This window comes from Candoia aspera, chromosome 1 (genome assembly GCF_035149785.1).
Source record: "Candoia aspera isolate rCanAsp1 chromosome 1, rCanAsp1.hap2, whole genome shotgun sequence".
Taxonomy (NCBI): Eukaryota; Metazoa; Chordata; class Lepidosauria; order Squamata; family Boidae; genus Candoia; species Candoia aspera.
This window is the reverse complement of record NC_086153.1, coordinates 198,656,753-198,800,931: the sequence shown is the minus strand read 5'-3', so window position 1 is coordinate 198,800,931 and position 144,179 is coordinate 198,656,753. Positions and strand designations below refer to the sequence as shown.

Below are 144,179 nucleotides of genomic sequence, written 5' to 3'. Positions count from 1 at the left end.
GAGAAGGAAAGAGGAGCTACCTGAACGTGCCTAGCCTTCTCAGCGCCAGCGGAACTTGATCAGAGTGTCACAGAAATAATGAGCCACTGGAGAAAGGGTGGCCAGCCTGCTCGCTCGCTCCTCGCTCTCTTTCACGCGCAGGGATCTTTGTGATCCTGCCGAGTTTCCCCAGGCAGAATCCCACTGGATTTCCAGAAAGGACAATCTCCAATCAGCACCGCTTTTGTCTAAAGGAAGGGGAAAAAATCACCATACAACTGTCCGCCTATAAATGCTGTCTTCCCACTAACAGCCTGATCTCCCTTCACTTAGGGCAGCAGAGCATCATCATCACCATCACCACCACCACCACCATCATCTGTAGTCTTTAGCAATACACAGTGCACGTTTATCGAAGGGCTTCTCCAGGTTCTGGAGCCTGTGCAGCTGCAGCAGCAGGGCTAGGGCACAAGCAAACTGGGATTGCTGGGACCCAAGAGCTGCTGCTGCTGGGTTCAGAACCGGGCAAAACGAGGCAGCTGCCTCAAACCTGGTTAGAAAAGGGCTGCAGTTTTCTAGCTCTGGAAATGATAGTAATGATCAGGGCCTTTGGGCTGCCCGGAGGGAAAGAGCCTCCAGGGAGATGCCCACTGCCCCTGTTCCCTGTCCAAGCTCTGGTCACAGCACAGGAACAGAGGCAGGCTTCCTCACAGAGGCAGGCTTCCTCGCCCCATTTTTATTCCACAACTGAGGCTGCCCCATGCCTCGAACAGCGGTTCCACGTGCATACATGAAGCAGAATGGTTTGACTTCCAAGTCTTCCTCTGCTACATTTCCTGCAAAGCAGGCCTCTGCCCAAGGCTGAGATCAAATGCAATTCTCTGGAACTATAGCTCACACCCAGTTGTCTTCCACCCATCTCCCCCACTTGTTGGAGAAGACTTGATGGGTCATCTTCCTCCTAAGTTTTTCAGGGTCTCCCAGGTGGAATTGGTTAGGGAGTCAGGAGGAAGGAGCAGAATGAACCAGAAAATTGGTTTATTTGGAATTTGGTTCTCAGCTGAAATAGAAAGACAAGCTACATGGGCAAAAAGATGGACAGAAGATACAAGCTCATAGCTTAGCATGGTAGAAAATGGATGTGTTCAATTTGGAGAGAAATATCATTTTTATAAATATTCTTAAGGCTGATTCTGATGTTAAGCTAAACCCTGACTGGACTCAGGCTGGATTTAAATAGTGCATGAATAACAATTTTTCAGAAGTAAAAGGGGCATTTGAATGGGATGGGATGATTACTACTAAGGCATTCATTTATCTGCCTTAGTATCAAAATGAGTGTTTTTATCTCACTTTGCAAAGAGCCCATCCAGATTTTGACAGCTTGCCTCCTAATGACTATTTCCTTACAGTGTACAAAGTGTACACTTATATGTAATATATTTCTTTTTAGTGTCATGCATATTCAGTTGCCAAATGCTATCATTTCCAGAACTTTAAAAAAAAAAATAAAAAAAAAATCTCTAAGCATAGTAGGAAGTGTAGTACCCAAACAAGCACTTGGGTACATCTAATAAGTGTAATAATTCTGAATCTTCTAAATTGGGACAATTAAAGGGGAAAGAAAGTGAACCAGGAGATGTACCTTTGTGTTCAATATTATTTTGCAAATCTCATCCACAATTCTTTTTAGTATATCACTAACACTATAGTTTCTGCTTCCCTTTGAGGGATACTTAAGGAACAAATATTGAAATCTGTGTGCATACATACGCACACGCATATAGAACGTATCTTCAATTTAAACATATCAGCAGAATGCAAGCAGCAATCATCATAAAATGTATTAACAAGAGACGTAAACAAAACATGGCATCTAAAAACAACAAATAAGTTTTTTTAGATATTTCTAGACAGATTTAACTTTTCTCCCCGGCAGTAACAACCATTTATATTTATTTTGATTCAATTTTGTAATTTCTGTTTTTATAGGATAAATTTATTGGTCTGTGATAACTGTGGGGTAGGTACAACTAGGATTAATTTGAAATGTAATATTTCACATATACAGAATGCTTTGCTACCTGGCTGTGTCCTCCAGTAACCGCTTCCCCAATGAGGCTGTCAAAGTTGGTGGTCTAGATCAACAACTCTCTATCCAAGATCTGTACAGTCTGCTGCAATTTGATGCCAAATCACATTTTCGTCATTGGCAGGCATGCCAATAGTTTTATGTCATGTTTAGTTTTATCATCTGGTTTTGTCACTATCCCCCTTGGACATATCACTAGCTAATGGGAAAATACCCACAAGCCAGAACATTGTGCAGTTGCGGGACTCCACCTTAGCTTCCAGAAGCTGATTTGTCTTCTTATCCTCTCACATCTCGTTTGGGCATCTTAGAAGTTAAGTAATGTGAGATGAAGAAACATATGGGAAAACAGCTCCCAGTGATAAACATGTGTCTACCAAAAAAATAATCTTTTAATTGATTGAACAGTACCAGGCAATTTCTAATTCTATCAGATATAATTAGACACACACAGGGAGACCCCAGGCAGAACTAGCCCTATGGAGGAAGGAAACAAGGTCTGCCATAGTTGTGTGCCTAGTAGTCCCTGTAGAGTTGATAAACTGAAACTAACCAGTCCCTGGACTATCCAGCATCTTACTTTCGTGGGAGAAATTTATTGAAACTGGCAATCCTTTGTATCCACAAAGAACTGGGCTTCTGTGTCTGCCATGCCACTATTTAGGAGTTGAAGAAATCTCCGTATAGATTCTCTACCTTCTCTCTTAATATAAGTCTGCCCAGAGATTATGCTCTGATTTTTGCTCTACTCTCCTCACAGTATGGTTGGAAGGAAGACTATGGGAAAATTTGAGTTTAAAAATGGGAGATCAGCTAGAAAAGGATCCAGCATGCAGAGAAATGAGAATTGTAGATCCTGGACAATGGCCGAAGGGGAGAGGCCTTCCAAAACACACCTATTGGTATAACTACAACAGATCACCCCACCTTGTTACGACAATAATAAATAGATAAGCACTATAGATTTTATATACCCTGAAGCCGTGGCAGGGCAGTATTGGTTTAGGAGGGGGAAAAACTGTTTTTATTCTGATGCTGTTAAAATCCTAGGCTAGAGGCATTGTGAGACCAAGGTGAAACACTGGGATTCCCCAAGCATTGTTGCCATGCTATCTACAAGTGGGAAAATAGTGAAGAAAGAAAAAAAAAAGTAACATTTGGAAAATTCAGTTTAAATTTGAATGCTTGCTCAATTAGTTCAGGCTATTAGCACTGATTCTTGTATCTAGCTAATATTTTAAAAATTACAACTGTCTTTTTTGATATGAAGAGATTCTTCAGTGTTGTTCTTCATTATTATGTCTGTGCTATTTACTAGTGGAGCCATTACTACTCCTGTTGTTTCCCACATTATTATTAAGAATGAGGCACATACAGTGCACAGCACGAATGGGATCTATACAGAGCTGTAAAAAAGGTATGCACAGTTTCCTGAATCTAAAATTTAAGGACACTTTTAAAATAATCTGAGGCCATGTTTCCTAGTATTTGAATCTCAGAGAAGATAAACAAAGAAATTGATTGCAGGCATACAATTAAGGGTTTTGGAATCTTTCTTTGTTGCATTGTGGAGCATGGATTAGGCAGACATTTTGTGCTGATAAAATCATTTAAAAACTATGGCTATTATTTCTACCATATTATTTTGTTTTGTAGTCATTTATTCATGTATGTGTGAAAAAAAGAACAAAAGCCAGATGCAAGTAGATTCTTCTGAGCCTGCACCCACTCACTTTCCACTCCACCTCTTCTAAATAAATTGTTCTGCAAATGTGTAACAAGAAAACATTTGTGAATATGAAACTGTACAGCATATTGATGATTTCCAAACAAGACAAAAAGAGATGGCACAATAATCTTAGTTTAACTTCCTTTTAAATGCTTGTTGAAATACACAAATTCTACAGACTTTGGCTCCTTTGCTTAAAAAAAACAGCTTCAGTTTTTTAGCATGTTGACAAATTTTCTGTGGAGAGATAAATTTTCTGTAGTTTGTCCCTAAAGAGTATCTAAACAAAATAGAGTGATTGCCTTTTTCCCCTTTGTGAACCAAATAATGTGCAGACTTCCCTCTGCTCAAATTGGATTTGCGCCATTTGTTCTTGAAGAGAATGAAAACAAAGGTATCATTCCCCAAGTTTTCATAAGGTTGCATTGTTCGAGTCATGCCCATTCTTGCCTTGATCCCTGGAAACTGTAGCGTTCCTGGCCATTTCTTGGCTCTTGTTTACTGAAATGTATTTATTTATATTTTAAAGATTGATAAGGCTGCCCAACTCAAATAATGTAGAGGAAAAGATGCCGTAACTTCTGATGGCAGTGATATTCTTACCTGTATTGATTTCTGCCACTTACAAGCAGTGTCTGTTCCACCACCCTGGACTCTTAATAATCCTGCTCCTGTGGAAATGAAATCTGGTGGTGGCACATGGCATTGGATATTTGGTGAGAGTGGAGATTTGGATTTGGAGCAGGAAGCGCTTCCCTTCCCAAGGGAGTGAGGAAATTCAACTGGATTAACAGCTGTCAGGAAGGAAGAGAAGCTGCCAAGCCAAGCCAAGCCAAGCATTTTAAAGTGATCAGACCTTGAACACACATCAACAGCAGCCTTGCTGGCTTCGCCTGATGAATGCCAACACTGCAGGCATAAAAGCAGGGCACTGGCTGGAAATGCATCTCTTAGTTAAACCATAAATAGAACAAGAACTTCAGGGTTTAGGAGCCAGGCTGATAGTAAAAGTGAATACTACAAGCAATAGCAGTATATCTGAATCCTTGTCACATCTGCATCTCATCTCACTTCAGTACAGTTTCTATGAGTCTCACTTTCTGATACAAATATGGTCTAGGTCAAGATCATACAGCCCAGAAGGGAATGATAAAGCTGGGGCTATTCTAACCAGCAAGTTCTAATCTAACCCAATTTCCTGAACGGAGAGGACTCAGTTTTAATGCTTTCTATTCCTCCAAGCATTGTGTTTTTGGTGAGGTTATCTGCCTTTTCTTTTCAGAAAGAGGGCAGGCAAGGTAGACGCACAGACAAGCACCATGGCCCTCAAACATTCTTGTAATCTTCAAGAAGGAAACCTTGACTTTTGTGCTCCTTTGATTTGTAGTCACTCTTGTTCTCCCCTGAGAAGGGAAAAATACCCCTTTACCTTCCGGCAAGTAGCTATTTTTTACTTCTTTCTGTGTCTCTTGAACCTCCTTTCAAGCCAAAGTCCCTATCTCCACAACTTCTCTCATCCCTAAGAACTGAGTGACCCTTTTCCTTTCAAACTAGTGAACTTTCTTCACAGGAACATCTATAAACATGGTTTTACACTCACCAATGGTGGGAATTCCTGAAGTAGAATGACCTTCCCTATTAGAAGACTCAGTGGGCACGGAATGGGATGGGGAGAACAAGGTATGAAACAGAATATATTGGAGAAGGCGCATGTGGTTCCTAAAATCCTGAACAAGTATGTCACATCATTTGTTGCTGGTCCACCTTGTGAATACCAAGGTAAAGCTGGTCAATACGAACACAGACGATATAAAAGAGAAATTTTACACCTACCCCTTTCCTTTGGCCCAATAAGTATATATGTATTCCCAGCTCTGTTCAATGGATCTGGTTCTAGTTTTTGACTCCAAAAGGGTATATTTTATTTCAATTAGCCTTGACTAATTATCATTATATAATTCATATAACCCTCTTGATCTATAGTTTAGACTGTTTTCCATGACATTATTGGATATGGCCTCTCATGAATCTCCAGCTAACCAGAGAATTAGTATAAAAATCCAGCGAACATATATTTTGTTTTGCCTATCTAACTTTGATCATAATTTTACTCCAGGTAACTTCAAGAATAGCCAAAAAGGTCAATGAAATTTAAAATTCTGTTTTAATGAAACCGATGGAAATAATACCTTCACAGGCCTAGCTCCAATTAATCTATGGATGTAATATATTTATGTATTTATTTGTTAGATTTATATTCCACTAGAAGATTAAAATGGCATACTTAACATTTATCCTCCAACTTTTCCTGTAACAATACTCCTGTGGGATAAATAGTGCTGAGAGACAGATTGGGCACAAAATCAACCATTAATGCATCACCATTGGATCAACCAGTAAGCTTCCATAGCTGCATATAGATTTTACTTGGATCTTCCTAGTCACAGTCCAACACTTAATCACTGAACCACACTGGCTCTTATTTAAAAGGTTGAGCACTGGTCTTATTAAAGTTGATTAATTGCCTACAAGTACCAGATTTGAGCTGCAAAATGCTGGATAACCACTAGATTGCGGCAAAGAGAGGGTTTTGCAACCTGGATCTAGTAGCCCTGTGACTGAGCTGAACTCAACGCAATGTTCAGAATCCATCTTCAGTGCAAAGGCCACACATCCCAAAACTTCAAGGTTTTTTTTTTTTTGATATCTTCAGGTAGATTTGGCCACAGCAATTTATACTTCATTATACAGCAATTATACAGCAATCATTATAAATTATAAATTACACAGCAATCATGTAATGATTATATAGTATTAATCAAACATTATATCAATGAAATGTAACAAAAATTGTGAATGCAGATGCTGGAGAACATATAAGATAAATCAGAAATAATAGAACATGCAAAAGAAAAGGTGCCTCATAAGCTTAGTAGTATCAGCTACAATGACCATTAGCCGTTCTTGAGGATTCCAGACAGAATGGAACAGGAAGAGAACTTGGATCTTTTATATACAGAACAGGCACTGGACCTCTGAACTTTAGCCCTTCTAATTATCTTATCTAATATAAAATACTTTGCCAGACAGTACATGGGAGGAAGAGCAGTGGTGCAGCAGTGGCAACAGAGTTGATGTTGATTCTTGACCAGGTAGCAGCAAAAACATGCGTTCAGTGGAGAGTGATATCCCAGCTGACTGGTGGCAACCTCCCAGCTGAGTGGTAATGATGACAGCAACTTGGGGACATTTGACCTCATTGGGGAATCAACTGATGGCAGCAGCAGACCAATGGGGGAGTTGGAAGCCCCCCAAGTCCTGCAGCTGTCACAAAGCTTATCACACATGGCAGCACCCATCTTGTCTTCTACATTTGGCACCTGAACTCAGAGGGGAAGGAGTGTATGCTGTGCATTCCATCTATTGGCAGTGCACATCCAGAAATTCCCACTCACAGTATCCAAAGAATTGGACTGCAGAAGGGTTTTGAACAGTGAACAGAGTGGATTTCAGCAGATAGTGTTGAGAGACTGGTGGCAACTGAGATGGAGATGCCTGCTGTCCCTCTGGGTGAGAGATGAAGTGGGGGGCAGTGGTGATTCTTAGTTCATCCTAGTTTTAGTGGGGACTGAAGATGTTGTTTATGCCTTTAGCTGAAAGTGGGGGTGAACTAGGAATGCGGTATGGTATATATTGGGGGGAGGACTGACAACCTGACATTTGGAACCACTAATGATAGGCAGAATAACCATGAAACCTGACTTGCCAGCGAGTTGATAGTTGTTTCATTGGTGCATTAGACAGCACTCTCTGACCTGGGAGAAGGATGGCAGGGTTGATGTATCAGGGGAAGAGATAGGCAATAACCTCATGGCGGTGATGGGCAGAGGGAGATATGGTGGGAGATGGGGTGGACCATTTTCAGGGAAAGCAGTCTTGGTGCTCTGTAGCAATTCCACATTCCAGCCCCCTGTGGTCTACCCTCATGCCCAGTCATCAGATCCTCCACGGCTCAGGTTTCTGACTGTTACTGAATGCCAGGTCAGCCTGTAATTCACCCAGGATTTGGTAACAGATGAGAGGACTAACCTGGTGTGTATTACCAAGACCTGGATGGCTGCAGGTTGTGTGTGTGTGCCCTACTTAGAAATGTGCTCACCTGGGATTCAAGTGTGGCTCCAGCTGCAGCCCCAGGACAGAGATGACAGAATGGCTGTAGTCATCCAGGAGACTCTGGTGGCTTTCAGAAGGGCTGCTCCACAGATAACTAAATGTGAGAGACTGTTTGTAAAGCATGGCTGTAAGGATAAGATGGGATTACTGCTACTATACCAGCCTACCTGCAGCATAGTTGCTTGCCTGCCTAAACTGCTCAATGCTGCAACCAGGTTGGCAGTAGAGTTTCACAGACTTATGGTACTGGGGAACTTCAATTTGCCTTTGCAGGATGCAGAGTTGGAGGCCACTCTGAAGTTCATGGCAACTATGGCCCAACAGACAACAGAAATCACACATTAAATCTGTCTCATAGCAGTGGTGATGTGATGTAAAAGTGGGGTATGTTAACAGTTTGTTTGGGGACAGGCCCAGTTGTTATTAATGGGAGGAAGAGGTCTAGCCCTAAGCCCCTGCTTTGCAAGGTTTCTCTAACCCTAACCCACTCCTATTTAACATCTACATGAAGCTTCTGGGTGAGGTCATCCATCAGCATGGTTTTAAGTATCATCAATATGCTGATGATACTCACTTATACATCTCTGCCCTTGGCTGGCCAAGCGATGTCTTTAAGGCTCTTTTCTGGTGTCTGCAGACTAAGGAAGTTTAGATGGGGAAGTACAAGCTCCAGCTTAACCCTAATAAGAATCACTAGCTGTAGGTCTTTTAGGGGGCCCCAGATCTGGGGATTTTCCATCATTAGTTCTGGATGGAGTAGCACTCCTCCAGACAGTACCAATGTGCAATTTGAGGATCCATCTGGACTCTCAGCTCTGGCCTGAAGAGTAAGCAGCCACTCTGGCCAGAGGGGCCTTTGCACAAATACATCTTTTGTGCCAATTGCATTCATTCATAGATCAGGAAGCCCTGCCCACAGTCATTTATGCCTGGATCACCTCTCACTTGGACTACTGAAATGCTACCCTTGAAGACCACTCAGAAGCTCCTACTAATCCAGAATGCATCAATGCAGGTAGCTATGGGTATACTGTAACATCACTGCTTTGGAAAATTCATTGGCTCCCAAAAGGCTTCTGGGTGCAATTCAAGGCGCTGTTTATATATCCCACAAGATCTGACAAGGTGGGCATGCTTTAGGTCCTTCCTATTAAAGAATGGGACCCAAGAGACATGCCTTTTCTGTTGTGGTAGGTGCCTTGTGGAACAGCATAACCCCTGAGATTAAGATGGCCTTGACCCTGCTGGCCTTTTGTGAGGCAGTTTCTCTCTTGAGCATTGGGCCAGGACATTTGGTGAGCCCATTTTCAAGGGTTATTGGATAGATTGAGATTTGCCTTGGACATACTGTGTTTTTATCTGTTGTTTTGAGTTTTTGTTGTTATTGTTAGCTGCCTAGAGCTGCAACTGCAGTGTGGTGGCCATATACATTATAATTAATTAATTTTCCACCAATCAACTATCAATTCAGAATTGTATGATTATAGTCTTGATTATATTTTTAGAATAATTATACCTTTTATTTGTAAAATTCGGTTACAACCTCTAAAACAAACTGATTACAAAAGATGGATCTTAATTGTTGTAAACTGAAAACAGCACTTAAAATACCTATTATAATAGATGTTACTACAGGTTTGTTACAGGTAATGTTTAGAAAAAACAGAAATAAATATTTTTTGTTGTTGTTGTTGTTGTTCACGTTTGATTTATAAAGCTCTTTTTAGTCCTGTTGAATTAACTGGGATACATCTGGAATTTCTACTTATTTTTAACTCATGAGCAATAGAAAAAGAAACATTAATAAAATATAGAGAGTTTAAAAGAGACTTGAAGATAAGCAAGAAAATATAACTATTTGATTTGCATTTATTCAGGCAATCAAGGAAGAAAATTTCCAGAAGATGCAAGTGGAAATCTAACTACATGTTATGTGAAAGGCAGAAAGGGAATAAGAATCAATAAGCTAAAGGAGTGAAAAGCAGCAGGTAAGAAAAGGAAATATACCTAAATCTAGGTTACATCAGACCATTCACTGTACAGTATTTCTCTACCTCTATTCTGCTATTCTCCACAAGATGGGAATCTCTAATCTGGGCATTATCTTGCTAGCCAACATTCTGTGGCCCACATCCCGCCAATCAGGAGTACATGCAGTGTACTGATACAAACATGGTTTATTCCAAAATGTGTCACAATTACTCTATTCTTCTCACAGCATATATTTGGGGTGGGAAATTTGCCTACAAGTAGTATGGTTAGTTATTCCCAAATGCTATCATTTTCTAGCAGGATTCTGCACTGTAAATTCAGGCCTTATTAGTTTTATCATCTGCTTTCCATCAAAAATATGCCTAAACTGCCAGTTTCCTCAAAAGCTCCCTTCTGTTTCTTTAGCCTTTTCCTTCCCAGTATCTTCTGCAGTGGTGCCTTCAGACTTCTGCCTTCATGTCCACCTGCCTGCCTTTTATGACATCACAGTAGCTCAATCATCTGAAGCAGTTCAAAGGCTGACTTTCTTTCTCTCCGAGTTGCTGTGAACTTTTGCCCAAGTTAGTAAAACTATTAGTTTTCTGCCAAGACTCTGTATAATTTATTTGCTATCTTATTTATATTTCTGCAACCATTGTCATAGGAAGAGCTCAGCACTGTACTATAATATAGTTTATTAACATTTTTCCTATATGATTTCATTGTAAATATTAATAGTTATATCATTTGCAAGAATTGCATTACAATCTCTGATTTAGCATTAAGCAGAAATAATGTTAATTTCCCCCAGGGGAAAAAAATCAGGTAAGAAGCAAGCAATTAAATCTCACTGAGAATGACAGTCATTGCAAATGCGATAGATGGGAATTCATTGTGGAAGATCAATTACTCAGTCTTCAATTTTGAAATCAAATTGATAAATTGCCCCTTTCTGCTTCTCTGCATAAAGATGCTTTTCTTTTTTCTTCTTCTCTCTTCTCTTCTCTTCTTTTCTTTTCTTTGGCAAGAAGACCCTACTTGTAACTTCATGAGTATCAACAGTTAGGGAATATATATTCCAAGTCACCAGTGTCAAAATATTTCCCAAAGAGATCTAGTGATCTTTGCCCATATATGACTTGTTTATATAAATACACAGAAGATTTCAGTAAGATATATTTAGCTCACGTATTGTAACTTGCTCATTACTTCTTTGCTTCTTAATGATGCTTCCTGCTAGTGAGCTTGACTAGACTGTACTGATTATTTTATGTCTGAAATGAAGGAATTCTATTAAAAGATGATCTAAATGAAGAGAACCATTTAGGAAACTCCTCACAGACATCTGATTAGAGCTGTCATATATTGCTAAGCTCTCTGTTTCCAGGATCAAATGCTTTATACTTAGTTTGTTTAGATGAGTCAATGCAAATCTCATCTGAGACTTAAATAGCTTTCTCAGAGTTAATTTTGTAGCTCCTTTTCATTAATTGGATTATTTTTAAGTTGTGCTCAAATCTTTTCGATTTAGCATTTAGAAAGGAAGGGTGGCACCTGAGCCTTTCATGTGATTTTTTTTTTTTTTAAAAAGGTGGGGAGGGGGAGAACTTCTCCAGAGATGCTCAAGAGCTTGGTGAGGAACACTTGAACTGCATGCTGTACATTCATTAGCATAGTAAGTTTCTTTTTAGGTCCCCAAGATTCAAAAGTGGATTACCATGTGTGATGGATGGGTGGATGGATGGATGGAGGATCTTTTTTTTTGAAAGAGGTGTCACTAGGTACTTCCTTTAGTGGTTCTCTGAATTGTGACCAAGAATTTGAAGGTTATCTACTCTAACTCATTAGATAGACAATTCCAATCTGGTCTTGTTTTAAATATTTTAAATAATGCTGCTCTCAAGTGGCATAGAAGATTCATGCCATATTAAAAAGGAAACCATTCTAACTAGGCCTTGTTGCTTCAGAACAGATGAATGCTTCCCATTTGGAAGGGAGAGAGAAATATAACAGCTATTACACACACAGCATCACTCAGCCTGAAAAAAGCAAGGAATTTCTGAACCTATCATTGACCTTTCACTTCCAACCCTCCCAGCCGCCATATTAGTGCGCTCCCACCAAAATACCAGCTTGTGTTTACAGTCTGATTTCTCCTGATGGTGAATGGGCGCATACTCACGAGCACTCGCTCTATGTGCACTCAATGGGATCATGATCTGGAGAGCTGAAAATGTAAACACAAGCTGGTATTATGGTGTAACTAGCAGTTTATGGAGCTTTGTTTGAATATTTAAAAATGGGCACACTGGGCAGAACAAAAGGAGGCAAAAGCTGTGCTGCTACACAGAGGAAATTTGGAAAGCTCCTAATATTCCTTCACAATTCAAGTCTGGAATGTGGGGGATGGGAAGGGAGAGAGAAAGAGAGACTACTCAAATGTGCCCCCCTACTTTCTATTGTCAACTGAACTGATAACACCATTTCCTTTTAAAATGGGGTGGTATTATTAACATTTGCTTTTCATTTTCCATTTTCTCAAAGATTATATGTTATAGAAAATTCACAGCTACCAGACACTGAGCTAAGAGCAGCAAATTTAGTAGGACTCTTTTCTGAAGGGAACAGAAACAGGGCCTTGGGCCAATATCAGTGAAAGAACTTGTAAAATGTATCAGGTAATATGTACCCAAAGCTAAGTATGGCTCATCTTATTTGCTATCAAGCTCAGAATATTGGCAGAAATACATTAGCATTAGGAGAAGAACTCTGAGACACCAAAATTCCTGAGAATGAGAGACATCATCTTCGTGGACCACCTGAAGAGCAGCCAAGATGGAGATTTCCATAGATGAAGAAAAGAAGAATGTCAGAGAACATACGTGGCTGCAGGGGAATGTTTTCTTGACAACACTTACCATTACTAATGACCCGTCCCCAAAACTTGCTCAGCTGTAGAAATTTCAACTTCAGCACCACGTACTACAATGGAAGGAACAAGAGACATACTACCTCCCAATACATAAAAACAATTATAAACATATACAGCACGTCATGTGCCCAAACTGGTTAATGGTTTGGTACAAAAAGGTGATTTTTAAAAAAAGTAGCTCCACAGACTACTGGGAACTTTTAAAGTAATCTGATCCAGTCTAACTTGTTTATCCAATGTAGTTATTGGGGCATAGCATTTGATTTACCAAGTAAATTAGGAAGTTTGAAAACCCCAATTACTCTTGAAGTTCCCTGGGTAACTTTGGGCCAATCATCCAAACTTTCTTTCCCAAAACTGCTCATGGCTGTTGTGAGGATAAAATGAGAGGGAAGAGAAAACCATGGAGGCCATCTTGAGCTCTTTGGATGAAGTATAAGAGTAGGACTTCAATCTAGGTGTAAGTATTCAATAGTAAAAATCTAGGCATAAGTAGTCAATAGTAAAATCTTCTTAAGAGAAAATATGGCTATGATTGTGTTATCAGATAGTCACTTTTAAATCAACTGAAATCTATCGGCCTAAATTTTCACATTGATTTCAATGGTATCTAAGAATGATCAGCTTAGGCTGGATTCTACTAAATCCTCCTCCCTGCATGCATGACCACAGACTTCTTTCAGTTCGTGTTTATTATTCTAAGAAGCTCTTAGAGATTGGTCAACAATATTGTTACATACTTAACAGTGTTACCTTGGGTTTTAGAATACAGTGAAGTTTTGAACTGACACCCTGTCCACTGCTTTTGCCTTCTGACTATTGCACCCTCATATTTCTGGAGATTACTAACATTGTGGTAAACTGAAGAACATTTCCATGCAATGAGTTTTATATAAGTGTAAATCCCAATTAATATAAACCTCATGTTTATATTAATTAATATAATAAATGCCAATTATATTAACCTGCAGGGCACCTGCTGTTCAAACTCAGAAAAACTAGTGTACTGATTAAATCACTGTTTTAATCAATGTACCAATTAGCTTGGTATACCTTATTATGACGTCCCTATTGAACTTATGTATGACATGGTGGTTTTGAGTCAAGACATACCTATACTAAAAATGTTCCCAATTAGAAAGTGGTTTAACTCTCATTTCTCCATGCAGTTTTCTTGGCAGCATTAAAATTGCTTTCTTCCAGAATGGTTTGCTAACTTTCCAGCCTATCCAATAGCCCTGGAATTCCTACAGGGTCCCTCATCCAGCTGCTAACAAGGCCTAACTTGCTTAGCTTTCAAGATCAGCCATGACCAATGAGGTGCTGCCATTTGACTTTTGAAAATATTGCCAAGATATTTACATAAATAATAAAATGCAAACTACAATGCAATAAAGAAATGAACAAAAAAAACCCCAAATAAAATTAATATTATATGTTAAAAACAGCAATGAAACATACAGGTATCTGAAACTTTTAAAATGTGGGGGACACTTAGAAATACGTTTTCACCTGGTTTAATAGAAAGGTAATGTTAATGGCAAGGAATCAGTTTGGCTGGAACAAAAATTCTATAAACCATAGCTAATTCCCATAATTCTTTGTTAGCAGGCAGGAAATTGGGAAATTGGACTTGATGACTAAACAGCTTTAGTTTATAATTTTAGTGTGGCCAACATTGTAGAATGAAAGGACTACTGAGATGAAAAGATAGGGAGACTTTGAAAATGAGAAGTGAACCATGAAAAAAATGTTCTGATTCATACTGATCACTATCATTTAACTGCATAGTTTGATTTCATATCCAGTATCAACTTTTATATTGGTGCTGTTGCAACAACTGGTTCAATCAAATCCAATTTTGAACCCATTCCCACTAAGGGAAAAATGTGAGTTCCTCCCCGTACAAAATGCTATTTTCAGCAGGCTATTTCAAAGTAATTCCACAACTTCCAGGACTGTATTAATCATATTTGCCCACTGAGATGAAAGAATGAATGTCAGCTCCCAAATACTCTTTCTAAATTGGCTTGCATAGCAGGAACAGAAAACACAATTTTAATTCAGTTCAGGGGGCTTTGTTTGTTTTTTGGTTTTCCCAGCAGCAAAGGAGAGCAAGTATAATACCATTATATAAAACCATGGCACCGCAACACTTAGAATACTGTGTACAATACTAGGCATGCCAAATTTTATTTCTTTAAGAGATTTAGATGCTGATTTTCAAGGGAACTTAGAACACTGTTTATACGTAAAAAAGAAAAAGAAAACAACAGGCATTTAAAAAAAAACTAATGTAATAAAGCAGGAAAGACAAGCTACAGAAGGAGAAAATACTATAAATTAAATCTCTGCTCCCTCTGGACAAATTAATTGTGGTTGCTGAATGAGGAAAGTATTGTAATACATACAAGCAATCCAGTAGAGCTACTGTATTTCCACTTTTCAGTTCACTTTGGCATAGCTGCAGAGCAACTCTGTGGCCCTCCTGTCCTAATTTTGAATTACAGTTTCCAGCTTTATTCACCATTAACCATGCTGGCTGTTGCAGTTTGGTGACATCAGACCTTGGAGTCCTGTTTGTCAGACTTCAGGCAGTGGTCTGAAAGTGATTCCTTCCAAGCTGATTCTCAGAGAGTCTGCTGAGCAAGATTTATTGAGAAGAAAGGGATGGGATTTCAAGAATTTTAGCAATTAAATTTCTTCCCATTTAGAACCAATATATCCTCAGGACCCTGAGGATAGATGCTTTTTGATTGTCTTCTAACAGACTTCCTGTGGTCTGCTGAGAAGGCGAGTGTTTTCACTGATAACAGAGATGCTGGCTTTTTACATAACAGCCTCTTGAAACTTCATCAGTCTGGGAACCAGCTCTTACACAATTCCTGGTGTAGAGGCTTGGTGGCTCACTTAGATCATAGCAATTAAAGTTCTACCAGGCAAAGCCTCCTTCAGACACACTGCAAGACTGACAGAACTCCTGTGTTGGAGATAGAACATATTGTAAGAAAGCCAAAGTGACCCTGAAAGGTTGAGAGGTGCACGAGAGTGTTGTGCCTTTCCTCATGCTTATGCCTTGTACAGATCATCACACATGACAACCCTCCTCAAAGAGACAGCATGGCTGACCTTCTGGAGCAGACTTGCTCAACTTTTTGACCCCAGAGGAACCCTTGAAATATTTTTCAGGCCTCAGGGAACCCTGGCACATTCAGGCTCAAATATAGGCTAGAAGTTACAAAATTATTATATTCATTTCATGGGTAGGCCTGTATATATGCATTAACAGTGTTCTTAAACTAAGAATAAGGAATGAAACTTACCTCTTTAATGTGCAGTTGCCCGAATTTGAAATACTTTCTGAAATAAATCGTGATCTCCCAGGGAACCCCTAGTAACCTCTCACGGAACCCTGGTTGAGAAACCCTGTTCTGGAGATTCCCTCCACTGAATCCACAAGAAATCTGGGCAGAAGCCTGTTCACACATTGCACTAAGCCTTGATTTCTTGAATCAGCCATAGTGAGAAATCTAGTCCAATTTGCTGAAGTTTTACCATCTTCTCTTCTTATAATTTTACTTTTACAAATTAATATTGTGTATCAGCAATTTCTACTTCAAATTCATCATTCAGACTGCATGGTTTGGCAGTATTTGTACAGTATTGGAAGATGGTGTGCAATTTCTACTTTTTGTTCCACGATGCTATCACACAGTATTTGTCCAATAGAGCTATGCTCTCAACATACTTTTTAGCAACTGAGCAAAGTAGCTTCTGCTTCTCTTCCTGCCCTCATCTTGAACAGAGATGATTAGGACTGGCTGGGGAAGAGAACAGGGAGGCAGGCTAAAAAGACCTGATTTAGGAAGCTGCCTAAATGGTGAGAAAAAGGAGAGATACATCTAAGTAGTCTACAGTGAGGCACATGGTTCAGCTAACAATGGAATCAGATTAAACAAGAGATGACTGCCAGCTGGTGTAACTTTGAAAGGCAGTTAGACAAATTCATAAGATGGCCATCAGCAACATTATGCTAAACTATTAAGGGGTTTCTTTGGTTGCGGTTTAGCATGAAGTGTAAACCCAGCCATGTTTGCAAACCTTCGCTAGCACCATGTGAGCCCACCCATTGTGGCTTAGCCAACGTTGTGGCAGTAGATTCACACTAGTTGTGACGGCACTATATTGGGTCCAGTATCAAGCAGTAAGTCTCTAAGCACCACCTGCTGAAACATGACAGGGACCAGGGCACCTTCAACAAAGCACAGTTAGAAGAAACCATAGTTTAGTACAACATGTGCACTAGCAACCATAGCATCTGAGTTCACGTGCTATATTCAGCCATAATGCTGTTGGTTTGATTCTGACTTAGCACACTGAGTGAATCAAGCCGTGGTGATTCATACACCATGGTATATGGTTTAGTATGTAGTACAAGTCAAGCCAATTCTAGATTATTCAGTAAACAATGGTTCAGAGTAATGGGCAAATCAAGCCATTTTCCTGTGTCTTACCTTTGCCTGTACTTTCTCTTCCTTCCATTGGTTTTCTTCTCCCTGTTCAGCTGAATAAAGGGGATGAGAGGGAAGTGGGGAAGAGATTGAGGAATTAATTAGTGGGGTGTTAGGGAGGCAAGAAAAAGGCAAGCTCAGTGGGATTCAGTTGGGAAGGTTCTTCCCACTCCCCACATGGAAAAATCCAGAGATGAGGCCAGAAAGATGAGTTTGCAGCACTGTTGGTATTGTGAGCCATCTGAGAAGCTACATTTGATAAAGGGACTGGTCTGATTGCTTGCATTGGGAACAAACACAACACTTCTTTGAATAAAAAGACTCACCCCTATCCTGGTGTGTTTGTGTTTCCCTGTCTTTTGTTAGATGACTGCAGTAAAAAGACGAATGGGCTTCTTCTGAAAGACAGGAAATGCATTATACAAGGTTTATGTAACACAAGGATGCTTATAAAAACCCTTCCTGAGCTGAGATTTGTGCTGGATGCATTACAAGGGAGTTTCAAGATTCTGGCCTCTCAGACTCAAAATTGTGCCTGGCTTCCCTGTTTTTGTTGTTTCTTTCCTCCACTCTTCACAGCATAATTTTAAAACACTATTTATGACATGTTCAGTCGCTTGTACAGGCTGCCCAAGTGTAACTGCCGTTATAAGGTAGAACATCTTGCCTCGTTGTAATACATTATTCTATGTACAAACCTCTACAAAGACAGCTTGTGAGCATTTCACAAATTATAATAATGGAACCACCTACATGTATAGCAGTGCTGACAGATCTACATCATCTTATTTTCACCTGCAGTAAGTTCACACTCAGCTGCTACAGGAATATGCATGCCCCTCTTCTACGAATGTTCTGAGAATATATGCACGCATGCTGTTTCATACAAATGTTGAACAGCAATGGCTCAATAAAAGACTTTCAGTTGTGATGAATTTCAAAGAGCATAGGGACGTAGCCCCCGCCCCACCATCCCTGTACTCATATGAAGCAGGACAACTATAAAAACAGCTGTGCCACCTTTGTATGCAATCACGGCTTTTATATCATATGGACATTGCTTCATCCTTAGACATCAGAAGAATTGCAGTGCTTAAGCAGTTTTGGAGTATCATAACTGGCTTGCTCAAGTTTGCATTTTCTGCGGGCTTCTATAACTGAAATGCAACCTCACTCGTGGATTATCTAAATTATGCAACAACTGATTGCAGAGCAGGTAAGGGATGGGGCAAGGTGAGTTGTGAAATGAGCAGGATCAACATGCTAGAGATGACTTCCCTCAGTGATGGTGGGATTGCCCCTCTTCTTGTTCAGCTTTCCACCTGCTAGGGAGCAGTACCCCACCTTCTGCTTAGCCCCCAGCACCTCTAGGCTGACATACCCAGGTGCCTTCAGATGGGTTCTGCCACTTTACCCTTCTAAGTGCACTTGCCATGATCTGCCAAAGCTGAGTAGAAAGCTCTCCCATCTTTTGTGGGGAGCCTGAGACTGGACACAGCCAGTTCCTGCTCATGGTCTGTGAAAGATACTAGATTGCTCCCATCCCATCCTCTGCCTAGTACCTAGAAAAAGGTAATAACCAATTCTCAAGGTCCAAAGGGCTAGATAATTAATTCAGTAATAAGTAATAACACTTGATCCCATGAAGCATCAAAAAGAGTGTGTTTGTCTAACCTGCAAAGTCTCCAATCTTGCTGAGGTAGGTTGGTACAGGTAATAGCTTCAGATGTGAAGTACGATGGAACCTATCCTTATCTATAGGTGTATGGCTACTGTGTAACCATTCCTTTTCACAGATTGATTGCAGGCTATAGCCTAAAGTGTTTTGTCTGACATTTTCTCAATGGGAGCGAATGGCTATTGAAAACTGCTTTGTGTGTAAAGGAAAGCAGTATGTGTGTGAGAGAAAGAATGGGAAATAGTTATAAATGTGTATTGTGGGCCATACAGAGTCATTTGGAGTTGAGTGGCATCAAACTGAACAAATAAATAAATAGAAACAATAAGGGCTTTTGTTGGTTGTTGTTGCTTTTTAATTTTTTTTTTAAGCATTAGAAGCGAAAAAGGAGTTTTTTGACCACTGGTGACATTTGAGTTGCACCACTGGGCAAAGGGCTTGTAGTACAGAACCCAGCGGTCTAGAGTCATGTATAGCTCCCCAAACCCCCACTAGTTGCTGCTAAATTGTAATTGTGAATACTGTGTGGAAAAAGAGAAAAGTGGTTACACACAGGCAGAATTATCAAAGAGTAAGTGCCTGTAATGAAACAACATTAAATTTAAAATGAAGAGTCCTTATCTTGCTTATGGTTGTTTCAGACCCACCAAGGTTGGGGTGTGTCAGCCCTGGCAGATCAATAAAAGGCCTTGCCCTCTTGCCTCAAAAGGCGATTAAAATAAAACAAGGCAATGAAATGTCATCATTTAGGGCACAATTTTTTTTCAGGATGAAATCTCTAGTCTTGTATTTGAGCATTATTGTTTAAGTATTGGCCTTATGGAATTAAATGCTGACGTTTGTTTGCTTTTTAATACTTATTGTCATTTTCTTTAAAAAAAAGGATAGAAAAGATTGGATTTTTAAAAAATAGATGCCATTTCTCTACTCAGGTATCTTTCCCTTTCTTGAAGCAAGATAACTGAACAATGTAATTCAAATTAATGTCTGGTTATTTTAACATTGTATACATTTTGTATGTCCTTAACAGAATTCTCTTGTTCTGCTAAAATGATGCAATGACAACAATAGTGACATAGCAAGAACACAAGCACTGCTGGGCTGAGTAAATGCATTTTGTTTCCAGGTACAGTAAATGCCTCTAGAAACAACCAAACCAGATAGCAAAGTTGTTCCATTTATCCCCTGCACTGTACTATCCAGAAGTATATTGCTTGCAGTCATGGATAATACTTCTTTAGTTATTACATATTTATCCCCCAGGGGTCAGGGCAACATGCATACCTCCTACCACCACCATTTTATCCTTGCAAGATTTCCGTAAGTGAAGGTCTGAGAGAAAGAGACCGATCCAAGACCAGCCAAAGCAGGAGACTATAACCCACCTTCCCAATTTGGTCTGCTTTTGTTCTTGATTCTCCATGAACTAATATGGAGCAGGTAAACCCTTGTCAGGGCAGCATAACTTGTAGCTTATCAAACATGTGACTTGCCATGCTTGCTAACCCTATTTTAACTGCTTGTTGTCTGGTGGGACACACAGCGTAGTGTAGTACTACAAGTTTCAGGAGATGCTGCAGCAGACAGGAAGAAGATGGACTAAAGAGAAGAGGGGAAAGAAACAAAATGGGGGACTGAGGGAGTGCTATATCTCAAAGTGTTGTGCAATAAATAGTTTTAAGTTACAAGTTATTCTGGTGTCTCTGTTAAGAACCCTCTGTGAATGAAAGCAACACATGAAGCTCAGGCCTATGGCAGAGGCATTTAAGAGTATAAGGAAATACAGGTAGTCCTTGTTTAGCGACCATGATTGGGACTGGCAACTTGGTTGTTAAGTGAAGTTGTTGCTAAGTGAAACCATGACTGTGCTTATGTCTTACTTAAGCTTTCCTTTGCTTTACAGAGCTGCAAAGGTCATAAATGCAAGGATTGGTCATCAAGTTACTTTTTCATCACTGTTTTAACTGCGAATGGTTGCTAAATAAGGCAGTCCTAAATGAGGACTACCTGTAGGAATCTGTCTTCTGCCAGATCCAATGAGTTATTCAATATTGTCTTTTCCAAATGTATTGGACTATAGTTTAGGCCATGCTGATTATAAATCTTCGGAGTTGTAGTCTAGCCATCTATTGTTCACCAATTGGCCTATTCTCTAAATTTTCACTGTTTTTTTCCCCCACCATCCTTTTATCAGAAAACGAAATCTGGGGAGATACGCATGCAAAGCATAGGCTGCACTAGTTAGTTAGGACCCTCTGCAGAGGAAACATCAACTCCACAAAGAATAAGCAACATGCTGGTTATTATTCCAGCTGAACAAAACAAGGAAGAACCATTCATTCATTCATTCATTCATCTTTGCAAAAGTAATACTGCCTAGTTTACTCTAATGTTATCTAATTTGAAAGTTGCAGAGAAAATATTCACAGTTGGCATACATACTCACAAGTGGACTAAGAATGGTATATACTCCAAGTATTCCTAAAGAGAATATAATGGGAGCAAAGTTGAAATAAGTAGTAAATTCAAATGGAAAAATCTAAGCACTGAATGTCTGAAGTCTAGTTAACTATTAGATGCAAACTATTTCTGCAAACTTTTGCAAATAATGAAATTAATATACCTGTAGATGTGATTGTGCAATGGAGCACCTTTCCTTCTCTATTATACTCTTACTTCTTTTCTCTCCAAACCCTGTACCGATAGGCCTAATTCACACATGATAAATCAACCACCTGTAGGACACGGTGTACACTATTTGCATTCAATATCTCCCCCTACCATTCCAGTTAAATTTTAAGCCATCACTAATCATGGTGGGAAAAACATGCTTGACTGCATGGGGAATTACTTCATGTAAGGAAAAAGTTATTATCAACATTGTTGGTAGTGGCCACTCACTCATATGGGTGGCTGGATGTGCAAACCTCAACCAAATGACTTTGTATTCAGTGTATACATTGTTTACGGTGTAGATATGCATCAGAGTAGTGAGAGAAGGCATCATTCAAGTTCAATTTCAAAACAAGAGTAGAAGCCAAAAGAAGTGCGTATGGAATCTTTTGCACCAAACTACATGGCATTTACTCAGAGAGGGTGTGCAGTTAGAACTACACATTTGCCAAGAATTTCAGCTCTGATAATTCCCCTTTGTTGTCCAGTCACACAGATATGGGGCTTCCTTTCTTTATCCTATGAATTATAGTGTTCCAGGGAGATCACCCTTTTGAGATAGTATGTTTAATTATGTGATACTGGAATTATCTAGAAGTATGAGAATCTGCCATGCATTGCAGGTGCACAAGGGACTACCAGACTTATATGTTCTGCAGTAACACACTTCTATTTCATATACCTTTGGGTGATGCCTTAATTGCAGGGTAGCTGTTTTATTTTATTTTATTTTTTCTGTGGGAATGTTTGAAAGTAGAATTCATAGGAAGAGAAAACTGAGTTCATCCTTCCAAGCAGAAAGGATAGGGACAAAGATATAAGAGTTTACAGTGATATCCTTGACTAAATGTTGTCTCTTATGCCTTTGCCTTTGAGTAGAATAAAGAAACCTACACTTCTGAGTTGGATGAAGATGTGTTTTCTTCATTTTAAAGATGCAGCACAAACTGTATTTCAATAACATTGCATGCTATGTATGGTGAATACTTTTAACTGAACAAGTATCAACTGTCTAAAATAACAGAATTTCATCCAACATTCTGTGAGTGGATTTTTGCTTGTCCAGTGAGACTTACCCTGCTATCATCCCCCCAATCTGCTCCAAAACATTCCCCAGCAGATATGGGATGCCAGGATGAATTTGTTCCACTGGCAGATATCTTTCTGTCAACTGATTGTCAATTGGATTCAACCCAGGAAGAATAATTCAGCCAGTTTGTAATTCAGATATTCTGAATGGTCATATCACATGCCCCATCCCAGACATAGTTCTAAACACAAAACCAGTAATTTTGGAAGACTATGCCTCTAATGTCATTATACTTTTGAGGAGACATAATAATTCAGATATATGTTTGCTATTCTGAATATGGTAATTTACATCTTGCCATCAAAATCTAGATAACTTCTATACCAATGTTTTGTTTTGTTTTTTGCTTAATCATGCTAAACTAGCTTCTTCTCTGAATACAGGGATGTACATTTAACTTGGTTACCAGTTAGACTTGATCTGGCACTTTTAGTCGGGCATCAGAGTTGCATAACAGGCCCCAGCAAAGAGGGTATGGATTTATTCTCCATAATTCCCAAGGGTAGGATATGAACCAATTGGTGGAAGCTTTGCAGAGAAAGATCCAAACTCAAAATGTTTGGAAGAATTTCTTGACCATGAAAGCTATTAAGCAGTGGAGCAGCCTGCCTCCTGGCGTTGTGGGTGCTCCATCACTGGAGGTTTTCAAACAAATATTAGAAAGCCATTTGTCTAGGATGGTCTGAGGATTCTTGCCCTGTGCAGGGGTTGGACTGGAAGACTTCCAAAATCCATGCTAACCCTATGATTCCATGCACTGGGCAAACAGAACACAGTTCTGAAGAAAAGTATTTTAGGAATATAACTCCCAGAATTCTCTGTCAACAAGGCTGATGAATAGAAACGCTTGGAGCCATAGGCCCAACATGTGGAGGATAGCAAGGTATGGATGCCAGTATCAAAGCTTGGAGGTTGTTTCCCCAGGAATGAAGCCAAAAGGTGACTTAATTAAGTTGGAGAAAACTTCTTTGCTGGGGATGTTGAAACAATGCTGGATTTAGGAGCAACCTCAAGCTACAAATATGAGTGCCTTGTGGGGAGGTACCAGTGAAATCACTATGGTAGGATGATCCACTGACAAATAGTACTTGTTCCTTATCTGGATTCAGCTTTATTTCACCAGCCCCCAGCCATCCTGTTGTAGATACAAGAACTTGCAGGGAACATTTACTGCCTCACCTATTAGTTTAGATAAAAAAGAGAGGATTTCATGTGGATGGGATAATGGTGTGTCAGATGTGATACTCACCTGGCCTGCTGATACACACACAAAGCATTCTAGATCTTCTGCAGAGTTTGAGAAAGGCCTGGCCAACATTGCATAGCAGAAAGAATGCATGAGGAAAGAAACAGTAAAAGAAGTATAATTTAGAAGAAGGTGTTCTTGAGTGAGTGAAAGAAAAATGAAGGTAATTTTTACTTAGAAAATAATATGGTGAGAGGAAAGCCTGAGGTACTTAAGTCTGTCTTAAGTCTGAGCACCTGTAGTGTGTTCTCTTCCTTTATGGAAAGTGAGTAAATCAGATGAGAAGCTGAGCTGAGCTGAGCTGAGCAAGAAAGGAAAGAAAGGACGGAAGCCTAATAAGTAAATAACAACAACAACAAATTAGGAGCAAATCACCTAGAGGCACGCAAAGTAAGTCTTTTAGACAGGAAAGAAGATAAAAGTGCAGAGTCCCTTTGCTAATTATTAATTACCTCCATGTCTATTGCTCCTAGTGGTCAACAGATTAAAAGGTATGGAAAATCAGATCGTGCAAAGTTGAATTCCAACACTTCTATTGATACATACATTCCTAAGATAAACACTTTGGAGGAATTTCCAGAACTAAGGATCTCTGGAGTTCTCCTCTTGTACCTTTTACCACTAAACAACTGAATTAACAGGGAAGGGTTCTTTGCTTGTTTATCGGCTGTGCCAGAATGACTGAGGTTATTTTGAATGATCTAGCGGTGATATTTATTCACTCGCTTACTTTGTAAGAGAATTTTTATCTTAAAGCTTATTCCTGTGTTAAGCTCCTGCAATTAATGGTCTTTTATTAAAATGACACAGATGGTGTGCTTAACACACATTTGCATACTGTTACTTATTTTAATGCCACAACTACTGCAAAAAATGTTCTATTGCTGACTGCTAGCAAAATCAGTGTATAGAACTGATGATCGCTTTTGACCTTATTTTCTCCTAAGGGGGTCAAGCCTTTAGGAGTCAGTGAATCCAGTGAAAGAGACAGCCAGGTTAGTCTTTTGCAGCAAAAACAAGGGAGTTCTGTGGCAATGTCATCACATTTATTCTGCCAGAAAGCTAACATTTAAGCCATGATAAATGCCATGGGGTTTGTGGCTTGTGTATCTGCATGGAAATGTGTGTGTGCGTGTTTAAAAAAAAATGTTTCAGCATAATATCTTTGCAAGACAGAAGCCAAGAAGAAACTAAGTAGCATTTGTCTAAAAAGGAAGTGATGGTATTCTTTACCGACAAGGATCAAGGCTCATGAGGATTTATAATGAGGAATAAGTAAAAAAGGATTTTTAAAGTTTGGAGAAAAAGTTTGGGGATTGCCATTCATAATTCCTTGAGTTAGCAACAACACGCTAAACAGATGTATATAGATTTGCTCATTTAGATTCTCTGGCCTGTAATAATAAGGGCAATTCTGATTGAAGTGTTGCAAAAAGTAGGTTTGTTATAACACCATACTTGCACTTTGAAGTGAGGGTTTTATTGTCCAATTCCTATTCCTCAAACACAGAATTTTATGGGTGCCAAGATAGTGTGGTCTTTTCCTTGTAACCCTGCAATGTTTTTGCACTAATTCTTCTATATTTTTTCTTTAGGGAAAAATTAAGGATGGAAATATGGAGCAGCCACAGAACTAAGTTATTATTTGCTTAATCATAATTTGGTGAATAAGCTAGTATTGGCTTGGTCCATTTGTAAGACTAACTCATATAGCAGAAGGATGCAGTATTTGGGGGGCTGCTTAGCAACTTCTGGCATCCTCACTCTATAAATTTAATTTCATTTAAATTTATTAAAATGTAATTAATTAAATGCAGTTAATACATTGCCTAAGTACTGAATAAACTACATTTCAATCATATTAAAAATTAATTTGAGTTGCAATTTTGGGAAGGATTCTAAGGGAAGTAGTAATTGTCCATCTATTTAGACATGGGATGTTAAATTTTATGGAATCAGTTGAGCGCATACAATGTTTTACCTGCATACATAAAGTGGCTAGAGAGCCAGTTTGATGTAGTGGTTAAAGGCACCAGTCTAGAAACCAGGAGATGGTGAGTTCCAGTCCCACCTTAGGCATGAAGCCAGCTGGGTGACCTGGGGCCAGTCCCCCTCTCTCAGCCCTAGGAAGGAGGCAGTGGCAAACCACTTATGAAAAACCTTGCCAAGCAAACTGCAGGGACTTGTTCAGGTAGTCACCAGGAGTCAAGACTGCCTCAAAGGCACCAATAAATAAATGGGCTGTCTCACATATCTTAGTACACTTGGCAAGCATGCACCAGAAGTCAGCATTTTTTTAAATAATAAGAATTCATTGCATGTTAGAAAAAAGGTTGATTACATTGAACCTAGTTGCAGGATATACAGTGTGTGTGTGTGTGTGTGTGTGTACACACACACATACTCTGTATATCCTGCAACTATACACACACACACACATCCTTATAAATTAGAGCAAATGTATAATTTATTACATTATTAGTAAGAATTATCAATTTACTGATTTTAAATGGAAGTTAATTTCTCTTGGCAAAGCTGACAATGTTAGTATTTGTCAGCCCTCCAAGGAAACCAAAACCATGAGTACCAATACTACTTTTATTGAAAAGTTACAGTAACAGAATCTTGCAAGTCTGACTTTTGGTGGGGACATGGTGGACTGAACAGCTGTGCCCATAGGCTTAGCGAGCAGATCTGACAATGTGGCAATTTTTGGGGGGCTCAGGCAGGTTTTCCTGAAGCCCAGGAACATTCTCCAGATAAAGGAGAACCCTGGAATCACCCCATCTGTCCTCCAGATGGCTGCTTGCAGCCAGAAGATCACGAACAGCTTTCACTCTCGACTGGTAAGAGCAGCTGGGAGACTGGGACATCACCATTTCCAAGCCGCGCTGTAGCCTTAAAGGGACACTAAGACCAGCCACCCAATTTCTAAATCACCCAATTTATTATTTTTTTTTAAGTATGCGTACCCTAAGAGAGACTTTCTACAGCAAGGAGAAGCTGGCTCTCTTGGTGCTTATCATTATTTTTGGGATTACTTTTCAAAAATTTCTTTTTTAAGTTTTGGAATTTGTCTTCCTTCCAAATATAAAGGACTGAGAGTAAACAATTGTCTTTCTGTTATTATTTTGTTATTAAATTTGAAGATATTAGCATTTTCCTACACGTTGAATTGGCTGATTTAAACCTTCAGCTTTCTGAGTCTACTTTCCGTTAGGAACTGTCTACTTAACTTACTTCCACTTTGTGTAAACATACTGCAGAACTTTTTCATATCGTTGACTTTCACTGGTTAAGCTCCTAGGGGGTGCCATAATCTACTGTGTGAGACATGGAGGATTTTAAACAGATTTTTTCTGACTTCCATCAAGATTTTAAACAGATCTTTTCTGACTCCTACCAAGTTTTTATACAAGACATTCAGGACATTGTGGAAAATATGAGCTCTAAAATGTGTCATCTGGTTGGGGATGTAGTGGATGAAACTGGGGAATTCCACAGTGATAGAAAGGTTTCTTCTAAGAATGAGATTGGGATTTCTGTTGAGATGCTGGATGAAGATTGGATAGTGGAATTAGAGAAATTTAAGGGACAGAGGGATCTGCAAGCAATAAGTAAAATTGACTTTTTGGTGAAATGCCATGAAAAAGAAGAGGTCATTATGTATGGGAGCTTTTCTGAAGAGAAGTTGGAATTTTTGAGGGAGGCAGTTAGGTTGTTTGATTTTTTTAAGAGAAAAGTTCTGTGCACATTGTGGGGACATGTAAATGCTTTGGTTTATTTTGGCAGAATAAGGGTTAAAATTTTTTTATCTGGATTGATTTTAGGGTTTGACTGATGTTATTCATTTTTAAGGATATGGATTAAGATTATTAGGGTATAAAAATGTTTATTTGGATGGTTTTAAGAATTTGATTTAAGGTCATTGTTTTGAATTGCTTTTTGGGGGGTTTATTAAGATTAAGTTTATTAAAACTGTTGTATTATTTAGTATAATGGCAGACAATTTATGTGCTTTTTAGTTTGATTTTTATTATAGTAGACAGAAATGTATAGAATAGTAGTAGGAAGGAAGTAATAAATGTTATTTTTTTGAGGGGGAAAAGTTGTTTAGGAATTTAATATGATTTTTTTTCCCTTTATTTTAATGTAAGGGGAGGGAGTAACTATATTTAGTGATTTTTATAATGTGCTAAAGGGGAATGATTTATAGAAATAATGTGATTTTAGTTTAATATAAAGTAAGTGATTATGGGAAATTTTTGTATATCCTTGCTGTTAAAAGTTGGAAGTCACATTTTTTGTAATGTTGAAAAAAAAATTCTTTTGTGTTTTCACACCTTTTTAGTTTTTCTTCTCTTTTTTTGTAGTTTTTTTTGTAGCTTTTATCTTTCTTTTCAAACTTAATAAAATTTATAATAATAATTTAAAAAAAGAATCTTGCAAATAATAAAAAGAAGAATCTTGCAAGTCTTGCTCCTCTCCTCCCTTGCCTTTGCTTTCCAGAGAACTAGGGAGGTTCCCTTCTATGATGCTTTCCATGCCCACTTTCCTTCCGTGGGCTATCTCTTGTCTGACCATTGTCTAGGCTGCGGCTCCTCCTCCTCCTGTCTCCCAGGGTTATTCTCATAGGCCATTACAGTATTTGAAAGGGAGACCGAGGGAATTCAAGGGTTGTAGCTAGATCGGGAAGCTGAAAAAGCATCTTGGAAGAAAGCAATGAGAAACCATTTCCATAGTGTTGCCAAGAAAACTGCATGGACTTCAACTCAAGGATTTGTCTTAATTAATCTACCATGAGGATCCTGTCTGCAGGATGTGATCACAAAGTCAGGATGACAGCTATGATTATCAAAACTCTCCATTTTTTATGTGTGTCACACATAAAAAACAGGTGAAGCTATGATTGCATTGTCATGGCCACCATTTGACTTTCTGACCATGTCCTATGGCTACCTCTAGAAAGAACTTACTATAGTGTAGTATGGAGGAACATTGGTTTTTTCTATTATTGAATATTGTCATAAGATCTAGGAAACTATTAAATAGCAATTAATATGTACCCAGACAGGAGAAGGATTCCTAGCCCAATCATATTTATAGATAGCTAATAGGTGTATAATTTTGAAGCAATAAATTTTAGGATATTATAATATAAATGTACACTAACTTAATGCATGTGATTTTATTTGGAATATATTGATATGCTTCTATGTTTATACATAAATCATAAAAAGGACATCACATAAATATATTTATTTAGCTAATTTCCAGTTCATCTTGAGTTGAAAAACATTTCTAAATTCTTGTCTGCAAATGTTGATACACGAATTTAATGAAATATTAATATTTTCCCCAAATAATCAGTATTGGTGCTTGATATTCAGGTTAAAGACAGTGTTTGGTGTTTGACAGTTAATTATCCTGCAATGGTATCTGACTGCATTTTACAGTTCACAACTCAAAAAGATTTTGTATTGGACATCAACCAAAATCAAAGCAATCAAATGATGGCAACAAATATGAAGCACTGCAAATTTGTATTTTGAGATAAAATGTCACATTCATGATTAATATTTTCAATATCACTTTCAGTGACTGGTTGGATAAACATTATATCAAATATCAAATAAATAGGACATGTTCATGTTAAGAATGTCCTTACCCCAGCGAATCCATCCACCAAAAGCCAGTCTACCATGTTCTTAACTACACTCCCCAAAGATGTTGATTTTCAGGTTTTGTAGAGTCACTAGAAGACAGAACAGTAGTTCAGCGTTGATTTTGAAAATCATTTGTATCATAACTTTTACTGCCTTAAGAAAAAGCTAAGGCTGCCACTGATACAGTAAAACAAAAACAACATAACCTAAATAGTTACAGAACAAAAACAACGTAACCTAAATAGTTACAGAAAAACAGTGGCAGGAAAGATTAGCACAGGAAAAACTCAGTTAAGCAGGTATGTAAAAGAAAGAAACTTGCCTTCATATGACCGTTACTACCATCATCACCACTGAGATATCTCCCGGGGGAATTATTTCCATTGCCTGGGGTTAAAAAAAGAAAAGTCTCCTTCCATCAGTATTGATGCTGGTGACATCATGGACACATCATGGGAACAGTACAGAAGTCATTTGGTATTGTTTTCTTCTAGAATGTTTTTACAGCCTACCTCCAGAGCTGCAGGATTTCCTGGTAACTTCTCATCCAAGTACTAACCAGTTCTGATCCTGCTTAACTTTCATAAATCACCTAACTGCCATCCAGTTGGACAATTTTCTAGGACGAATCAGACAAAAAGGCCCGTCTGCATTACCAACGCCCTTACAACCGATAGTGGTTTGACCCCAGTAACATCTTCTATACTCCCTCCTTATTACAGTTTAGAAAGGGGCTTGAAACTTATTTATTCACCCTGGCCTTTTAATTCCACTGTTTGGTTTTGTGTTTTATGTCTCTCATGTTTCTAATTTTGCTTTTATGGGTGTTTTTTATTGAATCCTAGGAAGCTTCATAGCCATTAAGGGAGGAGGAGGCATACAGATCCTCAAAATGAATTAATAAATTATACATGGGGGAAGAAAATCATGCAGAAGTATCTACAGGGAGTGGGGAGTTAAAAGATCGAAATGGTGGTCACACCTGCATGATGGAAGTCCCGTCCCTTTTTTCCATGTGTCATGCAAGATCATATCGTTCTTTAAACGTTGTGGTTTTCAGTCGTTAGGGCTTTGAAAGTGATCACTAACACTTTGACTCGCAGTATAAGTAAGGCTCAGTGTGTTAGTACGTTAACTTGTAGGGTTATACAATGCTTTGGATTCGGCTTTGGAAAAGGTGGTTTGGAATGCATGGAAGATGAACACAGCTCCTGTTTGTGACTTACTAAATTAGCCTTGTTTTTTTCCCAAGGTTACATTGTGTGGTTGCTGTGAGGAGGCTTCTGCTGCAACTACAGCAAATGCAATTCATCTGAATTGAAACTAAAGCTTTGTACCACCCAATTAACGTGGAAGGGGAGAGATAGGGCATATTCATATAGTAGGCTAACTCAAGTTTACATCTAAGCCCAGGAATGGATTTTACCTAGGAGTACCATACCAGACAACTTTGCAAATCATTAAGAATGTTGCCATGTTGGTTGTTTTCAATGTTGGCTTTGCAGTATTGGCTGGTCAACATTTGTTAAAAAATTGATAAAATATAAAGTTTTTAAAAATGTAGTGGGAAGGCTAAACTCATGATGACCTTATTTCCCTTTTGTACCAAGGGAGGGAGGCAGGCATTTCTGGGAATAGCAGAAATAACACAACATTTTAAAATGGGTTGAAATGTTAGCCCCACTCACTTCAGTGATTTTGTTGCCATAGTTCCCCTTCAGCCACTGAAGAGAGTAAGAAAAAAAGTGTCCTCTTCTTAAAAGTTTGGGGTCCTCAGTTTATGGCTTACCACAAGGTCTGAACCTAGCCAACTGTGACTTATTCAAGCAATATTATTTAAAAATCAGGCGTAATGTGATATGTGCTCCCAGGCACTAAGTTACTCCTGAATTAAGGGGTACAGCAGAGGTGAGCAAGCTCAGGCCCAGGGTTGTCTAAATTAGGCAAGAAGAACTGATTCCTCCTCCTTGTCCCCAAGCTTGGCTGGTGCCCTGGATTCTTACCCTACTGGAGGACCGGACTAGCCTTGTCCCCTGGCTGCAGCAGCAGAGCCATGGCAATAGCACAGGGTTTCTCAACCAGGGTTCCATGGAACCCTCGGGTTCTGTGAGAGGCCACTAGGGGTTCCTTGGGAGATAGTGATTTATTTAAAAAATTACTTCTAATTCAGGCAACTTCACATTAAAGAGGTAAGTTTCATTCCTTATTTTTAGTTTAAGGACACTGTTAATGCATACATACAGGGCTACACATGAAACAAATATAATATTTTGTAACTTCTGGCCTATACAGTATTTGAGCCTGAATGTGCAGGGGTTCCCCGAGGCCTGAAAAATATTTCAAGGGTTCCTCCAGGAACAAAAGGTTGAGAAAGGCTGCCCCAGACAAAGCAGCCTCTGCCAGCAGTGAGGGGGCCGATACAAAAGGACCAATAGGAGTGTGAGGCAATAGTGAGGCAATGAGCAGCAAGAGCGTGGAGATGAGTCATCCGAGTCTGCTAGTGGAGATCATGAATTGGTCCCCTGTCTCTCCCACATAGAAAGAGGGATCACAACCAGTTTACACAAGATGAACTAGCTAACTAACATCCCAAGGCTCCATGCAGCCCCTACACTTCTTTCTGCAGCCCTTGGAGTCCTATCTGACCAAGAACCAGGAGGAGTCTGGTAGCACCTGTTTTGACTAACAAATGTTATTATCAGGCAGAAGCTTTCGTGAGCTACAGTTCACTTCATCAGGTGGCTGCTAAAAACTGATGGCATAGCTTTCTGCAATTTTGAGATGGGAGTATTTTAAAAATGTAATAGCTAAAATAGCCGTAATCTTGTTTTTTAAAAAAGCAACCCTCTCCCCAACAATCTAAAAAAATTTCCATAAAACCCTGGCCACTCCCATTTTGGATCATCACCCTACCCACTGCACCTTCCCCACCCCCACACAAAAAATATTAAATGTGGCCTCTGGCCATGCAAAGGTTGCCAATCCCAGCTGGGTAGGAATGCCATCTTCACTGTTTTGATTTTCTGTTGCGTATGGTTGAATTTCTAAATGAAGCTTTGCAAACATACTGAGGATTGTGATGGCTATTCCTGGCTGTGGATTCCTGGCTGCCAATTCACAGACTGCAGAGGCATTGGGTAGTCTCCAGGCTACTTCCAGATAAAGTATTTGCAAGCTAGTTGCTCATTGTTTCCATGTTCTTTCCAATGCCATATGCAGGCATCACTTTGATTTGATTGTCACTTATAATACAGCTACATCCATCTAATTAGTCTGTCTGGCTTCTCCAATTCAGTCTGATGCTACTTAGATTTATTTTGTGGCTGCAACATTTCTTACATTCAGAAATATACAGCAGTGACATTCTTGCATGGATCATGTCATCCTAAGACCATCTGAAGGGAGTTTCCAAGCATTCTTTGAGATATATTAGTAGCTAACAAATAATAAATAAAATAATAGTTGCATGTAACGGTGTGAAGAATATTCAACCTTATCCATCTCAATCCTGTTTTCTCCATTTCTTTGCTAACTTTGTCTCCAGACTGATGGACTCAGGTTTTATTTATTTTTACTGAATCCAATTCACTTCTCACACTATATACATAGTGTGTACACTATATACACAAGATAATATCCAGGAATCTGCTATTCCTGGATATTATCTTGGTTTTTAGTTTTTATTTCCTGTACACACTGGTGGATATAATGGAGAATAAAAGGAATGATGTTGGTTTTACCCTCCTTATTTAACTATTTCTAGTCATGGGAATATTTTGAGAGAGAAATACTAGAAGGTGAATGGAAATGAATATGGAAAACCACCTTCTTAGGTTCTCCCTCAACAATTTTGCAGGAAACATACTTCAAGACTTTACCCTTGGCACCTCATTCCAGTTAAAAGGAATTGTATATTGCCTTAATGGAAAAATTAACATATATATTGAAATCAGTTAAAGAAATAGAGGAAAAATGTTTATGTATCATATGATTTTATAAAGTGCTCTAAAATGAAAACTGTAATCAACTATCTATATCACATTACAAGAGACCATGGAAGAGATCAATATTGAGAATTGAGTGTGTGTGTGTGTGTATAATATTAATACTAATAGTGTCCTTGCCTTATAAAGTATTAAGAATTTATTTATTTGAATTTATAAAATGTTACTGTTTGTACAGCCGTTAGCATAAAATAAATTTTATACATATATGTACACACATATACATATTCAGATTAGCTTTCAACATCCCTGCTATCAGTTTTCATTAAAGAAAGATGAACATTTCTTTGGGCATATATTCTGATATAAAAATTATATTGGCCAGAATGTTCACGTACACTGTATTTCAAAAACTTGCCAAATCTATTAGATCACAGAATAGTGGGCGGGGGGGGGGGGATAAATGTATACACAAATCATAGCTAATATTGCCATTATTTACTGTATTTGATATTATCATCATTTGCCTTGAGCTGAGTTCTATTTTCATATCCCTTGATTTTCTTTTGTTTAGTGGGAATAATTTTGCAGCAGTTTTAAAACTGAACAATAACAACATATTTTAGACACTTTTAGACATTTTTTCTAAGTTTCCATTTTTAATGTGCAATAGTCTAGTCCAGCACATTAAACATTTCACATACTGGATTAGACCACAGCAAAATAAGGCTGCAAAAAGATTGCCCTTCAGAATAAATGGTAATTTGGAACTGTTTAACAACATATGGTCTCTTTTGCTTGACATATATATATTCTTAATCATTTTGATGTATATTTTACATCAAAATATAAAATACCATCTGTCAAAAGTAACAACTTGGATATTGGCTTTACAATATGCAATTAATTCACTGTATTTCCTAATGTAAATATTTCTCCTGTTTCCTCTCTTTTCTTGTTTTGAATATGTATTTATTTTATGGTATTCCAATATATGTATCAGTCATTAGAAGACAATACTATGACTTGATATATCATTAAAAGTAACAGTGGGAGTCTGTTTTCACTTTGTATGCTAAAAACCAAAGACATCTACAAGTGATCTTTAAAAATCTGTATAATTCCATCAACATCTATGGGAGTTGTGACATTTTAATGCTTCCTGATAGCTGAATCCTGTAGAAGAATACTGTATGTGTATAATCAGAAATATGTATAACCAGAATTAAGCCCCACTGAGCTCAGTGGAGTTTATTCTCTGATAACTATGTCTAGGATTACAGCCTTAGAGCCTTTTTCCACTACTGAGTTAAGGCACTGTCCATTCATCCTTAAATTGGCATTAAAAAATGCTGGCTTAAATATCCTGTCCCCATTGTCAATCCCTGTCCTGCTTCCATATGTTCCATGACTTACAGCTAAATAGTGATGTCCTGATTTGAGACTTGAGCATGCCAGTTGTGAAAGACAAGGTGATGGATTTTCTCCTCTGGCTTTGCTGCCATCTCTCTTCAGCACATACCAGCCAGTTAGAAAAAGACTCACCAATCCATTTAGCAGGAATGGGAAAGGTCTAAGTTCAGTATTCTGCCTGAATACCTCTAGGCTGGTTTGGCCTCTTCTCCCACACTATTTCAGTACCTCTCAAGTTAAAATAATGTAAACTTGAAAAAAAAATCCAGGGAAGACATCAGAACTAAACCCTGGAGCAGAGCAAGGCAGATCCTGCTGTGATTGTGCAACTGGTCCTGTAGAATAGGAGAAATGAGTAGCTGTTGGGCACCCACTTGATGGGAGGAGGGATGGGGTGATTGACAGTGACTGATATAAGGAATATATCTATATTGATATCTGTATCTATCTATCTACTTGGAATATTGTTAGGCAAATTAGCACAGACAGCCCCTCTTCTTCTCCAATAAAATAGTAGGGCTCTGCTAACTTCTCTAACTTCTTCTTCTTCTACCTTGTTAGTAGGCTGGAGAGAAGATGGTATCAAAAACAAAAAATAAACAAAGGGGAGAAATGACAGGTGTAAATGAAAGGTAGGAAACAAAGCCCTAGTGCAGAAGGCAAACACTGGGAGGGAAATGGCTGCAGAGGCAGCTGGGTAGTGCCCAGAGGGAAGGGGATGTGTCTTCTTCTCCAGACATTCCCAAACCACAGTTTTCTGTTGATACCCACAACTGGTCACCTGGCAACAAAGTGTTTACAGATTTTGCACACTTTGAGGTTATTCTTGCATGATTTTGAAATAAGAGTAGCGCTAATGATGACCTAAGACTATCTCACTTATTGGGATAGAGACATGATAACGGCAATATTGCCCTGACTGACTCGACTAGACATGGAAGAGGTGCAATAAAGTTCTTTATTTGCAAATTGTTAAACACAATAACTAAAAGGCAATAAGGAATAAACTGGTTTCGAAGTCAGTAAAGTGGCCGGCAAGGCGAAGCAGGACTGGACTGGGAAGCTGGAATTCACACAGCAGCAGGGCAGGGCAAACCAGGTAGAACTGGAAGGTTGGAGTCACAGAGTAGCAAGGCAAGGCGAAGCAAGGCTGGGCTGAAAGGCTGGAATCAGAGAGCGGCAAGGCAAAGCAAAGCAAGGCGGGACTAGAAGGCTGGAGTCACAGAGTAGCAAGGCAAGACTGAGGCAAGGTTGAGCTTGGTAGCAAGGCAGGGCTCTGAGGCAAGGCTGGACTCAGTAGCAAGGCAAGGCTCTGAGGCAAGTTGAAGCTTGGTAGCAAGGCAAAGCTCTGAGGCAAGCGGCAGCATGGCAGCAGGGCAGGCAGTGGAGGCAGGAGGCTCGGGGTCGGCAGACAAAGGAAGGAGGTCAGCTGAGGCAGCACGTTCCGAGGGCAAGGCAGGGAGAAGTGAACGGTTGTCTCCGACAACTGGCTCTGGCTTCTGGCGCTCTTTATATCTTCAACTTTCCCACCTTTTTCACACAGGGGCCAGTCACTTCTCTCGCTGCTCAGCCTGCCTTTCCAGCCTCCTTTCTTGCACACCAATAGGTGGTGGTGAATCTGCCTCCTGTCTGTCTTCAATCGGTGGCTCTGGATCTTGCTGCACAAGGCTTTCTCTCGCTTTTTCTGCGATCGGCTGATTCTCCTCCTTCTCAGACAGCCTCCATCCTGACAAATATTGTTGACCAAGCTTGGGGCGAGGATTAGCATTGTTAGGCCATTTTTGTTCTGGAGTTAAGTGCAAGTAGGGATAAGGCCTAAGTCTGATACAGTAGATTGGAGATGAGCAACCCACAAAATGCATGTGACCTGTGGGATTATTACATTAATAGTTGGGACTTAACCTCTGGGAAGTAAGTAGTGGATAACAGCCTTAATTAATTACAGTCTTCCATGATTTACACAGTAAGACCAAGTATAGCTTGATTGGTTTTGATTTAATGTGTACAGACTCAACCACTGTTGTGTTTTTTCAATAAATGATAATAGTTTGTTAATTAACATTATTTAATTCAATTATGTAAGGGTCTTATTCCATATCTATCTTTATTCTGCCTTTGAGTCAGATTTTACTTGGGGCAACTACATGGGCCAGTTTTCTAGGCAACATCTTCAGAAGTACCTTGACATTGCCTTCTTTCTAGGGCTGAGAGGGAATGACTGGTCCAAGGTCACTCACCTGACTTTCTTGCTTAAGGCAGGACTGGATCTAGTCTAGCACCTTAACCACTAGTCCAGACTGGACCAGTCTCATGCTTTATTTAATAGATAATTATTAAGTCAAGATAGCTTAGTACAATGTGTGAACTAGGTCTATGTAGTCTTAAGATATTGGTTGAATGATACAAGCTATAAGTAGACCTGTATTCATTTAGTGGGCTGCCCTGCTTCATTCTGGCTGTAGCCCCTTCCATTCCAAAAAGCTATTTTTATGGGTAAGGGAGGATTAAATGAAATGTAATTAAATTAAATTATGCAATTTAGCATAGGAATGTACATATAAAATGATAAACACTAATAATGATTTTGCACTATTCAGTGACACAAATTCAAGATAACAAGCATTGCATTATGGTTAGACACAGCACAGCCAGCTCTGCTGCAATATATGTAAACTAGTAAGTTTGTGCTAAGAGTTGTTATTATGATATGGGGTGCATAAAGTGGTAAATAAACAATTTTGGATTATGTTTTTGCTACACAATTCACTTTAAAAATGCCTTTAAAATGGAGGCATACACAAATGCAACTATAATCATTATATTATTTGTCAAAACCTGAAACTGCCATGCTCTTAACAATGACAATACAGGGAGGGGAGTTTTTGTTCAGTTGGGTGGTCCCTGCATTTTCTAAATATTCATTTGGTGTTCCATGATTGCAAAAAACTAGAGAAATACTGATCTAGCATGACAAAACACATGGTCAGATAGTTTAAGTTATCATATCTGGTTTGGAAAAAAAATCCAAATAACAATTCAGTGAAAGCAAAGAGAGTTTTCAGAATCTCTTTCCTGCCATCTAGTGATCATCCAGATTTTTGCAGCCCAGATTTGGTAGCACCAATAAGTTTCAGTAAAGTGTCTTAGCATCATACTATCATGAATTTGCTAGAGTGCAATGGAAAATCTACTGTATAGGCCTTCATATATTGTTCAGTTATAATTCCCAGGAGTTTCTGCCAATACAGTTAATACGGAAAGCTGGAATACTAGAAGCTGAAGTTCAACATCTGGAGGCCCATCATCCCTGCACTTTGCTCTTCTGTTAAAGTCTGAGTGCATAGTTAAATATATCTCCAAAATGTACCCATTAGGAGATACAATGAAGCCAGTTGGTATGTGTTAAAATTTCATGTAAGTTCTGTAAAAACCTGCAGGGTAAAGACAGTGCATTTTTAATTATTATTTCTGCAGGAATAAAGTACTCATTTGAGACTCAAGTGTACTTAGGTCATGCACAAACCTGCTGTTATCTCTGTTTATTAGTGCAAATTGGCAGCAGAAATTCTGTCCACTGAAATAAAGATTAAAACACAAATCAGGATGTATATTTATTCATATAACTTTTGGGGTGTTGTTTGTATTGTTGTCTTGGATTCATAGGATATGTTTTAAAGAGCTTAGGAAAGAGAACTGAAGAAGCCCGAGGATGCTAGATTCTTGTCTGGTAAAGATGTGTTTTTCTCCTACTTTCTGCCACTATTTCTGTGCTTTGTGGGACAAAGAACCAAGGGACAAAGGAACTTCATTCCAAACATCTTGGATGACCAGTTCTAATGAATTAGAGCTTTCCCACCAAACAGTACTGCATTTGTCATCATTCTTGATAACCTTGCAAAAAAGAATCCCATACTAGAAATTATGATGGGAAAGGGAGGAATCATGAGAGTTAAGACTGTTCCATTTGAATATACTACATCTTCCTGACTCTTTGACTAGAAAGAGGAGAATTGGTATATATATGTGAATCTCTTTTCCAAGTGGTGAGATTCCGGGGATTCATAGAAGGTCACAAGGGGCTTCTGTGGGAACCTTTATTATCCTAAGATTTTCTGTACAGTGTAAAATCAGCTCTGCCTCCTTTTCAGAAAGTCTTCTTGATATAAACTTAGGTCTGCTCTTCATGTGTAGTTGGGAAAATTAATCCATCCATCATATTTTCTTCTACCTTCTAAATCCATTGAGATACTCTACCAAAACATTATTAACATTATTATCTGTTATGTTTTAGCCTAATCTAAACCAAGTCTTTATACAGGATCCATTAGTTCAAAATAATAAAAGCATCAAATATAAAAAGGAATCAATCAGGAACTTGAATGATTAAAGAAAGAAAGTTATGGATGAGATTCATAAGGACATTTGAGAACAAGAGTGTTTAAACAGGGGTAAAAGAAGCCACCACTCCCATTCTAATTAAATCATGACCACTGTAGCCTCTTAAAGATACAGTAGTGGTTAAGGGAGTTGTCTCAAAATATAACACTGCTAGCTTCTCTTCCTTCCACAATACAAGTAATGAATATCTAGTGGTTGTTTGGATTTTTGCAGCCCAGATATGGTAGAATAAAAAAAAAGAGAGAGAGGCAGAGAAAAAAGAGAGACAGAGACAGAGAAAGCAAGACAGAAAAAAAGAGACAGATACAGATATGGATACAGATACGGATATGGAAAATCATATTGTGGAAGAATCCAGGAGTAGGATCATTGCACTCTACAGGTATGTGGCATTAGAGAACCAAAAGACAATGGGAAACTCACGTGGAATCTTTGCCGTGACTAACACCAACCTGAACCTCTGTCAGTAAAGGAACAACTACTCAAAATTTGCTTCCTCTCTTCTTCCCTCCATCAGAAGAAAAATCCACTCCATGTGCTATTTGCAAAAGCCCTACTGGATCAGACCAAAGGCCCATCTGGTCCACTATCTAATTTCTCATAATGACAACCAGATGTCTCATATTAGGGCTACCATATCTGGGCTGCAGAAGTTAGAATGACCACTAGACAGCAGCAGAGATACTAAAAAATTTCAATGCTTTGCTGCCATGTAGTGATCATATGAATTTTTGCAGCTCAGATTTTGTAGCCCTAAAGCTACTTAATTAAAACATTGTTCTTCAGCTAGAGAAGTTCCTAGAGTTGCTTACAGATCCATAAAAATTAATTATGTTGATCTTCAGGAGTGCAATCTTAAAAAACATGATTCAAAAGGAAAAAGAAATGAAGGGGGGAAATGATGGTGACTCTGATTTTTTTCTCTCTCTACCTATAATCCAACACTGTTATCTTTTATGTTAAAAAGCATACACAAAGGAAATACAACCATAATGCTTTTATCCTATATAACACTTCCCAAATAATTTTAATAAAATTAAATCAGAAAACAATATATCTATTTTAAGCTATTCTACCAGAAACCATTAGAAAACAGAGTAAGTAGTTACGCATTCAAAACTCACATTTGTCATAATATTTAATAAGCAGATCCAATTTACTGTAAGTATCCTGTCCTTGTTCTTTTGTTTTCATACAATGTATTAATTAAGCCATAATGTTAGATTCCCACATTTTTCTTATATTATCACTCATTGTAATTATGACTGGTGATTTTGAATTTGGAATATAACATTCTTTATGTTTCTGACATACCATATATTGATTAACAAAGAAAATATTGGGTGAAGTGGAATTTCATATCCTAAAAACTCTATTATCACATCCTTTTCTTCTAAATTCTTTTTGCTAAAAGATACTTACATTATAAATAAAAGTCCATTTCCAGAAAATGCATAGATATTTATCTATCATTTATTACCACAGAAGTAATAGAAAACTTTGCCATTGTTATATGATGAAATTTATGAATATCACATAAATTGAATTGAGTTAATTTGGGTTTTCTATCCGCTTACATAAAATTCCTCAGTGTGACCAGGAAAATTCTTTAATAATAGTGATCATCTCAAATTGGAATAAGAAACCCAAATGAAAAAATATGCTCCAAAGATCAAATCATTCTTCATCGATATGGGCATTCCCCTTGCAATACCAGAATTTTTGGGAATTTGTCCTCCAAGATGGCTGAAGGGAAAACATTAAAGGCAACTCTGGAAAAGGCCTATTTATAATTGAAGCAAGAGAATATAAATACCTTGCAGGTGCAAGCCTCTGTAGTTTCCTCAGCAATCAGGGAATTTTGGTGATTTGGCTCAGCTCCCTGAGGCTGACTTTAGCTGTTCTGATGGAGACTTGATAATTTCCCTTTTATCCAGGGATAAGACCAGCCATGGAGACTAGCTACAATACATGAGCGAAGAGCCTTATAGCAATACAATTTGGGTTGACAACCATCTCCAATTGGCCCAGCAGGTCTGCTCAGGAACACTCTCCTGTGCAGTAGCTGTTCCACAGTGTTGTTTTGGCTGTGAGGGAGACCAGAACTCAGCTTTTGCTCCTGGTTGTTGTGTTTTCATGGGAATATCCTGACAAAGTAGTCACTGCCTTGAAACAAAAGTCAGTATACCCAAGAATTTAACACCTCTTTCGTATATATTAAAATCTCAAACTCTAGCTCTTCAACAACACTTATCTAACAGCTGCTCTGGGATGCACAAATCCAGATACCCAGGAAACGGTGGCTAAGAAAGAGAGGAAACGCTAACACTTTGCTCCCATCTAATGGTTTATAAATCAACAATCCTGGGGTGAAAAATCAGAAAATAATTCATTAGATGGAACACCCAAAACATACAAACACTGCTCTGACCCACTTTCTGCACGGCAATAGGTGGCAGCTTTCCCCATGGTTGGCGACATCAGACACGACTGGAATTTCAGCCAGGGAGACCACCAATCACTGCCCTCCCAGCATTGTGCCATAGAGCTGCATAGATAACAGTAAGCTCAGCCCGATTCCAGATGCATTAAGGGCACACTGGGGACAGCAGCATGATTTATGACAAATAATTTCCTTTCAGCCCTAGGATGGGAGAAAAGCTTGCCAAAGTGGCTATAGTGGGTGAACCACATCATGTTTTAGAAATAACTGAAGGTAGAGCATTCAATAGAGTTGTTCCTATTGAACTGCATTACTTGTCTTCTCCTTAGTGCCCCTTCATCATTACCTTCACTGTCCTGTTCCTTGGTGTTTTTCTTTTTCTTCTTTTTTCCTACGTACAAGCCTTTTTTTCCAACTTAATCAGTTCATTAGTTATAGCACATTGCTAGGTCCTGGCAATCTGTATGTTACCCCAATCAGCGTGGTGCTTGCTTTGTCTTACAGTATTCCCAGGCCATAATCTGCACAGCTTTCCTGCTTTCCATACTGCCAAACACCTGGTTCCATAAAATGCAGAAGCGAGCAGAAAGAGACAGAGCAGTATTATACTGGCAGCAATTCTTGTCACCACAGCAAAGGCCGAGTTCCTTGAAGCAGCACGAGCAAGGAAAGGCTATCTCTATGTACCAGCAAATATGGTGCTGCCTTTGAAGCGCTGGAAATGGCTGCTTTTCCTTAGGGATGATGGCATCCTCTCTCGGGAGAGAGAATTAGGTATTCAAAAAGCTATTTAAACCTGAAAATATCCCTATGCATATACACCTTCTGGAAAGGAAACTCTAAACAGCATCTTGCTGCTTCCAGCAACAGAAAGCAATGCTTGTCTCAGTGAGGAAGTGTCCAACGCACTTTTATTCTGAAGATTCTGTAGTCACCACATCTTGCAAAAATGTGCCATTTTCCAGCATGGGGGGTGGGGGGCAACTTAGAGCCAGGTTCTCCACTCCCATCTTACTGTTGAGCTGGTAGGGCTGGAATTCTGCAACATCAGGAGGGGAGTAGGTTCTTCTGCCAATAAACCTTTTTCATTTTCTTGTTCATTCCAGCTTTCTTCTTTGTGTTAAAAAGAAGATGTACATTCCAAGATCATGCTGCATAGCAGTTTATATCACCAGCCTGCCTTCAGTCATATCAGGGAAATAAGCCGAGTGTCATTTCAAGAAGAGGGATAGCCAAATGGAGGAATGGATTGTGAAGATGGCAGAACTTGCAGAAGTGGCTAAATTGACTTGTTTGATTAGGGAAGGAGCAATAACAACTTTTATAAAAGACTGGAGAGAGCCAGTTTGGTCTAGTGGTTAAGGTGCTGGGCTAGAAACCAGGAGTCTGTGAGTTCTAGTCCTGCCTTAGGCATGAAAGCCGGCTGGGTGACCTTGGGCCAGTCCCTCTCTCTCAGCCCAGCTCGGTGCAATGTAGACTAGCCTCCTCATGGCGCACTCTGGGCAACATGACTTGGTCATGGCTAAATAGTCTACACATCTGGCTGCTGGACCTCACAAGGATTTCCAACAAGAAAAAACAGCATGAACACTGAACTGCTATGCCATATGATTATAAATAAATAAATAAATAAATAAAAGACTGGAAACCCTTTATGGATTTTTTTTTGTTGAAAATGGATAAAAATGAACTGGTAATTTCAGGATTTATTGATTAAAGAAGGCTGTATATGGGAAGAAGAGAACTATGTTATGTAATTTGGGAGGGTGGAAACAGTATTAACTATGTTTTTAACTTCTGCAAAGAAGATCAGGTCATTTTTTAAAATACTTTTTTCTTTTTTTCTTTCTCTTTTCTTATCTATATTGTTGCTCACTTTTTCTTCTATCTTTCCAATTTTTCTTTTTATATCTTTTTCTCTTTTTTCTCTTTTCTTTTTAATTTTTTGTAGCTTTTAACTTTGTAAAAAAAATTCATTAATAAAAATTATATTAAAAGAAAAAGAAAAAAAAGAAGAGGGATAGCCAAAGAATAAAAGCAAGTGTCCATAGCTGGAAACTGTAACACTGCAGGCCAATAAGTCCAGAGAGGACACCACGCTGGGGAGATTAGTCATAGAAAAAAAATATACTCTATACTCTTCATAAAAACTATATCTAGTTGAAGGGAAAAGACACCTGCACTTAAGATGAGTCTCCCAAAGAAAATTGGACAGAAAAAACCTCACCTGTCTCCGTAATTTTATTCACAGCAAATCCTTCTCAACCTTCCCATTTTAAAAATAAATTATTTAGGGGGAAAACTATTTTCCTTTCAGGGACACAGAACCTTAAGGTCCCAGTTAGAATCAATTACAACTGAGCAAATAATAGCTGCCAGAGTCAGGTAACTAGCTTATTTCCCTTTGTACTGAGAACCCCCAAGAAGATGGAATATTTGATTTACGTATCTTCTGGGTAGTTTGTCTAGGTTCTAGGACTAATAATTTATTTGTATTTAGAGGAAATTGTCCAAGCTATTGTTAATGGAGTAGGAGAGTTAGGTTTAGTTGCCAGATAACATATAGAGAGAGTGTGAAATGAACCAGCTTTGCTGGCTGTTTTCCAGGAAAGCTTTGCTGGCTATCACCCAAAATAGTTTTGGCAGTAGCCATGTCAGCAGCCAGGATCATCACAGATGGCTATCACCATGATACTCTGCTTGTAATCTTCCCAGATGCATCTGGCAGATTGTCACTGGATACAGATTTTTGGACTGTGGAGGGGCCTTTCCACTTATCCAGGAGAGCAAGTCCATGTATCCCTACCATATCAAGCCAATTTCAATTGTGCAAAAGTGTCCCTAGCCTAGAATCCTCTCACTGGCTATCAGCTGATTGATCAACTATCCTTGACCTGACAATCAGGTGTTCTTGATTTGATACTCATCAATAGGGAAGACATAGTTGAGAAAGTAGAAAGAGAAAGTAACAATGCTGGAGTTCTTCATTTGAAGAGAAACCAAATCTGAGCATATCTTGGACTTCAAAAAAATCAGATTTTAATAAGCTCAGAACAATAATAAGTAGGACACATGGGCATCCCCAGGATCTTGCTGCTTCTGTCAAAAAGAGATGCCATAACACCACTAGCTCCACCCCTTTGGGACATGCATGTGACATCACAACAGCCAGACAAAAGGGATAGGGCTTGCATTGCAATGGCACAACACTACTTTTCCCATTCTGCCTCCCTCAGCCCACCCACCCTACTCCTTCTGCAAATGCCACTGCCATGATAGCAGAAGCTAATGGGGAAAGGATCTCAAGATGGATCAGAATGCATAAAGAAGGACACAATAAAAGCATAACTGCAAACAATTCCATGAAAAATTGAGGCAGCAAAAAAAACCCTATGTGGATACACAGAAAGCTTCATGAATATCGGAAAAGAAAAAAAGAATACATACAAGAAATGGGAAGATGGCCAGGTCAAAAAGGAAGAGTACAGTCTAGAAGCTCCAAACTGTAGAATCAGTGTCAGGAAAACAAAAGAATCAGTATTCCAGCTGCTCAATTAAGAAAACAAATAATAACAATGAAAAAGCTTCTATTTTGGTTTAGACTTTTCTGACCAAAGAATGTGTGTTCCACAAGATCAAGCAGTTGTGAAAGCCAGGACAAGGAGACAAATGTAAAGCTTGAGACGGATGGAAAAGGGGTTGGGGAATACCTCTCTGAATTAGTTTAAATCTCCAGGACCAGATGAATTGCATCCTGGGGTACCAGAACAACTAGCAGATGGTCTTGCCAAACTCCTATACATGATCTTTCAGAAATCCTGGAGAACAATTGACTGGAGGAGAATAAGCCTTTCCCCTCTCTTCAAAGAGGGGAAAGGAAGGTCCAGCAACCTATCTATCTGGCTTTGATACAAGGGAAGATTCTAGAGTGGCTCATAAAGAGATCAGGTGCTTATAAACACCTAAAAAACAGTGTGATGATAACTAGAAGTCAACAAGCATTTGTCAAGAATAAATCTTGCAGGGTCACCTTATCTCACTTTTAAATCAAGTAACTTCCTTAACAGATTGTGGGAATACTATAGATAAAATATACTTTGACTTCAGCAAGGCACTTCACAAAGTATCCCATGATATGGTAATTAATAAGCTAATGAAGTGTGACTGGCATGCCAATTAGATGGATACATAGCTAGCTTGAATATCCTCCTGAAAGAGTTTTAATCAATAGTCTCTCCTCAAACTAGAGAAAAGTTTCAAGTGGGATGCCACAAGAATCAATACCGAGTCCTCTATTCTGCAGTATTTAATGATTGGGGTAAAGAGGTGGAAGGAATGCTTATCAGATTCACAGAAGATACAAAGTTGGGTGGGACAGCTAAGACTCTAAAAACATGAAAACCTTGATGCTAATAGGTGGAAGAAATGGCCAGAAAGTAGATGAATTAAATTCAACAGGAATAAGTGCAAATCTGTTCATCAGGAAACAAAAAGAAATAGGAATAAGACCAGGGATTCCTTTATCAATAATGGTACTTGTGAAAAAGATCTTGGAATAGTAGTTGATTGCAAACTGAGTATGAGCCAGCAGTGTACGGCTGCAAAAAAAGGCAAATAGAATTTTAGTCTGCACCAACCCATGTATTATTCCCAAAACAAAGGAAAAAAGTCCATTCTGTTCTGCTTTGGACAGACTGTTCCTCTAGTAATGTAAATCACCCAGAGTTAAAGCAGTGAGATGGATGGCTATATAAATTTAATAAATAAATAAAGTTTAACAGTGCAACCAATTGCCCTTTGAGGTGCAATTGCCCCTTCCATGCATGCATTGAACCAGAGGCTAGACAGCCATCTGTGTAAGGCAGTGTTTCTCAGCCTCAGCAACTTTAAGATGTGGCTGGGGAATTCTGGGAGTTGAAGTTCATACATCTTCAAGCTGCTGAGGTCAAGAAACACTGGTCTAAGGTGCTTCAGTTTTGATTCCTCTGCTGACCAGGGGGTTGGACTGTAAAGCAGGCCTGCACAACATACAGACCGCAGACCGCCAAGCAACCTTGTGCACCTCGCTGGCATTTTTCAAAACTTCAATAAATCCACTGCTGCCGAATGTCAAACCACCAGGAAGGATCTGCCACCACTACAGTACCTCAAAAGACATGCTGCTGAGCGCCTACAATGCCTCACCAATGCCACCAGTGCCAGTGCTGCCTCTGCACTGCTGGTCACCGAACAGCTGATCAACATGCCAGGTATTCCTTTGTGTCCCACAATTCTTTTTATCAATGTGGCCCTTTCCCCTCTAGAAATTGTGCAGGCCTGGACTGGAGGGTCCCTTTCAACCCTATTATTTATGCTTCCATATCCTAATTATGAACTTTTTAAGGCAGGGCCATATATCTACAGCAAAAGCCTGGACAACCATTAGATGGCAGGAAAGAGATAATGGAACTCCTAAATTTGCTGCCACCTAGTGGCCACTAGATTTTTGCAACCCAGAGATAATGAACCCTAATTAATTCACAGTTAAAAATTCTGCTCTGCCCTTTTAATACAATTTTAAAGTCTTTTTAAAACAGACAAAATGAAGAGGAAAATAGCTGTTGAAATGTTTTAGATGTGAATCTGCTTATTTGGAAACCTGGAAATGCTTACCTCTACTTTAGTGCGATAGGGCTTTTAGCATACATATTTGAATATTCACATGGTGTATAAGCGTTAGCCATTATGAATTTTACCATCATACACATCTTGAAGTATAAGACTAGTGCTGTAATTCTGTGTAAACAAACTTAACTGGGATTCATCAGACTGAACACACTGAAATGTACTGTTGAATAAATACATAAAGGATTGCCTGTACATGTAGAAGATGGAATACATTATTTCTGTAAATATTTCATATGCCCTCCCTATTGCCAATAAATATGGTGGCAGAGAATGTGAATAATTATGTTAAAAGCTGAAGAAAATGTGAGGCATAAATACTTGAAAACATTAACTCAGATCCATAGCTTCTGGTATGTCTATAGATGCTCCTTTACCTCAAAGGAAGCAGCAGCTTGGTACGCAAATCAATTTGTGCCTTGGAATTGCTCCATCCATTAAGAATAAGAAGCCCTTGTCTGGCGAGTGAGCGTGGGGTGTAGATTCTTGCACCTGCAAGGGGCTGCGATATCAAGATGATTATCTGGGCAAAACACTGGGATCTCATAATAGCGCTGCACAAGTTACAAACTGTCTTCTCAATAGAAAGAAATATTGGCTCGGTTCCCAGTCAATCCAATCCGTACAGCACAGACACAGAACAGACCTTTTGTTATGAAAGGCAGAAACTTCAGGCACCTTGCTATAAGTGCCAGAAAGTGAAGCTGTATTTTCAAGGTAATTTAATTCTCATCAGTGGTGTTCTAAATACACTCTTAGCACGATTTATGACCCAATAAAAAATACAGCCTGCCAGGAAGCTGAAAGATAATTCAAAGATTTTCTTACATGATGTGTTTTGTGTTGTACAGTAGGCATCAGACTTCCACCACCTGTTTGGACTTCCTGAACTGCAAGTTCCACTTACCTTGTTTGCTCCAAATGACAGAACTCTCCCCCAATGGACCAGTTTGAGGAAGGCTGAGGTGCACTCACATGCTACATATAATTCCTTGAGATCCTGCTTCTGCCCTGTGCAGTGAAATAAAACACCTGCATTAATCATAAAAGCATCCACTATGGAACACCCCCAGTCTGTGGTGTTTCCCTAAGGGCCGTTTCACCTCCATCACTTTTCCATGCTGACAATACCAATTTTCAAGGGCAGCATTTCTATAAAGGAAAGAAAAAAATGGCACCACGTGTAAATCACTATAATTGATCTTAGCAAATGCAATGCATCAAGGCTCGCAGTCCTACTGCGTTTAGGATTCCAGGAATGTCACCTTCTTTAACATCCAGTGGAAAAGTGCTGCGTACCCAGAACCAAAACCGGACCGAGCACAGGCCCAAAGCTAACAGCCTTCTCAGGCTGAATCACAAGGGCTTCAGAAAAGCAACTCAAGCGCGCGGCGCGAGAAAAGCTCAACCAACGATAGGCATTTCTTACACTGTACTGTACAGAAGGGGAGGACTAAGTGGGCGGGACAACTCGTTGCTAGGATTCCGAGCTCGAGTACACGATTGGCTGCCAACGCGGCAGCGGAAGACGGGACTGTAGTAGGTGCGGGTGTCGCTCTTTGGCCCCGGAAGTGCTTCCGGGGACCTGGGACACTACACCGGGTTTGAATGAATCGGGCTGATTCATCGCGGCCCGGCGGAGCGGAAGGTGTCGGGTGGGGCGAGGCGAAGTGGGAATTCAACGGCCACAGGTAGGCCGCGTGCCATCCACGCAAGCGCCCGGGAGGTGGGAGCGCGACCGCTGGGCTCTGCTGGTAGGAGAAGGGAGCCGGTCCGGCTCGGTGCAAGAGCTCGGAGGGGTTGTCTCCAGGCGGGGCACGGGCGGCCCCTTTTTGTCGGGTGGCCACTGGTTATTTCCTCCCCCACGCTTGTTCGGGAGTAAGACTTGCTGAGGAGACCGGCACCTTTAAGGTCCCCTTTCAGTAACAACCTGAGAGAATCCCAGGAGCGAGAGGCCTTCCGTGAAAAGACGCCTGCAACTTCACGGGGGTTGCGAGGAAATAAAGTTCAGCTGGACGGAGCTTTTCCCCGAAAGGCGCCTTATCTTGACCTGCGCCCCTGCCTGCCTGTTTGGGGGAACTTCGGTGCAGAGGAATCTCCAGTACGAAGCTGAGCTTCTAAAGTCCTCCTGGCGCGGCTGAGTTAAGAGGCGCCTGGCATAAAACCAGGCTGAGGTTGCCGCTCTGTATCTTAAGGCACTAGCGAGTTTCCTGAATTCATTGGGAGCTAACTTTGAGCGCGCAAGCAGGGTTGCGCTCCCAGCCTCAATACGATTAACGTTGTTTTGAGGTTGGGAAGTCTTCTTATAAGGTTGGGCCCCTTCGAAGCCGGAGTGATGCGATCACTGCAAAAACGGCAGCTGCTCTTGTCTTGTAGCCAAAAAGATCTCTGAGCTCAAGCGGCTTTGGAGTAACTCTTCCGATGTTGAGCAGCTCGGTGCACCTCACTTGACTATGCTGCCTGTTCCTCATGAATTTTTGGAACCCAAAACGAAAACATTCTGGGGGGCCTTCCTGGTCTCATAGCTCCTGCTTGATGAGCAGTTGGTAGCTGTGGCCAGGAAGGCCTTTGCACTGCTTCATCTGGTGTGCCAGTTATGCCCCTTCCTAGATCTGGAGGCCCCTCAGACAGTCACTCACAGCTTGACTACTGCAATGTGCTGTACGTGGGGCAACTCCTGAAGACCGTCCAGAAGCTTCAACTGGTCCAGAATGCAGTGGCATGGGCATGCCTCAATATGCCCATGTAACACTCCTAGTTTGCGAGCTGCACTGGTTGCCAGTTTGTTTCTGGCTGCAATTCAAGGTGTTGATCATTACCTATCAAGTGCTACATTGCATAGGGCCTGGTGAATTTGATTCAGCAGGGTTGGCACACTTCAGGTTCCTTCACTTAATGCCATCAGTTGGGTTCCCAGAAGCATGCCTTCTCTTTCCTGGTGCCTGTTCTCCGAAATTAGCCCCCCCCCCCCAGGTCCAGATGGCCCCACCCTGTAGGAATTTTGAAGAGCCTTGAAAACCTGGCTCTTCAGCTAGGCTTTGGTGAGAGTGATTAAAGGCCCGTTTAGGTGGATTTGTTTTTACTCCTGTCTAGTTTGCTCTTTTATTCCTTGTTCTTGTTTATTATTATATTGTTTTATTCCTTTTAATGTTTACTTGTGAACTACCCAGAGTTGTTGGGAATTGGATGGTCTATAAATTTTAATAATGTTAACATTTGTTTTGTAAATGTTTTGAGGAAATCATAGGCTGGCATAAAAGAAGGCAAAGTTAACTAGCCCCATATTTGTTTCCAGCTTCTACAGGTTCAGTATACAGGTAGTCCTCGAGTTATGATGGCAATTGGGACCAGAATTTCCATTGCAAAGCGATGCAGTCATAAAACTTGGCATCACATGACCACATCGCTTAGCGACAGCATTCCCTGTTACTGTCATTAAGTGAATCCCACCGGTTGTTAGCCGAGGATCCACCCCAATCTAAGCCATTCACAGTTTGGTCCCTCCCAGCCCCAAGCCTTGGTTCTTCCAAGGTAGATGTGGTGGATTCCAGCGCTGCCGCTGGTTCTCAGGGAGAGAACACATTCCAGACAGATAACAGGCTTCGCAGCCTGGACACTGTTGCTGGGAAGGTTAACAGGTTCAAGGTAGCTCCGCCCTAGAACCCTTCTAGGTTATTTCCCATTAGATCAGTTGAGTAGTTTTCATCTGGCAAGATTCTGTCTATATGGCAAGAACAATAAAGAACTAGAGTTGGAGATATTGGTTCAGCATGGTTCTTGGCCTAGTTCCTGACAGTAAGGGACTGCTTCCCCTTCAACTCCCCCAACTGTCTATTCCCCCCCCCCGCCACCTCTCTTTCCTTTTGGCCATCCTGCACCCTGCCTTGCGGGGTGGCAAGCAGCCCGGGAACCACACAGCTCTGAGGCTGCTTGCCGCGCTGCAGCTCAGGGGCTTTTTGGCACACAGTGGCTCTGGGGCTGCAAGAAGCCCCTGAGCCGCAGTGCGGCATGAAGCTGCAGCTGCCCCAGGAAGCCCCAGCCAGACCCAGCACTGTGGTGCAAAGCCGCAGCCTCCCTGGAAAGCCCCAGCCACCCTGCCCTTCGCCGCCCCAGCTGACCTTCGCTGTGTTCTATGTCCTGTTGCTGATGAAGTGTGCCTGGCCTGGTCCTTCACGAGGCAGCTGCTGGCCACACAAGGCTGTCTTGCAAGGAAACTGCCATGCATGACCTTGGGAAGAAAGCAGCTGCCTCGCAAAGGGCCAGGCCAGGTGTTCTTGGGCAGCAGTGGGAGCAAGAAGAGGGCGGCGGAGCACAGGGCAGCAGGGACCATGGAGTGCCGGGGGTCTAAAATACAGAGACGGGGAGATAGGCAAGTGAAGTGAGTTGAAGCACCCCTGTGGTCGTGAATGTGGGCAGACTGCCAAGTGCCCAATTTTTGATCATGTGATCATGGGGGTGCTGCAACAGCCATAATTTGGGGGGCCAGGTGTCAGTACCATTCATTCAGTGCTGCCGTAACTTCAAATGGTTGCTGAACAAATGGTTGTAACACGAGGACTACCTGTAGTACATTTAGCATGTTTTAATAGATAGTATTTTTCACTAGTTATATCTCAGAAGTTATTCTTGCCAAGAAAGCTGTTTGATGCTTTTGGTTTTGTTGCTGTGACAAAAATATTTAGCTCCATTATAATTTCTGTTAATTCTTCTGTGCTTCTGCTATAAAAAGCAGATTTGAATGCAAAAATGCAGGTGCAGCTTTACAGATGTACAGATAGAGTTGAAGGGTTTAAAAACAAGGCATTTCCATTTTCTGTCTTTTTGCATGAAGTATCTTGCCCTGTATGTATACAGGTGGTCTTCGGTCAACAACCATTTGTTCAGCAACTGTTCAAACTTACAACAGCACTGAACGAGTGGTACTTACGATCAGTCCTTAAAAGTTCCAGCTGTCCCAGCACTCCTGCGGTCCCATGATCGCGATCTGGGCACTTGGCAACCAGCTCACACTTATGATGGATACGGCATCCTGCAGTTACGTGATAACCATTTGCAGCCTTCCCTGCCGGCTTCCCACAAGCAAAGTCAATGGGGAAGCCAGCAGGGAAGGTTGCTAGCCACTCCTGTAAGTTGCTCCCACTCGCGCCACTTTTTCTCCCAAGGAGCCCAGCTACAGAGTATGAGATTCCAGGGATCCTGCAACAGCTACCCAACAGCAGCCACCTGCTGGCCTGCTTGCAAGCTGCCTGGGACTTGCGACTTCCTGCCGGCTTCCCCATTGACTTTGCTTGTGGGAAGCTGGTTGGAAGTCATGAGGAGGTCCTTACATAATGACCTGTGATCTTCACTTAATGATGGCAATGGAGACTGCCAGGATTGTTGTCTCTAAGCAATGTGGTCATGTGACACCATGTTTTACGACCTCATGGCTTAGCAATGGAAATTCGGGTCCCAATTGCCATTGTTAAGCAAGGACTACCTATACTTTAATTTTTAAAAACTGACTTACAATTGGCTTTGTTTTAATATACATTCAATTATATATTGTATTAATTTAAGTTTCAGTTACTGTTTGGAGTATGTTTACGTGAAGCTTGTCCCATCTCAGTGATTTAGTACAGGTAAAAAAAGCAGTTCTTCTGTTACTCACATTTGCACAAAACCAAAATGTTTTGTGACATAGTGATTTCTATTTATATATCTGTATAAAGTTCTCTGATTTCAATGTAGTAAACAAAGTACAATGAATTACCTCAGGGTTTTTATTTGCATTTCCTACTATAGCAAGCATGTGTTTTAATTTATCTCTGAACAAACAAGGAGCAAAATTAAGAAATTAAAGAGGGAAGTAAAGCGAAATTTGGCCGCCAAAATTACCTGTCACTAGCTGTCTGTGTCAGATGTATACCTGACTCTGGAGATTATTTTTGAAAAAATACACTTGGAGGTCATTTGTGCAACGTTCTTTCAGAGAACTCAGTCTTGTAGGGTCTGACACAGGAAACTCTACCTAATAAGTGTTAAAGTTAATTGGGAGATTTTAACTGGATGAAGAATGAAAACTGGAAATGTACAATGTAGAAAGCTTAAGATAATTAGGAAGTCCTGCTTGTGGATAGTTCTTGGTGCTCATACTCATCAGCTATTAATTTTTGACAGTTCAACAGCATTATCTGTAAAAGTTTGTCCATGTGGAAATATAAAATGCCTTTCAACATTTAAAACTGTGCAAGCGTTCTAGATAGCTAAGGAAAGTTGATTATCATCCACTGTTTAGAATGGACGCTGATCTACAATTATCTTGGCTGTAGAGATGAATTGCAGAGTCATGTAATAGCCGCCCATCTCACATAAGTGACTCTAGTTCATCTGTATGACCTTCCACTGTAGCCTGCAAATACTCCCAACAGTATTTCTTGGGTTCACATAACTTGGTAAATCATAAACCAAGTTTTACCAACCATAGCAATGGGATTCACATAACATGCTAAGTCAGAACCCAGCAAACAGTCTAAATACACATTCATATTTTTTATGTTTTGCCCCAAGCCATGCTTTGCTTAACCTTAGTTTCCTGAGTGAAGCATATCTGGCTGGCTTCAAACAGCTATTAAGCCAAAATCTTCCACATTACGATGTGCTAGGAGAGAATCCAGCAAATGAGAATCTATATAGAAATGTGGATTGAGTGCTATATCCATTTATGTGTAACTCTTAATTGAATGGAGGACAGAATGCTAACACTTAATGTTTCTTCTGACAACTGTTTTTCCATGTATGGAAACTCAGTCCTAAATTGTCCACAAAACAAATTTCTTAACAGTTTTAATATGCTGATTTTAATTTATAAATTTGATTTTGGTAAGTATGGTATTTGCCAGATCGGTTCAGCATGCAAATATTATTGTAGAGATAGCTTGGCTGAATTTTCCACCTATTGATACAAAGGATAGCCTGTGTTTCTTAAATAAACAGCTCTAACTTAATTTGCCAAGTTGAATCAAATTTGTTCGTTAGCACCTATAATGTGATAGTCTGAGATGTAAAAAAAAGTTTATTTCGTTAAGTTTGATCTATAGCATGTATTAAGAGACCTAATTCCAAGATGAAATAGCTCACATCATCTTTTTCATCATCATCATCTTATTCTTCTGCATTCTGGGTAATAGCTTTCTGCAATATATCTAAGATATTTCATTGGATTAAACTAATTAAGAAGAAAAGAGAAAAACATACATTATTTTCTTAAACTTAAATTAACCATTTTACATTGGGGGAAAAAAACCAGAAAAGAAAGCAAAGTCTGGACAAAACAACTTTTAAAAGTCTGCTTGAAAATCCTGTCTTGACATTTCTTGAGAAATGTAATTCAGATGGTAATAATTCATATAAGTGAACAATCTGTTGCTGCAGTCAGGGATAGATTTGACCTTTCAGTGTTATATAATAATTCTCTTTAACTATCCCCCATGCATGAAAGATCCAGTTTTTGACGACTCTGAATGCTGCGGATATAACTAAGCGGAACACAGTATACTTAATCGGCAATGATTGTTCTAATGTTGTGTTAACAGTACTAGTATTTCAGCCCAAAGTGTGACAATAGTAGGGCAAGAACAGATACATGAATTAATATTTCAGGTTTAAAATTGAATCTCTAGCAGCAACCCACTTATGTACTATCCTTGTTAACATTGTCTGAGATGTCTAATATGCACAAAACAGAATTTTCCTTTATGTTGAGCTCAATTTTATGATAAAAAGAAATTAATGTAATTTATTTCAGGTAATTTCTATTGCACAAAGAAAAAAAAATCTTCAGTTTCACAAAATCATTGAATGCATTAAAGTTTCAGTTGACCTATTGGTGGGTCTACTGCTGATCATTCCCTGGGATTTGGAGAATTGGCAGCAAAGGAGCCATTCCCCACCACTTCTTTTACCTCCCCCTCCCACACTCCATAGAAGAAGAGAAGGAAGGGAAGCTCTTTCCAGTGCCAGGTCTCCTGGCACCAACAGGACTCATTTCCCCTAACAGTGGAGGCCAAAGAGCCACTTTCCTTCCTACAGGGGAAGGGAAGTGGAGTCAAAGAGGCACTTCTAAGTAAAGCTGTGCCCATAGGCGCCAGTGAAAGAGCCCTCTGTATAGCTCCCCCATGGGGCTACCAGCTGCTCTTCTGCAGGCAGAGCCATGGTGAAGCTACCTGTGGTTTCCTCACAGGGCTGCTGGCAGTGCTGCCAGGGAGCTGTAGGTAGTTTCACTATGGCTGCCTCACAAGGCTGCTAGTTATGCCAGCAGTGCGCCAGGAGCTAGCTTTTTATATATACCATATATGTCCAGCAGTCAACTGGTAAGACTGATGGATATGTGATACCTTGTTGTATCTTAGTGGTGTATTAAGTGATTGCTGGATATACACTTAAAAAGCTCCTTGAGGCTTAGGTCCTGCAGGCTTAGGTCCCATCCTAAGATGGGAGCAACTTTACTATAAGGGAAGCATCTCTGCAGGTGGCCCTCTTGCAGTACCGCAGAACCTCTTGGGAGAAGCGTATCTTTTTATACACAAGGCAGCCAGCACCAAAAGACCTGCTTCCTAGCCCCCTTCTCCCAAGCAGGAAAAGCAGGGAGACTGGCTTACAGTATTTGCTTCCAGTTCTCTAAGTTTCACAGAGATTGGAGAAGTGACTGCAGAAGACCCACTTACCCATTTTCCCTTCGGGGTGGTGGTGGTGAGAACTGGTTTTTGTTGCTGAGAGAACTGGTATGGAAAAGAAAAGCTTTCCTTCCTTCCCTTGCCCCTACTGCTGCCCAAAAATTAGCAAGGGAGAGGGGACTTTTCAGCATTGTATGAGAGCCCTGATTCTCCTGCTGCTAAAAAGTTAATGGCCAGGAACTCAGGGGGGGGGGGAGGTGTCTGCAGTAGCCTCAGGTGGCTGGTAAAACAGGACAAGCCCCCACACTAAGCTTACCTTGGAACAATTTGCTGTTAGACCACGCAGCCCAACTGAGGGGTGGAAAAACAGCATTTTTGAGGCAGAAGGGGGGAAAAAAACTATGAATGGAGGCTGTCTTTGCAGTGAGCGGGGGGGGGGGGGTTTGCTGAAGACAAAATCATGGACTCTTGTCTTTAACATATAATTAGTGGAGCATCTTTTCTTTGCAATGGGGAAAGGAGGAAGTATGGATGAGCCCTAGGTATGATTAAAGCTAGATCAGGCTGATATTTTGTGAAGAAAATAGAGAATTAAGTAGAGTTTCTGTCACCTTTTTTAATAGAACGTTCTTATATTTTAAAAGTTTGTTTAGAGTTGAAATGGGGTTTCAGTATTTAAAGGAATTCTTAAGGTATATTGAATAATTGTTACTTATATTTAGGTAAGAGTTTCACCTGACATCTAAACTTGGAGGCTCAGCCAAGAACTGGAGCAACATTGCTGAAAAAAGCTGAAAACCAGGTGAGTACAGTGTAAAATTAAATACATGAAATGATTTCCTTAGATGTTCATGGCACTTCTACTTAGAAGTGGAACTATTTGTGTGTTCAGTCTCAGCTCAGCTCATGTGTTATGAAGAAAAATTAACCTTTATTGATTGATCTATTACAGGAATATTCACCTTATATTAATTGGATCCTTGATGATGATCTTGAGATAATTAACTTTAATTAAAAGTTGTGAGAATTCTTTTGGATTGTGCCCTGTGGGCATGATTATAATTCTGAATAGTTTTGTTTTGTTTTAATTTTAACTTCAGGGAAGCATTTAGTATTTTTCAGTTTTTGTTTTTGACTGGCTACAGTTAAACATAATGTAAGGATTGAAGATACAGAGGGCAGCATGCAGATAGAAATGAAAATATTAACCTAGAACTTCAGGCCATCCTGCTCACTACATTAAAGTTGTGTATTCATGCAAAGCACTTCTTGATTTGTAGCAGCAGCTACATCTTTTGCTTTAGAAGCTGCCCTGGCTGTCTGCTTGCATGTGCATGCCGAGCGACTTCTGTCTGCTCAGAGGCACCTCCTAAAGGTTTTGCACAGCCCAGTTGAATATTAGTATTCAGTCAAGACCTCAGGTGGGAACGAATGACCTGCCAGATGTTGGTAAACTGCAGCTCCAACAGTGGTGAAGATTTGGACTGTTCAAATAATTTGAGTGAAATGCTCCTTTAAGTCACTTGCACAGTCTTAGTGAGGAACGCTGGACGTTTTTATTCAGTAACATCCAGAAGTCTGCACTTGGTGATATGCTAATAGTATTAAAGATGTTCCCAGTCATATTAGTATGTTGCATGTTAAAATATTTTACTATTAAAGCAATATAACAAACGCCAGTTTGATTCATTTTCTTTCCACAGTATTTCATATTTAATGATATATATACAACAACTATGTAGCCCTTAATATTTTAACTAAAGGCATTTAATGTTTACTTTATGGTGTTCTTTTGGTGTAATGAGTTCATTAAAAAAAGCTTTTGATGCTAATTCAGAAATCTAATCTGCTCAGTGTCTTTCACATGCAGTTTTGATGCTAACTGACAAGCTGTAAGTTAATTAGCACAGAACTTACTAATGAGGATGTTAAAAATCTTCACTTTTGAATTATTTTTATATTGATGTGTTCTGGATAAATTGAAGGAAATTAATCTGCTGGTGTTGAGTTTTCTTTAGTTTGCTGTGCAGATGCTTTCTGGGGGTAGGTGGGATCAGAGGAGGAAATAAATGATTTTTGCAATAAAAAAGGAGTTAAACAAAAAAGCTTGTCTTTTTTAAAACTGGGGATAACCCAAAATCAGTACGCTTAAAGTACAGTTGTTAATTAGTATGGAAGACAGCTTCTTGAATTAATATGTGGTGTTAATTAACAGGAAGTCTGATGTTGTGTTGTAATTACGACCAATATTTTTGACATAATGAGTGACTGAAGGTGAATTTTATGGAGAACAGTTTAGTAAACACATTAGAACCTAGGTATGCTATCTGTTTGTTTCTTTCTTCAGGAAATATGGATCGACTTCTACGACTTGGAGGAGGAATGCCTGGTCTAGGACAGGTTAGTATCCAGCTTGCCAAAAACCTTTTTCCAAGTTTAAGTTACAAACTTAAATCATGTCCCTCTCTGGAAAAATAACCATTTGAGGAATTAGAACAGAAATTGTGTGTATAATAAGTGCAGAAAAGGAAGCATTGTTATCTATTTTTGATGAGCTTATTTGCCCTATTGTAGAAGAGTACCTGTAGGTTTGCTGTAACAAAACACAGCAATGTCCTCCCTCACCTCAAAGTTTGTCGCTGGCTTTAATTTAAGTTTCCAAACAGAACTTATACTTGCTCACTTTATCAAGAAGCAAGATCTTTTCATTTGTCATATATTATTGTATATTCTGATCCATCAGGTGCTGGAAAATTCAAACCTAAACAAAATCTTCCAGAATTAGTCAGCAGGTGTTATTCTCAAATCTCATTCATGTACCCGTGCCCCTGCCACAGGACTGTCACTTCTGCTCTACTACCTCAAAGTGGGATCCCAGATCTGCCCCAGAGTATCTTCTAGCTCTTTGGATCAGGTTTGCAAGATATTAAAGAGATTCTCCCACAGGAAGAACCTTAGCAATAGAACATAATCACAGCATTGGATCCAGCTATAGAATGCTCCATCTTTTTCACCCTGTCACCCAGATTAATCTTTCTTCTATCTACAGAAATGGCAGTTTTAATCATGGTATTAACTTACCCATATTAACAGTACTTGGGAAAGATGCTCATGGATGTTTATGCAACTACTGCCCACTGGTTTAAAAAGAGATAGATGAGAGCCATTTTATCAAATAGCAATATTGACTTTATTAATGCTAGATTTCTTGTTGTTTTTTAAATTTATAAACCAGCTTTATGGTTAGTATGCATAATATTTTAAAGCACAATATACAGTAGTAATAAAATTGTAAATAAAAATCATCAGAACTATTCAGCCAGCAAGTAACCTAATGAGCGTTTTGGTGTGTTTTTTAATGTAAATGTAAAATGCCTGAGCAAAAAGGAGTGTTTAGATCTGACACTGAAAGGAAAACAAATTATCTCTCTATTGTGAAGACATTCCAGAGTAAAAGTGCCACCACAGAGAAGGCCTGCTGTTTTGCACATGCATAATATATTTCTTTCACTGATACTCAGAACTATCAATGTACTTCTGAAGACCTTAATGCATGAGCAAGATTTACAGATGAAGGTATTCTTTTTGCTTCCTAATGGCTGAGGAGCCAAATGTAAAACTCTTTTCCTTTTGACTTCATACTGCGAGCTGCATTTATGTCCCTCCATATTTTAAATGATAGACTTGCTGCTTTAATACAAGGTAACTTAAGACACAGACATTATTTTTCTCCCTGAAATGGAATATTTCACTAAGCTGTTAGGGCTATTCTATTAGTTTAGATGATTGTGCAACTAATCCAGAGCATGAGGATATTACCAAGACAGTACTTTTCTTTTAAAAGTTAACTTTATAGCAAGTATTTGCATTTTGCACTTTCTTCCAGGTCCTTCTCAGTAAATGCTGTTTAAAAGTACATTTTTAACACTATGCATTTGGAACATTTCTCATGAGCCTCATTCTTTAACACAATAAGAGATTGATAATTATTGTAGTTTTTCTTCTGAGCCAGAAAATTAGGAAAAGAGACACATGCTGAATTTAATATATTTATTGTTGTTTTGTTCTTGTGACCCAGCATGGGATAGTGGTTAAGGTGCTAGACTAGGAGTGAGGAGACCCAGGTTCTAATCCTCCCCTAGGCATGAAAGCCAAGTGAATGACCTTGGGCCAGTCCCTTCCTTTCAGTCCTAATCAGCATACCACTCTGCAAAATCTCTTGTTGCATCATGCACTGATAGCTTTCTTGTAAGAACTAGGTAAACGTAGCGCAAATAATAAGTGGACTCTGCAACTGTGCAGGACAAACACTAGAGGAAAAAAGCCTCAACTCTGCTGTTTTTTGTCTGCTGTGGGGACCTATTTTGATAGTGCAACTTTGTGATAAATAAGACAACAGATTTTTAAAATCAGCAAGAAAATTGGTAGCAGTTAATGGAGATCGGAGTAATGACAGCATAATTAACGTAATCTGCTGTCTCATTATGAGTGACACATTTGTATAAGGATGGATTGTCCAAGACTTGAAGCTAGTCCAATTTGTCCAGGTAGGTAGGAATCTAGAGGTAACTTGCATGTAAACATGCTTTTAACATGAAAGACCAAACACTGCTTGGCTGGAGCCCTCTGATCCAAATAGATGTTGTCCTTCCACTGACTGCAAGGCATTAAATCCTTTCAAACAAAAATGAAGAACATTTTTTACAGTTTCTCTCCATGCTATGTCTCATGCCGTTCTGGAGGGTCTCAGACATTTGAGGCCAGATTTGGGGGCTTATAGACAGTAGAGGAAATTGTCATTTCCAGCTTCTGTTAGCAGAGGCCTCCACTAAATCGAAAGTCTTTCCGTGAGCAGAAGGGCCCTAAAGAATGCAATCTGCAGTATTTTCTTAGACATAGAATATTATTAATGTGTGGAAGTTTCTGAGATGGAAGTGAAGTACTGTAAAAATGAGTCTTTGATAACCTGAGATAAAAGTCTTGCTTGCAGAGATGTTGAAGGTATGTTTTAAACTAAAAGCTGAATAGAAGACCTTTGGAAAATCACAAAATTCTGAGGCATTTCTACTTGTGAATGCCCCTGCCTTCTAAAATCTATTCTGAACAGTCAGAGGATTCAACAGGGAAATGGTGGTGGCATGTGGTACAGAAAGCCCCAAGAGGAAAGAGAAATTAGAAAAATAACACCCCTTTTCTGTAAGTGGAGATAGATGCTAGAACAAATGCCATTGTTATAAGATTCCATATCATGAATATTAAAATATTACAATTTACATGTGAAAGTTTCTCTAGATTTTGAGTCTCGTATACCTAATTATATCCAGGCTCAGATTTGGACTCCATCATCACCTATAGGATTGTTAATTTGCATTATGACTAGATCTGTCTGGGGACTTTAGTATCTTACTAGTTGAACTTGGAAGCTAAGCAGCGGTTGGCCTGGCTAGCATTTCTGTAGGGCACCACCTGAGAATCTAGGGCTCTTTGCTCAACTGGGATTTTGAAAAAAAACATAGAAAAAAGCCTAGGCGAATCATTTCTGCAATTCTGCCAAGAAAAAAACATGGATGCAATTATCAGGAATTGAGCTCACCCTGAAGACATTTTTACATTTTATGTCATGATTAGATATAGGCAAGTGGCTGCTGTAATTGGTAGGATTTCAACAGTTTGAAAGTTGCAGTCATGATTATACATGCCAGCTACCCTTATATGATGGGACCTTGCAGAACTACCAGTGATACATAGACTCTCCTATGAGATTGCTTTGTGATAAAAGTGCAATTGGTTACATATGAATTATTTGCTATTATAACAAATCCACATTCAAATACTTTCTTTACTTTTGAATGTAAAATGAGTCAATGGCTTTATCTGCCAGAGTGTTTTAACATCAGTTATCATGTATTATTCCGTTTCCCCATACTGGAATACATGTTGGTGATAAAATGTTCACAATGTTTGGAACTTTTCTTCATGAAAAACAATACATCATGTGGAATGAAGTTCTGTATGTGTGATGTGTTAAAATTACTATCTTTTAAGTCGAACATAGGTTGGCTGGTTATAAACTCTATATTTTGCCGTAGATATAATGTACATAGTGATTGAATGCATATCCCACTTAAAGATGAGAATGAGGTTCCTATGCCCATGATTGACTTGAATATGAAATATTTTCTCACAGCTAGTCAGTTGGGGTGGCCTATGTTTACATACTTCTACATTTTAAAAGCAGTTTTATCTAAACCATTGCGTAATTATGAAAATAGTCTAGGTAAACAATTCCAACACCCAGCATACTTCTTTAGAATTAGCCCCGAACTACCCTTGAAATTCCCTTGGTTTTTGAAAGCAGTTTGCTTTCTGTAGCAAAGAATTCCCACCGTTGCATGGAAACAGACAGTATACCTAAGAACATTGAAAAAAACTGCACTGATATAGAAGACTGATAAAAGGTCTGAACATACGATTTAGTGCCATTTTCTGCCCTACCTGTCTGCTTCAAGGAGGCATATAGAAGTAAAAATCTGGCTTGTTGTATGATTTTTGAGGCCACCCAGATATTTTTGTGATGCCCTTTGGATTGGGGGCTAATGCTGTGGCCGCTGCATCTTAAGTGGGTGCCTTGAGTAGCAGTTTTAAGCGATTTTTATTCAGGGCCCGCCTTTAGACTAAACGTGGATATAATTTGCTGCTCCTGGTTCTGACCCACTAAGTATTCCTAATTACCAGTTGAAGACCTGTGCGTTCAAGCTTTAGAAGTGGGCACCCTCAAGTTTCTTCTCTCTTTTTCTGTGCCCCAGGGGAAGAGGTTAAACATATCCAAGTATTTGTTTAATTCATAGTTTGCTTGCAACTAAGTTTTCAGAACTTTGATTCTGGAATGGACCCTTCATTGGAATATGACTATCACTTCCCGGAGAAAAGGGTTAACAGTCTTTTCAACAACAGCAGTTGTTTGCACTTTTTCTGGCATTAAAGTGTATATTAGTGAAGGTAGAGTATGGCTAAATTTTTGAAGAACTGAAAATGATTTCATGGATTGTAGCTTTTTATGTCAAGGTTGTAAAAGATGCACTATACTTTGTTTTCTTGCAACAAACATGCAAAAGAGCAGATAATTCTCATTTCCCAAATAGCAGAAATAGGTACGCTTGCTTGTTCATAACCTTTATAGTGAGCAGTATTAGAACCAACCCCTTATTCTTACATTTGCTAGTATCCATAATGTACACAAAGCATGCGAGAGAGAGGAGATAGCTGTACAATTGCCGTGTGCTCAGCAGGGGTTCAGAATTTACCAATGTTATCTGGTAAATTTAAATTAAGTGTTCTTGCTGCATTTCCTCTTCTGAATTTTAAAATGTCATTTCGAGTGCACAATAGCACTGACAGCTGGTGACATGATGATGTGGGTGGGTAAATAACCCAGAGTAACACTGTATACAGCCCTCAAAAAGAGTAACTGAAACGCCAGCAAAGTCTGTCCTTCGATACAGAACACTTCATCTTGCCACACTTGCTTACTGCAACTTCAGTTGGATGCTTTAAACGGTACCCGGTGGGAACAGCTAGAAAGGTAGACCATTTGTTTTAAAAATGAGCATGGAGGAGGGGTGACCTGTCTCTTAGCCGTGTTAGCACTTCTACTGGAAATCAAGAGGCAAGAATTGCAAATAGCTATTTTGTTTGAATAATCGGCTTGCCAATTAGCCATCAAGTGCTTCCATCTGTGAAACTGTTGATCAGATGGGTTAGTTGGGACACTTCCAGATTAGGGCATTGTACATGGCACTTGAAAACTGTCACTCTGAAAGAGGTTTCAAGCACTGCACTGCTTGATGCTGTAGAATTGATAAAACCTGTAGCACTTAAAAGACCTGCCACTGATCTAAAAATCTTGTTGAACCTACTACTAGTATAATATATGTGGAGGTTAACCCTGTGATTTAATTTCATTTTGGATTATCTAATAGTGATCTCTTAAAAGACCTAAATGTTTCTTTTAATAGTTCAAGACAAGTATATTAAGCTTGCTTTCAGAGACTCTATTGGGCCTCTCTTTTGTAAGCTTTCATAAGATTGGTATTTCAGTAGTCTGACGTATTAGGAATTACCATCATAAATAGATTTTCTGCCTACAGATAAATTTTCTATTTTTATTTAATTTTAATGCCATGTTTCTAAAACTGTGACTTTTGATAAATACGATCAGATTTTTAAAAATAGAATAAAAAGATATGCTAAAGAATATTGGTCCGCATCTTTCCCCAAATAGTTTCTTGTAAAAAAAAAAAAAAAGATAAATGCAAGATTATAGAACTTTTAATATTGGTCTCATTATGCTGAGATGGCTCTATTCCTGTTCTTCTTTTTAGGTAAGCTTGGAAAATGTGGGGCTGCAAGGGGAAGTCCACGCTTGATCCCAAATGGAGTAATACTTTATTTGCTGATCAAAGAACTGCTTTCTTCATCCTATGGATTAAGATTCTGGAAAACTTGCTTCCAGGACACTTTTTTAGTAGTAATTAACATATTGGTTAGGGATAGCGAAATAAGCTAATTGAAGCTTTTAATAACTTATAAGCACCTAAGTGTTAGCAAGCTTTTGCGAAAAGGAAAAAAAGAAGAGAAATAGGAACTTGCTTCTAGCTTACACCCTTCTTCCTACGTATTGGGTTAAGCAAACATATCCTGCACACTGCAAATTCTTTGAAGACCGGAAAGAATGAGTTCTCTTCTGCTTGACATATGTGGACTGAGTTCCTATCACTCCTTAAGCATTTTACTATTTATTTGCAATAGTATTGTAAATGGTACCCGGTGAGAACAGCTAGAAAGGTAGACCATTTATTTTAAAAATGGGCATGGAGGAGGGGTGGCCTGTCTCTTATTCAGGCATGACCTGAATTATTACTTCATCAGTGATATAACTGAGTTTAAATATCTTTAAAGTTTCCCCCCCAAAATGGAAATAATAGAAATCTGTATAAATATTGAAATGATCCAAACAATGAAGCACAGACAACTGTTTGCAGCCCTTTTTTTTCTTTCCAAAAACATACAGCACACTTTCAATGATGCTTTGCTTACAAGAGAGTCACCATATCAACCTGTTTGCATTTCTACTTCTTAAAATTTGACTTTTCTCTGTTGATCTCTTGATCAAGGTGCATTTTCTCTCAAATAATTTAGATAGATAGATTATCGTAATATCCAAAATAAGATATAATCGTATTCCACATCCTCTTCCTTGATCATAAGCTCTTTAAAGCATTGTAGATGTTTCTAGCTGTTTTGTTTTTGATGTTCTGATAGCATCGTGTATGGAAAATCATTTCTAATGTACCTAAGAAGGAAATCTTACAGTACCTTACTATAAAAACAAGATGTTGTGTTCCTGTATTGTCTTTGCTTCCGCCATCCTGATTTTTTTCACAAGTGTTGATTGACTACTGTAATGTTATTTAATCAACCATACAGTTTCTCAGAACATTTCATAAAGTAGATTCTCTTATGGTTTGTTGCTAGTAGTGTGTAGATACCTTCTAGTGTAATTTGTGGGCCCAATCCAGTGCTAAACAGATCTTTATTATTCCATACTCTAGCACGGGAGGAACATAATTACCTATATTATCTTTGCTTTTTAGCAGACTAGAGTGAAATTGGCAGGCAACGTGATGGGAAGGTGATACATGCAAAATTTCATATAGGTTGATACAATGATTTTTAAGCTATGCTGATTTTAAATATATTTAAATACTTAGCTTTGTTACAGAGACTGACTGATGAAATTTGCAGCAGTAGTAGTCCCTACAATGAAAGATGCTATTAACAAGTTTATAATACATTTGAGAGTGTTTTGTGTAAAGAGAACAGGTGTTTGTAACAAATTATGATACCTATCATGGCTACGCTGGAGCTGATTGTTGCTGGTTGAGATGGAGGTACAAGAGATAACTCAATTTTATATTATCTTCCATAAAATAAACCAGTTTATAAGCCACATCAGTTTACACTGGTTAAAAATAGAGTCACTGCTCAGCATGAGAGTCTGGAAATGGAAGGGGAGTGAATTATACAACAAAATATTTCTCCCTTATCCAAAATCTTTCCACACCTCAAGAATTTGCAACAATGGCCTAATTCAGTGCTTCCCAAACTTTTTCCTTCATTATCCAAACCCGCTTATCAGAAAGTCCTTTTTACCCAACGTAGGTAAAACACTTCTAAGTCAATTTAATGGGTTTGTATGTCATTACCCAAAGGAAAACCACTTTTACCCAATTTTGGGTAATTTACTCAGGTTTGGGAAGCACTGGCCTAATTGAAACTCTGATTTCAGGGCAGACCTGTCAGTCATTGAGTGCTTTCCTTCCTTACCCTTCTGTCATGTTTAACCTAAACTCATGAGACCGTAAGTGTTTAATAGATGAATTGCACATGCTGGCCATGCACTTCACATTACCAGTATATACCAGGCTTCAGTCCCAGATCTTTCCATGTTGAACAGTGGAGTCTGGATGGGAGCTCTATGCATGTTCCTTTGACCATGCATAGAATCTGTTGTCTTTCCAAAGACGCTGGTAAGACCTGGCTCCAGTTCCACAGAATTTCTATTTTTGTTCAAATTAGCACTGTTAGACCTCTGATTCAGTTGTTACTGCTTAGGGCAGCAAGGACAAGAACTCAGGGAGTGAGTCCAGATATACATGGAACTGTTGGAGATAGGATGAGTGTACACAGTCCAGTTCTACAGACCATGAGCCATGGAAAAGGTTATATGACTGGCTCAATATCACTTGATGAGCCTTATAGCCAAGCTGAAATTTAAACCTCTTATCCAGCCTGCGTATGCTACTTCACACTTAGCTCTCAAAATGGTGTTGTTTAGATGGTGTTTTCAACTCCATATACTCACATTACTAAAAGTCTTCTTACGTGGCCTAAGTATAAATAGAAATATAAAGTTACTTGGTCATTCATTCTGTTTCTATGCTGCTCCATTCCTGAGAAATATTGTCCATTGTTCCTAATCACATAAGAAGATATTTGCAACTTCTTAAACAATTAGGCACATTTGCAGTAACTTGTTACCCTTTTCTTTATTAGGAAAATCATTTGTCCCAGATTCTTCTATTGCAAGTCTGCAGATGGTTGTACATGTCAGAATACATGTATACTTGATTACTTGTACATCTCCTTATAGTCATGTGTGTGTTAACCATTAGATCATTCATAGATTACTTCTAGTATATAGTGAATAATAAAGTGTATACATACTACAATTATTTTTAAGAGGCAAATGGTTTTTGTGCCATCTGAAGTAGCACACACTCTCAATTGTCTCTAGGTGTAACAGCTGAAAATCTGTACTCCAAGAGTTAAGTCAGCATGAAAGAATTCATTTCCACTTTAATGACCTAGCCTTGCTGGGTTAGGACGATGGGGAACATGCTTCTGACTTGCACTCCTATTGCCAATTAACACCTCCTATAACAGGTTGTCTCAGCTAGTCATTGAAGCAGAGGCAGTAGAAGTAGTTTACATGCATCTTGTTTTTCACACTAGTTGTTTAATACTCACAAAATTAAGTATTAAAAGGTTCCTATTTTTATTTTACTGGGTAAGAATAAACATGACATTGTTGGATAGTTGTACATTTGCTTATGCTGTTTTGTTGTGCTTATATTTTAAAAGGATTTTAACTGAAAATAATGGATGGAAATAATATTGGATCTAACCATCTAAGAATTTAGTCTAGTTACAGAGAGGTCTCCTTTATAATGACATTTTTAAGAACTGAGCCACTTTTTCCACATTTAAAAACATTTTTTTTAAATAAAAAATGCAGCACCATTAGACTGGGAAGACTATTCAGTAGGAGTTTTACATGTTTTTTTCTAGGTCTGCGGTTCTTTTTGTAGTTGTGGCGTTTATTTATTTTCCATCATTTACATTTAAAGAAATGTATGGTGATGTAAAGGGCAGTGCTCTAAAATGACACTTTGATTCATGATAAATCAGCAGGTATTCTAATAACATAATAAAACTGGCTAAATAATTGATACCAGTTCACACTAAGAGAAAGGTGGAGTAATATACCTAAAAGTGTTAACAAATTTGCTAAAAGGCCTGAGTAGATAACACTTTGAGGCGTTAGTTTTATGCTGTTAGAATGGCAAATGCCTTTTTTAACACTTAGTCAACAAGGGCTGCCCAAGGAAAAGTCACAGCTTTTATAGTTGGATTATATTCGAATGCTCCTGAAGAAAAGTAGTGCCTCATTTTAACCTCATTGGATTGATTCGTGATCTGACTGTTGGATCTTTGTTCTTTTAGATTTTTAGAAACATTGTATATGTATTTTAAAACGCAAAAATGCTTTTTAATTGTGAGACGCTACCTTAAATTCTGCAACTGCTAATAAGGAATGGCTGAAAGAAATGATTGATGCAGCTTACAGCTGATACGATTGCCCTGCAGGCAGGTCAGTTCACTGTCTAACACTTGGTAGACAGTTTAGTCAGAAAGAAGCATCTGTTTCTTTTCTTAAAAAGTATAATCAGGATTGATTTTCCTCGCTTGTTTTGTATGCACTGGGTACAAAAGAACTTTTAAAAACCATAAACTTTTTTATTTCTGTGGTTTACTTTAGTTGTAAGTAAAACAATCAAGTTTAAAGGCTTGCTTCAGTTTTAGTCTTTGGTGGTGATGTTAGCACATTGATTCTCTGGGGAATTTGATGCATCTGGTATATCAGTGAAGAGTATATTTACTTTTCATCACCTTTGTAGATCACTGGTTAGAATGGAAAATGACAGGCAGATGTGGTTTGATGTATAATCTTAACAATTTAATATACATGGGCTGTGCATCTTCATTAATGTTGCCCGGCGGTGAATGGGAAGGGAGGGGAGAAAAACACAAGGCTCTTCTACATTTTGTGGCTTACAGATGTGCCATCTTGTATATCAGTGAGCTTATAGATAGGTACAGAAGAGTATAAAATAATTGATCATTCTGTAGAACTGAGGATGTCCAGTGTACCTTGCGATTTACAGATAGTAATTTTCTGAGCATCATTCTTGGTTGTAATTTGGTGGATCAGCATCTATGTGTTTCTTTTAGTCTCCTTTAAAAAAAAATAATTTGCTGTATTACTGTAGTTATTTACTTTTCTACTTATGATGGTAACTGTAAACAGTTCACATGACTGAAGATTTTAAGTACAGTTTTGTTTAAATAGATGTCCAGAATTTTGTTTCAAAATAATGCTATAATGAATCAAATTTTTGTTGTTGCTCTGAAACTCTTCACTTTGAAATAGTACTATTCAGAAGAAAATGTACCTATACTTGGGGTATCAATTATACACTCATATATAATACAGCATATTTTTCAAATGAATATGCAGATAGGCCTATATGGCTGAATTGGCACATGTAAGCTTAGTTAAAGCAGATCTAAGATAAAAGAATTGATTCTCAGCTATATCTGAGAAACATATACTGTTGAAACAGCAACAGCCAGTGGAATAAATCCCCCCCACCCCCATCATTACCTCTTGAAGGATCAGATCTACTCTGAAGATTGAGGGGCCCTCAAGAATTTAGCACAATAGGTAGAATGAGACGTCCTGTTGACCAAATGACTGTTTGCTTATATCAAATGAAGCTATCCAGTTGTTCCTTGTTAATCATAATATTTGGCATAGGATTTTAAATCAACTAGCTGAACACAGTCTGTGGTGTAGAGCACCTTAGGGAAATTTGTTTAGCATTCTTTAGAAGATAAAAGAGGGAATAGCATATAGTCATATACTAACAACTTGTGGTTAAATTAAGAGACATTGTGAACATGAGTGAGGGCAAAACAGTAATGTGTAAAAGCCCATAGGGTAAAAAGGTCCTCTCTAAGCAAATACATAAAATAACATAGCAATTCAAAAGCTAGTATTAGCATGGAGTTATCTGTAACCTGTCAGCAGAATGAAATATTAAAAGTTGCATTCTATACTTACTACTGTTAGAAGTAGTAATATAGGGATCAATTGGGGGGGGGGGAAATCAGGCTATTTAATGACAATTCTGCTTTTTTCAGAAGTTAATAGAAAATAATGATTGTTTACAAAAGGAGGAAATAGATCTGGGTATTCCAGAGTCCTGGGCAATAATGTAGAGAGATCAAAATCACTTAAAGTTTGTTAGCAAAATTCCTGCTACTAATTTTTAAATTTTCTAATACAGTCCTTCCTTATAAAATATTCTCAATGGCTTTGAATATTATCCATTGCCCCCTTTTAATGGTGCGTTACCATTAAACCTTCAGTCACAAATGGTGGCAATGGTTTTCATAATGGCTATCATGAAACCTCTGTGTTGTTGTACAGCCATTGACATGACCTACTCTCAACTGTAGTATTTAGAGTAAGGTCATTTGCAGGACTTAAAAGCAGGACCTTCTCAATTGTGGGCTCAATTCTTTGAATCTCCTGTAAATACCCAATTTCATCTTTTAACATTCACATATTGATATTCTATGGCTAAGTAGATATTTTAAGCTGTTTTAAATATAATGAAGCAAAACCAATATAGTGTTAAGTAGAAATGCTTATTGCATGCTTGATCATCAGCATATATTGGTTGGGTTTTTTTATTTTTCTGTAGAGTTATCCTTGGTCAAAAGCCACTGTTAGAAGATGATTTTTTACTAGTATGTTGTTATTCTTTTTTTTTTTTCCCCCTGTTCAGTTGTGTCCGATTCTCAGAGACTGTCTGGACAAGTCCCTGCAGTTTTCTTGGCAAGGTTTTTTGGAAGTGGTTTGCCATTGCCTCCTTCCTAGGGCTTAGACAGAGTGACTAGCCCAGGGTCACCCAACTGGCTTTGTGCCCAAGGTGGAACTAGAACTCAGTTTCCCAGTTTCTAGCCTTATGCCTTAACCACTACACCAAACTGGCTTTCGTCATTATTCATAGGAATTGCATAATTTTTATTTTGAAATGCTATAGTTGGCATTCTGCACTTGAGCAATACATAATTTTGGCCTTGGTCGTCATTCACACCTGAGACAATTGTGCTAATTTTTTATTAGCTACTCATAAAGCAAAGAGCAGAGTATTTTGTTCACAGCTTTTCTGCCTAGGGATTGGAGGTCCATTTTTCTCTTTCACTGCACCAATGGATCTGCAAAGTGCTCCTGTAGCCTTTTTCCAAGTTCTCTTTAGCTAAAAACTGATGAAGCAAAGGGAAATTGTATTTGTGTTGGTGCCAGTTAATCATGCTAGCCCAGCAGCATTTATATTCACACCACTGTAAGAAACATGTAGTTAATTGGAGATTGTGTGTGTGTGTGTGTGTGTGAGAGAGAGAGAGAGAGAGAGAGAGAGAGAGAGCGCGTGCGCACAATATGTACAATTTTTAAAATTCTGGCTAGGTAAATGATGCACAACAAAATAGATTTGACTGAAATTGAGAGACATATAAATAATAATGGGCACTGCATAAATGGGAGTTGGATCTATGTAATTCTCATTATAGATGCAGGGCCAATACTAAGAGTGATGGAGTTCACATATTGTGCTAAGCCACAATATGACTTGCAAGGTTTTGGCTTAATATATGAAACTAACCATTATGCTTATTCATCAAACCATGGCATTGATATATTGCAGTGTGTGAAGTCAACCAGTGACTTGCTGAAAGACACTACAGAGTTTGTGGCAGATGCAAAGTTTGAATTAGATCTTCTAATTCATAGTTCAGCATCTTACTAAGCTTGTTTTCACATATGCAGGGGAGGATATTGAGTGTTTCACATACATGGAAACAAGCACAGTAGCCTTGTATTCTTCATATGAGTCTTTTTAAATGGTGAAGGAAGAGAACAGTTGAAAACCTCTTATATTAGTGTGGGGGTTTGGGATTGCTGCTATCATTTTTGTTTTAAAATTCTGCAACTAATTGAACTGAATGTGTTCATGCTATGTCTTTTTAAAATGAAGCACATCTTATTTATAAAATAGAGTTGTGTACTTTATAGAGTGTTGTTTCTTTATCTAGGGACCTCCTACAGACGCACCTGCAGTTGACACAGCTGAACAGGTTTACATCTCTTCTCTTGCACTTCTAAAGGTAAATATTTGTGTGTTTTTTAAGTATTGTACAAAGCACTGAATGTATTATGAGAGGGATGTTTCTTCTGTGTCTTGTATCAAGGTGATATTTTCTGAAGCATTTAAAAATCAGGTATATGAAATGGTTGGAGTATCAGAAGCCCTCCGGGTATTGCAGAACTATAACTCCCAGCAATAATGCCAATGGCAAAGGATGCTGAGAGTTGTGTGGTCAAGCAACATCTGGATAACTATAGCTTCCTGATATAATTTGTTATATTCCTACTTCCATTCAGTTTTTCCTTCTGTGCCCAGTAAGATTGGTCAACACTTAGCATCTAATGAGTAAGTTTAATCCTCATTGAACTCTTTATGGGTTCTTTGCTCTCCATTTTTTTTCCCACTGTATATTTTTAAGGAGTAGGTAGTAGACTGGTAACCAACTAATTTTACTACTGTGGCAGCTGTCTGTTCCATGCCTGGAGATAGTTTACAAATAACCTCTAAGTGTGAATCACAAAGTGACTTATTCAAATTATGTGATGGTTTTTAAAACTCTTTAGAAATCTTTGAGTTATATCAAAAGAATCAGATTGAATATAATTATGTGCATTTAAATTACTGTATCAGTCTTTATATATTGCAACAAAAACATTGAAGTATTAATATAATAATACATTCAAAAGCTTGGGAGAATGAAAATATTTTTGCTTGCTGCTGGAAGGAAAATGAAGTCGGTCCAAGTGTTCATCCAGGGCTGAGGATACATTCCAGAATTGAGGTTCCCAGGGCAAGGCCTTTGAGGAGGACAGTGGGCTTTACAGGAGAGTACCAAGGGGACCATAAATTAACTGGGAATCAGTTTTGATTGTATAAACCTGGCATAATATGAACATATGACCAGTATAACTATTGTGGTAATAATTTGCGCAAAGTGAAATTTCTTACTATCTTTATAAGCAGCCCTATATAGAATACATTGCAGTAATCAAAATAAGAGATTAGCAAGGCATGGATTATGACAGGCTGTTCTTCTCAAACTAGGGCAATAACTGGCACACTGATCAAAGAGGGTAAAAGCTGTTTTATGGTCAAAGATGACACTTGTGCTGTAAAAGCAGAGAGAGCTTTTTCCTATCAGTATCACAGTGTTCTGTACCATTGTGCTCTTCAGAGGTCTCCAGGTTCTTTTTCCAATGAAGATATTTTGAGCATAGATTTTGTAGATTATTCTCTACAAACAGAACTGATAGGCATTGGAAGGAATAATATATTTTATAATAATACTCTTTTCCCTTTTTAAAGGCATCATCTTACTTCTGAGATATGATCTATTCTCTTGCCATCCCATTGTCTTTTGCTTTCAAAAATTTGATTTCTCCATTAATAGCTCACTGTGAATCATTAAGTAATAATACAGTATTTTCAGAGAATGCTGCTTGTGGCCTTATAACTCTAAAGATGTGAATATATAATAGAAAAGAAATTTAAAAACCACCAGAGAATCAAGCATCTGTTCCTTAAATATTATTCAGTAGAATTCTGATCTTTCCAGATGTTGAAGCATGGTCGAGCTGGTGTTCCCATGGAAGTTATGGGACTCATGCTTGGAGAATTTGTTGATGACTATACTGTCAGAGTGATTGATGTGTTTGCTATGCCACAGTCAGGAACGGTGAGTACTTTAAGTTAGTACATGTGCTATCACACTGGATAATTGTACTTCAAAAATGTTCCTCCCCAACGGGCTTAATTTCTTTGAAGAAGATATTGATACATGCAATGCATATATCTAAGCTTATAAGAATATGATGCTCTATGTTCTACACAGAGTCATAAATAACTGCATTGTTTTGTAACTTGATATTGTCAGTTGCATGAAGTATTAAAGTCTGTGGTAAACAATATGAAAAGTTCATTCAGAACTTATTCATACTGTTTTCCTGAACCTTTTCTGTAGAAATTTTTGACTATGGTCAAAAATACATTCAAGATATTTCTGTTGTGCTTCAAACATCTCTTTAACCTGGCAGTAATTAAATGCTACTAGGGGGTAGCCAGATGTTTTGTTTTGAACCATTTCAAGGGAGAAACAGGCTGCTTCAAGCATTTGGGAATGCTTTGAGCTTGAAATAGAGCTGTTCCAAGCTTGAAACATTCTGTTCTGAGCTTCAGAGAGTCCATTTTGTGCTCACAGCAGAAGTTTTGTACTGGAAATTGGATATTCCATCCCCAGTTGCTACCATAAGGAAGAAAAAGGTGTGAGTGCATCAGCTCTACTTAAATGAAATTTGAGAATTTAGTATATACCTTGAAGTGATCTGATGGCACAGATCCATGTAGTGTATAGGTTACAAGGTTACATAAAGATGCCCCCATTTTGCTGGCATATATGATTAATTTATGTCATCTTCAACAAATTTTTGTTTTAAAAATACAAGCAAAATATTAAAATCACAAAAATATCATGAGCAGGTAACAAAATCCAACAGCTGGCTAGCTAGCTTGCTTGCTTGCTTGCATTTCTATTCTGCTGCAATAAAAAATGCTTGGGGTTTACATAGAATTTAAAAACCAATTACAGTATCTATGGTACCAGCTTCCGTAGAAACAATAAAAATATCACCAACCTGACATAAGAATACAAACAATAGAAATGGAAGTTAAATATGGCATGATGAAATTAGGGGAAGGCTCTTTGAAACAAGTCTGTCTTTAATAAATTCTGTAATGTCAACAAGGAGGTGGCATGCACCAACTTTCTGCAGTCAATTATCCAGGGATAAATGACCAGAGAAATACATTATGCCTTAAATTTGGCACACTAGATCCAGTAGGATATTGCAGTTGACTGTATAAAAAGCTATTGAGATGTCCAAGTGAATAAAGCTATTTTGAAATCAGATAAATACGAATAATCATAATCAGTTTCATCCAAGAATGGGGTGTGACAACAATCTGTTTAGGCACCTTGTTCAAGAAAGGAATGTTGGTAAATAGTGGTAGTTCTTATTAATGATCTTTTCAACTAGTATAGTCTCATATGTATCTTTTTCAAGATGGTTAGACCATTTCCTCTTACAGAGCATTAAAAAATTTCTTCACTCAGTTGGTCATTCTGGTCTTTCTTTGTTCAATTTAAGAACAGATTTATGTCTTTGATGCTGTATTTCTAATTACAGATACCACCCAATACTATGTTATGGCTGGTGACCAGCTAAAACTTACATATTAAATATGACCAGACATTGCATATTTATGGACTGAATTGCAGAATTAAGAGTCCAAAGTAGATAAGAGTGTATGTGTGTCTTAAATTATTTTTGAGATTTATTTTGTATCACTTTGAAGATAACCCAGAGATGTCAAATTATTTCGAGAAGCTGCATCCATCTGCCCTTCAAGAATAGAAGATGGCAGAAGAGAATTGTTTCTTCACTACTATTACAGAATGGGTTTGATGAAAAGCTGACCTGTCTTCAAAGAGATGGCTTAATATAACAAGGGGCAATGCTTTGTTCCATCTTCTTTACTTCTAAAACATTATTCTAAAATTTAAAAATATTAAATTTATAAACTTAATTAAAAAGCTGGATTTTGATGTGGAAGCTACTGGCTAAGTCTGTCATATTTTGATTCCATAAAAATCAGTGGTAATTTACTTTTTGAATTGCTCTCAAAGCATGACTGGATACATAGTAATGTACAAAGTAAGGAATCTTGGACAAAGCAGTCACAGCTCACTTCATAGGATGTTCTAGGTTTAAACTGCTGTGCACTCCTGAAAGGGAACAGTGAATACAAATGAATTAAATGTGTTTGTTAAAAGAAACATTTTGGTAATTTCTGACATCTCTCTTCATTTTTCGTAGAAAATCACATTGGTTACTGTCCCAAATCAATCGTGTGAAAAAATGTAATTACTTGTACCAAAAATTACCTTTGTTAATCTGTTTCCAAATGCAGGGAGTCAGTGTGGAGGCAGTTGATCCTGTGTTTCAAGCCAAAATGTTGGATATGTTAAAACAAACCGGAAGGTTAGGATTTTCTTTATTGACTATAAAAAGAATTTTCTTTATTGACTATAAAAATACGTTATAATAAAACTCAAGTCCTCTTGATTTCCTGTCCTATCATTTACTAGTGTTTAAACATAATCTTATTCCTTCTGGGTGATTTATATGATAGATTTTTTTTTTAATCCATGCAGTCGTGTCCGATTCTCAGAGATTGCGTGGTCAAGTCCCTGTGGTTTTCTTGGGAAGGTTTTTCAGAAGTAGTTTGCCATTGCCTCCTTCCTAGGGCTGAGAAAGAGTGACTGGCCCAAGGTCACTCAGCTGGCTTTGTGCCTAAGGCAGGACTAGAATTCACCATCTCCCAATTTCTAGCCTGATGCCTTAACCACTACACCAAACTGGCTCTATATGATAGATTATTTACATTAAAGTACATTTAAAGATGACAACTGTTGAGAGACTCCAAATGAAGTCCTGATTTTTTTTTTAATATTTGAATTCCCCCCCCCCCAAATAATCTTTATTGGGTGTACAGGAGAACAGTAGTTGAAAAATCAGAATAAGTGTGGCTAACTGTCACCTTTCCACTGTGTTAATACAGAAATGTAATCTATTATCATATCAGTCATATAATAATGGATTTAATATATTGTGGAAAGCCTGCTAAGTGTTTCCAGATTCCTTGTGCTGGTTGTCTCCAGGTACGGAGTCATTACAATATGCAATAATAGGTTACATTTCTGTATTAACACAGTGGAAAAGGGACAGTTAACCACCCTTATTCTGATTTTTCAACCACTGTTCTGTACACTGAATAAAGATTATTTGGTGGGGTGGGGAAACATTCAAATATTTTTTTAAAAAATCAGGATTTCATTTAGAGTCTCTCAACAGTTGTCATCTTTGTGCTGAAATTCTTACACTGATACAAAAACTTAAAACTGTAGAAGAGTTAATTTTAACAAAAGACTCAACAGCCAAGCAGAACAGTGCAAATTGCTTTTTGAGCAAATCTCTACTTCAGCTGGCTTAATTGATATTTAATCTTTTGCCATCGCTTGTTCCTATCATCCATGCTTGAAATGGATATTCTGCAGTGAAAAACCAACTTGACTCTAGTGTGTTAGAGTAGGTATTTCCCAAAGTGCTGAAAGGATAAAAACTGGATGGGAGGTGTGGCAACAGGATGAAAAACTGAGAGCCTGACCTACACTTGTTACTACACCTCCCTTAATTCTAGCACTCCTTCACCACATTTTCATGTTTTCATTATAATGTGGTGAACATAAATATAAATGTTTCTACTGGCACTTCCTTTTACCTTAGTATTTTCTTATGCTTCTAGAAGTGTTTGTATTACATTGTTGCCTTTCATATGTTCTGCTGTAAATAGCTGAATTTTCTAATGCCTCCTTTATTCCAGACCTGAGATGGTTGTTGGCTGGTATCACAGTCACCCTGGCTTTGGCTGTTGGTTGTCTGGTGTGGATATCAATACTCAACAGAGTTTTGAGGCCCTTTCAGAAAGAGCTGTGGCAGTAGTAGTGGATCCTATTCAGAGCGTAAAAGGAAAGGTATGTGCTAGTTTATATTAAGGGAGGGGAAGTGCCTCTTTTGATGATTTTTTAATCAAATCTTAAATTACGGATTCTTTTACATGGAACATTTTGGAATATAGATGACTGTGTCAACCATTTCTTTAGATAAAAATATGAGAATTGTATCCTCCCCCCCCCCTTTTTTTTTGCTTAAATATAGCTAGCTTGAGGTACATAGAAAATTTCTATTTTCTTTAATTATTTTCTGTCCTTTTGTTCTTGAAGAACTCCTTGGTCCTTATGGGTATTAAAAAGAAACTAAATTAAAATTAAGAAACTAAAAAACTTTCCTACATGGAAAGCATTTCTATTAAATGCAATACAATTTGCATTTTAGGGCCAAGACTGTTAGTACAATTTAGGTAGGTAAAATCTTCAGTCTTTTCAAAATGAAATCATAGATTAAATCCTTCTCTAGAGAGACATGATGTTCTTTCTTGAAATGGAACATACTTTTTGCATGTCCTCCAAAATAAAAACTTGCCCTAACAACTTTGCAACCATTCACATTTTAGGGTAAGTTTGCAGATGAATGATTATGCAGAATCCTTATGAAAAGAGATTAACTTGCAAAGCATATTGGGTTATAGTTTGTCCTTTGTTGAAATCTCTTTTGTTCTTGTTTGATTCTTTTTTTATTTCTTTCTAGCCCCATATGCCATTTTCCTATTTCCTGCCTCATGACAGCAGGGAGCAGCTCTATTATCACCTTCACAGAGCTGTCTGCAAATGTGAGAGGCAATTCGATTTTGCTCAGCCACAGGGAGAGTGGATTAGAAAAACTACAGAACATACAGAAATTGGCTAGGTGGTTACTGCTTTAAAATACTGCTGAGGTGTTTTGTTTCAGCATGCTTTTCTATTGTATTACGGAATAGTCAGTCAATTAATATGTATGACATTTGTGCAATGTTATAAATATTTTAAGTATTTAAGTTTTTGTGTTAATGGATCTGTGATCGTAAGCTGGTTAACCAACTATAAATGTTGCCACTTTCTTGATAGGATGAAATGATCACTTGTATGAGTATGAGAATAGCAGCATATGGCCAAGTTAACGGTTAATTTTCATTTTAAGAGTCAGGTATATTTCTACATGTGTGTCCAGTCAGCAACCCCTCCCCCCAGTAAAAACCCTTAAATGGAGTGACTTAAATATGTAATTGTAAAATACAAAATGGTGCTTAGCATTTCAGGTTGCAGGGATACTAAGGAAGGAGTAAAAAAATCAAAGGCAAAGAAACAGTTACTTTGGTGATAGCTTTTGTTGTCCTCATCTTCAAAACTTCTCCTATGATGCAAAGCAATGCTTTTGTACTATTACAGAATATTCATTGCTTCCTATAGAAGCTTGACAAGTACAGTGAGGATTTGGGCATTGAGGAAGTTCCTATTCTGTCTTCTCAGCCATTTTTTGTAATTCACTAGCTTTTCTTGATGAGTCTGTCCAATATAATCCCATCTTGTTAGTCCAGTTTACCTTTATAACTGATTGGATACATTTATAATAGGATAAGTTTTTGTATTTCTCTGGAATTTTTCAAAAGCTTTTTAAATCTATATTTTCTAAAACTGAGACTTAATCTAAATTAGAGAGATGTGCTTGTAGCTAGGAGAATGAATTCTACAAGTTTTTCACAGAGTATCTCCTTTCCTGAAGAATCTGCTTAATATTTGAGAATACTCCCTAGCTCATTTTTGAACCTGACTATTAGGTAACAACTGATGCCAGGAGTACCTTTGCCTAACTTATCTTGATGTGCCAACTCTGTCTGTTTCTGACAAGATCTCACACCTGCTTTTGTTGCATCTGGGCAAGGTTATTGCACTGAAGTTTTATATTCTGTTGTGCTATCACTAGAGACCTCAGACCTTGGTCCAGAATGTTGCAGTGAAAATGCTGGTGGGTGCTTCTACCTATCCTGCAAGGAGTGTCTTAGTTACCTGTTCGCTTTCAACAAGTTACCAAATTACTCCCAGCAGCCTTCCTGAACATGGCATCCTCAACCAGGATGGGCCACAAGGTCTATATGGCCACGGGTCACTGACAGTGACTACACTGACTGTAGTTTGGAAGTCAGTAGGTTAGGATACAGCTATTCTGCAGTAACTGCTGTGTGATTACCCTAGGCTATCATGGACCTACCTTCTAAACTATAGCTTGCTGGAAGGAAGTGTAATTGCCATAAGTTCAATTGCCCTGTTAACTTCAGTCTGTCATTTTCTGAATTTGTTGTTGTTTATTCGTTTAGTCGCTTCCGACTTTTCGTGACTTCATGGACCAGCCCACGCCAGAGCTTCCTGTCGGTCGTCAACACCCCCAGCTCCCCCAGGGACGAGTCCGTCACCTCTAGAATATCATCCATCCATCTTGCCCTTGGTCGGCCCCTCTTCCTTTTGCCTTCCACTCTCCCTACCATCAGCATCTTCTCCAGGGTGTCCTGTCTTCTCATTATGTGGCCAAAGTATTTCAGTTTTGCCTTTAATATCATTCCCTCGAGTGAGCAGTCTGGCTTTATTTCCTGGAGGATGGACTGGTTGGATCTTCTTGCAGTCCAAGGCACTCTCAGAATTTTCCTCCAACACCACAGTTCAAAAGCATCAATCTTCCTTCGCTCAGCCTTCCTTATGGTCCAGCTCTCGCAGCCATATGTTACTACAGGGAACACCATTGCTTTAACTATGCGGGCCTTTGTTGTCAGTGTGATGTCTCTGCTCTTAACTATTTTATCGAGATTTGTCATTGCTCTTCTTCCAAGGATTAAGCGTCTTCTGATTTCCTGACTGCAGTCAGCATCTGCAGTAATCTTTGCACCTAGGAATACAAAGTCTTTCACTGCTTCTACATTTTCTCCCTCTATTTGCCAGTTATCAATCAAGCTGGTTGCCATAATCTTGGTTTTTTTGAGGTTTAGCTGCAAACCAGCTTTTGCACTTTCTTCTTTCACCTTCATCATAAGGCTCCTCAGTTCCTCTTCGCTTTCAGCCATCAAGGTGGTATCATCTGCATATCTGAGATTGTTAATGTTTCTTCCAGAGATTTTAACTCCAGCCTTGGATTCCTCAAGGCCAGCTTGTCGCATGATGTGTTCTGCATACAAGTTGAATAGGTAGGGTGAGATTATACAGCCCTGCCGTACTCCTTTCCCAATCTTAAACCAGTCTGTTGTTCCGTGGTCTGTTCTTACTGTTGCTACTTGGTCGTTATACAGATTCTTCAGGAGGCATACAAGATGACTTGGTATCCCCATACCACTAAGAACTTGCCACAATTTGTTATGGTCCACACAGTCAAAGGCTTTAGAATAGTCAATACATTTTCTGAATACTTTGCCCTATTCTGCAATTGTGGAGTACACCTTGATGTCTAAAATAACTGTATTTGGAAAGCAAAAATAACTTAGAATTTAACTCAATAAGGAAACCATTTTTGGACTATAATTTCATATCTGGACTTGTACCACTTCCGAAAACTGGATTTTTCTTAATACAAAGTTGTTAATATTTAGGTCCTCAATTATTTGTTAAATATAGGTAGTCCTCGCTTAAGGACGGTAATTGGGAATTTCTCAGTGATTCAGTCGTAAAGCGCGGTGTCACATGACCACATCGTTTAGCGATGGCAATCCTGGCAGTCCCTGTTGCCATTGTTAAGCGAGGATCACGGGTCATTAAGCAAGGGCCTCCTCACACTTCCTGCTAGCTTCCAACAAGCATAGTCAATGGGGAAGCCGGCAGGAAGTTGCAAGTCCCAGGTGGCTCATAAGCAGGCCAGTGGGCAGGTAAGCGGCTGCTGCAACGCAGAGTGAGTGCAGTGGGGCTGGGGGTGGCTGCTGCCAGGTGGGGAAGAGTGCACAGGTGCAAGTTGGCTGCCAAGCGCCCGGATCATGATCACATGACTGCAGGGGTGCTGGGACAGCCAGAACTTCGAGGACCAGTCATAAGTACCACTCATCCAGCACTATCGTAACTTCAAACAGTCGCTGAACAAGTTGTCGTTAACTGGGGACTACCTGTAAGAAAAGATCTTTCACTGAGTAGACAGAAACTGCTATACTGTAACTTCATGACTGCTTCGTGTTTTATACTGTGCTGATTACTGTTGTTGATACTTGTATATCAGTTGATTTTAATAATAACCTACAGTTTTTAAAATGATGTAAGATTTATTTACATAAAACCACACTATTGTTATATTGAAATTTCTTATCTAACATAATTTCATGGTTTGTAAATTTCTTGTTTATTCATTAGGTGTTTTTTGTCTCCTTTCCCTCTTGTTTGTCCTTTTTCTTTACTTTAAAATGTTTAATTAAAAATAAGAAAAAAAATAAAGCCTCCAGTATGCAATTAGCAATATAATATTAAAAATATATTATTAATATAGAAATTCCAGTTAATATTTCAGAAGTGTAAAGTGATTGACAGATTGATTTTCAGTCTGCAAACATCTAGCAGCATAAAAGAAAAAACCACCAGAATTTTAAAATATGTTTTGCCCTGCTAGGATCTACTAATACCTGTTTAATATGCTTCCATTGTTTTTCATATCATGAGATCATAGCATTTTCTCTTGGAGGTGACTGTTTATTTATGTATTACCTTTTATTCAGATGCTCCCAGCAAACATAGAGTTCCCTTCTACTGTTTTTCTTCACAACAAAAGGAAGGTTGGATTGAGAGAGAGGACTGGCCCAAGGTTATCTAGTTTCGTGGCTGTGGGTAGACTGGAACCAAGTCTCTCTGTTCTTAGTCCAGTGTTTTTTAGCCACTACACCATACAGGCTCTTATGTAGGTTAATAGCAGTACTACTATTATCTGTTTTGTTTATCTGTTAAAGTTTATTTTGTATGAAATTGCTTTTAGTAGTAGTATTTCTGAGGTTGAATTCATGGATGTCCTTTATGAGGAACCATTCATATTGTGAGCATGATCTGCAAAGAACATCACCTTGTAGTTTTTTCTGCCTTTTCACAAACTTTCCACAGTGTGGAAAAGCCTAATCATGTGATGAGTCATTAGTCATAAACAATTGCTATGTAAGGCACCATAATGTACCCATGAACATACAGTAAATGGTCTTCACTAGGGAGTTGTTTCTTGCAAACTGGATCTTGCATATCTACAAATGTGTGTTCATGCAAATGGGACTGATATTCTCAACTCCATACCTGTGAGGTTTATAAATGATTTCTGCTTAAAAGTAGCAATGACTGCACTGTGCTGATTCTGCTGGATTTTGGTATATTCAGTTACATGATAGAAAGAGGAAAGAGGAACATTTTTCAGAATGTTCCAATGACTTCTTTATCTTTCAAGACTCCATTAGTTCCTCCACAGCTAACTGGTAGGTGCTAATATGCAGAGACACCCTATTGTATGCTGTTGCTATGCAGGTGATGTTTTCATCCCCAGCAAGTCTTATGTTTATCCATGACCTGGCACTGACTGAAGACCTGGTGAGGGTGAGCTATCTGAACCATGATCCAGAAATTTAGAAATAACTATGACTGACAGATCTTATAACTTGAGACCTATGGATGTCTTGGACTCCAACCATAGAAAGCATTCCCCTGTTTGCAGCTATGGATTGATTTTTCACTCCACCCTTAGAATCATGGGCTTTCTTTTTAGTTGAGTGCCTAAGGCTTTCTTTTTAGCTCAATCTGTTGAAAAAGACATGTCCAGTTGTGTTGGATGGACTGAGCAGCCATCATTTACATATTCATCACCTTGAGCTTGAACTGTTGTCAAGTATTTTGCGTAGAACTGTTCAGAGTCTTCAGCTTGCATTGAAGTAACAGCTCTCTGCTTTTGGGTAGGTTGTTATATATTACAAAGTCTTCACGAGATCTCTAATGTCATCTAGGCTAAAGCAAAGTGCCAAGAGACCAATACTCAGAGATTTTGTTCTCTAAAGTTATAAAGAGCTTAAGCTAATTACCTCAGAAGAAGAGTCCTCTTCTGTGTAAGCTTCTCATTTTTTCCCTATCGTCAGCTTAGAGGACCCTGTGTCATGGAGAGATGTAGGTAGTGCTAGATGTCGTTCCTGCAGCCAAACCACATCGTGAATTTAATTTTTTTTATTAAGAATTTTTATTAAGAATTTATTAAGAATTTTATTAAGAATTTTGATTACAATAGTAAAAACTAATACAAACTAAACTTAGAGAAAAAGAATAGAATAAAAAATACAGGGAAAAAGAAAGAATATAATGAAGTAAAAGAAAAGAAATATATAAATTGTTGACTTCCAACAATTAAGGAGGTCCATCTAGTGGAACTGAGAAGAAGGGCCTTCTCCATTGTGGCTCCCTGCCTGTGGAACATCATCCCCGCAGAGATAAGACTGCCCCCCAACTTAATACTCTTCCGAAAGGCCCTGAAGACATGGGTTGTCCAGTGGGGTTGGGGATCCCAGATTGAGACGGAGCCCATCAAGTGGTTTGTTTGAACGTATTGTTGTTGCTCAGGGGTTGGGGATGTAGTGGGTTTTGTATTTGGGGCTTTATTTCTGTAAGCTGCCTGGAGTCACCTATGAGTGAGTTGGGTGGCCATATAAATTTTTTAAATAAATAAATAAACCTTCATCACTGGTATGAACAAATTTAGTAATTCTTTGCCCCCTATAAAGTTATAAACAGATATATCTTCATCCCATATCCCATCTCTTGTCTATAAGCAAATCCATAAACTTTTCAATCCTGATGTCAGCAAAAAGTCCACAAAGGTTGCTCGAACTTTGCAAGAGAAGTCTTATTTTAACCTTGATCAAATAACCCAACTTTATAATCCTTCCTTTTACTTCTAACAATCTTAATCTTTAATTCAAATATTGTAGGATTTGATTCTCTTCAATTTTCTTTATCCCATTGCACAGATTTCTTCAAGGCTTTAACAAGCCTCTTTTGTAAATCCAATAAGAAAACATTTTCCAGGTCATACTCTTGGTTTATCGTTTGTATTTCCCTTTTAATTTTTAAAACTTCACCCAGTTTCTTTTTGTATATCCAGCAAAGCATCCTTTTCCAAATCAGTCTCTTGGTCTCTCATTTGTAGCTCCACTTCTGGTACTTTCTCTGTCTTGTCAGATAAAATTTGTTCCACATCTGTCATTCCTTCCTTGACATCTTTTGGACATAGTCTCTCCATAGAAGCAGACATCATTACTGACAGTGTTGATATTGTAGTTACTAATTTCTGGCTCCATTCGTCAAATATCTCGTTTAATGTTTCCGACGTTACAATGTTTAATGTCATTTTGTATTTTTTTTTCCTTCTGCTTAGAATCTTTAGTCCCCTCTAGTGTACAGTTTCTAAAATCATAAAGCAACTTATCTTTCTTATAGCTTACAACAGCCAGGATAGCCAAGATAAGTCTGTGTCCCACAAGAAGCTATTTATTTTTTATAGTTAATTCCAAAATTTTATAGTAAAAGTCAATATTCCAAATTTATCTGGACCCTTAGTCTGTTTATAACTTTCTCCAATCAAAAACTTATTTAGCTTTTTGCTGTTTATTTTAGATTCTTTTAAGTTCTTCAGCTTATAATTAAAAATTTCTTTCGTTCAGGATTGAAGGCAAACTCACCCAACGTTTTCAAACTTGTCTTTCCGAAGATCTCTAATAGCTTAAAAGTAGTTAATGAGCAATTTCTGAAAGCAATTAGAAACAGGTTTGCAAATTTAGTGCCCTTTAAAAGTCTCTCCCATGGTTGGGAGAAAGTTGGCTAATCCTGTCAACTCCCAGTGCTCAAACCTGCAGAAAACTGCTGCCCTGCGGTCTCCTCTCAAGGAACAGCCATCCGGAGCACATGTGGGCAATCTCCCGTCCTCATCCAGAGAGGTTCCAAGGAACTGACCTGCTCACTGGTTCCTTGGTCTTTGCCGCAGTTGTCTGCTCCACTTTTGTGGAGTTGCCTTCAGTTCGCCATACCTCCCCCAGAAGTCCCTGCAGTCAACCACATTGTGGAAGATAGAATCCGACAATGGAATCCAACTCCTATTCCTCACCTTTTCCAGAAGAATAGAAACAACTTTTTCATTTTTCTAACCCAACATTTGCTGCCATCAACATAGGAAAAGAAACCCAAAACATACACTTCGATGCCCCAAGCAGAGAAAGAATTTAAAAGCTCCAGAAAGATAATTTTATTGGAAAGAGAAGAAAATGCAGAATCAAATCCAAAAGTACTGTACCTTCAAATGAAGTTGTTATATGTTTGTTTAGTTACTGTCCCAAATACTTCAAGAGAGATTGACAAAGGGAGAGCAGGCTGGTTGAAAATACAACAGTCCCAAATACATACCCACTTCTTCTATAACTCTGGAAAATAAATCAGATTCGCTTCCAAAGCCAAACTGAATTTCAGCACACCATCTCAATTTATACTCCCATTCTATGCAAAGGCTGAATTTACACAAGATTCTTGGTAGAGTTAATTTCATCACAGGAACACTAGTATGGTTTGTAGAAATATCCTGCTCATTCATGGCTGCATACACCAAAGATTGCTGTGGGCTGTCTCCTCTGAACTCTAGCCCAGTGCGCTTTGGTAGGTCTTTGCTTGTCCCCAAACTAAATTGGATCCTCTGGTCTCCTGATAGGGTTGTAGCTTCAGATTCTCTTCCCTTAGGACTTAGCTTTTTGTGCTTCTGCATGTTCTTAGTACTTGGTGCTCTCCCTCCATCAACTGTTCCACTTTTATTGGGTTTCCCATCCAAAACGAGCTCTTTGCTAACTGGTTGTGCACAACTAGAACTTAACTGGTTCTCAGTCTGGACAGTTCTTTGGCCTGTAAGCCTCCTAAGAGCGTAATTCCCACAATAGAGTTAGGTCTTCCCATTGTTAGAAAATGACAAGTTTTTGAACTTCAGGATATCTATATAACACTGAATGCAAACCTTTCGCCTACAATATTCTTGTATATAATGTACTCTCAGTGGATTAAAATTCAACCAAATGTACCTTACTTCCAACTAAAGCAATATGTCTCTAAAATGTAGAGGAGGAATCCTTAAAATATTTACAATAGAAACATTCACTAGAAATACAAGAAGCGCTGAAATGTCCCCATCTTCATAAAATGTCCATCTTTATACCAGTTGCTAGTTATATGAGCATTCTTACTATATATTTCCCCATGACAGAACTCATCTATAACCCAGCATATGAATAACTGTCCAAAATGGCTCAGTTTGAATTGGTTTTTTGATTACCTGAGTTTAATGAGCAGGAATGTAAAGGTATCTGCATTGTCAAATTCAGTACAGATTCTTAAAAATAAAATTTAAAATAATATTTCCAACTAAGCAGTAAGCTACTCCTGTGAGAGGTATATTTAAGTACATAGTCTCTATATAGAACTTGTGCCGAAATTTGAAATACAGAGCTATGATGGGCAGCAGTATCTGAAGAATCCTTTATCTATCAACACGTCTTTCTCTCAGTCAATTAAGTACTATAAGTCTATTCTCTCCTCCCTTTTTTGCCATTTATACACTCTCTGGCAGCTTCCTCCAGCCATCCAAGCTTTACCTTCAGTGATTCTTGATCTTAGTATCCTCTCTCCCACCTACTGTATATTTCTACTTCGTTCTCAGAGCTAGCTGACCTATTTTTCTTAACTTGCACTACTGTCAGCCCTACAAGGTAGACCAGACTAAGAAACAGGCACCATGTAGGCCTAAATCTACTTTTATTAGAACAGCTGTAGTAACAGAATCTTGCAAGTCTGAATGTGCTTCCCCTCCTTTCTTTTTTATCTTCATGTAAATGGGAGGGGCTGTCTGAGGCATTTTCGTAAATCTCTTTGTTGGTATGGGCTCAAGCTTCATTTATCTGATTATTTCCCTGGTAACAGATCTTCCCTCTGACCTTCAATGCTATCGTCTACACTCTCTACAGCTACTTTCTCTGATGCTTCTAATCCAGACTTTCCCTTCATGCTGCTTCATGTTTGTTTGGAGATTCCTGCTGAACAATGTTCAAGAATTCATAGGCTGTAGTTTGCTTGTTTTTTTAATTTTAAGTGTGGTTATAGACTGTGATAAGCTTCGTCATGATGTAATTTGTGTTGAATTAGTAGCTATAGATTCAGCCATAGTAAAATGCTTCACAGTTTAATGTTTATATTTAAGTGTTATTCTGTACTGAATAGTCCCCATTTTAAAATATTTTTTTCCTAATGATTTTGGTGGAATAACTGCTTTATTTGGGTAAATACTCAAAATTTAAGTGACCAGAAAAGAGATGTCAGCCACATTTTTTAAACCTTTAGTGCTTATTTCTCTGATCCTTCTGCATTTCAATGGAATAAGTAATTGATGCTTTCAAATCTGTAATGAAAGACAAGAACAAGCCAAAATCTGTGATTATTTCAGTTCTTTGAATGGCTTTGGAACTAATTTACCCAACCTCAAATAAGTTATCTCTGGCATCTCCACTTCTATTTCCAGTAGCATTTTTAGAGTGCCTAGTAGGGAACAGGAACGATATTGCCAAAAGTATCGTCTTTGTTTGCGTGTTTAAAGCATTTATATGACTGCCCAACTCAAACAGTGTGACTCTGGGCAGCACACCAAAAAAAAAGGAAAAAGAAAAGCAAATTAAACCAACTATATAGAACAAACATAACATTAAAACCAAATAAACAGTAAATGGCAAACATGACTAAATCTACGGTAACTCCTAAGAATGGTGATTCTACTCATTCTGGCCCAAAGGGGCCTTTGTTAGATCAGAATACTAGGCTACCCATTTTAAACTGTATTTTATGGTGTGTTAAAGGCTGACCTGTATTAAAGCTAATTTCAATATCACAATTTGGCTCTGAACAATTTATCTAACACATGGGATCTTTAGGCACACAAGTAGGTTCAAATAAAGATAAAATTGGCTGTGTAAATTCAGTTTCAGAAAATGAGTGGCTTGCCCAGATTAAAGACTGATGGAGAATCTGATCCTAGTTTACCTAGGATCACATTACATAGTTGGTGCTAGACAAATTCAGAATTCTGAGCAAGGAGTACAGGTAGCTTATGTTTAGCACAAGGCTACCCCTGCATGCCTAACCTCCAGATTACTGGACTTCAATTTCTAGAACTCTCAACAATGGCCAAACCACTTGGGGGATTCTGGGGAAAAAACTCAATTTGCAGAAGGGAGATTAATAAATAGTTAGGAGATTAAATCTGTTTATTGATGGCTTACTGGGAGGTGCCAATTTCACAAATGTTGTTTACTAAGACCTTCAGCTGAATCATAGTAAGTACTAGTATTTTCGTACTATGTACAACTACTATAACTATGTTTTACCTCATGATTACTCCATATTCTGGAAGAGAAGTGTAAGGTCCAGATGCACACAGAATCTCCTTATTCTCTCCTTACCATCACATGTTCAGCTTAAGCTATAGTTTGTCATTTCGACTGAATAAGTGGACATTCTGAAACATATCCAGAAATTATACTTGGCTGGTTTCTGATTCTCCATCTGGAATGCAGGCTCTAATAAGCTTGACATCATGGTGAACTTTGGTTAGTACTAAACTAGTAATAGAGAGAGAAAAATATGTGCTGTATTAGCATGTGGAGGGGGAAGGAAGATGAAGAAATGTATGCGTTTGCAGCTTATTTGCAGTTGGAGGGTCATTTGAATTAAGCCCTCGTGTTTTTCCAGCTTCATTTCTCTTCCATTTTTGTCTCATGCTTTCTTTTTTCTCTCTCTATAGTGGTAATTATTTGATAGATAATATATATGTATATATGACATTCAAATAATTGCATACTTGGGTTTTCTGTTGCCTTTTCAACTGGGTGCAGTTACATGAGATAGTTGAATAAAAGTTCCAGATAGAATACTTCATTAAACATAGAGAGACTCTGGGCCAAAGTGTGTTTTTAATGCAGTTACACTCAATTTGCTATACTTCAGAGCAGGCAGTTATGCTTGCTTGTTAAACTGCAAGGGTTATTTTAGTTTATTTCCCTTTTTTAAATGAAAAAGTTCCAAGTAGACTTTTCATTTAATAGTATTAATTTTTAAATGCCTTTTACCATGGGGGATGTAGAATAATCCATCTCTCTTTGGTAAGGCATAAAGCCTGGAAACTCGTGGTTTTTCTGCTTGTGGTGTTACAGATGCATGCCTTTGCTTGTCAAACTAAATGTATTATTCTGTAGCTGTCTCTCCGCTCTGGATATTCAGGTTGCTTGGTAGACCTGACCAAAGCAAGCAAATTCTCCAAGGATAAAGAAGGAAAATGTATGCACTCCTAGGAATCTTTTTTTCAGAACTAAAATTGACATTTTTATAAATAATTACCATGTGTAAGACCTCAAAACTCACAATCACAGCAATTCAGTGGTATGCATTTGGCATGAGTCAATTTCTGTTCTTAGTGCTTTTCATTGGAAATGGCATAAAAGTAAGATTTCTCTGAATTTTTTATGCTGTGGGCTTACAGGGGACCAAAGATGTTCTTTGGTCAGGGTTGTTTAAGTGTGCACACCAGCATAAATATCAAAGTGGTCATAAACTTCAGCTGCACTTCAAGGATCATAGTTCCATTTAATTTTTCAAAGAATCTAGAAACCAACTAAGCAGTTGATAACAGTTTAGTTGCAGGTGATGAAGGAGATTTTAGATGGGACATTACTTCTCCCTCCACACCTGGAAATAGTTACATTATATCCTTTGCACAAGATTTCTTATGCAGTGCTGTGTCTTCTTATAAACATGTGCATAAACAATGGCTGAATGCTTGAATTGCAAGCGCCTTAATGCATTTTTTAAAGATAGCTTCTATATGCCATAGGGCTTGGGGGACATTTTTTGCAAACACAGTGATGTCAGAAGGAGCTTCAATTCTAACTAACAATGCTAAGTTAACTGATTGCTGTTCATCGCTTCAGATATTACACCCGTATTATTAGTGTATTTCCCCCCCTAGAAGTGCTGCATGTGATGATGTAGAAATATTTAAGAAGTAGAGATCTGGAGGTATATGGGCACTTGTCAGTTATAATACCCCTGGAAAAATCTTGATTATAACAAGTGATATATTGCTGAAAGATTTTTTAAGTAGTAAAAATATTCAGTGTATTATTCTAGAAATAGTTAGCAGTGTTGAGAGAAGGATTTATGTATTAATTTGTATATAATAAATAATAGGATGATTTGGTGAAAAAGTTACTAGGAGAGCTGTTTGAAAGCCATCTTTTGACAAAAGCAAGTGATTGTGTAGATTATTTATTTGAATAACAACTGAAAGTAAAATGGAAAGTATTTTCCAGATAGTGATGATTTGTAAGAAACAGATGTAAATAAAAATGTCATATTGATTACGTTGTGGTAGTTTCCAGATATTTAGTATCTTATTTCCAGTCATTGCAATTACTAAAGAATCTATGTTTTTCAATTCCATGCATCCCACAAACTAATTATATTTACAAGGTCAGAATGAATACACGTTTTCAGAAAAAATATAGGGTTATATAAATGTGTCTTCTCCTTGGCTGTTATATCACAGTTTGTTGATCTGGAGTATAATGTGTACAATTCACAAATTTGTCTGATAACAGAAAGTGGTGTGTGATTGTGTTTATTTTACTAACTAGTATATTCACAGCAATCACTTCCAAATATCTCTCCAGTAAAGATGTGTTAATTACAAAACAGACAAGGTCTTCTATTATATTAAAGCTACTAACAAGAAGACAGCAGGAATCACACATGTAAATAGCATCATCAACCCCTATTTTAGTCCTCTGTTTTGATCTGTGAGTTGCGCATAGACCAAAGGTGCTATTAAAGACTCACTGTATGAAATAGGCAGCATTATATGAACAAAATTTATTCAACAAGAAAACAGACCTTTAACATGAATTTAACAAGCCTGAGAAATTATAAACTATCATATGCTGCAGATTCATGCAGTGATAATAAACAAAAAAAGGAAAGTAAGAGGTTTCCTTAAGCTAGCCAAACCGCTAATGGTTTTGTTATAAGCTGTCTAGTGTTGAAGTGACCTCTGCAAAGTCTCAAGGCACTTGCACCAGGCAGAATTAAATCGTCCAGTTGGTGAGAAGAATTGCAGGAGCGGGTAGCATGTAATAATAAAAAGCCACCTTAATCTATACCCTTTTCTCCCACCATGGCGTTAGAGGAAGCTCTTTATTTCTCATCTTTGGGAGAAGTAATTTTGCATTAAGCCTTTAGGCTGCATTTTAATGCACTTAACAAATGATTGTGGTCAAAGAAGCTAAGAGATTTTAAAACACTCAAATGCTAACAAAATTGCAAGCAGTATTAATTTATTTTCCCTCAACTGACCCTGTGATCCTACTGCCTGTAAAATTTCCTTTGCAGACTATAAGGTTACTATATTGCTATCATGCTTTGCACAGAACTTCAGACTATATCAACCTAGAGAAGGCTTAAGCTACGACATATATCCAAGAGCTCACCAGGGCTTTATCCTTGAATCTTACTGTAGCATAATTAACACCTCCTTCATCCATTGCTCATTAGCGCACTGGACATTAATGAGCCTATTTATTTTCATACGATTCTCTAAAGAAGGAACTTATTTGTTCTTACTGTGCAAAAAAAGCAATTATAAGATAGCTTAGAAATCAAAATGTAGGGTGTGTTGCTGCATTTATGCTTTTTATTGCGTCCCAGATCTAATTTTAGGTTGCAGGTTGTTCAGCATGTTAGTTTTCCCTAAGTCAGTTGCTATAGTGATTGCAATGAATTCTTTAATCTTGGTGTAGTTAGAATGCTCCTTCTTATTGGTTGCAATGATGCTGTTAAGTAGAAGCAAAATGTCACTCAAGTCATACTTTTGCCCAGTAGTTTGTTTGTTTGTTCGTTCATTTATTCATTCATTCATTCTACTTCTATAGCCGCCCATCTCAACAAGTGACTCTGGGCAGCTTACAAATTAATATTATTTTATAAGATTACAGTTAAGAATTAAGCACAGTAACATTTTGTAGTGCAAGCCCATAAGCACAACATCTTCCACCCAAACATATACAGGTACTTACCAAAAATACAGTGAAATAAACAGACACTCTCACATTGTTATTTAAGGCATAGAATTGTTAGTCCATATTCTGCACAATAAATATTCTTAAAACTTGAATGTGTCAAGACTGTTCCAAAACTGTTCTCCATGAAGTTCCACTGCAGAGCACTAGATGGCTGAAGGGATTTTCTCAGAAAGATTATTAAAAATGACCCTGTAAAAATGGGCCACTGTAATCATAGCATACTTGCAAAAGCTGATGCATGGCCATTTATTTAGCATCCACTGCAAATAGCTATCATGAAAAGTGCATATGGAGCTCAAATCTGAGTAGAAACAATTCTCTTATAAAATACCATTGCTGTCTTGGATAGGTTCCATGTTTTCTAGCGGAGCAGTCAGTTCTAATCCATTCTAGGAGTGTAAGTGTTAGTACTCTAAAATACAAAGCACCTTGTGATTCTGATATAGTGCCAAGTAATCGTATCTTCCCCTCTGAGTAAATTCTTTATTTGTGTCATTTCCTATCGAGTAAATCTCTAGAGAACTACAGTGTAGGATATTTAGTTCTGTTTTTGCTTACTTTTAATTTATACTCCTTCTTTGTAGTTGGGCATTTGCAGGTGTTCAAAAATTAGAACATATGGCTGAAATGCTGCTTCAAGAGTTTGGGAAACTCATAAGACTCAATGTTATAAAAAAAGACTAAATTCAAAACTAAAATGTGAAAAGTGAAATAGACGTATAAAATATTAAACTTTCCTAAATTGTTGTAGCTTCAAGGAAATTCCCAGATGTAGCAATAAGAGAAATACAGGTGTAAAACAACTTTGCCCATAGATAACCTTTCTAGTTACACAAGACCAGTAGTTTTGTACTATGAATCTAATCCCCTCATTATTTGATCAATAGTATCATTTGTGATGATAACTGTATACATAACGTATTTCTTGAGATGGCACATGGAATGCAACTAGTATCCAAAAGTGGTCATGAGGCAGCCTGTTAATAAGTGCAGTAATATGCAGAGCGCATCGGGTTACTGCATAAAGAAATCCATTTCTACCTTTAGGAACTACTGCTAGGGAGAATCAAGTTCTGTCCCTCCACACATTTCAGCATCCGAGTCAAGAAGTCTAAGCAAACTTCTTGGGGGGGGGGGGTTGTCCCTTAAAATTATGTAATCTGTAAAAGAATACACATAAATTATGCCCACTCCCCCAAAGGAAAAGTTCTCTCCGCTCAAGTTAATGCTACTGCATAATGTTATTGAAGGTGTCCTCGGCCAAAGTTGCTTGAAAACAACGAATCGCTCTGTTTAATATAGACCTAGGAGTAAGGAATAAGGGATAGTGCTGTAAGGTTTGTGAGGAGGAAGGGTAGGATGAGTGCATTATAAAATCTATATACCTATTCCTGAGGTTTTTTAATTCTAGCACGAATTGGAAAAATAGGTTTTTTAATAATTTGTTCCATCCCAGGATGGGGCTCAGTTGCTGAAATTCCATATTTCAGGGAGAGCCATGCTGATCAGATCAGTGTGAGAACATAAGAAGCTTCTTCTGTCTTAAGGGTTATATGCAAGTGCATTCCTAGCTCTATAATGGAAATGCCAGGGCTTCATCTTGGAGATTTCACATGTGAAATAAATGCTTTGCCATTGAGCTTTCTCCCTTTCCTTATTGGTTCATTTCACTACTCCTAAAATGCTTAGCCATACTTTGTTTTAACCATTGTTTATTGAATAAGTAGTATGTGTGTGGGTTGCAAATAATGATCAGATTCACATAACATGCTAACCCAGAACAAATTAGCTACAGTGTGGCTTAAGGTTTATGCGCAAGACAAATGATTGCATGCCTGGATCTGTGTATTCTCAACGGTTCCGTAGGAGGGGATCACCCAGCAGAATACAGCATGGCTTAGTTCAGTGTGCAACCCAGCCATTTTCTGCGTATTGTTTCCATCATTAGTAACCATATTAAATGGTGCAGATAGAACATTGTGTGAACTAAAATACAAAGACTGGGCCAACCAGCTGAACTCTAATTTAAAGACAAGATCACCATGTAAGCAAACTGGGACTTCAGTTTGTTTCATTTATTTAAAAGTGCTTAAAACAAATTGTTAGTGCAGGATTATCATTCAACTATTTTGTTTATTGAGCAGTAGAATGTGTAGATGACGCATATTTCATGCCTTGGGAGCATTAATACTTTGGTTGTAGCTGTCTTGCCCTTATGACAGAGCATAATGAGTATAAATTATCTTGCATTATTTTTCATTAACATTTATCCATACGCATGTTACCTCTGCTGCTGCCAAAGAGGTACAAAAGTCAATTTAAGTTCTTATCTGCTGCCCAAGAGGATTAACTGAAAGAAGAGCCAAACAGTTTTGTAGTTTCATAGTTATCTTTTGTTGATAGTCTCAAATTTGTTTCTTTTTTAAAGCTTCATTTATTTTGGTCTTATGAGTTCTCATTGGGTATTACTGAGCCTCCAGCTTCTTCCTGATGCTTTCCTTCATGTCATGATGCTGCTGTCCTCTCTCATCTTACCGCTAGCCCAACTTGGATTCAAATGCTGCTTCTGTACAAAAAGCATGTACATGAAGGGAAATTATTGCTGTACTATGGACAGTTCCTCATATGCAAATACATGCATATTTACTGAACAGAACAGTTAAGTTCCTCCAGTAGAAATTTGTAGCCACATTCATTCAGTTTCTTATATTGTGTATCATTCTGTATGACTGATGTACAGCTGAGAGAATGGCTTTCCAAAAGGCACCTATGAAAAGCGAACTGCAGACTGTAAAATTTACAGCTAAAAAAAAAAAGATTCTTGGAACCTCTGATCAACAGGCAAAGTTTTAGTGACAGAAAATTGGCTCTTTTGAGTAAATTTTTTTCCCCGGCCCTTAGTCTCTCATAGAAGCCCATCAAGATTTAGGGTTCCACAGAACAGTCTGAAAACCTCTGTTCTAGTCTTTAATCTGTATTGCTCCACATTCTGTCTACCTTAGACAATAGGGGAGTCAGTTGTGGCATTTTACAGAATTAAACAAAAATCATAAAGTTCTGAAAGTTACCAGCTGTATTACTATCATATGTGACCTTATTTTTGTTTTCCTTGCTTTTTGCTCTGTTTTACTCTTGGCCATGATACTGACAAGGTCGTCATAATCCATCCGACAGTTTATATAGCCTCTTTCCTACTTGCATGGAATAAAAAGCATCTGACTAGAAGGGAATACATGGGGCAGGTTGCTTGCTGACTATAATTTTGTTGTCATTTCAAGTATTCCAGTGGTATAATTGATGTGACACGACTGGGCTTTAAACATAATCCCTTAGCTTGTGCTCAGTTTCAGAGTTTGTCTCCCTATCACTCAATCTGAGTAGAGAAGATGTTGTTTTTAAAGTTACATTGTGTGTATATATGTATGTATGTAAACGTAACTATCAAAAGCGGGTAAGAGAGCATGAAACTTAATTTATTTTCTCTCATCACCTTGAAAGATATAGTAATTGGCGTCCTCTTGCAATACTAAACTGAGTTGGTGTGCTGATGGCAGAGCCAGCAGGCGGTTCTTTTTTATTAATATTATAATTAAATAATTTTCTGGAAAAAGGCCAAAAACAGATGCGACTTGATTGTGATGTCTCTGCTGTTCCTTGGTGCAATCACTTGCATTTGCTTCAGAGAATTGACTTTGCTGTCTTGTTTTTACAGGTTGTTATCGATGCCTTCAGATTAATCAATGCTAATATGATGGTCTTAGGACATGAACCAAGACAAACAACTTCAAATCTGGGTCACTTAAACAAGCCGTCTATCCAGGTATTTAATATTAATGTACTCACTTTGAATGTAGCTTAGAGAGAGAGAGAGAGTGTACAGAGAGACATGCACAAAATTTAATCTGACATAAATTTGCCTTATATGATACATGTAAGACAAATTTAGATCTAGTGATTACTTCTTGAATTTTTAGTCATTTTGTATGGCGTGAAGATGTTAGTAATGCATGCTACCCTTTTACTATTGCTACGTCCTGATAAAATGTGCTGCTATTTTAGAAATTGTTTGCGGATTTTTTTCTAAGCTGTTCAGATCATTCTGTATGCATGTTGGAGACCGTTACGTCATGGGGAGGGCAGTGCCTCACTGATGCGTCTGGGTTCTCTTACTGTAGGCCTGTACTTTCCTTATGGGTACAGAGGTCGCCAGGGCAGTTCAGGTAATTTCTTGGAAAACAGACACACTGACTGCAGGGCATCTGCGCCACAGTATGCCTTCATTTTGGAAGATGTCTGTTCCTTTCCTCCCAGATGCTTTGCTCATGGTGGCCTTGAGCGCTGGCAGGGGGCTTGTGTGCTCTCCTTCCATATTCTTATAGACCATGGGTGGTATTCACCAATAACTTTGTATGCATGGTAACAGATCCAGAAGCCCACTCATAGTATTGGGAAGAATCCTAAAAACTATTTCAGAATTAATTACTTAAGTATAGTTTATTTCTTTTAGTGGAGCTACATCCGTGAAATATGCATAGGATCGCAACTTACTGTTCTTAAAAGATATTTACTAATAAGTAAATATATAATATTGTAATAAATAATACCTATTTCCTAAATAAATAAGTTGGAAACTCAAGACTGCAGGTCAGATTGGATGAAATCCCTGAAGGAATAAAATGCCATGTTGTTATCAGTTGACTCCATGTTTCCTTTTTAGAGATGTCGATTTTCAAATTCTCAATTTCATTCTTAGAAATGTGAGGCAGCCATCAAGCACGTGTTCCCATTCCATAGTCCCCTGCAGATGAATTCTACATTCTTTATTTACAGTTAAAGATTATAATAGTACTGGTCTTAATTGCAAGCAATGCCTCTCATATTCCCCACTGGTCCAGGTTTTAAGATGACTTAACTAACCTTAGAGGGCACAGCTTTGTCTTAGCTGTAGTGAAGTTTAGCATGGATGCATCTGCATCCTCTGGTTGAGCTGAGAGTAAGGGAATTTGTTCTGGGGACTTGCTAGAAGAAAAGAGGATGTAATCATGCAGCTTGTTTTGTAGGTTTCAGGCCAAGCTACTAAATTACCCTTATAATTAACACTGAATGTGAGATCTACTTATCCATGGTAAGAGTTGGATATAAACAGACTTCCATGCAGAAAGCATTTTGTTTCTTAAGCAAGCATTCCCCCATGAATGATTATTGCTTTGTCATTATCATTGTCCTGCACTAAAGATAATACTGCAAAAAATATAATTTTTCTTTTAAAATGAATTTTAAAAGTCCCCGTTAGTTGCCACCAGAAGTCTAATTATTTCTCTGAAGATTAATTACAGGCCCTCTATTAGCAACACATGCTGCAAACACAGTACTTGTAGTTGAAAACAGCAAGTACTACTGTTGAGCTCCAGTTTTTGTTCTTATCTTGGCAGTCTTATCCATTAATAGTTTATACTCCTCATATTTCAAAATCTGTATGGACTTCATGATTGATTATTTGCAGATTTCCCTAATAAAATAGAACAACCTTTTTCAAGACCAAGGAATTTCTATTTAATAAGAATGAATGAAATTACTCTTGATTAGAATTGGTACAAACTACAAAGCATAATGAGTATGGAAGAACCCTCTCATGTTTTTGATTGGGTGCAGGCAAGCCTGTGCTTGTATGTTTCTAGAGAATATATTACTGGGCCTTTCAAGGCAGTATGTAATGACCTCTTATGCAAACCCCACGGTATTGTGCTGCTTCCTAATTTTTCTATTTTTTATTATTTGCTTTTGGAAAGTTAAGAAGTATTTTACTTTCAGTTCAGCTATTAGAAGTATAGCCAGCCTGTAGGATTGCTTATTGCTCGTGCCAGGTATAACCCTGGCTTGCTGTACAGTGTATTTAAACATTTCCTTTAAAATTACACGAATTAACATATCCCATTTGTTAGGAAAAGAACTATCAAAAAGGGATCTGCATATTGTTTGATAATATCTCTTTTCATATAAGATGTAATACAGCTACTTCCACTACCAAAGAGGTAGGCTGCTGTTTGACAGCTGAGGTCTCTTCAGCTGCAGAAACTGTAGCAACAGAATGGAAGTTTTACTAGCCGTATTCAGTTGAGAATTTAATTCTGCTTTGTACACATGTGACTTTTTTGGGTCCCAATCAGAAATAGTTCTGTGCATTTATTTAACTTGGTTTGAAATAGGGATTTAAATCAGAGTTGAATTGTGGCAGAAATTCAAATTCTTGCTCTTTGGGCTGTAAACATTTTAAAAGGTTTTGCATTAAATGCTCCACAATTAATATCTGTGACAAATTTATTTATTTGTTCCGCACCATTTATATGCCACCTCTACTGTAGATTCATACCACAAAACAATTTAAATCTGTTTAAATAAGTTAAAGCCATTTATTAGGGCAAAGATTAATTATACTGTATGCCAAGCTATTATTTTAAAAAGTATCTCTACCCTGTTGTATATTTATTCCCCTGCCATTGAAAATGTGTGTCAGCTTTTGATGAGTTTGCAATACTAGAAGACCTAGATACATTTAAGTAGCTGGGTATTTTCAAAAAAGTTCAAATAACTCACAGCTTGAATGCAATGTTTGAAGATACTATTCTGTTTTCTTTGGCAGAAATGATCAGGCGCATTTCAGTAATGCATTTTAAAACATTATCTTCCTAGGCTTTAATCCATGGGCTAAACAGACATTACTATTCCATTACTATCAACTACAGGAAGAATGAATTAGAACAGAAGGCAAGTTCTGTTTTTCCTAGAATATTTTCAGTTATTAACAACAACAAAATATCTTTGTCACTTCGATTCTTTATCTCAGCAGGGGCATTTTTCTGACCAAGAGCTACAGCGGATGGGGTAATATTGGGCTACAATTTGGGTTTTTTTTAATTACCTTAAGGTATTTTTCTTTTGTCTCTGTGTTTTTTTAAATTATTATATTGAACCTGTTTTAGGGATTACACTGCCATTTTTGTGTACTCCTCTCCAGTGAGTAGGAAACTGCTATTGAAATTCAGCAACCGTAATTGGAGGGACTCTGGGTGGTCCAGTAAGGCGGGGTCTCCGTTTCTGTCTAATGTCTATAGCTGATCCATTGTCACACCAAATAAAGTCTCAGTGTGAACTCTTGGTAGAAAGCATCATTTCTTCCAGAAGGAATCTGCATGCATAAGTAGTGAATGTGCTAGTAAATAAGTGGTTGGCAAAAATCAGTCTGATTTAGACAATTTATGAACATCTTTGTTTAAATTATGATAAAAATATGGCTATTCTATTTTTAAAGCTACATGTTTCTGAAAGCTATTTTCTGTTTCTGTAGTGCTATTACAATGAATCTGTTAATTTTCTTGCCTTTGTTTGTTTGTTTGTTTATTTATTTATTTATTAAAGCATATACACTCTTTTCTTACATAGCTCAAGCCTGCTTACACAATTCAAGTTACCAAGCCAGTTTATCCCTATAATCCATCCAAAAATAATTCAGCTATTCTTGAATATTTACAACCAACAAAACATATGAACAGCAGCAATTGATTGAAGATTTATTCTGTAAAGCGTGTTAGGTACAGTTTACAGGCCTTCTTGAACACTTGCATGTCTGAGTCCTTGTAGCTTTGCTCAAGGAATTTCTTGTATAACATCAGGGCTACCAGTAACATTCTTTAAAAAAATAAGATTAGGGTTTTTGTTTCATTCTCTGAGGTAAGTTCTGGGAAGGGTTGTTAGACCAGCCACATATAAGAAATTGTGTTCACATGTTATGACTACAGGCATACTTTTCTATCTACAATTCCAATAGTATTATTAAAAACATAACTCTGTATACTTTTTTCCAAGTTTGCTAATTCTTCCCAAATGCAGACATTTTAGTTTTTATGCCCACAACAGATTCCATCTGTTCATGATTAAAGTTGATTTTAGAGACATCGTAACTGTTTAGATATCTTTCCATGCTAATTATCTTTATTAGAGGATGTAGACATTAACTAAGGTCATTGTTCCGTCATAAGTGTTCAGTAATGTTCTTGAAGGTGACAGATTCAAACAGAAAGCAGTCTTCTCACTGGGAGCTCAATTGGGCTTGCAAGAATCAAGAGATAAGGTCTTTGCTGCCTCAAATTCTCGCTGCTGTAGTAAACACCGGAGGGCAATTTTGATGAAGTAGGAAACAGCTGTGTGAGCTTAGATGCTCTATGTGATATACCTGCACTTTCAAGACATGAAAAAACGACATTTGAACTGGTTCTTTTGCATCTTGGTTTGTACAGCGCACCTTTTTTTCCCTGCATTCTGGAGGTTGGGCTTTAAAATTAACCTATGGAAATGCTACTTTGGTTCATTGCACTGCAGACACTTTTGTAAAGGTGATAACAGTAATTGTCAAGTGTGATAAAAAAGGGGTTTAAGAAATGAAGACTATTTTCATTAACTTATGCGGCCTTTGCCCAGTGTCCTGGCATCCATTTTTCCTATACCTTCCTTGTCTGTATTCATGATTTCATACTCAAGGCTGAGAATAGGACTTCTGCCGTTTTAACACCAATTATTTATTGGAAGCTGATAGTCTGGCAAAAGGCCTAAAACCACATGAACCCAAACATGTTTTAGCACTCAATCATGTCTTCATAAATCCCCCTATGAGTGTGGGTTCAAATTTCACAGTGACCTTACAGAGCAAACAATTTTTATCTTATCAGATGGACTCAGAGGGAATAGAAATTCAAGTCTATGATGAGCTAATCTATGAGGCAGAAAAGTTATCTGAGGTAGCCTATGTAATTTGGGCTTGACACCAGTTTTCTAAATCTAAACTCTCCCACACTAGAAATTTTTGTGTCTCTTTGTATTTGTTATGATAAAGCATAATTGACCTAAGTTTAGCTCCATATTCTGCCTTCTGTGGACAAAATGCTTCTGATATGGCACTGGAATTTTGTTCTCCTTGAAATGAAGGATTCAGCATTCTTTGTAGATTTCCTGTTGTTGTGCCATGTTTTCCCCCACGCCTCTACTGTAAAGAATCTCTAAAAGGGAGGAATCTCTAAAAAAGAGTGGGCGTTCTTGCCGGGGGTTAGAAAGGAAAGAAAATTATTGAATATTCCCTCCCCATCTTTTTTTTCCCTGTTCTGGATTAGAACTCATCTTAAGAAATGCTTGCATCGTTAACAAAGAAATTAGGTCTAACCCAATGGAAATTTGTGATTTCTCATCTGTCCTCCTAATACCACTGTCATGTTCAAAATATATAGCATACGTGATTTTCCTGTATAAGCCACAAGTACAGTTATTTTACCATTTGCCCGTTATTCTTTTTTGTTCTTTTTTCTTTTGGGTAGATGTTACTGAATTTACATAAGAAAAGTTGGATGGAAGGTTTAACTCTTCAGGACTACAGCGAGCACTGTAAACTCAATGAAACAGTGGTAAAGGAAATGCTGGAACTAGCAAAGAACTATAACAAGGTACCATGTTGGGCCTTTGCCAGACAATTACTTGACAATATGATTTGTCAGAATAGCCTCCGGAAGTACTGATTCAAAAATTGACTCCAGTGTAATGTGGAGAAAAGGAAATACCCAACCTTGAAAAAACAAAATGGCATTAATAATTTCAAGAAATTAGCACAACCTGCTTGGGAGACAGACAGACCTTGCCTTTTACTTTTTTGAAAACTTGGGTCAGAGCTCCAGTCACAGCAAAAAAATGCTGAATTCTGTAAAAAGATGTGCAGGCCAAGAGTAATGAAAGGGCTTCTTGCTCATGTTGTCTGAGGAACTTCTGTTAAGAGTCAGTGACATTTGTATAGTCCATGTTATTTCTGGTTTTGTTCCTGATTTTTCCAGTCTCTTCATTGTATTGCGAAGATACGTTGCTCTGACAAAATCAGTATTAACCACATCCACCGAGCACTTTTAAAAATAATTCAAGTAATATTGAGGAAGGCATTGACTTCTGTCCTGATATACTAGTTAGTGCCTTTGTTAGATCACAAGAGTGAGGTTTTTTTAATATGTGGCCCTTAAAATAATAATAAAGCTTCAGCTTCAGTGGAAAAAGACAAACGTTTACATTTTAAGAGGTTTTTGAAATAGTAAGATACTAAATGCCAACCTTTTCTACATTTGTTTTACAGGCCGTGGAGGAAGAGGATAAAATGACACCTGAACAGCTGGCAATAAAAAATGTTGGCAAGCAGGTGAGGAATTATATTGGCATGAAAAAAAAATTATTTGTGTGTTTATTTAGTCATATGTGGATGATTTTTTTCTTCTTAATTCTCTATAAGAGCCATTTATTTCTACTATAACAAATTAAAGTCTCTGACTTAAAATTATATCAACAATGGACATAAAATTGACATTTGACATCTGCCACTGTTTCATATACAGGTAATCCTCATTTAGTGACCTTAATTGGGACAAACAACTTGGTCATTAAGCAAAGCAGTCATTAAGTAGAACTGCAACTGTGCTCATGATTTTACTTCAGCTTTCCTTTGCTTTACAGACCTGCGAAGGTCGTAAATGTGAGGATTGGTTGTAAGGTTACTTTTTCATCACTGTTGTAACTGTGAAAAGTCGTTAAATGAGGAGTACCTGTAAAGTAGTTTTTTTTCTTCAATAAACCATCTTTTATCCCTAGCCTTACCTATAGTGTGTTTCCTCTAGTATTCAGGATCTCTTAGTAATAATGTTGTAATCAAGAATGTTAAAACTGATACCTAATGGACCTGAACAACCTGGTTTTCCTTTTAATTTTAAGGCAATAATTTGGGATTATTGGCATAATAGAAACAACTAGGCTTGGATCCAAATACATAGTCCAGTGGAGCTTAGGACCTCTATTGCACAAGCAGCAGCCTCTGTATCAAGCAGCTTGGTTGGAACCCAGAATCTCCCCATGGCTTTCATTTAAATTCATTATGAGGAAGTCACAGTTTCTCTTACATACCTTTTTGTACTGCTGCCTGCTGTGGTGTGTTAAAAGGAAAATCTCTGGATTGCAACTTTATAATTCCGTTTTGAAATAAAAATCAGTGTTACAGTGGATGGCTGGAGGCTGGGTTATATATCAAAAAACTGCCATTTAAATATTACCTCAGTTTTAAATTGATCAGATGATCTTAACATGCTCAGTTGTGTCTCTGCTCTTTTCCTTGGGGTAGTATTGACTCCCATAACTCCTTCAAGCACATTTACTTGGAAGTGAGTGTAATGTTGTATGTGCACTCCAGCATGTCTAGGTTCAGAAGGACACTTGTCTAAGAAATCAGCTAAATGTACTCTACTTGAATCTATTTTGGTCAGTTTAGGAGGGCAGCATTGTTGAACTACAGCTTCATCTCCAAGCTCTAAAATAAACCACCTCAAGAAATACTTGATCTCTGTTTTGGAAAAGGAAGTCAAGACTTTTCCTTTTGAATTTGTGAAAGATTATTTCGCTACTGTTTTAATTGTGTTTTTATTGTTCAATATTCTGTTTTGCCTGTTAACTGCCTTGAATGCTCTCAGGTAGAAAGATTTAAATAACAATAAACTTCCAGCAGCCCTAAGCCGCATAGCTAGCTATGAGAGCTACTGGGGGATGCAGCTCAGCAGTCTCTGCACTCCTGCAGAACAATATTGTGGGAAGAGAAAATTCCTAAGGATCACAGAATATGTAGTTTTTTTATAGTTCTGAAATTTAGCAATACTATTAGATACAATCTGAATTATTGCAGATATTAAGGTCAAAAATTGCCAGTATCAGCTTTAGTTACCTGGATCATGAAACAACAACATGAAGTTAGAGAAGAAAGTGCTTAATGGCTTTTATCTTGTCTGATCCCTTTGAAATGAATTGGGCTTTTCCTGAAAGCTTTGCCTCAGATGATGATGATGATGATAATAATAATAATAATAGCAGCTATGTAAGATGCCTGGTAAATAGCATTCAAGAAAGCATGACCAAAGATTCAGATCCGGTGAGGAATCCTTATTCTAAGCTAACCCATTCCTTAATGAAGCCATATTAACCAATCCAAACATGGACATACTTTTTTTTAACTCCAGTAGCAAACTATGCATAAATTAACATTTTCTAAAAATAACATTATAGTAGCAAGTCAGGTTTTCTATTTCAATATAGAGAGTTTTTTTTCTTATGTGTATTTTATGGTTTGTTTTCATTTACTTAATTGGAAAGTGCTCTTGTTTTCAGTGAGGATATCTTAAAATAACATGGGATGAAATCCCAGTTCCATTGGAAGCAAATGGCAAAGCTCCCATTGATTTCATTAATGAACTTGATAAATAAAAAGAGTGTTATGATGGAGTTAGTATTTAAATTGACTTGTAACTTACAAATGCAGTACATATATAAATAGTTAAATATAGTATACTGTATGTAAGATGTATACATCATTGTTACTTCTGAATCATCATGTAAAGATAAATAATGTGCATTAGATTTGGCCCTATACTTACAAGATAGCTTTGGTTTTCCGGAAGAATAGCTTGTAACATGACTTGGGTATTTTGAAAGTCTATTTCAGTCAAGCTCGTGGCTTCAGTCAACTATCAGTACACTAATGATGAAGATGTGATAAGATCCTTCATTATGTTTATGATCCAAACTCTGTATTATAAACCACTAGGAGCTCTCTGAGCTGGGCAGTATAAAAATACTTGCACAGTATAAAATAATTTGTTTGCTGGCTAATACTTTTCATAACTTTGCACCACCATCTCTGATTCAGTATTACAGCCATAAATGGAAAATTCCTATATATAGTATACATTGTGAAAAGGCTATTTGTACTGGATTCATAGGGTAGGGTGTTTGATCAGCGGGATTCAAGGCAGTTTAGGTTATGAGGTCTATTTTATATTTTTTAATAACCTGAGATCCACAAAGTGGAGCCAGATGCAACATGGTAGCCACATTAGCTACATCCCATGAGCTGTATACCAGGGTAATGTATAAAATACACACATTTGAGTTACCACAAATCAGAGATTCCTGTAGTCTGATTTAGGACAGGGCCAAGAACTCTTTGTTGTTTTTATTTACAAATCTCAAAATCCTTACAAATCAACTGCAGATCATCCAGTGATCTATTATTGGAACCTATCCCTAATTCAAGTTTCAGGAAATCTGTATACCTGTTCCTGTGATCCAGAATGCCAGCGTTTTTGGATTTAGCTTAGTCTAGGAGGATTTATCTCTATGTGTCCATTGATGGCTGATTTGTCTGAACGCCAAGCTTCCAGGAATTCCCTAGCATTTTTGGATTTAGCTTGGTCTAGGATAGGGAATTCCTGGAAGTTTGGCATTCAGACAAATCAGCCATCAGTAGACCCAGAGATAAACCACATTCACACACCATTCAAAAGAGACAATAAAGAAACTAAGAAGGAAACAAAAAGACCAGAACACATCCTCTCTAGCAACCAACACCCAGATAAGTGGGGATTAACACCAGGCAAACAGTCAAGAAGGAAACAGTACGCTAATCAAAGAACTACCAAAGAGAAAACCACACCCCCACCAACACTGGCAGGGCAAGCTATTGTATATAAACAGGAAGCCAACCCCACACTCACCAGCACTGATGATGTTACCTAGTTGGGTGATTAAATGTCTGCAAGCAAGCAACCAAGCTCAGAGAGCACCAAGGACTCCACAGTATTTCTATCTGATAATTTTAAATGACCAAGAAAGTACTGTGGTTGGCAGTATAACACGTTTAATAAATAACTATAACATAGAAGGAAATGTAAATCCAGCAGTTGTTCAAAATCCCAGTTTTATGTCAATACTGAGACAGTATTTGGGCAGATATAAACAGTATGCAGCCTTGGGCAGTCTTAACAGCTCATAATTTCACCAAGATTTTTATTAGATACTAATTCAGATTGCTTGCATAATAGGACTCTGAACTTTAATTGCTTCTTAACTGTATCAGTTCTGCATTAAATGGAAACAATCATTTGTAAATGTGATATTTCAATAATACTTATAAACGATCTTTTAAAATTATATTTTAGGATCCTAAACGTCATTTAGAAGAACACGTGGATGTGCTGATGACTTGCAACATTGTCCAGTGTTTAGCAGCAATGTTGGATACCGTTGTATTTAAATAATGACTTACTCATAAATGTTATTTCCTGACTATAAGCATCCATTGTTTAAAGCACTGAGGCTAAGATATATTTGGATGTCAGAGACATCTGGCATCATTTGCAGTCTAAGAGCATCACTCTAACATCTTTCCATCTCTGTTGTGCAATTACTTTGAATATTTTTTAAATGCAAGATCTCTGCAGATTCTAAAACAATTCAAAACTAAGTTTAAAAAGTGTATTTTCATTTTAATATTTTGAAGATAATTGGCAGCATATATATGTAAGTTAATTATTACTATGTGGCTTTTAAAAAATCTGTTAACCTACTTAGTGTTTTGCTGACGTTGTGACTGGGAAAGAACTGTCAATTATTGACAGTACTGTATAAAACTTAGCAAGGAGAGAAATGCCTTTCAGTAAGCTGATGATCTTTGAAGACCTGTGCCATGGACATGATTTTTTTTCAAAAACCTGTTCAGATTACAGATCCCTTTTATATGAATAATGGTTAAGTCCCACAGTATTTTTACCAGCTTGGACTCAACCTTGAAATACAAGAAATAAAGCAAAAAATGCTCATAGACAAATGCAAAGCACTTCCCATGACTGACTATAGTGTTTGCTTCTAAAAGCTCCAGGATTGAAGCTTTTCGAGTCAGAGGGATATGACTTCAAGTAGGCCTAAACCTGTTCCTGCTGCCTTTAACTATGGATCAGGACTGTTCACCACCATAAGTAGGGTAGAATTGCATAAGGTTTTAAAGATAACTTGAGATTGTCTGGCTCTGACCCAATAAAATATTAATTATTGAAAGTGGTAATAACTAACATTAATTTGACACATTTGAGCAATACTTGTAGACAAGGAGCAATGAGTTCCTTATGAAGATGAGCCGCAAGTGCTATTAATCTTGCCAAAATGCCAATGAAAACCTGGTCATAGAACCTTCTAGCTATAATGATATTTCTGTAAGTTCCACATCTGCTTTGGCAAGCATAGAAGTCAGTAGAATTCCCAAGAAGTACAATTTTCTGTCCCTGTCCCCAACTTTCCTCCCGCCATACAGCTGTAAAGAGCTCTCCGAGTGTATGAACAAAGCTCAGAAGATAATGAAAGCCTCCGTCCACCATCTGAAAAATAACAAACCCATTACAGACACACAGTCATCGAAATACGGATATTATTTCTCAACCTACTCTGTAAATACCATTGAAATGCATGATGAGACATCAAATTACAATTTATTTTAGGTTTTTTCTTTTTAACTGAAAAATAGACATTTATTGAAAGAAAGCTGGAGGGCTTTTCAACATTATGTACACACAACTAAAGTATAAGAAAAAGAAACCATTGACTGCTTCACAAGATACTGCTATGAAAACCAATTTTTAATTTGTAAATGAAATACGAGTTTATAAATGAATAAAGGAATATCAATTGCTAATAAATATCCTGGGTCTTATTTTTTTTAATTTGTATAAGTGATAAGTTTAACCATCACATTACTTTAACACAACATTAAAAAAAACTAATATATAATGGTTTATTCGCTGTGTCCACTATATGCTGAAGTTCAGGTATACATCAACAGAAATCTTATACAGTACAAGAGCTCAAAAACATTTCCAAGATAAGGCTTTTCTCTTTGGAATACTTTAAATTTGAAATATTTTACTTTATAAAAGAAATATCAATCTAGGTAAGCACTGAGCAGAATTTCCAATAGTCATGGAGTGAAATATCAATATCCTGCAATGCTTTCTAGCTAATTAACACTTCCTTGAGGATAGGAAATGTTACCCCCTGCCTAAAGGAGGCAGTTATTAGACTTACTTTTTTTTATTTTCTTTTTTAGAAATCCTCCCTTGATCCAGCAGATCTGTGCAATTATAGACTAGTCTCAAGATATTTCATTACTGAAAAAGGTGATCATAAAGTGATGACCTCACAGCTCCAGGTGCATCTGGATTAAACTGATTATCTGGACCAATTTTAATTACACTTTCAACTGGTATATGGTATTAAAAATGTTTTGATCATCTAAGTGATCACCCATACTGAAACTGGACAGTGCGGAGTGTAGTCTTGCTAAATCTTGAGCATCAGGTTTTTTTATATACCATCCATCATACTATTCTGGATAGTCTGGCAGGATTAGGCCTTTAGGATACTATTTTATAGTTCTGCTCCTTCCTCTATCTGGGATGCTGACCTGCAGCGTTCCCCACTGACATGAAAAGTCTGGGGAAGATCCTTAGTGTTCAGTGTGCCAAAGCAGTCTGTTTCTTGAACATTGCCTTAGTTTGCTAATGGGCTAGCTGAGGGAGAAGTAGCTGAAATTAAATCCAGGATGGTGGTGCTGCTAATAATAGAAATTGGGACACTGAAATTCAACCTGTTTTGGGATGAATTGCACTTCCCTTTAAAACAGGACTATAGACTACATGTGGCACTTCAACTTCAGTTGTCACTGATTTGCAGTTGCCAGCTGTGGCAAAGAGTGTGTGTGTGTGAAATTATGGCCAACAGTCAGCCGCAATCATTCCTTAGTCAGATTGGGCAGCAATTTCCCATGGAGTGCTTATATCCTGTCTTGACCACTACAAAATGTTCTGTGTGTCTGTCTTTGAAAATACCCTGAAATTGCAATTAGTGCAAATGCAGCAACAAAGTGGACAAAATGCAGTAATCATGTGACACCTGCATTAAAAAATCAGCTCTGATAGCTAGTTGATTACTGAGTACAGTATAAGATATTTATCTATCTATTTAATTTAGTCACCACCCATCCCACTCAAAGAGCGACTCTGGGCAGTTTACAATAAAAGCAGAATAGTCATTAAAATACAATAAAAACAATGTTCTTAATATTGACTGATCAAACAACAGAACAGAATCTGACCATCTAATGGAATAGCTCAGACTTGTCTTGCTGCTAATATCAGCAGGAGTAAACGTGAAGGTGCTCCCACCTAGCATTTCACAAATCTGTCAAGATGCATCCCATTTACCATTTTTTAAAATAGGTTTTAGTATTAATTGAATAACAGTTTGTATTTTAATTTAAACTTCGTTAAGTCACTTTGAGCAGAAAGGTGAGGTATAAAAAGGCCTCCAGCAGCAACAGTTCTCCATACCACTGGATTAAGGCTGAGAAAGTGGGACTGCCCCTGTGCAATGGCTGTTCCACTTAGCACTCCATCACACACACGTTTCTGTTGTGCAATTCATCTTCATCTACAAGTCATCTGCAAATTATCTCAGTCCAAACCTAATTCATTGAGTCCTGTGGCAATGGGTGAGTGGCAAAGCAACAGGTGGAGATGACCACTGACAGTTGTAGTCTCAAGCCTACCCATGGGCAGCCCTTGGACCGGTGGTCATTTGTGTCAGTACCCAGGGCAACAGAGATGTCTGGCAGCATCCAGAGCAACTTGGCAGCCCTTCTAGGATAGCACTGCCCACGCTCACACGAGGGAGGGGGTTAGAAAAGGTATCCTAAACATGGCCTGCCCGACAACATCTGACTAGCTAACCACAGCTGGCAGATCATCTCCTTAGCAGTTGAGCAAGAAAAACGAACCAAAGAAAACTCATTTTCAGAGTCTGGAATGTCCATACGTTGCTGGATAGAGACAAGGTGTCAAGGCCTGAAAGACAAACAGCACTCACAGCAGCCAAACTTCGCCATTATAGCATTGACACTGCTGCACTCAGTGAGACCAGGCTGGCAGACGAGGGTTCATTACAGGAAGCAGAGAGTGGATATATGTTCTTTTGGAAAGGGAAACCACAGATTGACAGGACTCAATTTGTTTTTGCAATCAAAACTGCTCTGCTGAAGAACATCTCTACCCACTGGAATAAATGAATGCATTATGAAGTTCCACTTCCCTCTCAGTAAGTCCTGGTATATCACCACTGTCAGAGCCTACGCATCAACTCTCTCAAGTCCAGATGAAGACAAGGAATATTTCTATGAGGACCTGGACCAGATTATTTGAACAACCCCTGCCAGCGATAAACTCATCATTCTGGGCAACTTCAATGCTCAAGTGGGGGCAGACAATGACAACTGGGATGGAGTCCTTGGGAGACACAAGGTGCGAAAACTAAATAGCAACTGCCTGCTCCTTCTAAGCAAATGTGCTGAGCACAACCTGTGCATCACTGACACAATGTTCAGACTTGCAAACAAGTACAGAACTACCTGGATGCATCCCAGGTCCAAACACTGGCACCTATTTGACTATGTCATAGTACGTCAGCACAGCCTTAAAAGACATCACCGTCACCTGCGCCATGCGAGGTGCTGAGTGATGGGCAGATCACAGGCTAGTCCAGTCGGTCCTCAACCTGCACATAGCCCCTTTACATGGTAAGCAACCAAGGACTGAGAAAGTCATTCAACATCGGCAGATTGCAAGACCTAGGCCAAGTCCAATGCTTCCAAGATATACTTAATGAAGAATTATCTGGCAATATACTGCTTGTAGAAACCTGTTCTGAAAAGTGGATGCAGTTTAAAGATGTCATCACACAGACTGCAACAACTGTACTTGGACTGAAAACCTGGGTGCATCAAGACTGGTTTGATGAAAACCATAAGACCATTTCAGTAGCCCTCCATGTCAAGAACAAAGCCTATGCAGACTGGCAGAACGATCCATCATCTGTCTCAAAGAACGACAAGTTTAAGCACCTGCAGTCCAAAGCACAGACAGAACTGCAAGAAATGCAGGACAAGTGGTGGCAGAGAAAGGCTGAGCAGGTGGAACGCTATGCAGACATGCATGCCACCAGAGTTCTTCAGTGCCATAAAGTCAGTTTATGGTCCTTCAAGATCAGGATGCTCCCCCTTGCTGTCATCTGATGGGTGGAGCCTGATCAAAGACCAGGAAGGACTGAAAAACCGCTCAGCTGAACACTTTCCCAACCTACTCAATCGGCCGTCCACAGTTGATCATGATGTCATACAGCAGATTCCTCAGCTGCCAGTCTTGGATGCCCTATACCTGCCTCCCTCTACTGATGAGATCAAGAAAGCGATCTCACAGATGAACTCAAATAAAGCAACAGGGCAGGATGGCATTCTTGATGAGATCTACAAAGCTAGACCCAAATGCCTTACAGGTGTTCCAAGACATCTTGGAAGACATTTAGTCCACAGAGGAGATGCCTGACGACCTCCACAATGCCCTCATTGTTGCTCTCTATAAAAATAAGGGAAGCAGATCAGACTGTGGAAACTACAGAGGTATCTCACTGCTGTCCATCGCAGGCAAGACCTTTGCCTGCTTCCTCCTGAAGAGACTTGTCACTGTCTTGGAAAGGAACCTCCCAGAGGCGCAGTGTGGCTCTTGGCCAAATCAGAGTTCAGCAGACATGATACTTGCCATGAGGCAAGTCCAGGAGAAGTGCATCAAGCAGAACAAGCCTCTTTACTCTGTCTTCATTGACCTGACAAAGGCATTTGACACTGTAAACAGGGAGGCTCTCTGGATCATCCCGAGACCTTATGGATGCCTGAGGAAATTCGTGAAGTTGATTCAGCTACTCCAAAATGGAATGACAGGACAGGTTCTTTACAATGGTGATACATCAGCTGCATCTGCCATTTCCAATGGGGTAAAACAGGGTTGTGTGCTAGCCCCGGTCCTGTTCAATCTGTTCTTTGCTTGCATGTTGTCACGTGCTGTCCAGGGTCTGAAGGAGGGAGCGTACATCAGATACCAATTGACAGCTCTCTCTTTGACCTTCGCCGCTTGAAAGCACAGATGAAGTGCTTCCATACGGTCATTCAAAAAACCCTCTTTGCTGATTTTATTTATTTATTCAAATTTCTATCACCACCCATCTCCCCCAAACAGGGGGACTCTGCTCTCCTGGTGCACAAAGACAGTAATCTACTGTATAGTTGATGCTGAACAAATTCTCAGACACTGCAATGCTCTTCATCCTGACTATCAACCTGAATAAGACCAAAGTACTTTACCAGCCCATGCCAAATACCAACCCTGTAGAACCAAAAATCACTGTCGACGACACGCAGCTGACAAATGTGAACAGCTTCAAATACTTGGGAAGCATCATCTTGAGTGATGGGTCTTTAGACAAAGAAATTGACTCCAGGATCAGCAAGGCCAGTCAGGCACTGGGGCAGCTGTGTACATAGTGCTCAGTCAACACAACATCTGTATTTCCATGAAGCTGAAAGCCTACAGAGCTGTGGTTATCCCTTCTCTCCTGTATGGTTGTGAGTCCTGGACTCTGTACCAAAGGCACATCAAACAACTGGAGAAATTTCACATGCACACTCTCCGCTCCATCCTCAGCTTTCATTGGCAAGACCATATCTCCAACCTGGAGATTTTGGATGGTGCAAAGTCCACCAGCATTGAGTCCCTGATTATCAGAGCCCAAATGCAATGGGTGGGACACGTCATCAGAATGGATGACCATCGTATGCCTCACCAGTTGCTCTATAGTGTACTGGAATCTGGGAAGAGACCTTGAGGTCAACCATGCAAGCACTACAAAGACACAGTGAAAGAAACCCTATGCCACTGTGACATCCAGCCAAGGGAACTAGTAGTTGCAGCTGCTGGCAGAACTGCTGGTGAGCCCTGTCCTATGAAGCCTCCACCAGCCTTGAAGGCAGCCACTGCCAAAAACTGATAGAAATCCGTGAGCAGTGTTACAGAATAACACCAACAGTTACTACAACAATGGACATCCAGTGCCCCCAGTGTGCTAGACTCTGCACTTCCAGACTGGGACTGCAGAGCCACCTCTCTGTCCACAGATGAACTGCACAACAGCATGTCTTCTTTGGGCCCGAAGGACATGCACACACACATTTTACAGGATGTATACACACATGTATACATGCACACACACATTTTACAGGATGCTAAATCATATACACATGTTTTATAAGATGTTAAATTTGTTTTAACCTTTGTTATTGTTCCTAATGCATGGTGGCAGCATAGTACACTCCAGATATTTCTGACTGGCCTTGCTGGATGGGCCTGATTAGAGTTGTAGCTGAACACATCTAGAGAGGTCTGAGTGCGAGTGATTGCACACATACCTGTTTTAAAGTTAAACTGATTATACATACTGTAATGTATACGGTGAGACATATAATGTATACAGTGAGATCAACTTATCCATTCCTTAGATTTGTTTGGAAATTCTTTAGTGTTCTCTGCAAATAAGAGGAGATATGCTCTCCTTTGCATTTTTCTCATTACCAAGGAAAAAGGAACTACCAAGGAGGAAACCACACCCCCACCAACATTGGCAGGGCAAGCTACTGTATATAAACAGGGAGCAAACCCCACACTCACTAGCACTGATAATGTTACTTAGTTGGGTAATGTAACATCTGCAAGCAAATAACCAAGCTCAGAGAGCACCAAGGACTCCACTCTTAGTAATGTCTTGCCCCTGAAATTATCCAGCCTTTAGTTCAGATTGACCAGACCTCTTCAATTATCAACTGGAACCTATTCAGTCAATTAATGGAAGTGTAATAGCAAAGTTTTGGGATCTGGATGCAGTTTTTTTAACTCTCTAGAAATTGCAAGGCAGTGTGTAGTAGTCCTTGCACAAATTAACTTCAATCTCTAAGAGATACAGCACTCTGTTGTTATTTTGATCTATCTTCCACCCTTCTTTTGCCCAGATGACACACTTTTTTTTAATGTCAAGGACTGCATTACGTTAGGCCTTGTTAACCAGTTTGAGAATAAAAGTCTGCATATGGTAATCTTCTCCCCAGTACTGTTAATTGCTACAGAATTAACATACATTAGTGTTGTCTATTGGAGACGAAAGCTGGTGTAAAATTTAAGCATGAAATTTTTCATCATTAAAAATATGGATTTTATCAGCTCTTCAAGATGTATGACACACAAGCACACATATACATACATACATGTTTCTCAGGAAAGATGGAACTATATGTTAATGACTAAGAATATGGAATTCAAACATTCCAACTGAATAAACCTGGAACAAACAAGTGGCAGCAGAGGGACAAAATGTGAATCTGGTGTTAATAATTCAGCCATAGAACTGAGGTATTTATATCATGCAAAACAATGGTTTCCTATGTTAAAAATCGCAAGTTCTCACCATTACATTATTAAATGATGGTATTATTTTTAGCATTTGTTCAGTCTACTTTACATGTCTCAATTTCCTTATTGTAGCCCATCTTCTTCCATCCTCTCTACATGAAACCCGTCATAAACCAGTTGTGACCAGCAGCAGGACATCAAATGAAAGCTGATTAGAAGTTTAATCTACCCACTTCACTGCCTTGAAGAAGCCCAACCATGCCAGGCTTCTTCAAGGCAGTGGCTCACAAGATATTAAGTAAGCTATCTGACTGAGGACTGGAATTTTGGAGGCCCTAATTTTTCCATTATTTCTCCAACTGGCTTGTTTAGCCTACTGCAATATTTGAGCAACAACACAGTTTGTTACATCTCAAGTAAATTGTCGCCCACTCAAAACGGCGGAAGTGTGACAAAAGTCCTTCCTGCAACAATATAGTTCTAATGCCTGACGTTAGTACCAGGAGATGGCATTGCCTACAACTTGCACCACCTTAAAACACTAACGAATAGATTGTGGCATAAGCTTTTGCTGAAACAGACCAACAAGAACTGTTCCTGGGGGAATTTATTAATTAATTCCAACTTAGCAGTTTCATTTTGAAGTTTCCCTTTGAAACTTCTTGTTGTTGTTGCAATATGGCAACTTTATGGGCTACAACAGAATGTCTCGGGAAACAGGAGACCGATGTGTGAGCGTTACCACTTTGGGGCTAGAATTCAGTACTGATTGATAGGGGAGTAAGACATACATACTGCCAGATTTCTGTCCACTGATTGCCTGTGGTAGATCCTGAAATTTTTGACTGAAACAGAATGGTAAAGGACAGAAAAAGCCACACCACCTCAATTCTCTGTGGGAGCAATACAAGAGACTAAAACTTAATTTAATTGACTGGATATTTTTTGTTGAACTGAGGGGAACATTTTTCAATAACTCATTTTGGGAAGCATATTTTTGTCATCTTCCTAAGAACTCTCATTCCTCTTTTTTAAACAATATTTCTATCAGTATTGTGACATAGAAAGAGATTAATTCTGGAATGTGGAATTAAATCTCATATAGAATTAGTTCAGCTAAGAAATATGAATATGGATTTTGTTTTTTTTAAAGGGGAGCTTGAATTCCAGGGTTTATATAATAATTTAACCCGCATATTTTAGTGACTCTTTCCAGTTTTTAATATGCACTATAAATTATGTGTCAGAATTGCAAAAAGAGGAATAAATAGTCAAACCTGAAGCAAATTTCTGAAATTCATGTAGGCAGTACAATAAATAACCTGTGATTAACTAAAATTTGCAGTGCCAAATGCTAGGTTTCCAACCTTCCTCCAGCTTTTGTTGGAAAAATAGTCATCATCATATGGTAGATGGGTGGAATTAATTCTGGGGAAAAGCCTGGTGTTTTCAACTTTAGCTGTAATCTGAAACAGTTTTTTTTTAATGGCAAATAAAAACTGACCACTTGTAATACAAACCCTATCTTGCCCCACACTGCCAACCTGTGATTAGTAGAACTGACAGCCAATCAGGGAGCATCCTGGTATCCACAGCAAAAAGTAAAAGAGGAGGAGGAGGAGCGGGAATCGCAGACCTGTCAAGGGCTCCAACTGTACTCAGAGAGTACGATTGGTTCACCCTGGCCGCTCTCATTTTGCCTTGGTAGAGATGTTGCTGTTATTACTATCGCTACTGCTGCTACTATTACTACTGCTATTACACATTTCCTATGTTTTTTTATGTTGTTAAAAACCCTGGAGACAATCCGGCAAGTTTCGAGCGATTTTTAAAGTGCGAAATTCCTCTGAGGGCAAATCTCCCCAGTAGTGGCTCTTGAGGAACAAAGGCTGAGGGAACATGCAGCCTGGTGGCCACTTGACTTAGAGACCAAATGTTTCTTGCAGGTCCCAGCGGGTCACCGCAGGGTTTTAGCTAGACCCAGCTTTTATCAAATCTTTGATTATCATTTTAAAGGTGCATTTGAACCCCCTCCCCTTCCCAGAACCAATCCCGGTGCATCTTTTCTCTGATTCTAGCAACATGTTAATTTATTCCTACAAAATCCAGGTAATTATTTGTGACAAGCTTCTTATTATCACAGAAGAATGCTCGGCGTGAGAGGAAAAGTATTCAGAACACCGAAGGAACACAAGCCTAAGGAAAGTGGGGAGAGGGCCACGGGAGAAAGAGAAGGAAAAAAATCGAGCGCTGACTGGATGGTGGCCTGCTACTGTGGTTTCCTCGGAGCGCCTCTTCCCCCGCCCCGCCCCCACCCCGCATGCCTGCGCGCAAATAAAAGATTTATTTACCAAAGAAGCCAAGCCGTCAACCTCAAGGCAGTCATTCAGGCACTTCAGATTATGCTTCTTTCAATACCGAGAGGGAATCAGACTTGGGGTATTTGCGGATGGCGGCGGGGGAGAGACTTATTTCTCCGCCACCGCCCGCAGTGCCGCAGTTACTTGTATCCGCTGCTGGTCGGCGATTCCTTCGGGCAGGGCGCATCGCGAGCGGGCCTGCTGACGACCCTGCTCTCGCGCTGGGACGAAGAACGGGCAGCTCCTGGAACCCCGGGCATGATGCGCGGGAACCGGGGCCGCGCAATCTTCCCGGCGTTGCCTCTGGGGTAACTCGGGGATAACGCGGCCCGTCCAAGCGCTTCACCTTCAGAAAGAGGTGGGGCCTCTTCCCTACCCCTGACGAATCGCCTCTGAACCCCGCGGGGGCGTTAGAGCTGCCTCCGAGGAGGCTGGCCCGCTCGCGGCTAGGAAGTCCGGAGAGGGTTGCTCCGCTTCGGAGTTGCTGAAACCCCCGAGTCGCGTGGCCATTGAAGAGGCCTGCGCGAAAGGAGCGGGGCGGGATCCTAGTGCCCAAATTCATTCTCTCTCTCTCTCTCTCTCTCTCTCTCTCTCTGACTTCCTGCACTGCACCCACAGAGGATAGAGAACGGCTGTGTAGGGTCTCTCTTTATTTCCCCCCACACAAAAAAATAAATAACAGTAAAAGATATATATATATATCATATATATATATATATATATATTCATTCTCAATCCATTTGCCTCGATCGTCGCGCGACCGGGAGCCAGGTGATTATCCTAATTAACGTCTATCTAATTAAATTACTGTCAGCGGTTAACCAATGGCAGGAGTCGTTTCATGCGTTCGGCAACCAGGGAGATCAAAAGTGCGGCTTGGCTGATTGCTGCACGGTGTCAATTGGCCAATCTCTTCTCCCAGGGAGCGGTGGTTGGGGGGGGGGGGAGGGAATCGTGGCTTCAGTTCGGAACCAGCCTTGGGTGGTGGGAGAAGCTGCTTTGGGTCCCTCGCCACCGAGGGTCCCGGGATGATGAGCCAGGGGCCGTAGGCTATTTCCGTCCCCCTCCCCCAAGCGACCCTGTGCTACCGCTACGCCATCCCCGGGCAGGCTTTGGCCAAAGAGCGGGCCAGGTCTGGAGCCATGCAGCTGGAGCATTGTCTGTCGCCTCCGTCGATGATGCTCTCCAAGAAATTTCTCCATGTGAGCGCCGGCGGCGGCGGCGGCGGCGATTACCCGCCTGCCGCGGGCGGATCCGAGCTTGTCTTGCACGAGCACCACCACTCGCACCCCCATCATCATCCGGCTGCCGCCGCCGCCGCCGCCGCCGCCGCCGCCGCCGCCCTCCTTTCGGCGAGCGCTGACAACCTGGAGAGAAGTTCACCTCTGAAAAAACTCGCCAGGGGGGGGATGACGAATCAGGCCGAGGCAGACAATTTCCCTGACTCCAAAGACCCGCCAGGGGACGCCCAGCCGCCGCCGCCGCCGCCTCAGCAGCAGCAGCAGCGCGCCAAACTCTCGCCTGTCGTCTTGGACGGCGGCGGCGGCCAGGAGCAGCTCCGTCCAACCTTCGATGGAGCGGCGGCGGCTGCGGCAGCGGCAGCAGCAGCAGCAGCAGCAGCGGCGACCGCGGCCGCGGCGGATCGCTACCTGCTCTCCACGCCCGCAACTGCGACAGCTTCCTCCGGCCAGCCCCCGGCCGCTGCCTCGGGTCCCCCGACCGCCGCCGCCGCCGCCGCCGCCGCCGCCGCCACCATGTTCCCCTACCCGGGTCAGCACAACCACGCGGCCGCCTTCTCGCTCGCCAGCCCCAGCCGCTACATGGCGCACCATCCGGTCATCGCCAACGGAGCCTACAACAGCTTGCTCTCCAACTCCGCGGCGCCTCAAGGCTACGCGGCTGCCGGCTACCCTTACCCGCAGCAGTACGGCCACTCCTACCAGGGCTCGCCCTTCTATCAGTTCCCCTCCGCCCAGGCCGGCCTCGTCCCCGGCAAGGCGCAGGTCTACCTATGCAACAGGCCGCTCTGGCTGAAGTTCCACCGGCACCAGACCGAGATGATCATTACCAAGCAAGGCAGGTAAGCGGCGGCGGCGGCGGCGGCGGCGGCGGCGGCCGAAGGATGCCAGCCAGGCGCAACGCCGCCGAGGAGAAAGCGGAGGAGGACGAGGGAGGCTGAGGGACGGGAACGGGCGAGCAGAAGCGCCCCCCGAGCCCAAGCCCGGGTGCCTGGCCGTGGAACAGCCAGATCTCCTGCCGAGACCTTTGGGCTCTGCTCAAAGTATTTTTCTTTTGTCATTTTTTTCTCTCTTCTTGCCCCCCTCCCCGCTTGTACTATCACTATCATCATCATCATCATCATCATCATCATCATCATCATCATCATCATCTATTGTTATTATCATCATCATCATCATCATCCTTCTCCTTCTCCTTCTCCTTCGGCTTTAGACCACTTCTGATCCTTTTTTTCCCTTTTCCCTACTTCCTGTTTCCTTTCCTTTCCTTATTTCCTTTCATTTTGCTTCAGCTTTTTAAGATAGAAAAACACTGGCGATCTTGTCTTTGGGACTGGAATAATCCGGTTCTTAGTTTTATATTTTATATACATACATACATACATGCATATATTTAAATACATCTTTCGGCCTACAAGTTTTCTCCCTATTTATTTCCGATATTTTTCTTCCTCGCTCTGACTTATTTAAGAGTCATAAACACGACGAAGAATGATTGCGATCGCAATCCCACTTAGGAACAGGCGCCAGGGTCTTCGGCACAGCTTGGGCCGTTTCTGCCGCACTTTCTGGCGATCACGGCATCGCCTCGCTTCCTTTGCTGACCCCGAGAGATGGGGAAGTCCGCCACTTCGCGGCTGGTTTTTGCGCGTTGAAATATGGCAGCCCGTCATCTGAAGGCAAAAGGCATTGAAATCGCTGGGACTTCCTTCCGGGCAAATTACCGTGGAAACCCGCCAGGATCTTTAGGGTTACAAGCCGATGTGCCAACCCGCCAATCCGGTTTCCTCGGAAATAACCGGATTCACTTGGCCATAAGTAAGCGGAGGGCCGTTTTCTCCCAGGCTCGATCCGCTAGACAAAAAGGCGCGGAGCGAGATGCCTAAATCGGTGTACCCTTCGGGTACTTTCCTCGGCATCATACTCTCAAGAAAAGATTTTCGAAGATTTTAGGGGGAGAGCTATGTACTTATAAAATTATTATCTCCCTCCTTTTCAATCCCGTCACTCCCCCCCCCCCATTTTCCCCGCCTTTTTTCTTAAAACAGGCGAATGTTCCCTTTCTTAAGTTTTAATATTTCGGGTCTGGATCCCACGGCTCACTACAATATTTTTGTGGACGTCATCCTGGCCGACCCAAACCACTGGCGGTTTCAAGGCGGCAAATGGGTGCCTTGCGGCAAAGCGGATACCAACGTTCAAGGCAAGTCCTCCCTCATTTCACGCGTCCTCTTTTCCCTCCCGATAACAAGGTACGCGGGCGCGCGCAAGGACTTGCAGCCGCGCTCGGTTCGCTTAGGTGAGAAGTCTTAATTAGTGGACTGTCTTGGGCCAGCAAGGCTGCACAAAACTGAGGTGGAGGCTAAAACTGAAGGGCTTCTTCTCCCCTCCCTTCCGCCGATTCCTGCCTTCTTTCCTTCAGTTTCCCGAGTTGAAATACCTAAAAACTTACCAGTAAAAAAAATGAAGGAGCAATTTCGTCTTCTCAAAGCCGGGAGATCTGGGAATTGTAGGGAATCGCCTATGAAGGGTTGGGGGGGAGGGAAGGAGAAGGGAAGATGCACTGTGTGAATGTCTTTCTTTCCAACATTGTTTGTTTGTCTGTTTGTTTGACAAACGCGGGGTTCTCGCCTTCAGGAAATCGGGTCTACATGCACCCCGACTCGCCCAACACAGGAGCCCATTGGATGCGCCAGGAAATCTCATTCGGGAAACTGAAACTGACCAACAATAAAGGGGCGTCCAACAACAATGGGCAGGTCAGTTGGGGCTCGAGAGAGAGGCACTGGGCCCTGCAGGACCAAGCGACTGCGTAGGCACCGCATCCTCAGCTCCGTTCATTTCAGTTGGGTCTGAGCCCGTTGTACAAATCCAGCCCCTCTTGTACAAGACCTGGAAGAAAGAGGCTAATTCAATGGTGAGGTTAAGCGAGGAAGATACGCTTTCGCCGGCGTGTGAGCCGGAGACCGTCTCAGCGCAGGCGATTCTGGGCGAAGAATTCGGAATGGAGGCGGTGGGAAGCTGATAAAACGGCCGCGGCTGTCTGGGAGCTGGCGGCCCTAGCGGCTTTTTTCAGACTTCGCTCCGCAATTCAAAAAGAAAAGGGGGGAAATTCCTCGCTGAGCCGGATCAGAGGAACAGCGTGGCCTGTCCGGGCTCCTTTCTTTCCCCTTCTAGCAACTTGCTTTTACTGGAGGGGGGGCGAGGGGGGAGCTGGAACTGAGGCGCAGATCCGCGCTTCTGGAGCAGGTGGCGAAGCTCGGCGGCGACTCTCCTAGAACCGCGAAATCGGGGAGGGACTGGGAACAGCCAGTTTGGAGGAGGCAAGATTGGAGCGGCGGTTCGGCTTCTCAGGAGAGCTGGGAGCGGGTCTGGGATATAAATTTCCTCCCCCCGTGCAAAGTAAAAAGTACCAGACCTTCTCCTAGCCCCCACCTCACCCTTTTCTCCGTCTTCAGATGGTGGTCCTGCAGTCCCTCCACAAATACCAGCCTCGCCTGCACGTGGTGGAGGTGAACGAGGACGGCACCGAGGACACCAGCCAGCCGGGCCGGGTGCAGACCTTCACTTTCCCGGAGACGCAATTCATCGCCGTCACCGCCTACCAGAACACCGATGTAAAGTGCTTTTCTCGCTTGCTCAATTCTGGCCTTTTCGGGATGGGGCGGGGGAGCGCAAGTGCAGCCACGGAGGCCGGGAGGGTGGAGGCGAAACTACCCGAGTGGCACCGAGTGGGAAATCGGGATTTCGGACAACAAAATGATGCGGTGGATTAATTCGCTTAAGGTGTTTGCGAAATTATTCTAACCTGCCTTCAAGTCCCGATTCTGCCCAACCCCAGCTGCAATTTAAAAAGAGGGGAAAGAACGTCTCAGATCCTTCAAGAAAGTCAAGAGTAATATTTCAGATCGCTTTAGGGGAGCCTCTGAACCAGCTTTGGATGCAAGAACCTCCCTATAGGCTGGTTTTGGCCCCGCGTCCCCACAGGCAAAGGTACCGCTCCTTTGCCCGGTCGGATCTGTTTGGAATGGCTTGCTTTTGCGACCCAAGGCAGAGCCGGCCCTACCGGGAGGCCGCGGTCTCAAAAGCAGATTTGGCGCGCCTCTCCAGGGCAGCAGATTGGTCCTTGTTTAATGCATGACTGCAGCGTTTGACTATCGCAGAAGGCGAGAGGGGTGCCAGAATAACTTGGCTGGATCTAGGACATCTGAGCCTTGATTTGTGGAGGGCACCCTTTGCTTCTCCAGGGCAGGCAGCAAAATGCCTTATGCATGCTTGAGAAAATCAAGGCATGCCTATGCAGAAGACAATCTCGGGGCTCGGTCAAATTAATTTCCAGGAAAAGGGGGGAAAGCAGTCCAACCTAACAAATTCTATCTACAAATCTGGCTTCGATTACCACTTTCTTTGTGTTAGACTCTAAATAACCGAAGAGCCAGCTACAGGTTTGGGAAATCTTTTATGTGTTTTTACTAGACGTAAGAAAGACTACTCTGAGTTAGCCAGGATTTGCTTCATTTGAACCATATAATTAGCGAAGGGATGGAAGAAATCTTTGGCTGAGTTCATTCCACCTACTGAACTGCGAACTAGCCGACCACATTTCAACGTATTATGGCGGGAATCAATGCCCTGTAGCTCGTTTGTAGTTTAGCCTGTCCTGGGGAAACAGAAAATGCATTCTATTAAATTAACCATGGCAAGTATATGCTAGTATATTGCTGCCATTGTCAAATAACTGGGAATCAGGGATCCTTCCCCTTCACTGCAAATCATCCAGATCTCTTGGTCCAGATTTAATTTCTGTAATGTTCCCTGGGCTAAATATTTCATCCGTCTGGCCAGTAAGAGTCTTGTAAGTGACACTTCGAGCATGTGACTAGATGCTGATCCCCTCGCAGATCTATCCTCGGCAAAACTCCCAGTTAATTAGGAGGGACTTAGCTCTAAAGAAGAGACGAGGTACCTAAGCCGAAATTTGATTTTGTGGTCCTTCCAGGAGGTTGTTGGAACTGCCCTGAGGCCGAATAAAGAACAAACTGGAAGGTGAAGTTTCTCTGCTCTGGATCGAAAATCCCTGTTGATCCTTTGAAATGATTAACTTTGTAGGGAAGGTTGTGTGATGTATGTGCTGGGGATGAGCCATCCAGGCCTCATTTATCTACACCCCCTTTGTCTTCATGGGAGAAATCACAACGAAAGGACTGGAGTCTGTTCCCTTAAAAAAGAAATAGGCTAGGTATCTGCTTGCCTCACACAGAGAATCAGCAGAGGAGAGGCCACTGTTTAATTCTTTCCCCCCTCCCCTCTCTAGATCACACAGCTGAAGATCGATCACAACCCCTTCGCAAAAGGCTTCAGAGACAACTACGACACGTAAGTCCCTCGTCTTGAGCCTTCTGTTGGCGATGGCACGTCCAGCCCTGTTAAACAGAGGTTGGGTGGGTTCTTTGACTTATCCAAAGAAGGCCCCCAGACTTTCGAGTGTGGGTTATGTGTACTACTGGATAAGCCCCTAGGATAAATCCGTTGCTTTGGGAGGAACAGGGAAGCGCGCAATCTTAGCTTGTGAACTAGAGGAGCAATGGCTGCAATGACGGGCGCGTACGAAACTCTCAAAGTGGTCCTTGAACGCTTCCCGGTAGGAGAGATACTTGGCTCTCGGTTTTGCATCTTGTCTTTCTCCGTAAAAACCATCCGTAGGGTAAAACCTGTGTTTGTTTAACGCACAACCGAATGCGGTAAAACCCGAAGGATGAGCGTCTTCGTAGCCAGGCAGGAAGAGAGCGAAGCTTTTCCCCGTTGCCCCACTGCCTACCCCAGCGATGAAGACCTCAGTCCTTCTCAGTAGCGTTACAGTTCCATTCCGCTAGCGCCGGCGGCTGCCTTGCTTAAGATCGTTCCGTTAGCTCTGCCACTTTGGAAAAGACATCCGAGGTTCTTGCTTGGGCTTTGTTGTCCAAATTGCCTGCCCTCAAACTGCAGCTCAAGTTTCGGCGGGAGGCGAACTCTCGCTGGAACGAGAAACGTGCAATGGTTCCCCGGTTTCAAAGTGAAGTGCATATTTTGAACATAAGCAGCAGGGAGGTTCCCAGTGACTCGCCAGAAGCAGCGCATTATCTAGTGGGATCATTACCAGTCTTGAACATGAACTCCATAAGCTCCCTCCGAAAATCAGGCCCTTGGAAACCCTTTACAAATAAAACAAGCAATTAGGAATCAGGCGCGGTTTGGACTTGTCCAGAGCGCTTCCCCGGCCCCGAAGAACCGCACTACCTCCAGCGGGTGTCCCTCGATCCTATAAAACACCCGGGGCCCAATTAGGACGCCGGTATTTTACAACTGGACGTCTCCTGGATTACCTCCAGTTACAAACGTCGCAAAGCTGTTGCTGACTTCCTGAAGCCCCGTGTTCAATTTTAAGCTAAGCTTTAGAAGAAACTGAAGTCATCTATTCCCCTCACACGCACACGCACACGCCTGAGCATAGAACCAGGGTCATTGTGGTAGCAGTAGTAGTGTATTGGTATTGTTTTGTATTCCACCTTTCCACCAAAAAAGGCGCTCAAGGAGGCGCTCTCATTCCTTTTTTCCTTACTCACCGACCCCAAGAGACGGACCAGTCTTCCACCCCTGCGTAAATAGGCAAACCATCCTGGCGCTGGGAGAGGAGCCAGGCACCAAGCTGAGCTGCAAGGAGAGAAAGGGAAGGCCTCTTTCTAGGTGACGCGGTGCTGATGTCCAGCACCACTCCGGAAGTTTGCCGCACAATCCCCGCTCTCTCAGATGACCCGGAAGCAATCCCCTTGGAGTTCAGTAGGGGTTAGCATTCCCAGCCAAGACCGAGGGATGGGGGCTGGCAGGCACCCTGGCTCTGCCTGGAGAAAAAGGCACAGAGAGTGTGAGCTGGCTGGCCTTGGGAAGGTAGGCCTTCTGGAAGAGGGGGCAGGGGGTTTCTTTTGAAGCCTCGACTTGAAGGAAAGGAAAGTGGGGCAGCTGAAAGGTTGATAGCCCGGAGTTCTGACGCCCGACAAGTGAGTTGGACTACACCTCCCAAAATCCCCAGCCAGCTGTTCCCTGATCTCATGGGAGCAGTAGCGGCCCACATTTAGATAAAAGTTTTTTGCTTGAAGCCTATCCAGTGTGACTGATTGCGGGGCAGATCAGGGGACACAAAAGGATCAACTCTCCCAGGGTGGATTAAGTTGCAGTGGAGGTTGAGCATTCTCTGCTACCAAAAGGTGTCTCCCCAACCTCCAGTGCGTGATTGACCAACCAGATACTTCACCAAAGCATAAGGTCAGGGCGGCCAGAACCGATACGGGGAAAAAAACAAAAACCCGAAAGAAATCGAGACGCCTTAATGGAGGAAAAGCGCAAGCAAACTAAGTCAGGCCGAACCCCGAGCGGAGTTCATTAATCATCTTGCGCCTAACTGGGTTATAAACTTTCTCCTGCTAGTGCCTCGACTGAATGCCTTTCCCTCAGCCAGGCGATTCCGAGGAGCAAGCCAAGGGCGAGGTAGCTTTTCTGGATTGATTAATCCAGAGGAAAAGGGTGCGATCGTTTGTTTGCCCCCTCGGGTGCCCTCGACAGACAGCAAGGATTTCAACTGAGCGCCGCCCCGCCGGCCCTCTTGCCCTGCTGCTGGCGCTCCGAAAGCAGCCCCTTGGGGTAAATGTACCCGAACTATCCCGCCTGCAGTTCCTACCAACTGGCTCCGGAGCACCTCCTGAGTGCATCGGGGCCTCTGGCTACTTGTCCCTCTGAAAGGCCAATTCTGGGAGGACAAGCAGGGAGCTTTGCGCTAACCAGGATTGACTGGAGCGGGACCCGGCCGTCCAGGGAGAATTTCAGACGGAGCGATTTTGCCCTTCCCTTAAAAGGGCTTTTTAAACACGTTTTTAAAACAAACTTAGCCTAAGTGTGCATTAGCGAACCCGACATCATCCAGTGTTTCCTTATCTGGGTTAGTTTACAAGCAGATCGGGCCTCTGTTGCATCCTGGGCTCGAAGCCAGGCAGCAAGTCTCTTCCTTTCTGGATCTCCAGGTGGGGGGCCTTGTCCGAAGCTCGAGGCTTCTTGTTGTGTGTGGGCTCCATTTCATTTAAGGGGTCGGGAAAAGGTAGTCGTACCATGGGAAGTTCTGAGAGTCCCTCGTTCTGTGAGGTCATCCTGTGTAACAGATCCATAGGCAGAAGTACAGCGTACCCTGTGCAAAGTAAACCCCCCGCGTCCGGATTTAGCTGCCAAATGGTCACAAAGGGGAAAGCTATGCTAAGGCTAGCGCTGCTGAAACAAGCTCTACAATTGTGAAGCTTTGCGGCACTGTAAGTTCATGATGCGAAACCTGTGGCCATTTGGAGTAAGAGAATTTGGTAAAGATCGGCACCCAGGAGGTCTCCTGATATAAGTTGGGTGGTCCCATAATTTTACCAGTCGCTTCTGATTTTTAATTCCTGAGGTCCACCATTTCCACAGTTCTTCCATTCTCTCCCGGAGAGGTGCTCTACAACTTTAAACAGTGGAATGAGGCAAGGCAGTTTCAGCGGCCTTCAATGTTCTATGCTTGTTTTAAGGACTCCAGCCTCATTTATCTCCCATTATTTTTTTTAATCTTTGGACCAAGCTCCCTGTTTCACATTGGGTTACAACTCCCTTAATCTGGGTCCAACTCATCTGAAGAGCAGCAAGTTGGGGTGAATGGCTGGACTGAACTCTGGCTGATGAGCCTCGGAGAAGAAATCAAGTGTGGAGAGGGTATACTTGCCCCCCTCCACCCGTTCTCCTAATTTTAGTATCTTTTTGTGCTTCTGTAGGCTGTCCTCGGTTTGGTCTCTAGTTTCAATTTCCGCGGGCATGCGCGTGGATTTCTTGGACCCAGAAGCTCCAGGGCTCAAGACTCTAAGTATGCCCTTAACTAAGCGACTCTCCTGCCAAAGTTCCCGAACTCCCTTTTTGGCAGCCCCTATTGGCCTCTGGCGGGCTTTTTATCCCGGGTCTGTGAGGTGGGCGCAGGCCTGTCTATTCTCCTCTCCCACCAGGCTGCACCGGAGGAAGTTTGTACAGCGGTCGGAGATAACCTCCATCCGCCAAGACCCGCCCTGATTTTGGCGCAGTTTGGAGAGACCTGGCCACCCATTCTCAGGTGCCTCACTTAGGTCTTGAGCGGCCCGGGGTTATATGAGTTGCAGCTGCTGCGGCGAGAAAGGCAAAGCAGTATCCCTGGTCCAAGAAGGCAGGAATTGTAAGACGGGAGCGTTAATTTTAACAGTCTAGCTTCCATAAAAGACCTGTCACCGGGACGCCTATATTTGTCTATTTCAAGCCTAGGGACTAACAGCTTCATCCAGCCATCACCAAGGCAGTATATCATCGTGAAGACGCGCCATTTATCGCCAGTGTAATGGTTGGATGGGCTATCTTGCTATTTAGGTTAGGATGAGATGGTGCTCTGGCTGTGGAGGTCCTGCTACTTGGCACGGGCCCAGAGGCACTCTTCAGGATAATTCAGCAGCTTAGTGAAAAAAGGCCTTGGGAAGCTTTCCCTAATTTTGCGCCGCCTCTGAGCGCTTTGGGCAGCGGTGGGAACTGTGGTCCAACTCACGTAAAGAACACGGCAAATTGGGGAAACCTGGTTTATAGGCTTTCACTCGCAGGCTGAATCATCAGCTTAGGCAGACGTAAGACGCACGATCCTTCGTGTTTCCCGGTGGTTGGAACGCACGCCCTTTTTCCGCGTGGACTGTTTTGGCTGGAGGGAAGTAGGAAGAAGGGCACGCTGTTGCACGGTGTCCTTGCCTATCTGGCCAGCTACATTCCTTCCTTTCTGCTCTCTTTCCCTGCTCCCTATCCTCCCAGGATCTACACGGGCTGTGACATGGACCGCTTGACCCCGTCGCCCAATGACTCTCCCCGCTCTCAGATCGTGCCGGGGGCTCGTTATGCGATGGCGGCCGCCGCGGCGGGCTCCTTCCTGCAGGACCAGTTCGTCAGCAACTACGCCAAATCCCGCGGCTTCCATCACCACCACCACCCGGGGGCGGGCGCCGGAGGTGGCGTGGGACCCGGAGGGCCGGTACCGGAGCGAGGCGTGCCTCACCCTAACGGGCTGCTCTCTCCGCAGCAAGCCGAAGAGCCCGCCGCGCCTTCGCCCCAGCGCTGGTTCGTCACGCCCGCCAATAATAGGCTGGACTTCGCGGCCGCCTCAGCCTACGACCCCGCTGGAGATTTGGCGGGAAACGCCGCCACGCTGTTATCTTACGCGGCCGCCGGCGTCAAGGCTCTCCCGCTGCAGGCGGCCGGCTGCACCGCTCGCCCGCTCGGCTACTACCCGGACCCCTCAGGCTGGGGGGCACGCAGCCCGCCCCAGTATTGCGCCAAGTCCTTGTCGTGCTGGCCTAACAGCAGTGGTGCCCGCGCTGGAGGAAACCCCTATTTGCCCGCCGGGGCCGGCGGCGGAGATGAGCCCGACAGCCTGGCGCCCCCTGAGCGCTCCCCTTTGGTGGCGCCGCCGCCACCGCCCGCTACCGGGCAGGCTCCCGAGGACTCGAAGCCGCCTAAGGACTTGTCCGACTCCAGCTGGATCGAGACTCCCTCGTCCATCAAGTCCATCGACTCCACCGACTCTGGGATTTACGAGCAGGCCAAGCGCCGGCGGCTGTCCCCGGTGGGCACCCCAGCCTCTGAGAGCTCGTCGCCCCTCAAGAGCGAGCCCGCCTTGGCCCCCAGGGACTGCGACAAGACCTGTGCCAAGGACATCGGCTACTACGGCTTCTACTCGCACAGCTAGAGAGATGCCTTTGGCCACGCCCTCTCCCGCCCTCTCCCGCCCTTCTCGCCTGTCCCTTCCGAAGCAGCCCTGGCTTTGCGCTGCGCACCGGGGTGAGCGCTGGTTCTCCCGGTCACTTGAAAGCGGCTCTGGCTGGCCACGCACGTAGTACCGCGCACGCGCAGTCTCTCTCCCTTTCCTCGCACACGCAGAAAGCCCGCAAACCGTGGGGCCGTTCCAACATCACTTCAGTGGGAGGTGGATGACAACGAAATCATGAAAATCGTGTCACTTCATTTTCCACCTTGTATGCCTCTTTCCTTAGCGACCCCCTCCCCGTACAAGGCGAAACATGTCATGTTTTTCTTCCTTAGCCCAAGCAGCTGGGACGCCTTTTTTTTTTTTTAAGGAAAACCCAGCTATCAAACTCCGGTGTTTCGAATAAGTAGATTGTTCCAAATTCCTAACAAAATTCTTAAATTATCCCTTAACCCGCTGTACCCATCCCGTGTGGCTTGGTATTCGGTGTGGTAAAGGATCCTACTCTTAAACGTTTGTTGGTGGGCGACACGCGCAATCCAATCTTTTTAACGCTATCCTAAAGTTAATCCGATACACATGAGAGTAAATTCCATTCCATCCATGCAGCTCAAGTTTATGCACGTATTTATTTGGAATTCAGCCCCACGACGTTTAATAGCTCTTACCTCCAGATAAGGGCAAAGAGCTTCCAACTTTCCTTAGGATCGCGCGCACTCTGATCAGGAAGGTGGACAGCAGATGCTTGTTCTGCGGTACTGAAAAGGTGGGAAGATAAGGGAATATTGTGCATGCCTTTAAAGGATTTCTCAGTAAATGTGTTTGGGATTCTCCTAGATCCTGCTCCCCCACATCTCCAGTTCTGTGTCCATTTAGAACACAATCGTTCCCATCCTTGGACTTAATGGGTTTTAATTCCGAGTAAACGTGGTTTAAGGCAAACTAACCGTTTCTCTGTCCTTGCACCATGTGTTTGAAATTCGAAGGGAAATTCCTCCTTTCCCTTTTGCCTCCGGGCTAACTATAGTGGAAAGGTATGTGTGTATGTATATACATATATACAGTTGGCAAATAACGAACAGGGGTCCTATACTAGGGTTGGCTGGCCTAACCAAAGCCTAAAATATCTAAAGCTCCTTTTCCTTCTTTCATATTATCTAAATCAGCATCCACACACTTGCATTTTAGTATTAGGACAAAGTCTGGGTGTGTGGTTAAGAAGTGTATCTGTTAGTATTTTTATACCACTGTCCCAAGTGACTTAAACTTGATTAAACAAAAATTAAAATTACATCAATAATTTCAACGAAGTTAGGCCTGGTAACAGAAAAACCATGTTGTCTGAATGGATCCAAACATCTAACAGTTAACATCTAAATAATTACACCCCTGTAGGACTTAATTATACTTAAATGCCTGCAAGAATTTATTGTGCCTCTCACTGAAATCACTTCGGTGGGCTATGGATTTCTGATTTAATCGCCACTAAATTTCATGTGTGGATCCCGTTGGATAGGATTTCTGTTGATTTTAGAAGGCAATATTCGGCTCTCTGGTGTTGGAATGGGAATTTAAAGACATCCTGTTAGCTGCCCTACATTTTTAGTGAAGTTTCCATGCTGCTTCAGTGTCTTGACTGGGAAGATAAGAGAAACTTGACCTTTTCTAAAGTATTTTGAGGAACTTAAGCAGTAGCTTTGTTCACACATGGCACTAAAGCCACCGTGGCATAAGCTTCTCGTATACATCCAGCCAATTGTGGTTCATTCAGGAAACCATGATTAAAATAAAACAAACTGTGGCCTTGTATCACATGTAGACCGGATGCTTCAGTTTGGGTGTGACCCAGTCAAGTTTAAAACTCAGCCTTAAACATGTTTACTGGGATTAGGATCCAGAGGAATCCACAGGGGTGTGCCTCAGTGTTAATTACTGCTATAGTTAGTTGGGCTTTAAACTCTACAATTCTACAGGCACTTATTCAGAAGCAAACTCCACTGAATTTATCCCGAATAACAGCCTCTCGAAAATAGCTGGAAAAGAGGCCTTAAGCCGTTTCCTCGCTATGGTTTGCGAGTGTCACCTCACCACTGTTGTGGCGGTATGAAGCCTGACTTTCTCCCTTCCTGGTAAATGAACACAGCGATGGCGTGATGACACTAGAAGTCGCCAGCCAGGAAACGGCTTGAGCTGCTGCTTCGTAGCGAGCTCCTGCTCGCGTTTCCTTGGAAGGAAGTTTCACCCGAGTTTGTGAGATTGTAGCGTCGTTGCCCTTCGCAAAGCGCCGCGAAATGGCGGAAATTACTCCTACTTCTCTCAGTAGGACTTCGCTTCCCGCAAGGAGTACAGTCAATTCCTTTTTCTGGATGCTACATCCCCTGCTTGATCAGAACTTAATTTTCAATGGAAGCAAACCCGCTTAATAGCGCAGCGTCTATAAATAGACGAGTCCCCGCTGGGTTCAGTAGGACTCGAGTGGACTTTTCCCTTAATTTACTCATGCTAACAAGTGTAGGAGTGGGAGTACTAGGAGTAAGCAGGTGGCCTCTCTCTCCAAGTATCTCTGCCTGGGAGTAAACTTTACTGAAATGGGTGGGGACACCAACTTAAGAGAGAAATGGGGAGGAATGGACTGTAAATGAAGAGCTTTTAAAATCCAATGGGTTCCAAAGGAAAAGTTATGCCTGTTGTTGTTATGGGCTAAACTCCCTGCCTTGGTTCACACTGCATTAAGCTGTCATTTGATTTCAATCACAATTTACCTAAGAAAATACTGTACAGGGGTTGCATTCATTCAATACACTAAGCCACAAGCAAGCCAGTGACATGATGGCTTGGTGTGTTGTATGAACCCACCAGAAGAGCCCTAGCTGGCTTTGTTAATGGAATTACTCCAACTGATCAAAAAGGCACTTCCTTCCAAGTAAACTTGCCTATGTTTGCATTGCTGGTCAACTTAAAACTTATACAGTAGTTTTGTTCACAAATCCAGAGAGCTAGGACTCAGACAAACTCCAGACATGCTGGGGTCTTGCAGAGTAGCTCAGGTGGATCTTTCCCTAGGGTCATGGAGACACTGTTTCAATTAGATTGTAGCTTGTGGTCAATCAGGTGTGCAAGTGGGTGTATGGGAAGGGGATTTACCCAACAAGGCCATTGACTCTCTTGTCAACTAAGCAGCACAATTTAACCCCAGTTCAACACTCTATTAGAGACAGGTGGCCAGAGAGAGTGAACCAGCTCCTTGAAAACTCACTTCAGCTCCAACAAGCATTTCACATTACCTATCCAATGATCTTTAATCCTTATGTCTTTTTCTGCCCCACTCACCAATTCCTAAGCCCATCCCTGGTTGGCATGCAGGTGCTCTTCTCTTGTTTCAATATTTTTCTCACCCCTCCCCACTTCAGTTAAATGATGACTGTAAATCTTTGTAATGAACAAACTACAACCAATACTAAGCTATTGACCTGTTGGTGCCCGTAGTGTAGTCCAGTGAAAATGACTTTGTGAGTTGTATATTTAAAAAAAGAAAAAAAAGATTGCATTTAGTTTGAAATTTTTGTTTTGTTCTATGCATAAGAAGGTATCCCTGAAAGAGCATTCTAGGGGAATAGACTAGGCAGCACCAGTTTGAAGTGATTTAATTTCCCCCACTCTCTGACCTCTTATTTTTCTTTTGATTTTCCTGTTCAGTCAAGAGTTTTACACTCAGTTTAGTCTTTCCCCTTGTTGATGTAGAGTAGTGAGTCTTCAAAATTTTGTGTAGGAAATATATAACTGATCAACCCATGTTTTAATATGATGGGTGGGTGGGGGTGAGGAATGAACTGTGAAATAGACAGCAGGCAAAATGATTAAGGCTAACTTGTAATCAACGAAGGAACCTTCCCAAATAGAAATTCAGGACTTTCATCCTGTATATATATTTTTGGTCCTTCCATAAATGATGGACATGATTTTTCTTTTTTCAAGAAACCTCCCTACACATTTGTTATGTTTGTGTAGCTAAATAATTGTTTCTTCAAGTTACAAACACCCAGAAAAAAATGTTTTGGTTTTTCACCCGTTTATATTGTCTGTGTACAAAAAGCATAATAATAAAACCTGGTAAAAATGTTTAGACAGTCTTTATGTGTAGCTCCTTTTAGAAGATTTGAGTAAGCGAAGAGTAGTGTAAGGCCTGGGAGTCCATGGAAATCTTTACAAATGGAATAGAAGCAATTTATTTCCTCTATCTGATACCAGCTACTTCATCTTCAACACAGAAATAATCGCTTTCTGTTTTTCTCACCTTTACACTGCAGCTCGGGCAAACACAGTCATATCCTGTCAGGCTATGCAAATGTTTCCCCTGAGCTAGAAAAGGGGTGAGAGGTTGACTGGCATCTGGATGTAAGTTACTTTGGGGCAAATTTATGATTGCAATACATCTAAAGAATTTTTGGCAGTGGGGAAAATGTAAACATTTGCAGTTCAGAAACACTAAACTGAGGGTACCATAGGATGTGCTGATTAAGGATAACTGGGTAGTTAACAGTAGATCCCATGAAATAATCATTTCCCTTTCTATCTTACTGCATGTGAACAATTGAAGAAATCCTCAGTTTCCCAGGATTAAGACAACTGAGGTTCCCTGTAGTATCTGCCTTCTTATAAAAAATTAAAAAATTGAATTAAATTTGAGGCTAGATGTGTGCATGTGTTTGTGTGCTATTGAGTGATTCTGCAACCTGCCACTAGAGGTCTCTTGATGGACTGTTCTCCTCCTTGTCACGAACTGCATTATATTATTCCACCTTTGCCTTCCTACCATGAAGGGAAATTTATCTTTAAACTGTGAAACTAAAGGTTCCCCCCTTTTTTTAAATGTGTGGTAATATTTGTCAGTGACCAATTATTCTAAAAAAATTAGGTTATTTCAGAAAAGTCTTTTACGTACCCTAGAAATGATAGCTTTGTTAGAAAACAGAGGATTAACAGAGAACACTCAAGAGCTTCTAGGTATGACAATTAACCAATCATTATTATAGTAATAATTTTTAGCTATATTTACTATACTGCATTCCCACATACAAGACTTGCTCTTAAATTCCTATCAAATGTAATGGGAATGTATTGCCAAATTGCATAACATCCATCTCTTATCAAATGTAGCTTTTAAGTGGGGTATATTCTGGAAAAGAAAGTTCCTTTTTTAGTGAGGCCCTCTGCTATTCCATCACCACACAGACCCTGGACTCCAGATTCCTGACAAACACGTAGGGTTTCTTCAACAGTGCAGATCACAAGGCAGGAGCAGTAGAAACCCAATTGTGGGCAAGATGCCATTATGACACTAACATTAGTGATGCATAACATCTTATAATGTCATCCACTTATCACTGTAGTAATAGTAAGCCTGCCTTCATTCAAATATATCTCTACAGAAATAGCTGGATGATGCTGTAGAATGGTGGAATTCTCTGATTTGGAAATGGCCTATGGATGGACTTCATTAGCATGCTAAACCATACTCTGATTGGCTTTTCTGAAGCTTAGCATCATGGATGAATCCAGGCTATAGGTAACATTAGGAAGTCAATAGAGGAAGCTTTTCAGTTTTTTATTTTTTAAAAGACAAATTAACGACTGTGCCTATTAGTAGGACAGATATTCCCACTTCAGTCAGATGTGCTTTGTTATAAGATGTTGACTTATTTTAGCAAATGTGTTAAGGAGCCATATGGACCTTAACAACAAAAAGAAGCATAGTCAAAGGGAGGCAGATCAGATACAGTACACATTCCAGGTCCCCTTACTAGTGTTTGTTTTCTCTGAATTTATTTTTGTATTATTATTATTTTGCTCAAACTAAATGTGGATCTTTCTGTATGAGTAATTAAGTGTTATAATGAATGTTGATCTTTCTAAATGAGTAAATATGTGTTTTAATGAATAGTCAGTGAATATTGGTCATAAGTCAGGGCAATTGCTTGTCTTGTGGCTCCCCTCCCCTTTCCTTTGTTCTACATCCTAATCTGAAATATGCACCATTTAATGGGCCTTTTTCTGACTGCTCTGGGCAAAGAATAGTGCTTCAAGAAATATTGGAATTTTGGAGGCAAAATATTGGAATGAGCTTTCTCCAAGAGTTGGAATTTAAATCAGCAATAGTTGAGAGAGGTCATTATATGCTTTGCAATATCCAAGAAGCTTTCCCAGAGCTTACATAAGTGGGATCTGAGGAGATAATATCTCACTATCACATCAGAACATTTCGAATCCTGCTATGCTTGCTCCCTGAATAGTGAGCATCTGAGGAGGCCCATCTATGCAGAGAAAGAGCTGGTCTGGGTATGGAAAAAGGACAAGAAGAGGTCTCAGCACCTCTACTGACATGTAGATTTCATGACAATGGGCCTCCTGGCCAGCTTTCTGTCCTGTTTAGATTCTTCTAATTCACTCTCAAATTCTTTTTTCTCACTTTCATAATTAATTTGTAAATTCCAGTACCTTGGAAGTCAAGAATTTCCAAAAGCAAACTTTACTCAGTTGAACAATTCATGGGCACTCAGCCATTCCCATAAGAGAATTAGACTTTTTTGCTATCTGGTGCCACTGCCCTCCCCACATAGTCCAGAAAATGAGGTTTTTGTGCCTTTTTTAGATAATCAGCACCAGGGACAGCATAGAGCAAGAAGCAGCCTGCCAGCCCTAACCACTGTAGGTGCCCATGCGCCAAACTTCAGAGGACAAGATATATAACAGGAGCACCCTTGTTCTGAGTCAGCAGCTTTTCCATCTCATTTTGTAGCCAAGAGAGGATTCTTCCAAGCTCCCTGAAATCCAGGCCAAGCCTTGATTGTTATTCCCTAGGCAATTTACTGACTTTCAGCTTTATTCTCAGGCAGCCAGAAAATGAATTAATAAAAGGTGTGCATCTGCCCCCCCTTTTTTTCTCCACACATGGCTCCAAACTTTATAGGTCCCCCCTACATCTCTCCCTCCCTCCCTCCAGCAACAGTACCCATTCATTTGCATTTGGAAAATAGAACTCAGACTTTTTGTGGGAGACCTGTCTTTGTTGCAAGAATTAAGCAATCAAAATGATGGGTTAGGATGTCCTTTACATCAAGTCCCCTGTTCTGGTTCCCTTAGACATTCAGGTTTCTCTCATTTGCACCCTCCAGATTTGTTGGATCTACAATTCCCATCCTTGCCAGTCTACACGACTCATGTTGATTAGACATAATGGGAGTCATTGTCCCAACAGCTCATTTAGAGGGCAGCATAGGAGAAAGAGGTTTTTATGCTTGGACAATAACTATGGAATTCTTCAAAGAATGAAAATAATTTGATCCAGTCAATGGTCCATTGGAGATAGTCTTGTTATACTTGACAGCTTATGAAATAGTAACCTTGACAGAAAAGGGCCTCAGCACTGTGGAAACAATGCATAGGGAAAAATGAGGTCTATTGAGCAATGGCCGCTTATCTAGGAAAATTTGTACACCTCTGTTTGCTATGTCAAAGTTTCACTGTGTCCTTAACTGTTGAGATACACACACATACCACACGAAACAACTGCTGGTTTCTCTCCTATTTTTCCATAATCAGTGTGCACTATTTCAATAGATGATTGTTCCACCTGTCCTCCAATAGCTCAAGACAGTATACATAGTATACTGTTTAAAGCATTGTGGGGTGATGCAGGCTATATATGTCATAAACAGTATATATAGTAAAGAAACAGTACTCCCTTCCAAAATATTATCTCCTTCCATACTTTGGAGCATACTGGGTTGAATTGCAAAGGTTGGGTTCCCCCCGTAGTATTGAAACTGGGTGGGTTCACACAATACACTAAGACATGAACCATGGTTTAGGAACAATGGCTGAGTTCCTACAACATGAAAGACCACAAACAAGCCAACCATATTTTGGCACAGAGCTGTGTCAGTGAATAGTGCAAAGTCACCCCTTGTTTCCATGGCTGAGTATAGGCTTGGACCTCAGTCTACCAGTCATAGCCCAGCATAACAAACCATCAAATCATGTTGGTTCACCAGTTTTATAAAGTAAATGGCTTTAACTGAGGTTGACAAACAGTGCAACCAGATACATGTTTACTTGTAAGTTCCTCTTCAGCCATTTGGATTAACTCCCAGATAGGATTGCAGTCTAACAAGCAATCCTATCAACCTTATGTTTAGGTTCACACAATACACTAAACCATAATGTTTTTTTGTGATTTGGTGTATTGTGCAAACACAGCCATTGTGGTTGGCGTGGCTTATGTCTTAAAGTGCAATGTGAATACTGTCAAATATAGTTTATTCAAAAAGCCATAGTTAGCTGCATGAATATATAATTAGTTACTTAATTATTCCATATACTCCCAAGACTCTGAGCTGGTTAAGGTTCCTATAAATTTAGCAACCAACTTGGAGATGTTTGCTTGAAACTTGTTGTTTATTCATTTAGTCGCTTCCGACTCTTCGTGACTTCATGGATCAGCCCACGCCAGAGCTTCCTGTCGGTCGTCAACACCCCCAGCTCCCCCAGGGACAAGTCCATCATCTCTAGAATATCATCCATCCACCTTGCCCTTGGTCGGCCCCTCTTCCTTTTGCCCTCCACTCTCCCCAGCATCAGCATCTTCTCCAGGGTGTCCTGTTTTCTCATTATGTGGCCAAAGTATTTCAGTTTTGCCTTTAATATCATTCCCTCAAGTGAGCAGTCTGGCTTTATTTCCTGGAGGATGGACTGGTTTGATCTTCTTGCAGTCCAAGGCACTCTCAGAATTCTCCTCCAACACCACAGTTCAAAAGCATCGATCTTCCTTCGCTCACCCTTCCTTATGGTCCAGCTCTTGCAGCCATACGTTACTACGGGGAACACCATTGCTTTAACTATGCGGACCTTTGTTGTCAGTGTGATGTCTCTGCTCGTAACTATTTTATCGAGATTTGTCATTGCTCTTCTCCCAAGGATTAAGCGCCTTCTGATTTCCTGACTTGCTTGAAACTAAATCCCAGTAATTTAAGTAGGGCTTCCTCTCCTCCAAAAGTAAAAACTCCTACCACCTTAAAAACGTAAGGAAAACATGTGTCACCTTGAAGACAAAGAAATGTAGAATCAAAAAGGCTTTATCTACTTTATCTGATGTGGCATAACTATCATTCAGAAGGTTTGTTAGACTTGTGAGATGTCCCAGGACTTTCCTGGTGTATTTGCTGCAGCAGGCTAATGCAACTAAGCCTGCTGAAACTAATTTAAAAATAATTATCTCTACATTTCTCCCATTCTCTGAAAGCTGTGCACCAATAAGCTTTAAAAGCTGGGCTTTTCTTTGTCTTGAGGAAAGCTAACGAAAAAGTGTGTCTAAAATTTTATTTGCAATCTGATTGCTTCTTCCCCATGCAACGCAACCCAAATCTACTCAGAAGTAAGCCTCGTTAAATTCAACGAGGCTTTCCAGGGTAAAATATTAAAACCTAAGAACTGCGAAGGAGGGGGCCTTTCTTTTGGGGAAAACAAATGAGTTCTGAGCTCCGTTTGATTATTCGAGCTGACAGAACTACAGTAAGCGGAAGCAGCCTGAAATTAGCCGGGCCTTCGCGGAAAACCCGCGGCAGCTCAGCGGCAGCCTTGGATTCCATCGCGCCCGCGTTTGCTCCGCGCACGTCGGAGGCCTACGCACCGCAGCCCTTGTGCTGTGCTGGAGGAGGGCCTGCATATTTTTGGAAACCTTTCCGAAGTTGCGCTCTTTCGCGTGGGCGATTTCGGGAAAGAGGAGAAGGACAGAAGGCTGGATTTGACAGGCCTCTGGCGTGACCAGGGAAGGAGGCGGTGTCTGCTACGCCTAAGGAGGCAGGTGTGTCTGCGTGGGGAGAGAGTTTTCAGGGATCAAGTATTTTGGCGGGTATTTTCCTCCCCCGATCAGTGTGGTAAATATGATCCGTTTTACTTTTACACCAAACGCCATTTGATCTCTTCTTTTCCATCCCATCACCATTTTATTAAACTTCTCACGAAATTCTCTGTCAAGCAGATGCTAACTCTGATTGGATGCGCACAAGACGGTAAGCCAAACCGAAGCAAATCACATTAAGTCTTAGGGCAACGTGAGAATTCAGCTTACAAGCCGCGGCCATGCTTTTGAAGCTCAGCTCTTGTTGCTTTTTTGCCCACAAGTGAGAAAATGTGTCCAAAAAGTTTTGCCTGCCGAAGAGACTGTTGAAATAAGCGTGGGTAATCAATTGGTGGGAGATCCTTGATGTGGTTATGGCGTTATAGCGTGGGTATAAACATTCACAGAGGGAACTGTCAACCATCGATCAATAACCCTAACCCATTTGGTGGGAATGGAAGTGCAAGAGGGGCAAAATAAACGGACATAATCGATTGCTGTATGAACTCACTGGCAGGCAGAAAAAGAAACAGGAGCCTAAGTCTTTGCATGTTGTATGAACTTGGTAATTATGACATACTACACACACCATGTTGAAAACCTGTCTTCGCATATTGTGTGAATTCAGACTGTGGGACAGAACCAGTGAGTCATTTTTCCTTTGTCTTTTTCTCTCTTTCCTGTATTTTTATATCAAAGCAGTTGGATGCAAATTTAGTATCTGTGTGTATACAGACTCATCTGCAGTGAGCAGCAGCCTTCCCCAGCCTGAAGTTGAGGGAGAGCACCTCCCCTTGTTCCTATGCTGGGTGTGGATGATGGGAATTGTAATCTAGGATGTCAGGGAAGCACTGGTGTGTGTTAATTCTCTTTGTTTCCTCCCAGTGCTTCTGGTCAAAAAGGATGGAGCAGTTTTTGTTTTAAAGAAGTGATCTATATTTTAAAAACTGGTTAATTAGAGATCCCCGTAAAAGGATTACCATAGCTAAACCCCATACCATCTCCAGCTTATTCGGAATAGCTCTGATCTTGTTTCCAGACTCAGGGTGCATTTCCAGTCTAGTGCCAGATTTTGACTTGCTGGTTTGCTACTTGCTATTTGTATTTTCATATTGAAGTAGGTCTAACCCTGTTGAATTTATCCTCAAGAATGTATGTTGTAAACCAGTTTTTTCATCCTGGTGCCTTCCAGAGGCCTTCAGACTATACTTCCTCAACCCTCTAGAAAATTGGCTGGCGAATCTGGAGTTGGTAATCCTGACACATTTGGGAGTCATCAGTTTGGGAAAAGCAGGTGTATAATAACCCATCTCTCTCTTATCTTAAGCTCCTTTTAAGTCAGCATCCAGGGTGTTAAGTAAATAGGATGCAGGCCGCTCTGCTCAGGTCTGTGATCCATTTCCATCGGGCTTCTGGTAACATTATGCAGGTTACCTGCTTCTGGACTTATTTTCTGGGTTCTTGTTTATAAAAGGTATTTTTATGTCTCTGCCATTTTAAACAGTTTACCTAAAAGTAAACTTGGTGAGGCTCACCTCTGATAGCATTTACAGGCCAGGAGTTTTACTGAAAATAGTCTATTATGTTGAATAGATTTAGTTCCAAATTAGCCTGCTGAAGTTATGGTCTACATTACAGTCCTAATATATGTGTACTAAAAATAAGCCATGTTAAATTCAGTAGGATTGAAAGCATGATTAAAGCTACAGCCTTAACTCCCAGTAAGTGGAGTTTTGTATTTGGGTCAAAGCTGGTTAACCTTGGGCTCCTAACCTTGGGCTCTTAACCTCTTAACCTTGGGCTACTAGATCTGAGCTGTGAAATCTGGATGGCTGTAAAGAGATTCAGAAAACTATGAATCTTTGCTGCCATCTACTGTTCAACTGGATTTATGCATGAGAAAATGTCATGAAGATGCAAGTCATTTTTCCCATGGTGTGTAATTGGAAATATAATAAATGGATTTCTTTGAACAATAAAACAATCCATGCCTGGGGTTTACATAACACACTGAGCTTTCTCTGACTTACATAGTAAAGTCAAATATACTTTAGTATAGTATATTATATGAACCCAGTTAAAAATATATTGAGCCTTGTGAGATTTCATGCACAGACTGATGAAGCAGCATCACTCTTTTGTGCCTGGCATAGCCCAAGAACAGTTTATATGTGCAGACCCCATTCCTCTTGGACTGGAAGGGTATGGACTAGTGATCACATATAGCATGTATGTCTTACCTTAATCAAAAGATAATTTAGTGGAGGCAATTGATTTGCAATGTTTGCTGCCATTCACTTAGCACTAAGTAAACTACTGATGTTTCAGGCATGTGTGAATTGGGCTGCAAGCCTATTAGAGTCTCAGTTGTGTTCTAGCCAAGGCTGCAATAGGCTATGTTAATCTCATTGTTAGTCTTAACGTTTTAAGGTCTTAACAGATGTTTTGCAGTATCTTACTGTATATGCAGTCCTGGGAACTTCTGTATATGGAACAGGTGGATTTTAGTAGCTTCAGCTTTGAACTTTATGCAGTGCACATACACATGCACACGCACACACACACACTCAGATGCAGGCCTTGTTTTCATTATCCATAGGACAGGATCAGCCAGAATGTGGAGAGAGGAGGTGGCTATGAACATCCTCTTGCAATCTGCCTGGTCAATGAAGATTTCTGACATGAAAAGAAGTATTGGCTATCCTATCTTTCTGATGGGAAGAAAGGGTAAGATGCCTCTGATTTTTAGTGGTAGAGAGGAGGGCTGAATTGAAAGTTTTGTTCACTGGAGGTAAAAATGCAGCACGATTCTAAGAATGGCTGATTCAGGCAAATTCCATTTCAGACCTGTTGTGTAAAACAACCCACATATTACTAGTATTTATAGGAGACGAAAAGGAGCACAGGAATGATGAATGCAGGCTTTTTTTTAATGTGCACTTCCCAATATCTACTAGAAGGTGTATCAGTGTCCATTAGGAAACTTGGGTGTATCAAACTTTAATGGTTGTGAATGCAAGAAATGCTAACTCTTATAAATCATGTAACTCATTCCTAAGTGCTCGAGACAAAGTAGAAACATTCTTCAGTATCGTGAGCTATATAAGATAGATCATTGTAGCCATTGTATAGATGGGAAGGATGAAGCTACAAGAACACTGACTTGTCTAAGGCCACCAAATGAGTTCATGACTGAAGCGCAATTTGAAATATTTATTTATGTATTACACATTTCTACCCCATAGCAATCGAAGGATTCCTGTCGGCTTACTTAGCACACAAAAACCAATGAGAACATCCATGGGACACATTCCTGTGAAAGGAATTAAACAACACCAACCAACCATACAAAAGAGTACGAGCAATACAAACAGAAGTTAAAGAGGACGTAATAAAGCCAGAGGCACGTTCTCTGAAACAAGTCTGTCTTTAATAGCTCCCGAAACACCAACAAGGAAGAGGCTAGCCTGATCTTTACCAGGAGGCTGTTCACGGTGTCAGCATTGCCAGTGAACAGCAGCACCTTCTTGCTTCGGTTCCCTGAACCTCCCCCTAAAGGGGGATTAATAACAGTTTCTCCCTGTTTGATGTGGATGGTTGGGCCAATATTGGTTGGAGTAGATGGTCTTGTAGGTGTCTGGTACAGTCCAGGTTATCATCTCAATAAATACATTCCACCAACTTTGGGCTCATTTTTTCCCCCTCTGGTACACTCTCATTAACACTCCTAGAGGGAGGTGCTGTGTTCTTCATGTTAATATCTTAATTTAATTTCTTATTAAATTAAAGAAGGATCATTTTGCTATTGTGTGTGTGTGTGAGTAGCCTTGATTTTACTTGGATTTCTGCATGAATAACTGTGAGCTGCATTTCTGCCTTAAGTGGTTGTTGCTGTCTGCAGTATTTTGGACTCAGTGATGATTTTTAACAAAGAGGAAAGGAAAACCTGTATATTAAGAATTAAAACTAGTGTTGGTTGTCTCTTCAGTGTTGATCACATGGCATTTAAATACATTTAACTTTTTAGCTCATTAATAAAGGGGGAAAATAGCTTCTTTGTGAGACGTGTCATTATTTTGGCTGTCCTGTGTCTTAAAATCCTCTTCATCTCATGAATGGTTCTTTCCTCTACATCTTGGAAGTGTGAACAGAAGAAGCAAATTCCAGATTCCACTCTGAATGACCTATTTCCAAATGGATATTATTTGCTTTCATTCAACTGAGCTATAGTTAAATTGAATTAGCTACTTATACAGTACAAGGAACACTGCAAATTCAGCTTAGAAATACAGGGACATAGCTATAGAAATGCCTAGAAATACTCTAAAAATGCAGGATCAGGTCCATAGAATGTAACTGCTCAGAGTGGCTTTCAGTGTCTGATAACTAGTTCAGGCTGTGGCAGACTGTATTACCATTATATCTGTGTGATTGCCCTTAAAGTTTCAGTTATCCCTCCTTATTCTGCAAAATGGAAATAAATTATAATTGCTTGATTGCCCTTGTGGTGCCTGTTATGTTTCCTTCATTTCCAAATGGGGATAAGTAGTGATAGTTTACCCTGGTCTCAGTAATGATTTCCATGTTAGCATACTAGAAC

General features: G+C 40.0%; 2 protein-coding genes across 3 annotated transcripts; both read left to right on the top strand.

Moving 5' to 3' along the window:
* Positions 1–49,165: 49,165 nt before the first annotated feature.
* Positions 49,166–108,634, top strand: PSMD14 (proteasome 26S subunit, non-ATPase 14). 2 transcript variants are annotated; one of them, XM_063318299.1, is made up of 13 exons: positions 49,166–49,293; positions 53,168–53,223; positions 56,979–57,058; positions 58,604–58,656; positions 72,322–72,393; positions 73,930–74,049; positions 76,341–76,411; positions 77,814–77,964; positions 96,763–96,870; positions 99,741–99,815; positions 102,413–102,538; positions 103,210–103,272; positions 107,105–108,634. In XM_063318299.1, the coding sequence occupies exons 4-13, from the start codon at positions 58,609–58,611 to the stop codon at positions 107,201–107,203; spliced, it is 933 nt and encodes a 310-aa protein (XP_063174369.1). In that variant the 5' UTR covers positions 49,166–49,293; positions 53,168–53,223; positions 56,979–57,058; positions 58,604–58,608; the 3' UTR covers positions 107,204–108,634. The 2 variants fall into 2 exon arrangements, with proteins under 2 accessions (XP_063174369.1, XP_063174370.1); XM_063318300.1 differs by lacking the exon at positions 53,168–53,223 and having other exon boundaries at positions 49,167–49,293.
* Positions 108,635–118,778: 10,144 nt separating this feature from the next.
* On the top strand, positions 118,779–129,666 carry TBR1 (T-box brain transcription factor 1). The gene is made up of 7 exons (XM_063306656.1): positions 118,779–118,914; positions 118,978–119,716; positions 120,923–121,077; positions 121,512–121,633; positions 122,333–122,491; positions 124,189–124,250; positions 128,736–129,666. The coding sequence occupies exons 1-7, from the start codon at positions 118,779–118,781 to the stop codon at positions 129,664–129,666; spliced, it is 2,304 nt and encodes a 767-aa protein (XP_063162726.1).
* Positions 129,667–144,179: the final 14,513 nt, after the last annotated feature.

Coding starts and splice junctions, on each gene's coding strand:
- PSMD14 (XM_063318299.1), top strand. CDS start 58,609: ATGGATCGACTTCTACGACTTGGAGGAGGAATGCCTGGTCTAGGACAG. Junction 74,050..76,340: donor CTATGCCACAGTCAGGAACG/GTGAGTACTTTA, acceptor TTCCAAATGCAG/GGAGTCAGTGTGGAGGCAGT. Junction 102,539..103,209: donor TAGCAAAGAACTATAACAAG/GTACCATGTTGG, acceptor TTTGTTTTACAG/GCCGTGGAGGAAGAGGATAA.
- TBR1 (XM_063306656.1), top strand. CDS start 118,779: ATGCAGCTGGAGCATTGTCTGTCGCCTCCGTCGATGATGCTCTCCAAG. Junction 118,915..118,977: donor GCTTGTCTTGCACGAGCACC/ACCACTCGCACC, acceptor CCGCCGCCGCCG/CCCTCCTTTCGGCGAGCGCT. Junction 121,078..121,511: donor AGCGGATACCAACGTTCAAG/GCAAGTCCTCCC, acceptor TCTCGCCTTCAG/GAAATCGGGTCTACATGCAC.